Raw genomic sequence first — 144,179 nt, 5'->3', positions numbered from 1 at the left:
ATATAATGATAACAATGAATGAGGTAATGAACACACATCCAACAATCATGCTAACATCCTATTTAAGTTAGGTGTCCATCCAAATATCGTCTCAAAAAGCATAAAAGCATGGATCAAAAGGTCTTGCAAGGGTTATAACTTGGCCGGGCTACAAAAGAAATGTCATATGTGGGGCAATTGATCAGAAAGCCTATCAAAGAGGAACATTTTTTTGTATCACTACTTGAAATCCAAATACTTCCCTACCAAGAATTAAAACCTTTGGTGATTAACAATCAAACTTATAACCTTGACAACTTATTCTATTTTTGATTTTTCTCTATTTTTTTCTTTTCTTTTCTTTTCTTTTCAAATGTACAATTTTTTTCTTTGATTCAATGTTGTCAGGTTATTTTACAACTTCACCAGAACTTAACATATAATGCCTCCTTTTTCTCCCCAACTTGAATACAACAAAACTCTAATTGAATGTTCCCCTATCCTAAGGCAAGGGACAAAGTACAAAAAGGTTAAGGGTTCAACAAAGTAAAAATATCAAAGTCCTATAAGATTCAACCATGAACTGGATTTTTGAAAAATTTCAGGCAAATTCAACAAGCATTTTGCTTATGAATATTGACAGTTCATGTTTGAGGACTTGATTCATTAGGCTCAGATTGGGGTATCAGATACTCGCTCTTCTCACAGGTAGGCTTTATGTGGTCAAGTAGGTTACTCTCAATTCAAAAAGTGCCTTGATCCTTTCCATGCTTTCAAACAATTCAAAATAATTATCAGATTTAACATAACTAAAACAAGTTAGACGGTGATTATCGGTCTTCAGCATATATACAACAGATTGAAGCTACCTCACATTTATGTTAAGTACTAAGTGGTTCAAAAATATTTATGTTTATGAAAAGACTTACATGATATATATTTTGTGCAAAGTACAAGTTTCAAATTCTTATTAAAAACCTAGAATAAAAGAAAACCAATACCTTGGCCTTACGCTTTCTCACAAGTAATATCATTATCACTCACCTGCTTTTGCTCAAACATGGCTCCATGGAGCACTTTAAAATTTATTGTTCATGAGCAATTTTCTTTTGAGAGACACAAGCAAAATGTAAACAAAAATTTCATCCAAAGCATAAGTTATTAAACCAAAAAGCTAAGTTATTAAACCACAATAATATAAAGTACTAAAGTATCAGGTCGAGCACTAAAAACCACGGTGCTCGAAGAGTACAAAAACAACCAAATTAAATAAGTTTCAACAAAACAAAAATAATAAAATAAAAACAGAGTTCAAAAGTAGAAATGAAAAGACATCACTAAAAATCCACAAATCACTGATCATCCTCTCCATCATCATCCATATCCAGATCCACGTCCACATCTACATCATCATCTTCACCTCCAGCATCAGCATCTGGTGTAGCCTCATCATCCACATCTGCCACCCCCACGTAAGGATCAGGCCTGCCCTCAGGCCAGTGAACAAAACTCTGGTACTGATCAGGTGTCATGACCGGGTAATCAGCATTCCCCGGGTACATGTGAGCATTATACAAGTCCTGATGAATTCCCAAGTTGCTCCTATAGATTGCTTCATTCTGATTCATGATGAAGCTGTTCTGATCCCTCACGTATTGGTTGTGCATTTGTTGCTCCAGCATGAAGGTCTGCATACCTGAAAAATCAAAAGAACCAGCTCCCTCAGATGGGCCAGCCTCAACATTAGAAAAGTGAAACTGGTTTGCCCTATGCTCTCTCTTCTCCCAAGTAGCAATGGAAGTGTCATTAATGGTGCTCTCAATATCTTCATCAAAGGGCCCAGAAATGGTCACACCATTGGCCCTTAACAAACCCATAATAAACCCAGGATAGAATAAAGCAATCTTCTTGACACCTGTAGCACACTTTATAGCCACCTGCTTCAATTCATTGGCTATGATCCTAGCAATGTCTACCTGCATTCCTTTCAGGATACACCAAATAAGTGGGATAACAGCCTTTGGGGCATCAGAAGTGTGAGATCTAGGTAAGGCATTATGGACTAGAAATTGAAAAACTAAACATGCTTCTGCAGTCAACTCTTTGGTTAAGGCATGTCTGATTTCTCCATTGTTCTTCTTCACAAAGTATCTACCGTTGAGCATAATATCTTTTTCTATCTGCTCATACTTCCAGTTTCCTTGTGCATTTTTCTTAGCATAAGTACACAGGGCTGGTATGGTAGGATCAGGAGATGGTTCAAGGTCACAAGCATTGCCGAGGAAAGCATTAATCGAATCCCTATCAAAAGGGATTTGCTTCCCTCTCACATGAGAAGTCCAGGAAAAGGTTTCTTCAATGGTGGCTGGTGAGGCATCAGGGACAGCGTTACAGTAAAACTCTCTCACTAAATCAGTGTTAATTTTTGTTTCAGGATAGAGGAGCTTATCCCATTTGCGCTTGGTAAAGATGCGCAACAAATGATTGTTTGGGCCAAGAGGGTTGATATCAAAGGTTTTCTCATGATGAGTTTTCAATTGGGCCATCTTTTTGAACCTAGTACTGTGGGCTTGTGTTGGAAATCGGTTAGGAATAGCGGGTGCAGCAGAGGTGGAGGCACCTTTGCCTCTAGGACGCTTGGTCCCGGTGAGTTTTTCTTGGTTTTTTGGTGCCATCTGCAAAACAACCAGGAAATACCAACATTTTGAATAGAAAGAATTAGTAAACTATGTACTGGGTATTAAAACAATCAAAAATTTCGAAAATCTGGGTAAGTTTTGAAGACACACGCTATTAGCGTGACCTGCGCTAATAGCGTAAATTTCTGGGAAATTTCGCTATTGGCGTGGACTGCGCTATTAGCGTAGTTCTTCGTTTCAGAATTTTTCCAGATTTTCAAAATCTTTGTTCCTGCAATTTCACAGCAAAATCCAGCATTTTTCAACCCTAGTTTCAATCTATGTCTCAACAACACAAAAGAATCATGAAAAAGAACCAAAAACACAACTTTTGTTCATAATCATTCAAAAACCCTTATTTTTCAAACAATTTTCAAAATGGGTCAAAATCCAAAAGTGAATTGTTATGTCAAACAAGTTGTGATTGTAGTTGATTTTCATCATTATAATCCTATACAAATCAGTCTCTAACCACAAGCATTCATCTAATCCCTAACCTAGCCATTTCTAAAAAATGAATAAAAACATGATATTTATCAATTGAAGGACAAGAAATGGAAAGGAATCAAACCTGTTAAATCAGTGAGAATCAATGCAAATGCAAGATGAAAGATGCAAGATTGAATGCTTGATTTGAATTGAAGATTGGGTTTGATTGTTTTAGGGTTATGGAAAAAGATAGAAGTTTTGAGTGTGTGTATGTGAGAAAGAGAAGAAAAACGTAAAAGGGGAAAAAATGGGTAGTTTTGAGAAGTTATGGGGAGATAATCCCCTGGGCCCAAAAAAAAAAAAAATTTCATCTGCGCCAAACGTGCGCTATTAGCGTAGCTCTCTGGAGCTTTCACGCTAATAGCGCACAATACGCTAATGGCGTGAGGTTTCAGGATCAGTTTTTCAAAGTTTTTTATTTCTGCTTTTTATGCTTATGTACTACTACTATATGCAATAAACATAAAAATACTTACAAAACTGGGTGTACCTCCCAGAAAGAGCTTGTTTTACGTTATGAGCTCGACGCATTTTGAAGAAATCACGGTTCGCTTAGTGAAATCGTCGACATACACCGATCAATTTCACCCCCGAAATAGGGCTTAAGCCTTTGCCCATTCACCGTCCAGTCGGACTTTGTCATTGGAACTTCTACACTACCTGAAGATAATATCGTCTGGATTTTCCTTATCACGGATCAGCCATATATGTGCCACACGGACAATCAACTTCAAATCCTTTCCTTCCACCTACAAAATAACACCATTTGTGTCCTAGCTCAAAGTTTTGTTTCACAATCCGCTTGCCATAATAGCGCTCACCTTCTACTTGTACACTTTTAGAAGATTCAACGCTTGTTGCGCATTTCTCCGCATTCTTGTATTTGAACCTTCCTCTATTCGCCCACTTACTCTTGGTCAAAATTAAGAAATCAAAACGCTTTGTGCGCACAAAACGCTTCGTGCTCTAGTTCAACCGGCAAGTGGCACGACTTTCACATGCCTCATCAAGCTTTACTGACCAATCTATTCGTGATGCCAACACGACCTTCTTTTCTAAGATTCCTTTGAATACTTGATTGGACACATCGGCTTGACCAAGTGGTTAGTAACATAAAAGAAAGTATAGGTGTATATATGTACAACAAATTTACAAGAACCAGTTTGTGCAAAATTGCTTAACATGACAAAATTGTTTCGATACTTATGAAATTATCCGCTACTCCCCGGCAACGGCGCCATTTTGATGTAAGATTTTTCCTACACGTCATATAACTATGTACACGTGAGTATATATAGGATCGTTTCCACAGGGAGTTACGTTTAATCATAAGCATTTACACAATCGTTCACATTAAGGGTTTGGATATAATTTGTTTGTGTGTAACACTATATCCATGTTTGACACTAAAGTAAAAACGAGAGGGGATCGAACTATTTCGCTTGCGGTATAAGATAACGAGCAAGCATAACAGCAGCAATCTCTCGATCGATTAACAGACTCTAGCTTTATAACCAATATTATTACAATCATTTCTACAACATCCTTCGTGTCCAAAGCGACATCGTTATTTCCAAGTTATCGTTTAAACATTCGTGTCCAAATTCCTTAAACGATAACAAAGTCGATCGGATAACTTAATCGACCGTGTCCAGCCTGATTAAGTATCCGAAAGCATTAAAATCTTGATTAAAAGTAATTATCAAAGGTTTACAAACTTGTCAAGAGTGATATAACATAAGATAGATTGTTATTCTAGTTCTAGATTCAAGAGTTCGTGTCCAAATCATCTTGAATCTCTTTGAAAGCATTAAAAGAAAGAATAACAACAATATTGAATCATTAAGCTAGAACCTTATATATTAAAAGATCAAAAGATTACATAATAGCTTGATAGTTACCTCAATACTACAAAGAAGGTGATAGTTACATATAGACATGTAAACTAATGCAAGGAATGAAGGAAAGATGAAGATTCCATGCCAAGATCCTTGATGTCTCAATGAATCTAGGGTTGAATCTACTCCTTAATCACTTGCTTTGTGTTTCTCTCTATGAAATAGCTCTAACCTCTCTCTAGAAATGTGTAAAATGTTTTCAATGGAATAGTGAATACCTAAAAGAGAGGTAAAAATGCTATTTAAATGGCCTGTGTTTTTGCACCTGCGCTAATAGCGCAACTCACGCTAATAGCGTGGTAAGGCGGCCTATAATCTGGCCAATAGGAGACTGCCACGTTGGCCTTGCCCTGCTGCTACGCTCCAGCCACGCCATTAGCGTAGCTCTCTGGACTAATTACGCTAATAGCGTGTATTACGCCAATAGCGTAGTTCTTCATGAGTGCACCAGATCCACGCCCCAGGTGCGCTAATGGCGTATCCTTCTGGCCTTGGGCATTTCTTCATCACGCCAATAGCGTAGGACACGCTAATGGCGTAGATTCTTTGAACTTTGACATTTCTTGCTCCTTGCTTGTAATTTCCTGCACAAAAAGGGTAGACTAAGGCTCAAAAGCATAAATGACATATTAACACAATATTTGGAGTTTTCCATAGAGAATCTTGCAAAACAAGTCACTAAAATGCCTAAACTCCTATGCGAAATATACCACTTTTAAACACTTATCATCTATATGGATCCTCATGATCCATACCGGTAAACTGGTTATGAGTTATCAAGTTTATCAACCCAGACTTCAGTTCAATAGATTTGGCATTACGATTGCCCAGATTGGCTAGCCTCCTCGGACTAACCCACATAGGTAGAGCATTCTCATTTTCATTAGCCATTTCTACTTCTGGTTCACTCCTCGGAGATGAATGTGCAGAAGAATGTGAAGATAGTGATATAGTATGCACCGAACCTGACGGAGAAGGAATATAAAGTAAAGATTCCGGCTGAGCCAGCCTGGCTAATCTCCTAGCTTCCTTTGCTTGCTTTCTAAGTAACCTAGCAGTTTTCTCAATTTCAGGATCAAATTGTAGGTCTTCTTTATCAACGGTACCTCGCATAAACAAAGTTCACCAAGACTATACCAGGTGGTTAGCATAAAAAATAATGAATGATATATGTGTATAAGTATATGCATGAAAGAATTTTGTGCAAAATTGACTTAACATGACAAAATTGTTTCAATACTTATGATAAAAATTTCCGTTACTCCCCGGCAACGGCGCCATTTTGATGTAAGATTTTTTCCTACATGTCATATAACTATGTACACGTGAGTATATATAGGATCGTTTCCACAGGGAGTTACGTTAATCATAAGCATTTACACAATCGTTCATATTAAGGGTTTGGATATAATTTGTTTGTTTGTAACACTATATCCATAGATTACACTAAAGTAAAAACGAGAGGGGATCGAACTATTTCGCTTGCGGTATAAGATAACGAGCAAGCATAACAGCAGCAATCTCTCGATCGATTAACAGACTCTAGCTTTATAACCAATATTATTACAATCATTTCTACAATATCCTTCGTGTCCAAAGCGACATCGTTATTTCCAAGTTAACGTTTAAACATTCGTGTCCAAATTCCTTAAACGATAACAAAGTCGATCGGATAACTTAATCGACCGTGTCCAGCCTGATTAAGTATCCGAAAGCATTAAAATCTTGATTAAAAGTAATTATCAAAAGTTTACAAGCTTGTCAAGAGTGATATAACATAAGATAGATTGTTATTCTAGTTCTAGATTCAAGAGTTTGTGTCCAAATCATCTTGAATCTCTTTGAAAGCATTAAAAGCAAGAATAACAACAATATTGAATCATTAAGCTAGAACCTTATGTATTAAAAGATCAAAAGATTACATAATAGCTTGATAGTTACCTCAATACTACATAGAAGGTGATAGTTACATATAGACATGTAAACTAATGCAAGGAATGAAGGAAAGATGAAGATTCCATGCCAAGATCCTTGATGTCTCAATGAATCTAGGGTTGAATCTACTCCTTAATCTCTTGCTTTGTGTTTCTCTCTTTGAAATAGCTCTAACCTCTCTCTAGAAATGTGTAAAATGTTTTCAATGGAATAGTGAATAGAGCTAGAGAGAGGGAAAACTTGTATTTAAAGGGGCTGAAAACGTGTAATCTCGCTTAAGCGAGATACATCTCGCTCAAGCGAGAAGCCTAAATATCCAACAATGGCCAATGAAGTCTTGCCACGTAGCCCTGCTCCTTGATGAAGTTGCATCTCGCGTAAGCGAGTTATACCTCGCGTAAGCGAGGTTGCTTGAAACTTAAACCGCCTTAGAATCCTGCTTGAGCGACATGGAAGCGAGATGGAAAGCGAGATGCTCATCTGATCCCTGGAGAAATCTCGCGTAAGCGAGATGATCTCGCGTAAGCGAGATTCTAAAAGTGCACAAGCGACCTGGAAGCGAGTTGTAAGCGAATGTTGAGTTTCTCCCTGGAGGAATCACGCTTAAGCGAGATGACCTCGCGTAAGCGAGATTTGCTTGGTTCACACACTTGAGTTTTGGTCCTTGCTTGTCATTTCCTGCATAAATTGGGTAGAATTAGGCATATAAAGCATAAATGGTATAATTATAACAATTGATTGCTTTTCCGTAGATAACTTGCATAACAAGTCACTAAAAATGCCTCTTTTTCCACATGAAATATATTACTTTTGAGCACTTATCAATCACGTACTTATTTCAAAAATTAACACGTATCAAGGTTGATTCGATTTTGAATAGTAATTATGACGTAGTGTTAATGACAATTAAGAACGTGGTTAATGGCTTGAAAACGTCGTTAATGGCAATTAAAGACTTTTGATTAGTAATTATTGCCAATGTAAGACTATGATCATTCACATTTGAAACTAACGAAGAGAATTGCCAATTAACTATTTAAATACCAATTAGTTGTGCTAATACATCCATTCTCGACTTTAAGCAAATTTAAGCAAATATCACTCTTTCTTGCACTTGCTAATATGGCAAACATTTTCACCCCCATTGCAGCTGTGACAGGTGGAAGGAAGGATTTGAAGTTGATTGTCCGTGTGGCACATATATGGCTGATCCGTGATAAGGAAAATCCAGACGATATTATCTTCATGAACATGATATTGGTTGATGAGAAGGTATATTATATAAATCGATTGTGTAAATAAATGATCCTTTTTTTCAAGTTGCCACTATGATAACATATATTATTGTTTATATTTGATGACATGTTATTTTTTGTTTAGCGAGGACGAATCCATGCCACTGTTCTAAGTTCCTGGTGCCAACAATTCAAGGAATGGTTGAAGAAGGAGGAACATATAAGCTAGAGAATGTCATGGTAGGATTTAATGAGGGGAAATTATAAACTCTTGCCACACAAGCACAAACTTAATATGGAATTGGTGTAAGGCTTGGATCAAGTTTCAAAGGAGTCAATTTTTGTTTGTTTTATTTGTAATGACTATTAACAAGAGTTACTTTAAGAGATGGGTTGAATACGTAAAAAAAAGAAAGATGAGTTGATGATAACCAATGATGAATGTGAAAATACCAATGTCACTTCAAATGTCGTTTTTATAGTATTTCGTAATGTATGATAACAATGTAAAATGTACGGTTTTCAAACTATATTGATGTCAAGATGATATGATTAATGTAATACATTTTTATCATGTGAATATTTCATATTTTTTTTATTATTATGATATAACTTATTCGTACATATTTTAGTCGGTAGGACCCGTGCGGAGCACGGGTCGATGGTCTAGTGTTGGTAAATTTAGAGAGGCCATTTACTTTTATAACCCTGAAAGAATTGTATGAAAAGGTGGATTAACCAAAAACTCATGAAAAATAGAAATATATTAGACAAATTACTATATGCCTTGATAATTATAAAATACTATGACAAAATTGTCCCCGTAAGCTTAGTTAGTTGGTAGGGACAATGCATAATATATGCGAGGTCCAGAGTTCAAACCCCAGCCGCCAAAAAAAAAATACTATGACAAAACTTATAAACATTACAACCAGCAGAAAAATAGCATAATAGTTTAAGCTATGATCTCAACACTTCAAATTTCTCCTTTAAAGAACCTTCTATCATTATGTTTGTAATTTGACATTCTAAGTTGCAATGCTCCAAGCAAATTTTCCATTGGCATAATATAATTCACCTTGATGTATTTTGATTTTCTTAATTCATCAACGATGGACATAGTTTTTTGCTATAACAATAGCCAACTTTTTGCTCATACCCATAAACTCTAAGCCGTTAGACGAGTTCTCATTTTGGTGGACCAGAAATAGTAACTTTTCCAAGAGGAGATTCTTCTCACCCTTACTTTCTTACCAATCTTCACTCACTCATAAACTCTTTACGATCAATAGATCAGAGTTTTTGATAGTTGATACCATCCAACAACAAACTTTAAAGCAATTTGGGGAAGTTGGAGGTGAAGAAAATTGATTTTGGTTGAATTGATTTTACAGAATTAATTTTAATTAAAAGTGAGTTGAATGTAAAGTGATTTATGTTTGGATACCTTTACAATAGAAGTGATTTGTATGAAAAATCTTGTTTGGATATTTTGTGTTGAAATTGCTTTTGGATGTGTAAATGACCAAAATGGGTTTTCTTATGTGGATTTTAAACTAGAATTTATTTATTTTTTTGCTACAAATTTAATTCCCATTTTTAATCATTTCATTCTATGTTGCAATATTAAATTTAATACAATTGTATATGGATCATTAAAAAAAACATATTTTTTTACTAAATTAAAAAGAAACGATTGGTAACTAAAATTCATATTATCATTCCTTCAAAAAAAATTCATATTATTATTTTATAAAACATAAAAATTAATGGGCTCAGGCAGGGCCATGGTTAGTAAGAAAGGCTTTATGAGGGGCCTGTATAGAGAAAGTCAAGAAAAAAAAAACTTTCCCCAACAGCTTTCGTCTTCTTCAACCTTGGATTTCTGCAACATACAAAAAAAAAAATCACAGCAACAAAAAATATACAGGCTTCAATCAGCATAAACATAGAGTAACTAATTTCTCAGATTGGTGAAGGTATTTTTCAAATATAAAAATGTTTGTGAAAGGAAGGGATGGGATTCAAGGGCAAATGTGACAAATGGATGTTATGTATTTTCACGGTAGGAGAATTGATTTCAAAAAGCTAAGAAGAGCAGCTTCAGGAGGAATTGATTCTGGAGATGAAAAGCACGGCAGCGGTAGAGTTTGGGTGGAGAGCCAAACATGTCTAAATCACGTTTTATGATGTTGGAAGCGCGTTTGATGACTTTCACCGGGTAACCAAACAGACACTAAAGCAATTTGGGGAAGTTGGAGGTTATGAAAAGTGCTATGGGAAAAGTTTATAGTCACAGCTAGGTAGTAGATTCAAAGACGCACACCTAATTGGAAGTCAAACTCATTATTTAAGAAAAGTGGATGGGAAATAAAATACAATCCATTAGTTGTTAATTAGAAGTTAACTCAATGGTTGAATTTTTTTTTTAAATGGCAAATGAATAATACATTAATGTTAACGAAGTTAGGGTTTTCCAATCCATTACAAAATGAGAATGATACTTGCTAAATTTACATATTTTGTACTCCCTCCGTTTTTAAATATAAGCAAAATTGACTTTTTAGATTCATTCACTTAACGATGTATGTGGTACATATTATGAACCACATACATCATTAAATGAATAAACCTAGAAAGTCAATTTTGCTTATATTTAGAAACAGATGGATGGAGTGCTTTCTTAAGCACTTATCAACTTAAATGGATAGAAACCACTTGATTTTCCCCATTGTTGTATATATTTAGTAATTAGGTTTAAGATAGGAGAATGGTGACTTTTACGTTCTTGCTTTCTTAGGTAAATGAAAGATAAAATGTCAAGAAGAAAGCGACAAAGGTCAATCGAGCAAAGATCTAACCCGAGGAGCAGGAGATGAATTAGTTGAGTGAATATAACGACCACTAGGGAAATTAGAAACCAAGATTTTGGATGGAATAAACAAAGAACAAAACCAGTAGAAGTACACAACTAGCTAGCACTATCCTTGCATCTCGCTAGGCAAGCCAACAAGGCGGTAAGCGAAATAAGAAAAGAAAGATGGAAGGAAAAATAGGGAAAATTTGCTAAGCGAGCGTTAAATTCACTTAGGCTTTGTTTGGGAGTTTGGAGGGGAGGGGAGGGGAGGGTTTAGAAAAAAAGGAAGGATCAAGTGGAAGAAATAGAAGACATTGGGAGGAGAGAGCTTTGGAGGTTAATTTTTTACTCATAATAAAAAATCCCCCTCATTTGGGGGAACTCAAAAATTGTATCGGGGGAGGGTTTTGGGAGGTTATGGAGGGTTTATATGAATTTTTCAAATCCAATCTATGTTGTTATTATATTCTTAAAATTAAAAGTATATTAATCATAAGTATTAGTTTATCATTCTCTAAAAAACTGTTCTTTCAAAAAATGTGAATTTTTTGTCCATTTTTCTATATATTTCCAACCCCCCAAAGCCCTCCCCTCCCTTCCCCTCCAAACTCCCAAACAAAGCCTTAGTTTATTAAGGTGACATTGAAAGACAATCTTCTTTGCTGGAAAAGACTTAACCCTTACGAAAACACAATTTACTAAACAAGCATCAATTTTGCGTGGCAAATTTACACTTACCTAGCGTCTATAAATAGCAATGACAACTGCCATTTTGAGAATCATTCCAAAATTTTCAAGTCGCAACACTTTATTTTCGAGAATTTCAACTCTAGAGTATCTCATTTGACCTACCAATTCTTTTATTACGGTCTCAAAATCTTTTATTACGTCTTATGGGACTTACCTTGTCATATCCTTGAAACCCCTCCTCTAACCCCGCACATCTTTAGCACTTGTAACTACCATTATTCTTGGAAAGATATTGGTTGATATTGCTTGTTCCAAAAAGAATAATTCCTTTTAATCTTTTCGTTTATTTTCCTTCGACTCTTTTTCTTTAGCTGAATTAAGAGTTGAAGTCGTGTGAATATTAAATCCTTGTCTACAATGTCCCACAAATATTCTTGAGAGCAAATTAATGTCTTGGTTTAAAGCTCCAAAAATCATTGTTTTTAGCACTAAAAGTGGGGATAGTCATAGATGATGGTTGAGTAGTATTAGCCATGTACTAGAAAAAAAAAATGATGTAGGATATGGTGGAGAGTTTGGTTTGGAAATAGGTGGATTAATTTTATGTCTGATGCACGATCCTAGCTTCGATGCCATTGTTAGTAGAGTGATAGGATCTCTAAACTATCCTTAAGAAAAATATAGAAACTATGAGAATAATTTAGATAGTTGTAAGCATTTCATTGACTGCAGTTAATGAGAATAATTTAGATCCAAACACACACTTTAAAATCACTCGCATTAACAAGTTAGCATCCAAATTGACTGCAGTACAACTAATTGCATTACACCTGCATCTATTGTTAGTAGTTGAGTGATTGGATTCTTAAAGTGTAGAAATGGGTATAATATTTTAACAAAATGGTTCCTTAATGGGAAAATAGGTTAGTAGATCTGAAGGACGTGGTGGAGGATATTAAAGCGTTGTCGTGGCTCAATGTTCAACTTATTGAGCCATCCGATTAAATTTCTTAACGTCGCATGATAGAAACCGACTATCAACCCTAAAATTCTTTCTAAAAAATTGAAACATTTAAATTCATTTACATATGGTTGACTACTTTGGCTTCTTCAAGAAAACAAAAATTCAATTACAACATTTACGTTATTATGCTACAAGGGCATATATGAAAGCTGATAACAAAAAAAAGATATATGAAAGCTCACACAAAATTTCTTTTTTATTCAGCATAATAGATGTAGGTGTAATGCAATTAGTTGTACTGCATGTACATCTGCTTGATTTCATACAATTACAAACAGTGGCGGAACTGGGGGGGGGCAAGGGGTTGCCACCGCCACCCCATTGTTTCTATGAAATTACGATTTTACCCTTCAGTATAATTATTATTTTCCTGCACAATTTCACACTTAGGCATCAATTTCCTCTTTCATCAGAAGTGGAAAGAGAACGCGCTTTCTCTTCTCTCCCAACCAAGCTTACAAATCTGATCCACCACCACCAGGCAACCACCACAGCGTCCACACCAAATCTGTATGCTTTCTCTTCTCTTCTCTTTCATCTAGTATGTATGATTACAAATCTGTTGTGTTGTGTGTACTGTTCGGATTGTGTACTGAAATGGGTTTTATTGGGAAAATTATAATTGGTTATAATTGGTTCTTAATCTCATGATAAAATATGATAATTATAATTGCTTTATTGTTCTTAATCTTTATTGCTTTATTGGTTCACAATCACATCAATCTTTGTCTTCTAATCCCCACCTGTTTGTGTAATTGGTGTGTATTCTTCCTCCTTTTTCAATTCCCTGTATTGTATTTCTTTTGCTGAGTGTCTCAAATCTTAATTTGTCTCTAATTTTGAATTCATTTTTTTTCTTCTAGAAAAGGGTTTAATTTGTTCAAATTTGTGAAGAATTGTTAATTTTTTCCTTCCAGATTCTGTTAAAATAGATTTTGGAATTGTGGGTATGAATCTAAAACATGTTTAATTCCTTTTCTGGTTCAAATCTCATGGTCACATCATACTTGTTATTATTCATATATTTATTTGTATTTGGTGTTTTTTGGTTTAATAACTGGTTGTAAGTCATAACTTTACATATTTTTGGTTTAATAACTGGTTGACATTACAAATGAAAACCTCAACAAAATGCAGTATAAGTATAATGAGAAGATCATGTCCATAAGTAGGATGCTGGAGGAGAAAGGCAGGCTTTACAATGCTTTTGTTGAAGGTTTGTATAATGTCTGTTAGAATCTGATTTTGCCTTATTGTATGTAAAGGCTGTGTGCTTCATGTTTGGCCATGTATGTCCTTCTAATATAATTTACTATGACTTATGGTTTGATTCATACTATACTTATGGTTTGATTCATAAGTGATGCACCAATTTTCTTAACGTGAAATTCTAGCGCCACTCTTGGTTGATGTTCTCTAAAGAGTGTAGTTAATAATAGGTCATAGATTAGCCAAGATAAATTATTGTTGAAGTTGACCAACGATGTTCTGTTCCTATTTTGTTATAATTCAAGGAATGTTGATTGTAATCTTATTGTTGGTTTGATTCTTGCTGTTAACAGGTGGGCATGCTATTTGATTATTGATGATTTCATGTCACTCAGAAAGCGTAAAGGGCGTGAAAGCGTAAAGGGCGTCTTTAGGTATGTAGTTTAAATTTTGAATGATCGGTTTTTGGTTTATTTTGAATGATTTATATATTATATTTTAGTTTATTTTGATGGCCGGATGACGGCCACCCCAAACATTTTTGTCTGGCTCCGCCACTGATTACAAACAAAATAGTCACGAATATTTTTGATATAAAAGTAAAAAAATAAAACCATAAGATAAATCCATGAGAACATTAAAGCTTCTTCACATCCTCAGATGATGAGCTTTCATCGTTGCCCTTTTCTTTTTTAGTGTCCAAACCTTTAGCAGCTTTTGCAACTTTCCTTCTCTGTTTTAGGCCACATGCGTTGCACAACGACTGCACCAACATGTTTCATGTTAACTATATACATAACTAGATATTCAAATTATGTATCAATGTATAAGTATGAAATAACACTTGCATGAGTCTATAGTGTGATCTATTGAAGTATTAAACCAATTTAACCCTTAAGATAATATTAAAAGTAATAAATATTTATTGATCCAAAATATGGCTACCAACATATAGCTCGACAAGAGTGCAAATACAGAGGTAAAATAGAGGCAGAAAAAATATAATTGATTTGTAAGGTTTTGATGTTTCTAACATTCATGATGAATGTCATGTTATTTTATCACTTGTTCAACTTTTTACTATATCTTTTTTATAAACGAAATTTATTGAAGACAAGTGTGTGTTTGTGTGAGAATTTTTTATTTTCTTCGATAAAAAAATCTTATATATAAACCATAAATATTTAAAACTTTTTTATAATGCACGAATCGAAATGAAATTGTTGAATTTAAGTTGATCATGACATTAAAACCTAGATATATATTCAAATTATTTTCCTTCAAAAAAAAATATTCAAATTATTTATCAATACATAAGTTGAAATAACACTTGAAAGAATTGAAATGAAATTGTTGAATTTAAATTGATCATGACATTAAAACCTAAAGTGTACCATGAAAGTAAATGAAACAATAGTGAAATGAGAAACACTTGTGTGGACCAGGACCAAGAATTTTGGTTTTGGTCACACACACAAGTTTTTTCCTTCTCTCTCTCTTCTCTTCTCTCTTCTTCATTTTCTCTCTCTTCTCTCTTCTCTCTCTTCTCTTTTTTCTCTTTGTGTGATCAAAGACCACTTGTGTGGACCAGGACCACACAAGATTTTCTCATAAGTTGGGGAGTAGAGAGACTAACTAATTACCTTAGGACCCATAGGTCCATTCCTCCAAAGGGGAGTCTGGGTTGTTTGACAATCTGAACAAACTCTAGTAGTTGTAGCAGCTGGAATGGTGTTAAATGCTCTAGCCTTTGGATATGTGGTGGTAGCAGTTGTTTTCTTCATTCTCATCCTTGTATACCTAGCAAGCACTCTCACTTGATCTCACTTTTTTTTATCAACAATACCCTATCTCGTTTTTGAAAGGAAACAATAATACCCTATCTATTGTTTTTCAGTTCTCACGTTTATTTATATATAATATAATATACACTCACGCACATGAATCTTACAAAAAAAAAATAAAAAATCAACTGTTAGGGTTTCCTGCCTAAATTATTTTAATTATTATCATCATCAATCTAGATAATTATTTCACTAGACAATTACAGTATTAACATTTTTTAAAGAAAATATCTCCAAAAAGATATGGTCGGAATGCCATTATTCTTCTTCAAGATATTTTGCTGACAAAAAAAAGAGATTAATCAATCTATACCTTCCGCTTTTTTCTATTATTAAATACATACCTTAATTTGAAACCTCGTATTAAGAAACCAAAAAAAAAAAAAAAAAAAAAACCTCGCATTAAATATTTACTTGTTTTTGCAATTACAATTATTGACATTTTTCAAGAAAATATCTCCAAATGATTTGGTCGAAATGCCAATTTTTTTTTATTTCTTTTCATGATATTTTTCTGACATAAAAAGAGATTGATCAATATACCTTAAGTTATTTTTTTTAATAAATTCATACCTTAAGTTGAACAACCGTATTAAATGTTGGTTTTTTTTTTGCTTAATCTATTCTTTATTTTTTTTAAAAGAGAAATTTATATAGTTACTAGCGAAAAGACGGGCACGTGAGTGCCTGTCTTTCCGATCTTTTTATTGCACTAACGTTTTAAAATTATGAACGGAGTTTTTTTTTAAATAAAATTTTGATTTTGATTAAAAATAAAAATATAAATGTTTGTTGTTTTTTTAATGACACCATCAACAATCTTTATTATAGAAAAAGTAGTTTAAAGGTAAAACCGGGATAATGAAAAAGTAAGTATAAATATAGTCATCTAGTTTGTTATACTTTTTAAATGATAAAGGACAAAACGTAGACATATATATTCATATCGTATTTGTTACATTTTTTTAATATTTAAATTTAGGCTTAATAGCAGTTTTCGCTTCTTAACTTTCACGAAGTTGCGATTTTGGCCCCCCTAAGAAAAAAAAACTACAAAACCGTCCCCTAAGTTTTGCAATTGTAGCAGTTTTGGCCCCCAAGGTCAATTTTAAATAAAAAAATAACACGTGGCACCTCACTTAGGGTGCCACGTCAGCGTAGACCAAGTCAAAATTGGCCTTGGGGGCCAAAACTGCCACATGTGCAAAACTTAAGGGGCGGTTTTGTAGTTTTTTTTTCTTAGGGGCCAAAATCGCAACTTTGGAAAAGTTAGGGGGCTAAAACTGATATTAAGCCTTAAATTTATTCTTATCTGTTTGTTACATGTGCTATTTGAGTTGAAAATTGTGGGCATTTTTGGAAAGAGAAAAAGCCAACCCAAAAGAGATTTTTTTTTCTTTCCAAAAATATATTGGTTCTGGATTTGTTTCAAAAATATATTGAAGAAAGATTTGTTTTAAAAATAAATCGAATCTTGTTTCTTTGAAAATAAAACATATTTTACACTATATATAGAATAAAAGCCTCCATTAGGTTTGTTCCAGCGAGAAGGAGAAAATATTTGCAAAGTTAGTATCTACTATTTACTGTTCCTTATTATGATGAGAAGGGATGAAATATCTGCAAGAAAGAAGCCATCATCATCACTGCTTTTGTTTCAAAGGAATCCTGTTATGATGAAGAGAAAGGTTCAAACACCTTTGGTTGATCTTTGTTTTGAGAACGCTATTGATAATGTAAAATACCTTGGAGATGTTAGTCATGTTGATCATCATATGCTTGAGAGAATCTTGCCTCACTGCACACTTGACCAGTTGATGCATATTGAGAAGTCCACTCAAGGGATGGATTTGAGCCCTTTAACAGATAAATTGTGGAAAAAGTTCTTTGAAAAGCAGTTTGGTGAAAATTGCACTAATGAAGTAGTTATGAAGATGAAAGAAAAAAGAGTTTCATTCACTTGGTTGCAGCTTTATGAGGCTAAGGTAAAAAAAATGGCTAAGGCTGAGAATGAAGCAGTTGATCGACTCGCGCAACGCTACAAGGAAGAAGATGCAAGAAAACAAAGCAGGAAAACAAAAACATGCACCAAACTTCCACCGAGTAAAAGAAGATTTTGTGGAGATAATGGATCTGGATGCAACTTGTCAGTGAAGAGCAGCAACATAATGAAGTCAAAGAAAGATTTTCTTAATAGTTTTGAGGTCAAAAATATCACAGCAATGAAAAGGAGAGGAATTGGTTCAACTTCCAAATATCTCACTTTTTAAGAAGGAAATTTTAGGGTCAGGCAATGAAGATAACAATGCTATGTATCATTATTTGTTTTTAGATAACAATGTTATATTTTCGTTGTAACTCTTGTTTTTAGAATTTTGAATAATTGTGTTACGGTCTATATTATACGAGCACAATTTGTTTCTGATCACAGACATGTTAATTTCTCCAAGGACTATACTGATAAAATCATGAAACTGCTTTAAATTTAGTATAAATTGTTGGCATTCATGATAACATACAGTTATAAATTGAATCGGTATCAGCAACAGTATTGCCTAGCAACTTTAAGAAACCAAATATATTCCTGCATAGCTTTTAAGCTGATGGAGATCACCAATGGCTTTCTATGCGCGTTCCATAAGTCAATCTACTTTGTCATGCACATCACGTGCTAAGGTGCGTGCATGCATCGCGGAGTCCTATTCCAGATCATCATTAATCTCAAATGCGATAATACAATATCTCTAACACAATTAGGGAGGGTTGTAATCAAAGAAGAGGGCACCCAAGACATTGAGAGCTTAGCTATCTTGTTAAATTGTTGTGATACTAAGGAAATAAATTGTAGTAACATTTGTGTCTTTCTCTCATTGTAGGATAGTTTGGTTGGAAATAGGTGGATATATTTTCTACGTTCAATAATGTACGATCGAGTATAGCTATGATGTCACGGTTAGTCGTTGAAGTAGTAATTAATGTTAGTTTAGAATATAGTTGGATACTATAGAAGTTGATATAGTTTGTAGTAGAAAGTAGTGTGAGACTTTGGAACAAGGAGTAAATTGTATTTCTCTCAAATTGACCACTTACTAGGCACTTGTGCAAAGCCAAAAACCGAACAGCAAACACGAAAACATGAGATTTATTTTATTTTATCCTTGATAAATCAAACACGAGATTTAAGTAGGATATGTATATCATGTTTTGTCACCCTATCATTGTAATCAAACAGGCCCTCGATTCTTTTGTAAAAGAAAATGAAACCCTATTTTTTGACGGAATGAAACCTTAAACTCAGTTGCATCATTTAAATTATTACGCTACAATAATGGAATTTAATTTTGCTAAATGTTTACCGCTAGATTTCCTTTTATTCCCGAAGCGTAGAATATCACTAGTTTTCAATCAATAATTATATGAAAGAAAAGATATATGAAAGCTCGCAAAAAACTTTTATTTAATTCAGCATAATAGATGCAGGTGTAATGTTATTGGTTGTACTGCATGTACATCTGCTTGATTTCACAACTCACTAAAACAAACAAAATAGTCACAACTTATTTTTGATTTAAAAGTAAAAGCATAAAACAGAATGACAAAATGTATGAACCCCTCACTATAAAGAGAATCCATATTTCCCCACAAATTAAGAGCGAATAAAACCATAAGATAAATCTAGGAGACCATTAAAACTTCTTCACATCCTCAGATGATGAGCTTTCGCCATTTCCCTTTTCCTTTTGAGTATCAAGACCCTTATCGGCTTTTTCCTCTTCCCTTCTTCGTCGGAGTCCACATGCGTTACACAACCACTGCACCAACATATTTCTTGTTAACTATATATCTAATAACTAGATATTCAAATTATTAATAAATGACACATTTGCATGAACCAAAAGTTAAAGTTGATAGTAGATAAAGAGATGAACTAATTACCTTGGAACCCGTAGGATCACTCCTCCAAAGAGAAGTAGTATTTGTATCGCAATCGAAACAAACGGTAGTTGTTAACCAAATATTGCTTACTCTCATTCTTGGATATTTTGGTTTGAAACTTGGGTATTCGTATTCGGTAGTAGTTTTCATTTTCTTTTTGGCAGCACTAGCAGAAGTTTTCTTCTTCTTCTTCTTCTTTGTTTTGGCTGGAATTGGATCATTGTTACGTACTCTCTTTCTTGGTAATATATGTTTGTAAATTGAACTCACCATTTTTTCATCAACCAATACCCTATCTGTTGTTTTTCAGTCCTCACGTTCATTTATACATACACTCACTGACGTGAATATCATTTGAATTTTATCATCAATCCAAGCAACGTATGCGAAACGCCGTGAATTTATTTCACTAGACAATTATTAGCATTTTTTTTAATGAAATATCTCCAAAAAGATCTGGTCGGAATGACACCTTTTATTTTTTTTAAAAATATTTTGCTGACATAAAAAGAGATTAATCAATCCAAACCTTAAATGTTTTTTTTAATAAATTCATACCTTAAGTTGAATTATTTGCTCAACAAAAAAAATTAGATGCTAAATTAAATATTGGATTTTTTTTTTGCAATAACAATTAATAACATCTTTTAAGAAATTTTCTATAAAAGGATTTGGTAGGAATATCTTTGTTTCAAGATATTTTACGGACATAAAAAGGGATTAATCAACCCATACCATGAGCTCTTTTTTTTTTTTTTTTTTTTAAAATATTGGATTTTTTTTTCTTAATCTATTATTTATTCTCAACTTATATAGTGTACCATATTCTTTCAAAAAAAAATCTATACATAATACTCTATTTAGCTCAGTTGGTAGGGACATCCTTTATTATAAAAGCTAGAGTTGTTTGGCTACAATGTTTGCCCTAATTCACCCTATTTTGCCCTAATGCCTAGCATTTTCCCCTCCTAAACAAGTACTAATTGCTACTCTAATCTCACCCGTTCAAACTCTATTTTCACATTTGATCACACCCATTGATTCAAACTCTAAAAATGTTTCCTCATATAACTTCGTTAATCCAATTAAAGACGTATTAAATGCTAATCAATTCGTTCAACAATCCCCTACACTAATTGCTAATCAAAAAAATCATAAACATCCATTAAAACGAACTTATATCAATTGGTCACAAAAAATAAAAACGTATTAAATGCTAATCAATTCGTTCAACAATCCCCTACACTAATTGCTAATCAAAAAAAATCATAAACATCCATTAAAACGAACTTATATCAATTGGTTACGAAAAATAAAAGCTAGACTTGCTTGGCTACCATGTTTGCCCTAATTCAACCTATTTTGCCCTAATGCCTAGCATTTTTCCCTCCTAACCCTAATTCACCCTATTTTGCCCTAATGCCTAGCATTTTTCCCTCCTAAACAAGTACTAATTGCTACTCTAATCTCACCCGTTCAAACTCTATTTTCACACTTGATCACACCAGTTGATTCAAACTCTAAAAATGTTCCTTCATATAACTTCGTTAATGCAATTAAAGACATATTAAATGCTAATCAATCCGTTCAACAATCCCCTACACTAATTGCTAATCAAAAAATCATAAACATCCATTAAAACGAATTTATATCAATTGGTCACGAAAAATAAAAACGTATTAAATGCTAATCAATTCGTTCAACAATCCCCTACACTAATTGCTAATCAAAAAATCATAAACATCCATTAAAATGAACTTATATCAATTGGTCACGAAAAACTTGATACACGGAGAAGTTAATCGACTATCCTATATATTCTATATATCAAATATGCTCCAATAACAAAAAATAACCATATAAAATATATTAAACACATTTGTCACGCTAAATGGAAAAGCTGTGCAAAGTCATCGTTTTGCAAAGATATGACGTACTTATAAGATTTGCTTTTAATTGCTTTTATGCATTATGAGCTAATTCCTCTACCAATTACGCCCTATTAAAACCAATTATGACGTGGTTATCGCACAAATCAAATTACTGATTTTATGGCTGCAATATCTTTAATTTCCGAGAGACACCAGGCAAGAAATAACAAATGCCACAATCAATTCTTCAAATATATGGAATTATTGTGAAATTCTCACCCTTACAAAAAATATGAGACTGATAAGTGGAGCATCAGACGCTGATATTGAAGAAAGAAGATTGTTCTCTGATTGGGTTTTGGCAATTGGTGATGGGAGAGTTGGGCTCATAAATGACGTGGATATATCGCTTCAGATTCCTCCAGAATTACTTATACATAGTTCAGGCAATCATGTTCAATCCATTGTTGATAGCACTTATCCAAACCTGTTGGATGGTATGACTGATATATCATATTTTCAGATCAAAGCAATACTTGCTCCAACAAACGCAATAGTGGATCAGATCAACGATTACATGTTTGATTTGATTCCTGGTGAAGAGAAAACATATTTGAGCTATGATACTCCATTGACACAAAATGGAAATTGTGATGCTATTGATGAAGTCCACACTCCAGAGTTTCTCAACACAATAAATGCTTCAAGACTCCCACATCACAAGATAAGATTGAAGATTGGAGTTCCAATTATGCTTTTGAGAAATATTGATCTAAAGTTAGGATTCTGCAATGGAACAAGGTTAACCATAACCAGAATGGGAAAATTTGTACTTGAAGCAAAGGTTATATCTGGAAGTAACATCGGCGAAAAAGTTTTCATACCCAGGTTGTCTATTCAACCGTCTGATATTAAAATTCCATTCAAATTTAAGAGAAGACAATTTCCAATATCTGTTTCATTTGCCATGACAATCAACAAGAGTCAAGGGCAATCACTTAAAAACAATTTCCAATATCTATTTCATTTGCCATGACAATCAACAAGAGTCAAGGGCAATCAACAATTTCCAATATCTGTTTCATTTGCCGAGTCCTGTATTCTCGCATGGTCAGTTGTACGTTGCAATTTCCAGAGTCACTTCAAAACAAGGTTTGAAAATACTAATCGTTGATGGAAATGGAGAGAGCACAAATGCAACCTCAAATGTTGTTTATCACAAAGTCTTTCATAATGTATCTTGATGGCTAATGTTCAAACCTTTTTGTTATGTATGCTACCATTTCATTTTGTTATGTATGATATAAAACTTCTATCGAGAATGTATAGTTACATTATTTACATTGATTCGATTAACTTCTACGTGGTAGGACCCGTGCGGTAGCACGGGTCATTGGTCTAGTTACATAATATATGCAAAAGTTGGGGTTCAAACTCCAAACACCTCATTTATTAACCTTAAAAATGTGAATTTCTAGCCACTAGATTACTTGATAAAAAAAGATATATACAAAGTAAGGTATACCGTCTTTTTTCATGAGAGGTGTTTAAGTTACACTACCCTAATTAAAATATACACTCCTTTCAATTATGCAAAAAATAATTTTAAAAAAAAATTAAACTCACCTCCAGAAAAGCTTAAATTACATTTCTCTCACATCTTATGTTAAAAACTATATTTCCCTATACCTTAATAATTTTTTTATTTTCAATAATAGTCTCGCAACAAAAACCGTTTTCTTTTACAAAATTTGATTCATAATATAATTAACATGTAGTTTTAAACTTTATTATCATTACAAGAAATTCACTTATTTCCTACCAAATTTTCCTAGGAAATTCCAGTCCTTTCAAAATGCAATCTTTACGTAGGAAGACTCCCTCACAAATTAGGTGACAAGAGACAATTGGTAGAACAAGTTTTTCAATAATCTTTCCGAGGAAATTTTCCTCTCAAAATGACATCTCATAAATACAGTTGGTCAAACGCCTAGTTAACATTCGGAATCACTTCAAAAAAAAAGTAAGGTCGTTTCCTGCCCTCTAAATATACCACATTGCTTTATGCCATATCAAGAGCAGACCCTTGACTTTCTTGTGGTACCTATTGTTGAAACAACAAACTTCCAACAAAACAAAAATATTCCCTGGTGTAATCAAAGACAACCCTAGCCAATGAAAAACCTTAACCCAAATTTCGTTCACAGACACACAATTTGCAAAAAGGTGGTTTTCTGTTTCATTCTCACTCAGTCATAAACTGCACATCAGTTCATGTCATGCCTCAAACACCCCACACTTCATCAAATTTTCCTTAGTGGTAACCGATGTAATAGCATTTGCTAAGTAAAAATAATGACTTTTGATGCAGCTAGACTTTCCCAAACCTTTCCAAGAAGTTTAGTCCTTTCAACTCCCAAAGAAGAAAATATGAGAGAACATGTTGCTTAAGTAATGATACACATAGTTGACGGTAAACTTACCTCCATTGTTCACTTTACAACACCACACTAATCTTCATTATTGTTCAATGTATTCCTCCCATACAAAGAAAGGCCGGCTTACGCCACACAAACCTCAAACACCACACACTGTCCACCCATTCCACCATCTCTTAACACTTCTTAAGGGCTGAACCGAAACCTCATAAAGACAATTGAAATTGCATTTATGGTTTCACTTCAACGAAAAAATAAAGGCAAAATAGACATACACAAGACATTAGGAAAATCTTCCAGAATACAATGTAAATATCAAAGAAAAAAGTCACAAGGTTCATGTACAATAGGCTTTGCAGGCTGCAGCAGTATGGTCACATGAATTCATTTTATTTGCAGATTGAAAAGCAGCAAAGATGAATGAATGGAGAAACAATGCATGCCCCTTGTGAACTGTAACATATTGAGAAGCCTACAAATTATATATGGAGCAAAATCAAAACGAGGGAGTGTCATATATGAACGATTCTACATTATAAAAGAATTGTATAACAATGTGACTTCACCAAAAACTCATGAAAAATAGAAATATATTAGACAAATTACTATGCCTTGATAATTATAAAATACTATGACAAAACTTATAAACATTACAACCAGCTGAAAAATAGCATAATACTTTAAGCTTTGTTCTCAACACTTCAAATTTCTCCTTTAAAGAACCTTCTATCATTATGTTTCTAATTTGAGATTCTAAGTTGCAATGCTCCAAGCAAATTTTCTATTGGCATAATATAATCCACCTTGATGTATTTTGATTTTCTTAATTCATCAATGATGTATATAGTTTTTTGCTAAGCCAACTTTTTGCTCATCCATAAACTCTAAGCCGTTAGACGAGTTCTCATTTTGGTGGACCAGAAGTGGTAACTTTTCCCTTCAAAAATAGGAGATTCCTCTCACCCTTTTACTTTCTTACCAATCTTCACTCGTAAACTCTTTAAGATCAAATAGATCAGAGTTTTTGATAGTTGATATCATATAAGTATGTAACAACAAACTTTAAAGCAATATTTGGGGAAGTTGGAGGTTATGAAAAGTGTTATGGGAAAAGTTTATAGTCACAGCTAGCTAGTAGATTCAAAGATGCACACCTAATTGGAAGTCAAACTCATTATTTAAGAAAAGTGAATGGGAAATAAAATACAATCCATTAGGTGTTAGAAGTAAACTCAATGGTTGAATTATTTTTAATGGCAAATGAATACATTACTCCCTCCGTTTCAAAATACATGTCCAAGTCAACCACTTCACATATGCCAATGCACAATTTTGACCGTTAATATCTTTAATTATCTAAAGTAAAAAATTATAAAAATTTAATATTTTGAAAATATTTGTCGAGACAAATCAAACAACATCTTACATGCTAATATTTGTATTTATACATTAGTAAAAAAGTATGGTCAAAGTAAGTCAAATGAATAGTGCACATTGCAAAAATTGGACATGTATTTTGAAACGGAGGGAGTAATGTTAATGAACTTAGGGTTTACCAATCCATTACAAAATGATACTGATAATTGCTAAACTTACATATTTTGTACTTTCTCAAGCACTTATCAACTTAAATAGATAGAAACCGCTTGATTTTCCCCATTATTGTATATATTTAGTAATTAGGTTTAAGATAGGAGAATGGTGATTTTTATGTACGTCTTTTCTTGCTTTCTTAAGTAAATGAAAAATAAAACATCAAGAAGAAAACACAATTTACTAAACGAGCATCAATTTTGTGTAGCAAATTTACACTTACCTAGCGTCTATATATAGCAAAACAACAACTGCCATTGTGAGAATCATTCCAAAATTTTCAAGTCTCAACACTTTATTTTTACGAGAATTTCAACTTCATAGGATCTCATTTGACCTACCAATTCTTTTATGACGGTCTCAAAATCTTTCATTTTTATTAATTCAAACCCACGTCTTATGGGACTTACCTAGTCACATCCTTGAAACCCCTCCTCTAACCCCACACATCTTTAGCACTTGTAACTACCATTATTCTTGGAAAGATATTGGTTGACATTGCTTGTTGCAGAAAGAATAATTCCTTTTAATCTTTTCGTTTATTTTCCTTCGACTCTTTTTCTTTAGCTGCATTTAGAGTTGAAGTATCCGTGTGAATATTAAATCCTCGTTTACAATGTCCCACAATTATTCTTGAGAGCAAATTAATGTCTTGGTTTAAAGCTCCAAAAATCATTGTTTTTAGCACTAAAAGTAGGGATAGTCATGGATGATGGTTGAATAGTATTAGCCATGTACTAGAAAAATTTTAAAATGATGTAGGATATGGTGGAGAGTTTGGTTTGGAAAGGTTGGTTAATTTTATGTCTAATGCACGATCCTAGCTTCGATGCCATTGTTAGTATAGTTGAGTGATAGGATCTCTAAACTATCTTTAAGAAAACTATAGAAGCTATGAAAATAATTTAGATAGTTGTAAGCATCTAATTGACTGCAGTTAATGAGAATAATTTAGATCCAAACACACACTTTAAAATCACTTTCATTAACAAGTATAAGCATCCAAATTGACTGCAGTGCAACTAATTGCTTTACACCTGCATCTATTGTTAGTAGTTGAGTGATTGGATTCTTAAAGTGTAGAAATGGGTATAATATTTTAACAAACTGGTTCTTTAATGGGAAAATAGCCGGGCCGGACCTTGAGGTGTGCAAACCGCTCAATGGAACTGGGCCTCCACAAGGTACGGGCCACAAAAAAAAATTATAGCCCAATAGTACTACTAAGTGTTACGTGAGTGTTTTTTGGGGGAGGGTCGTTTGAGGTTCCTAGCGTATACGGTAGTAATTTTCACCTTTGGGTGTACCGCATATATACGGCACCTTGTATTTATCTTTTAAAAAATTTAAATAGAACATTGTTCTTTAAAAAAAATACATTTTTATTTTATTACGGACCTCTTTTCATTTACAGAACCGAGCCTCTAGATTCATAGGAACGACCTTGGAAAATAGGGTAGTAGATCTGAAGCAGGTGGTGGAGGATATAAAAGTGTTGTCGTGCCGTAATATTCAACTTATTGAGCCATCCGATTAAATTTCTTAATGTTGCATGATAGAAACCGATCAACCCTAAAATTCTTTCTAAAAAAATTTGAAACATCTAAATTCAGTTACATGGTGGACTACTTTGGCTTCTTCAAGAAAAAAAATTCAATTACATCATTTACGTTATTATGCTACAAGGGCATATATGAAAGCTGATAACAAAAAAAAATATACATATATAAGAGCTCACACAAAATTCTCTTTTATTCAGCATAATGGATGAAGGTGTAATGCAATTAATTGTACTGCATGTACATCTGCTTGATTTCGTACAATTACAAACAAAATAGTCACCAATATTTTTGATATAAAAGTAAAAAAAATAAAACCATAAGATAAATCCATGAGAACATTAAAGCTTCTTCACATCCTCAGATGATGAGCTTTCGCCATTGCCCTTTTCCTTGTGAGTATCCAAACTTTTAGCAGCTTTTGCCATTTTCCTTCTCCGTTTAAGGCCACATGCGTTGCACAAAGACTGCACCAACATGTTTCATGCATGTTAACTATATACATAACTAGATATTTAAAGTGTACCGTGATAGTAAATGAAACGGTAGCGAATAAGTTGGGAAGAAGAGAGACTAACTTATTACCTTAGGACCCATAGGTGCACTCAGGGCCGTCCCTAAGAATTCGGAGGCTCGGTTCTGGGAATGAAAAGAGGTCAGTGATAAAATCAAAACGTATTTTTTTTGAAAAGAGCAATGTTCTATTTATATTTTTTAAAAGATAAATATAAGGTGTTGTATATATGCGGAACACCCAAAGGTGAAAATGACTACCGTATACATGAGGAACTCCCACCTAACACCAAAAGCAAGAGGACCTAATTCTAATAGGCCTAAAAGGCTAAAACAAGGGGACAAAAAATGGCTAGGGGTATTAAAAAAATTGGAGGGCAGTAGTACTAGTGAATATTTTTTTTTTTAGGCCCATGGCTGAGGGAGGCCCAGCTCTGTTGAGCTGTTTGCACCCCCTCAAGGCCGGGCCTGGGTCCACTCCTCCAAAGGGGAGTCTTGGTTGTCTCACAATCTGAGCAAACTATAGTGGTTGTAGCAGATGGAATGGTGTTAAACACTCTAGCCTTTGGATATGAGGTGGTGGCAGTTGTGTTCTTCATTCTCATCCTTGGATACCTAGCACTGTCACTTGATCTCACCCTTTTTTTTTTGAAAGGAACAATAATACCCTATATCTTGTTTTTCAGTTCTCACGTTTATTTATATATACACTCACGCACATGAATCTTACAAAAAAAAAAAAAAAAAAATCAACTGTTAGGGTTTCCCGCCTAAATTATTTTAATTTTGATCATCATCAATCTAGACAATTATTTCACTATACAATTACAGAATTAACATTTTTTAAAGAAAATATCTCCAAAAAGATATGGTCGGAATGCCATTTTTTTACTTCAAGATATTTTGCTGACAAAAAAAGAGATTAATCAATCTATACCTTCATTTTTTTTAAATAAATCCATACCTTAATTTGAACACTCGTATTAAGAAACCAAAAACAAAAAAACCCTCGTATTAAATATTGACTTGTTTTTGCAATAACCATTATTGACATTTTTCAAGAAAATATCTCCTAATGATTTGGTCCAAATGTCATTTTTTTAATTTCTTTTCAAGATATTTTCTGACATAAAAAGAGATTGATCAATCCTTACCTTAATGTTTTTTTAATAAATTCTTACCTTAAGTTTTTTTTTACAAAAAAAAATCATACCTTAAGTTGAACCCTCGTATTAAATGTTGGATATTATTTTTTGCTTAATATATGCCTCCCTTCTCCTAAGATAAGCTTGAATTACACCCCTTCTTATATTATAATATACACTCTCCTCCCTTGAAAGTAAAAGGCTAAAATAAATTATACTCACTTCCCCTAAGAAATGCTTAGATTACAATTCCTTCCCCTAAGAATTATTTATGTACTACATTTTAATCCATTTTGATATAAATAAATATTTTCATAATATTTACAAATTTTGATCCACCATTCAAAAATATTTCATTTCTTTTTAACTTCAATGTCCATTAAAAAACAAATTGATTATTTTATTATTAATTTGACAATTTTGAATATAAAACAAGTTTTTTATTACCCATATTTCATTGGTTATACTAAATTTAAAAAATTAATTTGTTTTGAATTGTATCATATTTTATAATAATTTTTGAAACTATATGTAATGATATTGTATATTAAAAACAAAACAAAAGAAATGATTTGAATTTTGATTATAATAAAATGGAACCGCACCCTTTTTTACTTGCTTGTGTGCGTTATATTTTCGTTGCTATACTATTAAAAATAAAAATAAAAAATATTAAGGGAGGAAGTGTAGATTTTAATATTAGAGAGGAGGGAAATGTAATTAGAGGTTCTCTCAAAGGAGTGGAGTGTAATTTTTTTTAATATGTTTTGTTTAAGAGAGAAGGGGAGTGTATATTTTGATATAAGAGGGAGGGTAATGTAATTTAATCATCTCTCAAAAAAGTGGAGAGTAATTTACTCTAAACAATATGTGTGTATTTCAATATATAACAAATATTTTGCTGTTTCAGTGAGTTTAGCCATAACATATGTTTGAAATTAAGAATTTTCTAAAAAGTTATTTTGCCGGGAATATCATCTCCGTAGGATCTCATTTGACTTGTCAATTCTTTAATTTTGTATATTCCATCCTTGAAACTCCTCCTATATATTCCATGCATCTAGCTACCATTATTCTTTGAAAGATATTATTTGCTAATGTTTGTTACCGAATGTATAATACGTTTGAATCTTTCTATTTAGCTTCCTTCAACTCTTTTGTTTTTTGAGCTGTATATTGAGAGTTGAAGTGTCCATGAGAATAGTAAATCTTTCATCTACAGTGTTCCATAAATATTCTTGAGAGGAAATATATATCCTCCTTTTAAAGCTCCAAAAATCATAGTTTCCACCACTAAAAATAGGGATAGTCATATATGATGGTTGAATAGCATTAGCCATGTTTTAGAGATTTAGAAAATATATATATATATATATATATATATATATATATATATATATATATATATATATATATATATATATATATATATATAGGGCATATCACATGAGAATGATAGTTATAGGTGAGAATGATGAGAATAAATAGGAACCATTAGATTAAAAAAAATGGCTGAGATTAAATCACAAGTTAAGTGACTCATGTGCTAATCATGTGTCATTCTCATTCTTTTCACTCGCGCGTTCCAACTTCATTGTTAACCTTTCTTCTTCCTTCAAACACTACAACTGTTTCTTCTTCCCTTCACCTTCAACCATCTTTTCCGGCGATGCCAACCCTCCCGGCGTGAAACCCGCAGCCACCACCAGTTTGCGGCGCCCCCACCAATTCCGGTATAAGGAGAGCATCGTGTATATTACTGAAGTTTCAAGAATCGGACCCAAATGAGTTACAAATCATACCATATATGAATGATTTGAAGGGTGAATTGGTTAATTAGCAAAAAAAAAAAACGTGATATTTTATCTGTTGGGTATTTGTATTGGCTGCATTGTTGCTAAAACAAATATCTTTGTTCTGTAAGTTGGAACCAATGTTCCAGCATGTGGATAGGCAGCTCTGTAAGATGTTGGATACAATGTTTCAACATCCTGTCACGGTTTAGTGTGCCTGGGTTTCTGCCTTATCTGTACGCGCGTATTTTATTGTTTAAGGAAACCATATTTCCTTTACTTACTGACCAAGTAACGCGCATATCTTATAAGAATCAGCTGTGGAATATTACTAAAATAGATATTTTGTTTTAGGAAATATTTGTTACGATCTGGAATGTTTTTAAATAGGTTCCGACATATTAGGACTTTCCAGAATTGTTTCTGATTCTGTTTTGCAGGTTTGCTGAACCGATCTGCAAGTTTACTGAAGCCCAATGAATTATTTAGCCCAAGCTGCTTCAGTATAAAAGGAAGACTTCAAGACCTAATTGCTCATTCAAGCCGTCATACTAAAAAGTTTAGATCTTTAGGGTTTGAGTCTTCATGTATTCTGTTCTTGTGTCGTTTGTGATGCAAGTCTAGAATCTTTTGTGTGTTCTTTCTAGTGTCGTGTTAGATACTTGTTTAGGACTGGTTTTGTGAGTATTGATACTCTTGTGCATCAAACCGAAGTTGTGAAACAAGGTTTGGTTGTTTGTGTTGGAAGGTAACTTCTATCTTTTTGTGTTTGAGGTCTGATAGGTCACTGGGGCAGTGACTGGCCATTAGGATAGTGAGATGGGATCTCAGATCTAGGAGTTCCTAGGTTGAAGTCTAGACGGGTAGGTCCTAGGTCATATAGTGTAAACGAGGAGTTTGCTGAGAGCTATTGAATAAGGACTACACTAGTGGATTTCCTTCCTGGCTTGGTAGCCCCCAGATGTAAGCGTGTTGTGTTGAACTGGGTCAACAAACTCACTGTGTTCTTTATTTTCCTGTCCTTTATTTTTCTTGTTTTTATTTCTGTTTTATCGCTCGATGTTGAAACATTAACCGGAACATTGCAAACGTTAAAACATCTGACAGAACTTTTAAAACAAGTGCGCTAGAATTTCATTATCAATTAAAAAAATCTAACGTGATACCTATGGAAGATTCACTCATCGATTTCAAACCTGATTCAAGCAGTATGAATTCCAATTTTGTTGTGTTCTTGTTATGTTTATCTTTTATGTTAAGGTTGATCACAACAATTTTAGGTTTATTTTAACAATTTAATATTCATCTTATTTTTATTGTTGGAACCGGTTGTGAAGGGTGAGGGATAGAAAAAATTGAAGCAAGAAGAGCAAGTTTGGGTTTGAAAGCGTGAAGCAGAAGAAGAAAATGGGAAGCGTAAGGGATGAAGGAAGTGACAGAAAATAGCACATGATTGGCACATGGGTCACTTAACTTGTGATTTAATCTCAGCCATTCTTTTTAATCTAATGGTTCCTATTTATTCTCATCATTCTCACCTATAACTACCATTCTCATGTGATATGCCCCCTATATATATATATATATATATATATATATATATATATATATATATATATATATATATATATATATATATATATATATATATCCCTTCAAAAAAATGTCTTAGAATTTAGAAGTGATGTAGGATACAAGGATAGTTTGGTTGAAAATATGTGGATAAATTTTCTACGTTCAATAAATTATGATCGAGCATAGAAATAATGCCACGGTTAGTCGTTGAAGCAGTAATGTTAATTTAGAGTATAGTTGGATAGTATAGAAGTTGATAGTTTGTAGTCTAAAGTGGTGTGAGACTTTGGAACAAGGAGCAGGGCCGTTCCTAGGAAAATGGAGGCTCGGTTCTCATAAACAAGAGAGGCCCCTAATAAAAATATGTATTTTTTTAAAAGAGAAAAAAAATTATATTATTTGTTTTGTTTTATTTTTTGAGAGGATAATTATAATGTTTGCTGTTAAACTTTGCTATTTTATACGATAATTATGTGCCCAAAATTACAAGTGCTCTAAAATAATAAAAAAAATATTGTGTTTTTATTTGTAAAGATGCCTATTTTACATTCATGTTACAAATATAAAAAAAATATATATTGGGCCCCTAAATTTTGGAGGCCCGGTTCAGTAGTGCTGCTTGCACCCCCTAGGGTTCGGCCCTGACAAGGAGTAGATTGTATTGCTCTCAAATTGACCGCACTAGCCACTTGTGCAAAGCCAAAATCCAAACACGGGATTTATTTTATCTTATCCCTTGATACATCAAACACAAGATTTAAGCAGATATGATATATCATATTCTGTCTCCCTATCATTGTAATCAAACAGACCCTAGATTCTTTGTAAAAGAAAATGAACCCTTTTTTCTTTTCTTTTTTGGTCAAGTAGCCTAGTGGCTAGAATTCACCTTTTTCGATGTGAATAAGTGGGGTGTCAGGGTTCGAACCCCGGCCGCTGTATATAACAATGTATGTCTCTGTCAACTGAGCTATGCTCACGGGACGAAACCCTTTTTTTTTTGACAGAATGAAACCTTAAATTCAGTTACATCATTTAAATTATTGCGCTACAATGGAATTTAATTTTGCTAAAATTTTACTGTCAGATTCCCTTTTATTCCCGAAGCGTAGAATATCACTAGTTTTCAATCAATAATTATATGAAAAGATATAAGAAAGCTCGCACAAAACTTTTATTAAATTCACAATAATAGATGCAGATGTAATGCTATTGGTTGTACTGCATGTACATCTGCTTGATATAACAACTCACTATAAGAAACAAAATAGTCACCACTTATTTTTTATTTAAAAACACATAAAACAAAATGTCACAGCGTATGAACCACCCTTCACTGTAAAATCTCAATAGGAGAGAATCCATAAATTGTCCGTCTAATTAAGAGTGAATAAAACCATAAGATAAATTCAGATGAACATTAAAACATTAATCTTCACATCCTCAGATGATGAGCGTTCGCCATTGCCCTTTTCCTTATGAGTATCAAGACCCTTATCGGCTTTTGCCTCTTCCCTTCTTCGTCGGAGTCCACATGCATTGCACAACGACTGCACCAACATATTTCTTGTTAACTATATATATATATATATATATATATATATAACTAGATATTCAAATTATTAATCATTGTATAAGTATAGAATAACACTTTTGCATGAACCAAGAGTGAAAGCTGGGGAGAATAGAGATTAACTAATTACCTTGGAACCTGTAGGATCACTCCTCCAAAGAGGAGTAGTGTTTGTATTGCAATCGAAACAAACCCTAGTTGGATATAGTATTCGCCATTGCCCTTTTGGGTATTCGTATTCAGTACCAGTTTTTATTTTCTTTTTGGCAGCACTAGCAGCTGTTTTCTTCTTTTTTGTAGCCCTAGCAGCAGCTTTTTTCTTCTTTGTGGCTGGAACTGGATCATCGTTACTTACTCTCATTCTTGGATATATATATTTGGAACTTGAACTCACCATTTTTTTCATCAACCAATACCCTATCTGTTGTTTTTCAGTCCTCACGTTCATTTATATATACACCCACTGACATGAATATCACACATAATTTTTTATTTTTTTCTACTTTTAGGGTTTTGCCTAAATCATTTGAATTTTATCATCATTAATCCAAGCAACGTATGCGAAACGCCGTGAATTTATTTCACTAGACAATTATTAGCATTTTTTTTAATGAAATGTCTCCAAAAGGATTTGGTCGGCATGTGACCGTTTATTTTTTTCAAGATATTTTGCTGACATAAAAAGAGATTAATCAATCCATACCTTAAATTTTTTTTTTTTAATAAATCCATACCTTAAGTTGTATTATTGGATGTTGAATTAAATATTGGATTTTTTTTTCTGGCAATAAAAATTATCAACATTTAAGAAATTTTCTGTAAAATAACTTTTTTGCTAAACAAAAAAAGGATTTGGTAGGAATATCTTTTTTCTTTTTCAAGATATATTACTGACATAAAAAGAGATTGATCAACCCATACCTTGAGCTCTTTTTTTTTTAATAAACTTAGGTCCTCGTATTGTAAACAAAAAAAAAAGGTCCTCGTATTAAATATTGGAATTTTTTCTTAATCTATTATTTATTCTCAATTTATATAGTGTACCATATTCTCAATTATAAGATATATACATTTGCTCAAAAAAAAAAAAAAAAGATATATACATAGTATGCACAGATTGTGGTTCGAACTTGGAACACCCCACTTATTCACATTATAAAGGTGAATTTCAGTCAATAGGTTACTTGTTAAAAAAAAAATACATAGGAATGATGATACTTAGAGCATCACCAATGAAAAAAAAAACTATGTTTGTGTACTTAAACGAGTCTCACGTGTACACATCATTAATTTATAATTTTTTAATAGTAACACTTAACAAAAACAAAATTAAATGAGACTCACTAATTATCTGTCCTCGTGAGCTTAGCTTAGTTGGTATGGACAATGCATAATCATAATATATGCAAAGTTCGGGGTTCGAACCCCGGCCACCACCAAAAAAAGACTCCCTAAGTATCTATCAATAACTCTATCATTACATTTCAATATTTTAATCTTAAAAGAAGTGGGACCCAAAGAGAGATTGTACCTATTTTAGACCTCGTGCTCATTAGATGTCTAAAATCATTTTTCTCCAACATAGATACCTCATAGGTAGCGGGTCTTAAAAATGAGGGCTCATGCTGGGATGGTGTTAATACATGTGAATAAACAATATAGTGGTAAAGTAGAGCAATGAAAGCTTACTTCTTGATTGCTATAAAAAAAAATTAATGATAAATATTAGTAGTTAAATTAATTTTTTCTCTCCTTCATTTAGGTTTGGGAATGATAACGTACTCCTATTTGAAAGAATAAGTTAGCAAAAAAGATTATATTAGGTGAATAAATTAATGAGGTGTTCGGAGTTTTTTGAAGATCAACTCTTACATTTGGTTATATTGTCTCTACCAACTGAACTTGACCAAACTTTTCTAGTGTAAAATAGATACGAGTATCTATGAATTGTTTTTCATTCCCAGGTGATTTTCTAACGTGTAAGCTCAATAATCAAATGGAAATATTAATGATTCAAAGTCAAACAAAAATAGAAAAATTCTTCATAAAAAAAGTCAAACAAAAAAGCTAGCTGTAATCTTGAAATTGCTTCAACTTTTGCAGTTAGAAATTCAAAACTACAAGATGGCAGAAACTGTAGTATAGTTTGTCTTGAGACAAGTATACCAACTTCTAAAAGATGAAACAAGATTACTAAAACATGTACGTAGAAACTTTGAAGACATTAAGAATGAACTAGAGTTCATTCATGCCTTCTTAAAAGATGCTGATAAAAGAGCCACATCAGATGAAGTAAGTATTCAAATTTGGGTGAAACAGTTAAGAGAATTATCTTTTCACATAGAAGATATCATTGATGCATACACCATGAATGTGGCTCATCACCATCATCATGATCATCATGATGGATTCATAGGTAAACTTCAAAATGTTGTTGGATTGATGAAATGGAAAACCTTAAAACCTCGTCATCGAGTAGCGTGTGAGATTCAAGAGATCAAATCAAGAATTCATGGAATCAAAGAAAGAATGGAAGGTACAATTTTCAACACTCTAACAACGAGGATCATCGATTGTAGAAGATCGTGTTATGGTTAAGTGGCGTGATCCTGATCGACTGGCTTCACTTTTTGTTGAAGAAGGTGAAATTGTAGGGTTTGAGAAGCCTAGAGACGAAATTGTCGGTTGGTTGGTTGATGAAGAAGAAAGAACTCGGAGTGTGATTTCGGTGGTTGGAATGGGGGGACTTGGGAAAACAGCTCTTGCTAAAAATGCTTTTGATGATCAACAACTGAGAGGTTGCTTTGATTGTCGTGCATTTCTCGTGGTTTCTCAATCGTATAGTGTTGAAGCCTTGTTGAGAAGCATGATGATGCAGTTTTCTGAAGAAACTAAAGAGCCTCTTCCTCAAGGTATTGTTATAAATCTCTCATTATTTTAGGTATTTTTTGTTTGTGTTCACATTTATGTTTATTTTTGTCTTGACTCTTAGAACTAGGGTCTGCTTCACATGTTCATAGGCAGCTTTCTGCTTATTTTCATAAGTTATCCAAGATAGCTTATAAACATAGTTATAGCTTATACGAAAATAATTTAACTTTATTGTATCTTTTGTTGTAGAAATAGCGATACATAAACATGTATCATGATAAGCGCTTATGGTGTATGTTGTAAATTAAATTGTTTAGCCGAACAGGACCCTAATTTACCTAAATTAAATTATCCAGTGATCAAAGCTTAAGGCAGCAACTGTTATCGATATGCTTGTATAATAAGTAAAAACCTTGCCAATAAAATTAATTAGAAATTAAATTTAAGGTAAACGGAACTCAACATATGAACAAAAATATTATTGAAAAGAGAAGTTTATAACATTCCTTGGACATATTTGTAAATGGAGCATGATTCTTCGATATAGATAAGTTAATTAGTGATTCCATGTTATGCAGTCGTGAATTATATGTATGAAGTGGGAGTTTATAGAAAAACTGCCAAATAGAAAATTTGCTAGGAGCATTGCGACGCAGAATGTCAAATTACAAACATAATGGCATTGAATTAATTTCTCCAGTTCTTATTGTTGAAGATCAACTCTTTCCTTCCCTTCAATAAAATAAAAGATCACAATGACTTTCCTTTCTATTCTACTCTACGATATTGGCATTTCCCAATCAAACTTTTACTTTGATATTCGTGTCATCAATATCCTTGAAGACGCTATGATCTTTGTCCATGTGATTACTAGCTACCCCCATTATCCAAGTACCAGTTTCTACTCAATTCATCATTGAAATCTTAGATAGCATAGAAAAGATGTTGCAGCTCATAGTCATATATTTCTTATGCTCAGGCTCTTCAACGAAGTTTGCTTGAAGCTTATTTTTGTTGTAACAATTTTTCCGGTTGTGTCAAATTTCTTGTAGTTTCGACATTGTGGCTTTCTCTTATACCGACAATCTTTCTCGACATGATTTATCACTTTTCAAATGCTGCATGGAGCTCATCTTGATCATGTCTTGAGAATTTCCTTTGTTTCTAGAATTTACTCCACCAGTTTTATTTCCTTTGTTCATTTATGGTGAGATCGTAATTTGAGCTTCGATCTTTGCTCATAAATTGCAGGAGACTCAATTAGTTTTCACATAGACAAAGTAGATAGGTCTTTGGTTTGCTCAATTGTAGTGACGATTGCAAGATATTTATGAGGAATCGAAATTAGAATTTTCTCAAAAATTATTTTGTCGGAATATCATCTCCGTAGGATCTCATTTGACTTGCCAATTCTTTTATTTTGTATAGTAGTCTTTTAAGGTCTTAGAATCTTTCATTTTAAGTAATTCAATCTTACGTCTTAGAGTTTGAAGTTTAATAACAAGTACGTTCTCACATCCTTGAAACTCCTCCTCTATGTATTCCATGCATCTTTGACACTTGTAGCTCCCATTATTCTTTGAAAGATATTATTTGCTAATGTTTGTTACAGAAAGAATAATACCTTTGAATCTTTCTATTTAGTTTCCTTCAGTTCTTTTTTGTTTTTTGAGCTGCATATTGAGAGTTGAAGTGTGAGAATAGTAAATCCTTCATCTACAATGTCCCATAAATATTCTTGAGAGGAAATATATATCCTCCCTTTAAAGCTCCAAATATCATAGTTTCAACCACTAAAAATAGGGATAGCCATAGATGATGGTTGAATAGCATTAGCCATGTCTTAGATATTTAGAAGTGATGTGGGATACAAGGATAGTTTGGTTGGAAATAGGTAGGTAAATTTTCTACGTTCAATAATGTATGATCGGCATAGCTATGATGTCACGGTTAGTCGTTGAAGTAGTAATGTTAGTTTAGAGTATAGTTGGATAATATAGAAGTTGATAGTTTGTAGTAGAATGTGAAACTGTAACAATGAGTAGATTGTATTGCTCTCAAATTGACCGCTTACTAGGCACTTGTGCAAATTAAAGCCAAAAACCGAACAGCAAAGACAGAAACACGAGATTTATTTATCTTATTCCTTGATACATCGATACGAGATTTAAGCAGGATATGATATATCATATTATGTCTCCTATCATTGTAATCAAACAGACCCTAGATTCTTTGTTAAAGAAAATGAAACCCTTTTTTTGTATAGAATGAAACCTTAAACTCAGTTACATCATTTAAATTATTACGCTACAATGGAATTTAATTTTGCTAAATTTTTACCGCTAGATTCCCTTTTACTCCCGAAGCGTAATATCAATAGTTTTCAATCGACAATTATATGGAAGAAAAGATAAATGAAAGCTCACGCAAAACCTTTATTTAATTCACCATAATAGATGCATGTGTAATGCTATTGGTTGTACTGCATGTACATCTGCTTGATTTAACAACTCACTATAAGAAACAAAATAGTCACCACTTATTTTTTATTTAAAAACACATAAAACAAAATGTCACAGCGTATGAACCACCCTTCACTGTAAAATCTCAATAGGAGAGAATCCATAAATTGTCCGTCTAATTAAGAGTGAATAAAACCATAAGATAAATTCAGATGAACATTAAAACATTAATCTTCACATCCTCAGATGATGAGCGTTCGCCATTGCCCTTTTCCTTATGAGTATCAAGACCCTTATCGGCTTTTGCCTCTTCCCTTCTTCGTCGGAGTCCACATGCATTGCACAACGACTGCACCAACATATTTCTTGTTAACTATATATATATAACTAGATATTCAAATTATTAATCATTGTATAAGTATAGAATAACACTTTTGCATGAACCAAGAGTGAAAGCTGGGGAGAATAGAGATTAACTAATTACCTTGGAACCTGTAGGATCACTCCTCCAAAGAGGAGTAGTGTTTGTATTGCAATCGAAACAAACCCTAGTTGGATATAGTATTCGCCATTGCCCTTTTGGGTATTCGTATTCAGTACCAGTTTTTATTTTCTTTTTGGCAGCACTAGCAGCTGTTTTCTTCTTTTTTGTAGCCCTAGCAGCAGCTTTTTTCTTCTTTGTGGCTGGAACTGGATCATCGTTACTTACTCTCATTCTTGGATATATATATTTGCAACTTGAACTCACCATTTTTCTCATCAACCAATACCCTATCTGTTGTTTTTCAGTCCTCACGTTCATTTATATATACACCCACTGACATGAATATCACACATAATTTTTTATTTTTTTTTCTACTTTTAGGGTTTTGCCTAAATCATTTGAATTTTATCATCATTAATCCAAGCAACGTATGCGAAACGCCGTGAATTTATTTCACTAGACAATTATTAGCATTTTTTTAATGAAATGTCTCCAAAAGGATTTGGTCGGCATGTGACCGTTTATTTTTTTCAAGATATTTTGCTGACATAAAAAGAGATTAATCAATCCATACCTTAAATGTTTTTTTTTTAATAAATCCATACCTTAAATTGAATTATTTGCTCAACAAAAAAAGATTGGATGTTTTTTTTTTGGTAGTGGCCGAGGTTCGAACACCGGACCTTGCATATTTTATGCATTGTCCATAACAATTGATCTAAACATGTTGAATTAAATATTGGATTTTTAGTTTTTTTTGCAATAACAATTAATAGTAACATTTTTTTAGAAATTTTCACTAAAAGGATTCGGTAGGAGTATTTTTTTTTCAAAGATATTTTACTGAAATAAAAAGAGATTAATCAACCCATACCTTTGAGCTCTTTTTTTTAATAAATTCATACCTTAAGTTGAGTCCTCGTATTTTTTTTTTTTTGAGGAAAAGTTGAGTTCTCGTATTAAATATTGAATTTTTTTTTCTTAATCTATTATTTATTCTCAATTTATATAGTGTGCCATATTCTCAATTATAAGATATATACATAGTATCTTTCAATATATATATATATATATATGAGACAGGATCCGTTAACACCAGGTGTCAACGGATTCGTTGACACCAAATCTCATCCATTGATTTGATTTAATCCAAAGGCTAATTTAAAAGTGCACGGTGAAACTAATTTTTTTTTCCACCTTCGTACTTCTTTTTTCCCAAACCCAAACCCTCAATTGCCTATGCAGTCTGTTCATCGCTTCTCTCTCCCATTGCTGCCCCATGGATGGTTTTTGCTCTATCCAATTAATGTCGTAGCATAATTAAACCAATTGAGTGATTTATGATGGAGGATTGAAAGCAATTCAATTGGGCGTTTAGGGAAAAAACATTCAAATTCTCACAGAGGTACAATCCAAAATCTTCCATGAATCACTACTTTCTTCCAATGGAAAAAGTTTATTTGGAATAACTTGTCCCTGCAACAAGAGCGTGTGGCAGTGGAAGAAAACAAGGAGGAGTTTCATGATTTTTGTTTTTAATAATTGGAAAAAAATAATAGTATGTGATTGAGACAAAGTACACTCACCGAATAGAGACGTGAATTAAATATGAGCCTTTGGATTAAATCAAATCAATGGATGAGATTTGGTGTCAACGAATCCGTTGACACCTGGTGTCAACGGATCCTGTCTATATATATATATATGGGGGCTGTTAACTTGCACCCACCTAAAAACACTAAGGTGCAAGTTAACAAGCTGCACCTACTTGTACTTTACTAAAACACCCTTTTGTCTCTATTAAACTTTATTTTAATTAAAAGGACATTTTTGTAAATAGCATAAATAATATTTGTTTATAATAGAAAAACATGGGTGTTTTGGTAAATAACTAGTAGGTGCAGCTTGTTAACTTGCACCTTAGTGTTTTTAGGTGGGTGCAAGTTAACAGCCCCCTATATATTTATATATATATATATATATATATATATATACACACACACACACACACACCTGACTTATTCACCTTGGGTCCGTTTGGTTCGAGAGTTTTGGAGGGGAGGGGAGGGGAGGGGAGATTTTTAATTTGACGTGTTTGGTTCAATTTTTAGAAGGGGAGGGGAGATGAGCAAATTTTATTGCACTGTCAAAATTATCCTTATAATAATTGAAAATCTCAATATTATCCTTGTAACAACATTTATTATTATCATGTTATATTATCCTTGAAACAACTTTTACTATTATTAGGTTATAGGTTATATTATCTTGTAACAACTTTTATTTCATATTATTAACAATTTTTTCTTGTAACAACTTGCATTCTATATTATTAACAACTAGCAACAAACCCGTGCTAAGCACGGGCCCGTGCTCCGCACGGGCTAATTTGAAACGGGGGACTATGCATCAAATTGCATTGCAATGTTATATAAATTGAGAAAATAAGAAAAAAAACTAATGATAAAGTCGACGTTAATGATAAAAGACTAAGTTGCGCCCGTGATTAGTGATTTTTTTAGGATTGATTAGGGTCGACCCACTTGGTCTGATTTAGTATGTTGTATCCCCGTTTTAATTGTACTTGAGTTAGGTTTAATACCCATCTTTAGATATTTAGAAGTTGAAATATAGGAAAAAATGTTTTTAGTGGGATTAAGATTAAGCTTGTTCGCTCTTTAAAAAAAGATTAAGTTAGATTGTTTTAGTGAGTGAGTTTGTTTTAATTTATTTTTAAGAGAGAAAAATAAGGGGAGGTTGAAGCAAAAGACACAAAAGGATATAATTTTGATGACGTGTCAAAAAATTAAGAAGGGGTAAGATTTTATTTTTGGTAGACATTAAGTTTCATAATTAGCGAATAGATTTGCCCGTGGTAAAATCATTGAAATAGTTGTTATTAAATATTATGAAGTTGTAAACTAAAAATATGAGGAAAAAACTAAGTTGCGCCCGTGATTAGTGATTTTTTTAGGATTGATTAGGGTCGACCCACTTGGTCTGATTTATTATGTTGTTTCCCCGTTTTGGTTGTACCTGAGTTAGGTTTAATGTTTTTAGTGTCTTTAGATATTTAGAAGTTGAAATATAGGAAAATTTGTTTTTAGTGGGATTAAGATTAAGTTTGTTTGCTCTTTAAAAAAAGATTAAGTTAGTTCTTTTTAGTGAGTGAGTTTGTTTTAATTTATTTTTAATAGAGAAAAATAAGGGGAGGTTGAAGTAAAAGACACAAAAGGGTATAATTTTGATGATGTGTCAAAAAATTAAGAAGGGGTAAGATTGTATTTTTGGTAGACATTAAGTTTCATAATTAGAGAATAGATTTTTCCTTGTAACAACTTTCATTACTCCTTGTAACAACTCTATTACTAATCCATTATTCCATCGTTTACATCATGTTGTTATCGATTACATCGTTATTGTTTCGTTACTTTATTATTCTTATTTAATTAATTAAGTTTAAGGGTAAAACAGTAAAATAATTTTAAAATCCCTCCCCTCCCCTTGTGAACCAAACACACTTTTAATTAAAATATCTCCCCTCCCCTCCGTTAAAATTCCTTCCCTCCCCTCCCCTCCCCTCCCTCTCATGATCGTGCATATAGATTCTAGCTATTACTCGATATTACCACATATCCTCGACAACACCATTTATGTCTAAATAATGTTGTGAGCTCAATCGTATTGTTTAATCAACGATATCTCAGCCTATCAAACAATCTGATAGCATTAAGCTTTGATATATAATGTGATTATCAAAACCTAAAACCATTTCTACATTTAGGGTTTAATAGATAATGTTTTAACCTAGATTCAAAAAGTATTTTTCAATAACAATCTAAATCCATAAGATCAAAGCATAGAACACAAGAACAACATCAATATCAAATAAAACTAGAATCATATATTACTTGGATCAATAAGAATACGTATTGTGCTTGATCAGTTGCATCTAATCCCAACAAGATGAGATTTAGCTACTCATTGTCATGGTAGCCTTGCAAAAATGGAAGAAATGAGTGAAATGCATAACAAGATCTTTGATTTCCCAATGAATCTTGATGAATCCACTTCCTAACACTCTTGCTTTGTGTTTCTCTCTATAAATCACATTTGTCTCTCTCTAAAAGTACAAGAAGATGTTTGAAAAAAAAACTGAGAGAATGGCTTTTATATTATGTCTGAAAAGTGAAATCTCGCCGAGCGAAATCCTGCTCGCCATGGCAAGGAGACCTTTCTTCACTAGTGGGTTTCTGCCACGTCAGCAAGCTTCCTGAAACCGCCTTATCTCGCCATGGAGAATGCTAATATCGTTGTGGCAAAGCCTTGTTTCCGTGGATTCTGGACTTTCTGGAACTTGCTCGCTTCTTCCTCGCTCTTGGCTCACTATGGCGAACTGGCTTGCCATGGCCTCGTTGTGGCATGCAAGGGACTTGTAAAACTGATGGCTCTCTGACTTGCCTCGCCCTCTTCTCGCTTCTTGCTCGTTGTGGCAAGCTTTGTTGCCGAGACCTCGCCCTGATTCGCTGTGGTGAGCTATGAGAATCTTAGAAATGGTGCTCTCTGACTTGGCTCGCCTTCTGCTCGCTCCAAGCTCGCTGTGGCGAGCTAACCTTTGCATTTCTTTGTTGATTTCTTGCTTGCAACTGTCTTGGCATACTTTTTCCTACACAATGGGATAGAGTAAGATATACAAAGCATAATTGGGCATTTGTTCATTAATTCTTGGCTTTTTCTTGGATAACTTGTGAAACAAGTCAAAAAAGTGCCTAAAATACAACATGTAATCAACTACTTTCTGGCGCTTATCATCCTTGTTCTGAAGTCTCACAGTACTACTTTGCACTATAAACTATCAATTAAAGACTTCCATACTATCTAACTACATTCTAAACTCCTCCAAAAAAAAAAAAAAATTACATTCTAAACTAACATCGCTACCTCAACTACTAATAGTCACATGAGAGCTACGTTCGATCATACATTTCTAAATTTTCTAAGACATGGCTTGAAATTGATGGCTGCAACTTTAAAAAAAAAAAAAAAACTCTATCAATAACTAATATTTTAAACAGGATGCGCTAATTATCTTTCTTTTTTTGTGGTGGTTGGGGTTTAAAACCTGAACCTTGCATATATTATGCATTGTTCATACTAACTGAGTTAAACTCACGAGGACATCACACTAATTATCTATCAATAACTCTATATCATTACATTTTAATATTTTAATCTTAAAAAAGTAGGACCCAGAGAGAGTGTACCTATTTAAGACGTTGTGCTAATTAGGTATCCAAAATTATTTCACCCCATTGAGATGGTCTTAATCATGACATGTGAATAAACAATATAGTGGTAAATTAGAGCAATAAAAGCTTACTACTTAATTGTTTTTTTTTAATGATAAATATTAGTAGTTACTAGTTAGATTAATTTTTTTTCTCCTTCATTTAAGTTTAGGAACGATAACTTACTCCTATTTATACTAATCAAACTCTTATATATTAGAATACATTGTCTCTACCAACTGAACTATGTTCAGAGAACTTTTCTTGTGTAGAATAGATCCGAGTGTCTATAAATTATTTTTCATTCCCAAATTATTTTCTAACGTGTAAGCTCAATAATCAAATGGAAATATTAATGATTCAAAGTCAAACAAAAATAGAAAAAAATTTCATAAAAAAAGTCAAACGAAAAAACAATGCAAACTCTGAAGTCTGAACTCAAAACTTGCTAGCTATCTGTAATCGTCAACTTTGATATCTGCAACTTGAAATTGCTTCAACTTTTGTAGTTAGAAATTCAAAAATACAAGACGGCAGAAACTGCAGTATGGTTTGTCTTGAGACAAGTATACCAACTTCTAAAAGATGAAACAAGATTACTAAAACATGTACGTAGAGACTTTGAAGACATTAAGAATGAACTAGAACTAATTCATGCCTTCTTAAAAGATGCTGATAAAAGAGCCACTTTAGATGAAGTAAGTATTCAAATTTGGGTGAAACAGTTAAGAGAATTATCTTTTCACATAGAAGATATCATTGATGCATACATCATGAATGTGGCTCATCACCATCATCATTATCATCATGATGGATTCATAGGTAAACTTCAAAATGTTGTTGGATTGATGAAATGGAAAACCTTAAAACCTCGTCATCGAGTAGCATGTGAGATTCAAGAGATCAAATTAACAATTCATGGAATCAAAGAAAGAGGGTACAATTTTCAACACTCTGAACAACGAGGATCATCGATTGTAAAAGATCGTGTTATGGTTAAGTGGCAAGATCCTGATCGACTGGCTTCACTTTTTGTTGAAGAAGGTGAAATTGTAGGGTTTGAAAAGCCTAGAGACGACATTGTCGGTTGGTTGGTTGATGAAGAAGAAAGAACTCGGAGTGTGGTTTTCTTTGATATTTACAATGTAATCTGGGAGATTTTCTTTATGGCTTGTTCTATGCCAATTTTGTTTACGTTTTTGAAGAAAATTGAGTCTCGGTACCTCTTGTGTTTAATTCTGCTTAAATATTAATTTGACAATCTTCAATGGGCTACGCAAATCCCTCGAGATTACTCTCACTTGGTTATGAATAATAAAACAACATCACAGTGTGACTGAAAGAACATCTTAAATTTACAAGCGCATCAACACATTGATTTGCCTCTCACTATGAATGAATGACCTTCACTTCCCAATTTAAATCCATTAATCGATGGGTCTTCTTAACCAAAGAGTGCCCCATGCAGCTCCCTGTCCACCCTTACCTACTGTTTGAGAAGTTTATTACTTATGAGAGTGTTCAGGGTAATTTATAAGATTATGTTGGAAGATTAGTTGGATATAAAATGCATTGAATGTTATTTTGATTTTCATCTACTAAAGATGACTTGTTATTTCTTGTGCCCGCAGACAAAACAATGACACATCCACCCAAGGAGGTTCTAATTTTTTTCAATTCCATATAGTGAAGCAGATTCGATGGCCCTTCTATCGAGTTCCTTTGGCTCAATAACATTTAGGAATAACGAAAGTTTAGAAGAACTAGAAAATGCTTTATTAGAGAATGATAAACCACAAGACGGTAAAGATTTTCCAGAACCTAGAACACGTTCATAACAGATGAATCAAGGAGTCGCGCAAGTCTGATGACAGATAAATAATATGATTCTTCAAATCCGAATAAAATTTATTAGATACAAGGTCGAAATTTGTTCCAGCTCTACAAAATCAATTCTGGTTAAAGCCTGTCGTACAATACAATGTAATAACAAAACTTGAAGAACAAGATACTCAATAAAAGTGTAATAAAAGTTTTTGTTTTCAGCAACAATCCGGATTCATAAGATTTTCCAAAGCTTTTCCATAGGCGTCATCCAAAATGTCTTCTAATTCATCAAGCTAAAATTGAGAGTTTTGATCATGTTTAGATAATTCAAGGTTACTTTGTAATGGCAGACAGTGAATTTTTTATAGTTAATGTTTATGCACCTTGTGATCTGAATGGTAGATAAAATTTGTGGTTAAGGTTGGGAGTGTGGTTAATAATTTCAAGGAGAAAAATTGGTGTGTAAGTGGTGGTTTTAATGTTATTTGTTATGTTGATTAGCGTAGGAGCAGGGTAAGTGGCCTCAGTAATGAGGATTTTTCTCAGTTTAATAAGTTCATTGATAATAATGTTTTATTTGATCTTCCTCTCCATGGGAGGCGTTTCACCTGGGTTCGAGGGGATGGTAAGTTTATGAGTCGGTTGGATAGATTTTTATTACCGAAGATTGATGTGCTCATTGGTCTAATTGCATCCAGAGGGCTTTGGTTCGGGGCTTGTCTAGTTATGCTCACGATAGATGAGAAAATTGGGGTCCCCGTCATCAGCGCATGTTAAAATATTGGGTGGACCTTCCTATTTATAAGCAGTTTATTTGTGATCAGTGGAATTCATTTTTGATATATAGTTGTGGAAGTTATGTGTTGAAAGAACAATTTAAATTGATCAAATAAAGCTTGAAAATACGACATCAAAATCATACTCAAAATTTAGGTGGTAGAAAATAAGGTAAAATATTGTATTTTTTCCCTTTATGTCAAAGGGGGAGTAGTGCGCGTTAAAAGTAGAGGAGGTTGATGCCGGCTAACGTATTTTCTTTGTCTAAAATCAACATTAGTATGCAATGGAAAAAATCTGGATTGAATTTACTTAAAGAGGGTAATGCTAACTCAAAAAATTTCAATGGTTTAATGTCTTCTAGGAGGCGGTCTAATGTTGTTATATCTATAAGTGTAAATTGCATGCACATGGAAGGTGTGGAGGGTACAGAGGTGGTGTTTATAACCACTTTGCAAATCACTCTAAGGCATTTAACTGTGATCGACCTGAGGTGGTATTTCATTTTGACTTCTTAAAAAAAGGCTATTTATACACATTAAACATACACATAATTAAAAAAAAAACTAAATATATATAATATAATTATTTTAAAAATATATTTGTTTAATTCTTTACTCTTTCTACATTTTTTTAATATGTGTTGGTGTGGGCAAGCCTAAGTATCATAATACTTGTAACCACATAAGAAATTCCTCAAATTAAAGATTAGTAATTATTTTTCACTCTCAATTATACCTTAAACAAATTTGACTATAAAAATGTTATTTTATTCTTGTTATTCAAAAAGATACGAATTTATATTATGTTTGTTATATTGTTGGTATCATTGGAAAAAATAAGTAAAGTTTATTACAATATGAAAGTGTTAAAATATTTATCACATATTACCTATAATTTTAATAAAACTAAAATAATTTTAATCAAAATTTTATTATGTTCGTGCCCGTATTTTAATCAAAACCAACAAAATTTTATAAAAATTAATGTCCGTGCCCGTCTAAACATTGATAAATCGTTATAAATGTATGTCCTGGTGAGTTTAGCTCAGTTGATACGGATAAAACATAATATATACAAGGTTCGGGATTCAAACTCCGGCCACAAAAAAAAATCATTATAAATTTATGCCTTTTGAGACGCTTGTGAAGTCACGATCATTTTGGTTGCTAAGCTCCTTGATATCTCTACGCTTAACAAAGCGTTAACTGCTTTTCAAAGTATGGAAGCACTTCTATTAAAAAACTTGGTTGCACGTAGAGTTTTGAATTTCATTTTATACAATAAATCAAATAAGTATTTAGTATTTCAATAGGAAGTATGTTTAACTTGATATAAATGTAAACTATTTTTTTAGAATTTGAACTTCAGATTCTTCCCTTCTTTATAATTAAGTGTGTGAATCTAAAAAGTAGATTACTTAAAAGGAAATCATTTTTGCCCTAAAGCAACCTCTTATATTTTTAATAAGTGGACCAATGTAAATCATTTTTGTATTAGAGAAACCATGGGAGTAGAAAGAGGATACCCACTGAAATCAACTAATCAAAAAGCTCAGTTCACAAATTTCATTTTGATATTTAGGCATCCATGTTGAGTTGGTACGATGGCAAATACTATACATACCTAACCCCTTAATTCAATTAAATTAACAAACATACCAACCCTTTATTTGTTAATTAAGCATAATGATTTGCATAATTTGCACTGGTGATTAACTCTTTACCCTCACCTACCTCCCTGGGCCAAATGCGATTATTTTTATCTCTATGCATCCGAGATTCTTCTCTAAGCTGTGTCAGTCAAAATAAAATAAAAAGTTTTCCTTTTACCATAGGAAAATAATTAATAAAAAGTTTTCCTCTTTCTTTTTTTCCTTTTATTATTTGGTGTCTGCGTGAACCACTTTAAACTTTTTCATCGAATTGGATAACCAATGCGTGGTTGCTTTGAATTTGTGAAAGATATGTTGTGAATGAATGCATGTCTGAAAGTATATACAATTGTAACAAGGTTATGCTAACTGGCACTAGTTAAATATGCCAAAAAGAAATTGTTACTATAAAAGGAAATATTTTTTATTTTTTATGAATTAATTACACAATTTTCAATGCAATAACTATTGTATAATTTCTCTTTTTAATATCCTTAAACAATGTCATAGAGTCACCGGTTAGCATTTCCCTCGTAACAATTAATAAAGTGTAAGACATAGTATCGATCTTACCATGATTGATGTTGATTTTGATTGTATGTAGATATTATTTATCAACAAATCAATAATTTTGATTGGTGTCAACTCGGGTGAGTAACCTCTCCACACTTTTTGTTGATGGTTAATAAGAATTTGTTATGCCTTATGACTATTAAGGGTGGAAATTAACAACTCAGTGTGTGTTTGGTTCTGCTTTGGATATAATTGATTATGATAGAATTGATTCTGATATAATTGATTTTGAGAGAATTGATTTATGTTTGAATAAAATAATACAGAATTGATTAAATAGATTGAATGTTGTTTGGATAGTTTTGATCAAAATTTATTTTGAATGTATAATTACTAAAATGGACATAGCTAAAATTTCTTTAGATCAATAATAAATGTAGATATATTGTTTAATTTAGATAAATAAATTTTCTATGTATTATTTAAAAAATAATAAATTCGATCATTAAACTAAATTTTTGTGGACAAAATATTTTTTCATATATTTTATATTTTTTGATAAAATATATTTAAGTTAAATAATACGAAGGCTGGGCAAGAGACTAGGCTAACTTACTGCCATGGTTTAGAGCCAATAATGAAGGAAAATATAAAATTTAATGGAGAATTGATTCTAGTTAACTCAAAAGTTAGGAATTTAGGAATTGTAGTTTCAACCAAAATTACTTTTGCAGATGATAATTGAGATGAGAATTGATTTTGAGAACGGCCAAAATTTGTAGTTTCAACCAAAATTACTTTTGCAGATGAGAATTGAGATGAGAATTGATTTTGAGAAACTAAACCAAACCAAACATTGTAGTTTCAACCAAAATTACTTTTGCAGATGAGAATTGATTTTGAGAAACTAAACCATTGAGATGAGAATTGATTTTGAGAAACTAAACCAAACCAAACATGTTTGAATTGTTAGTTTTCACTTTTTTTTGTGGTGGCCGGGGTTTGAACCCCGAACCTTACTTATTTTTAAGCATTGTCCATACCAACTGAACTAAGCTCACGAAGACGCTAGTTTTCACTTTTAAAACTACCAGAAGTGTTTTTAAGTTGAACAAAGAGATGATAAAGAAAATATCATCAACAATAATAATGAGAATATCAGTGAGTTCAATATTGACCAAGAATCAACATTTGGATATGTGTTGCTGATGCACATATCCAAAAATTGCTAGAATTACTCTCATATAATTGAGAAGAGAAATGAGAATATCATGCTTAGAATTAAAGGAAGAATCTCTATACCTAAATCAAAACATCACATACTCGATATCTTTAAGTTTTGTGTTAATATGTCATTCAACTCAATTGCGTGATCTTTCAAAATTCAATGTGATGATCCATTAATCGATTTCCTCTCATAAGTCATGACCCAACACAATAATTATAACATAAAAAAAAAGTTTATAATTTTTTACACCCAAAATTTTATGTTTTTGTCAAAAAAAAAAATCTAGAGAAGATACATTTTTTGTTACAAAGCAACGTTGTTACTCAAGAATCCACATTGCATATGTGTTTGCCACAATTAATTCATCAAATTGAGAATATTCTCTACCCAGAATTAAAGGAAGTGACTAACTGAATCAAAAACCTCACATTCTGATTGTGATACTTACCCTATTCATTAATATACCGTGTCCTTCCACACTCCATTCACTTTCCATGAAATCCATTAAATTTACCACAAAAATCCCACCCCTCACAAATCATCCCCTTTTGTTTTTTTCCTCATCTTAGTGAGACACAAAGATAAGCCTATTGTGAAACAGAATCTGCCACCAAAACAACACCTCATCAACAGAATCCTTCAATTTTCATACTTTTCACACCCAAAAAAAATAATAAAATTAACAACACTCTTTTAATGCCTTCCACTGAATCTCAATCCTCAAATCTTTAATACCTTCCATTCATTCATTCATATCTTCCACTTCCATACTTGTGGTGTTTTTTTTCCTATGATAACATTCAATCTGTCGTTTTCTTTCATAGGTGTGTGGCATATTCACCAACCACCTACCCTTTTCCACCACTAGATCTAAAAAATAAATCTTTAATCTCACCCCACAACAATACTTTACTCATTCATTTCTAAAAAACCAAAACTTTTAATTTCATATTATATCATCATTAGTAGTTCTTTTTCTTTATAATTCAATATCGGATTTATTGATCGACTAATACCAATCTTACCATCTATTAACAAAGTCAATTAAAATCAGAACAAAACTTTATATAATCTCGCCTAACATGAAAATTGTTAACACGCAAGGTAATTAAATCTCGGACCGAGCACACTTCCTAGGCACAAACTTTTAGGTGTAGTTTACAACCCATTTGGGTCCCACAAAACTTGAGGATTAGTTTCTGCAATTAGATGCGAAGAATACCTACTTTACACAAAAAATTACATCATCAATCACCAATCCGCAGTTGCGCGCAGATGATACCCGATCTAAAAAAAATTGCATCATCAATCACCATTAATAGTTTTAGTACTACAATAAATATAAAATAAATAATAATAAATTCATGTTTTTTTGACCAAAATTAATAAACTCATATTTAAATTTTTATATATATACATTCATAGCCAATAAATTAGACTACATTATCATCATTCACTACCCTTCACTCATACACACACTTCAATGGAATCATAAAAACAAAATCTTCAATTTCCTTAAACAAATCAAAACCAAAAAAACACCATTTTTCCTCGGTTCTGTTCTGTTTTTCCTCTGTAACAGCATTCAATGGAACGTGCAAGAAGACTCGCAAACCGTGCAACTCTGAAACGTCTTCTTTCAGAGGCAAAGCAGAATTGTAAGAACGAATCAACAACAACAACAGCACCTCTTCCATTTTCATCTTCATCAAGATATGTTTCCTCTGTTTCAAACTCTGTTTTCAGAAACAGAGGATCCAACGTTTTTGGAAGAAACAGCAATGTTTCACGTGGTGTTGGTGGATTTCACGGTTCTGGGTCTTCAACACAATCTCGATCCATCACTGTTGAAGCTTTGAAACCAAGTGATACATTCGCAAGACGCCATAACTCAGCTACACCAGAAGAACAAACAAAAATGGCTGAATCATGTGGTTTTGATCATCTTGATTCACTTGTTGATGCAACAGTTCCGAAATCAATCCGTTTGAAGGAAATGAAGTTTAACAAGTTTGATGAAGGGTTAACAGAAGGTCAAATGATTGAACACATGAAGGATTTAGCTTCAAAGAATAAGGTTTTCAAATCTTTCATTGGTATGGGATACTATAACACACATGTTCCACCAGTGATCTTGAGGAATATTTTGGAGAATCCAGCTTGGTATACTCAGTATACACCTTATCAAGCTGAGATTTCGCAAGGTCGTCTTGAATCGTTGTTGAATTTTCAAACCTTGATTACTGATCTCACTGGTTTGCCTATGTCAAATGCTTCATTGCTTGATGAAGGTACTGCTGCAGCTGAAGCAATGTCTATGTGTAATAATATTCAAAAGGGTAAGAAGAAGACTTTTATTATTGCTAGTAATTGTCATCCACAGACTATTGATATATGTAAGACGAGAGCTGATGGATTTGAGCTTAAGGTTGTGGTGAAAGATCTTAAGGATATTGATTACAAATCTGGTGATGTTTGTGGTGTTCTTGTTCAGTATCCTGGTACTGAAGGTGAGGTTTTGGATTATGGTGAGTTTATTAAGAAGGCTCATGCTAATGAGGTTAAGGTGGTTATGGCAAGTGATCTGTTGGCATTGACTGTGTTGAAGCCTCCTGGTGAGTTTGGAGCTGATATTGTTGTTGGTTCGGCTCAGAGATTTGGTGTTCCAATGGGTTATGGTGGTCCTCATGCTGCTTTCTTGGCTACTTCACAAGAGTATAAGAGGATGATGCCTGGAAGAATCATTGGTGTTAGTGTTGATTCTTCTGGAAAGCCAGCTTTGAGGATGGCTATGCAAACTAGGGAGCAGCATATCCGTAGGGATAAGGCTACTAGCAACATTTGCACTGCTCAGGTAACTTAGCTTATTTGGTTCAATCAATTTTTAGTTATATATGTGTGTGGATTGTGCGTGCATGTGTGTGCATGTGTGTGTGTGTGTGTGTGTGTGTGTGTGTGTGTGTGTGTGTGAGAGAGAGAGAGAGATAGGCTTTAAATCACTTATATGGCCGCGTCACAAAATTTTAAACAATAAAGAATTGCATTTTTGTTGCGATCGTTTGATGGTGCGACCCAGATTGTAGTCACAGACCTTTTGAAACCCCTTTTGTGTAGAAATACACCTTGTGTGTCCAATCGGATCTTCGACTGAGATTAGTCGATACTAAACAGCAATGGATACTTTGTACTTGTAACATGGTTATAAAAAAAATGATACTTTGATTATCTTGTTCAGGATGTATTCACCTTTGAATTGTAGAAGCACTGTTTGATATTTGCATGAGTGAATTAGTTGAGGATTTTATTTCATTCTGGTTGGTTTTGTTTAGGCACTGCTTGCAAACATGGCTGCCATGTATGCTGTATATCATGGACCTGAAGGCCTTAAAGCTATTGCACAAAGGGTTCATGGTCTTGCTGGTGTATTTGCTTTGGGACTAAAGAAACTTGGAACAGTGGAAGTTCAGGATCTTGGCTTCTTTGATACTGTGAAGGTTAAGACTTCAAATGCCAAAGCAATTGCAGATGCTGCTGTCAAAAGTGAAATCAATTTGAGAGTTGTAGATGGAAACACTGTAAGTGGTTTTTTTTCTTCTCTTTTTTTCTTTTTTGTTGTACCAAATCAGTTTGAGTGGTTTTACATGTCTTCGGATTATGATGGAGCTTGTTTTCATTTCAGATCACTGTTGCTTTTGATGAAACAACTACATTAGAGGATGTTGATAAGCTTTTCAAAGTTTTTGCTGGTGGCAAACCTGTAAGTTTTGATCCTAAATTGGCTCCGTTTGGTAAAAATTAAAGGATGATGGATAAACTAATTGATATTGGATGGCTGGCCCATGTGTAAGGCAACTAAAGCCATCACTTTGAGCCTACCAACAAAATATTATTTTCAATAGATTTTCCAAGTAAAAATGTCTCATCTACTGAGAAAAAGGGCCACGTATATTAAGACTGCTTTAGGCCTCACTTTTGAAGATTATTGGGCCGGCCCTCAGCTGATAGAGGATGGACTAACATATTGAGTTTGAAGTATATTTTATAAAATTAGCAGTTGAATTGACTGATAGATTTAAATAACAATTTTTTTTGCAAGTTTATACGCTATAAGCTAGCTGTTTGACCTCGCCAAACATAGCCATCGTATATCCTTTTTCACAATTATCAATTGTATCATCACTCCATCTAAACTTCTATTTTTACACAGGTCTCATTCACAGCTGCATCTCTTGCACCAGAATTTCAGAATGCAATTCCTTCTGGATTAGTTAGGGAGACTCCTTATTTGACACACCCTATCTTTAACACGTATGTATTCCTTTTCACAAAATTTCAATTCATGTGGTTGAATTTTGGAAGAAGATTACAATTTAATTTTATCTTATTTTATTTAATCATTATAGGTACCAAACTGAGCACGAGTTGTTGAGATACATTCATAGGCTACAATCAAAAGATCTCTCACTTTGCCACAGTATGATCCCACTTGGATCCTGTACAATGAAGCTGAATGCAACAACTGAAATGATGCCTGTGACATGGCCTAGCTTTACTGATATTCACCCTTTTGCACCAACTGAACAGGCTCAAGGTTACCAGGTACTCCCTCCGTCTCATATTAACTGTCTTTTAAGGTAATTCATGCATCTTAAGAAAAAGTTTACCTATACCAACTAATTTGTGAAGCAAAGTAATGTGTTATGACTATAATATTCTTGTACTCATTTATGATCAGGCATTCTATATTTGCAACTATTTTGATAAATAAGAGTAATATTGGACAAAAGTAATAATTCTAAACTGACAAATAATGTGAGACAATCAATATTCCAAATTTGACACTTTGATATGCGATGGAGGAAGTAGTATGATGGTTAAATAATCTTACAAAAATAATGATAGAAATATGTTCTTATATATGTTGCGGTACCTTAAAATATGCGATAGAACTGTGTTTTCTGTGTCTTAACAAGCAAATTTGGTTCCAGGAAATGTTCGACAATTTGGGTGACCTGTTGTGTACCATCACTGGATTTGATTCCTTCTCTTTGCAACCAAATGCTGGTGCTGCTGGAGAATATGCTGGACTCATGGTTATTCGTGCATATCATATGGTATGGTACTAACTTGGATAGTTATGAATAAATTTGTAGATAGTGTTGATAGTGCATATCACATGTATGATTGATTGTGATATGTTGATAGTGTAAAACAATTTACATTGATAATGTATCAAAAATAAACTCCTGATTTGCAGGCTATTACATATTTTCAGTTATTTTGTGTAAATTTAACATTATATTTTCATTTCGTATAATAATTGGTAGCCTCAAATGTGTTGTTTTCTCTTGCTACATATCTGAAGAGATGCAATGATTTCCCTACATTATTGTCTTGAATTAATTTTTATAAATGCCTGTGATGCTTCTTACTTCTTTTGGCTATGTGAAACTGTAGTCAAGAGGTGACCACCACCGCAATGTCTGCATTATACCAGTCTCAGCACATGGTACCAATCCTGCTAGTGCCGCTATGTGTGGAATGAAAATTGTCACCATAGGAACTGATGCCAAGGGAAACATTAACATTGAAGAGTTGAAGAAGGCTGCTGAAACACACAAGGACAACTTATCTGCATTTATGGTACAATTGGCTTCTTCTAGACTCTTATACTATTGTTTGTATATCAGCGAATTAAAAGTGTTGTGAAACTTGGGAGTTTGTTTATATTTATTTGGTTTTGATTTAAATTGTAGGTTACATATCCTTCAACTCACGGTGTTTATGAAGAAGGTATTGATGATATTTGCAAGATCATCCATGATAATGGAGGCCAAGTATACATGGATGGTGCCAACATGAATGCACAGGTTTGTTTTTCTATTCACACCTTTATGTTAATACTTTGTGTTAGGCCAAGAGTCTGGAAAGGATAGTTCTTAGGGTAGACTAGTTCAGGATGATATTATGAAAGAAATATAGCTCAAGAAACAAATCTCTCTTTCATTTTGGTTTAAGTCCTCCGGTTCTTAGAGGAAAGAGATTGACACTTGGTTGATGTTTACAGGTGGGACTTACAAGCCCAGGTTGGATTGGAGCAGATGTTTGTCATCTCAATCTCCACAAGACATTTTGCATTCCTCATGGAGGAGGTGGCCCTGGCATGGGTCCTATTGGTGTAAAGAAACACTTGGCACCATTTTTACCCTCACACCCTGTGGTAAGTAGTAAAAGCAGTTCTGAATTACAATATGTATGTAATAGTGCGTTGACCCGTGCGAGGCACGGGTGAGATTTGCGAGTTGTTAAGCCACGCTCAACGCACAAAACAGCCAAAGAAATCCTTCCAAAAGATATTGAAGAAAGAACATGGATTAATTTTTCTTATATTTATATTATCTGTTGCTATAATGAAGGTGCCAACTGGTGGAATTCCTGCCCCTGAAAATGCTCAACCACTTGGTAGTATCTCAGCTGCACCTTGGGGATCAGCGCTCATATTGCCTATCTCTTACACATACATAGCCATGATGGGTTCCAAAGGACTCACTGACGCGTCAAAGATAGCCATTTTGAATGCAAACTACATGGCGAAACGATTGGAGGTTTGAGCTTTGACATAAATTACGTTTATTTTCTTTTCTTGTTAGTGTCATATATGATGAACCTTGGTTTTTACTCGTATACTTTGACTTCTGTAGAGTTATTACCCGGTTCTTTTCCGTGGAGTCAACGGAACATGTGCTCATGAGTTCATTATTGACTTAAGAGGCTTTAAGGTTAGACTATTTGATCATTGAAGTTGTTTTTTGTCTATCAATTATATAATTATTCAAACTATGATTAATTGTAAGATATTTCCATTGTAGAATACTGCTGGGATAGAGCCTGAAGATGTTGCGAAGCGTCTCATGGACTATGGATTTCATGGACCAACAATGTCATGGCCTGTGCCTGGTACACTCATGATTGAGCCTACTGAAAGTGAAAGCAAGGTATTTATATATGGACCTTCCTAGGAAGAAAAAATATTATCCTTCTTTGCGTCTCTTTTGCTTTGCAATTTCTCTTGTGTGATTTCTTCTCTGATTCAACTAAACATCGTTGCAGGCTGAGTTGGATAGGTTTTGTGATGCTCTCATTTCCATTAGAAAAGAAATTGCTGAGATTGAGAAAGGAAATGCTGATGTTCACAACAATGTTCTTAAGGTAAAAAAAATTAAGTAACTTAAATAACTGTTCTTCACTTCTATGATATTAATAAGAAGAAAACAACTTGTTTTAGGGCTTGTTTGGATTTACTTATTTGAGCTTATCTTCTAGCATAAGCATTTCTTAGACTATTTGGAAGAGCATATGACATTTCATAAATTGTTTTTAGCTTATTTTCTAAAGTTCATCATGATAGCTTATGAGAACAGTTTATAGCTTATGTGAAAACAATATGACTTTATATTATCTTTTGTTATAGAAATAGTTTATACTTAAAACATCTATATGATAAGTGATTATGCTATAAGTGCATAATTAAGCTATTGATCCAATCAAGGCCTTAATAGTGTACTAAATGTTGCGCAGGGAGCTCCTCATCCACCATCACTGCTCATGGCTGATGCATGGACAAAGCCATATTCCAGGGAATATGCAGCCTTCCCTGCTCCATGGCTCCGTGTTGCAAAGTTTTGGCCTACCAATGGTAAGCATGTTGTTTATATAATTTATAATTATATGTTTCCCTTGACATTGTTCTCATAGCTAACCTACCTATCATCCCTTGGTGGATGTGTGTTTGAGTAAAATAGCTTGATTAAGGGCTTACTCAATAAGCTATTCTAGGGAAGGGAGTTTAATTAAACGTGTATTCATAAACTGATATTGATGTTTATACAATAAGTCGAAAAAACACTTCATGGACTTGTAGTAAGTTATTCTTAAAAAATTAGAAGTGTATCCAAACACTAATATTAGCATGTATGTCGTGACATAAATCCAAATAATCATTCCAAACGCCCTCATAGCCTCATTCACTATATGTAAGCTATGATATGTAGTTCATAAAACAATGTGTGGATAAAAAAAACTGTCAGAATAGCAATGTTCTAAAGTAAGAAGACGAACACGCAAGAATGCAATGATTGGTTAGTGGACAGTGTTCGGACAATTGTGCCCGTGTCTCTGACAGCAGAGTGACCACAGACCTGCTGTACTATTCTGTTATGCAATGAATTAGGGTCACAGGGTACAAAGTTTTGTTTAAATACTATGGTCTCTTAAGCATGTCTACTTATCGGCAAATATGAACCATATTCAATAAAAACCTGTATATTTCAAAGATTTTCTGCTGTTTTTATTCATGCACCCCACCTCCATTTTGGCCCTTATCAAACACAATTAATCCTTTTTTGTTTTCCATAGCACAACTGAATAATACCAATAGGGGCATATCATCATAGTAATATATAGATATTTCAAGTATGTAGGCCATAGGGGATTATTATTATAGTAATAATATATAATTATAGCTTTTGTTTGACTGCCTGTAATGGTTATGCACTACTTTTTGGCCTGCATAATTTTGTTTGACTAATGCATAGACTAATAAGTTATGTGTTTTCTTTATATCAGGACGTGTTGATAATGTGTATGGTGACCGCAACCTGATCTGCACCCTTCTCCCAGCATCACAGGCTGTTGAAGAACAAGCTGCTGCCACAGCATAATAGTGTTATTCCATTGTTCTATTTTAATTTCCAGTTGTACATAAAATCTTCCTATTCATCATACAGTCCCTGCAGCTATTAACTTTTGCTTCCTCCTATGATAATGATGATAATCCACTGCTCTTCTTAAGTTTCATGTCATGAAACTGTTTCATCCTACCACAACTCATATCCATCTCACCCATTATACAAAAAAAAAAAGCAAAAAAAGTATAATTGCTGCTGCTGCTGCTGCTATTTGAATTTTAGGAATGTATTTTACGCCTATATATCATAAAAATGTCAAAAATGAATTTCATTTCTTGTAAATTAAGTAGCATCTAAAACAGTAAAAATCTCAGCAATAGTTGCTTTTAAGAAAGAATGCACATGCCAATTAAATTTGTATTAGTAGTCCTTCCTCCGTCTAAGTGTACCCTCGTGGAGGTTCTGGTTCTGTTTCTGTTTCGGTGGACATTACTGCCTCTTGGTTGGATGGTTGAGTTGGGTGTGGTGGTCTTCTTCCTAATGCAAAAGGGCAGTGGGTTTGTGGTTTTGCGAAGCCACTTGCTATACCAACACATATATTGCATAATTATGGAGAGCCGTGGTAGCATTGTTGCTTGCAAAAACTAGAGAATTTTTGAAGGTTGAGCTTCACTTGGACTCGCTTTTTGTGATTTGGGGATTGCAAGGTGGAAAATGCGTGGAGTGGAGTGTCCGGGAGTGGTGGAGTTTGTTAAGAATGCTCAAGCTTGACGAATTCGCTTTAGTCATGTGTATCGAAAAGCTAATAAGGTTACTGGTGGTTTAACAATGTTGGGGTGTTTCTTAGTTGATTATATGGCTATGGAGTAGCCCTATTCTCCAGTTAGGAAGATGCTATGTTGATGTTTTAGGAGTCTATATTCTTCTTGTTATTTCTGTTTAATTTAGTTTCTTGAACTTCAACTGCTACCTTCATAAAAAAATAAATAAATGATGATTCAGACATCTGAAATCTTTTGATTCTCACATAAGAATCTAATTTATAATAGTATTAAACTTACTGAAGAACCATTCCCCACCATGGTTATCATACCAAACACCTCCAATGTTTGCATAAACTAGAGCCATATGGGGTCAAGAAATCATCAACCCGTGATTCTTTATTTATGTTTTCCTTTTCATAATCAATCGTACAAGTAAGGTTAGTTCTTTGACAATTTAGACATTTGTCAACTAATGAAAGTGCTTGCTATTTTAAAAGTTGCTATTAGTAGCAATGTTTCCTAAATTGTTTTTTAATTATTTTTCATTTTAAAAAAAATTAATTGTATTTTCAAATATTGCTGTGATACTTATTGAACAAATTGCAATAGCTATTTTCAATGCACCGTGCTTTAAATCTTAGACCTAGGAAATGGGACTACATTAATCGCTATTATCTTTCTAAGTCTAAGGCACCCGTAACTGTTGGTTTCCACTCACTCCGTCTAGGCATGGCAGCAAAACCCATACCCGTGGTTACCCACCCGAACCAAACCCAATTTGACGGGTTTTCCCCGTTTTGACTAGGTTTGGGTATGGGTTTGGGTTTTCTCTGATTTCAAAACACGGGTATGGGACGGGTAACGGGTATATAGATACCCACCCCGAACCCATACTCAAACATGTCCCGAATGAAGAAAACTACTTAGTGTTGATATGTCATGTTATTTTGTTTGATAATTGTCGTGTTATAAAAACTACCATTGATATTTAAAGGAGCAACTAAATCAATCGGTCTAACAAATGTTAAAGTGGACGCATTAATTGTTGGATAATGCATTACAATATTTCTCTAGGGGTTGCAAAAAAACTTCTATTTTTTATTAAAAAAAATTATTCAATGCGGGGACGGGGATGGGGCGGGGATACCCGAACCCGTCGGGGACGGGGATGGGGTTCAATTTCTCATCCCCGTTGGGTACGGGTAAAGTAACGGGTAAGTATATGAGAATCGGGTATGGGGATGGGGAATGTAAAACCCATCCCCACCCTGCCCCATTGCCATGCCTAACTCCGTCCCTTTTTAGAGGAGTATTTTACAAAAATGGTTTGTCCCTAAATACTCCCTCCGGTCCTATTTACAAGAGAAAGTTGACTTCTTAGATACATTGAATAATATATGTATCTAGTCAAGAACCTAAACCAAATACATAAATTATTTAATGTATCTAAAAAGTAAATTGTTTCTTGTAAATAAGACCGGAGGGAGTATAAGATTATTTACAAATTCTTAAATGCATTAATTACTCTTTTTTCGAATACACCCCTTATTAATACTCCAATTTGTCTTGGTAGGAGTATATGAAAATTTTAACATTAAATATATATTTAATAAATGGTAATCTAGTAATAGTAACACAAATTTGAGAAAATTTTATTACTAAAACAATTTTTCTTAATACTCGTAATTTTGTAAACTACTTCTATAAAAAAAATGGACGGAGGGAGTATAGTTTTTCCAAGTAAACTACCTTGCATTCTCCAATACACTACTAACAACACCGCAAATCACTTCTAAAAACGAAGAAACGAACGAACACACAAAATACACATTCATCCTTGAAGTCATGAAAGTATCTGGATTTGTCCTTTGATTTCACAAACAGGTTCTTAGTTTTTTGTTTTGTTTCAGATCTGCTATGGTTGAGGTGCAGAATGATGTGTTGGAAATTTAGGTCTATATAAATACATACACCCTATGGTCACTATTATAAGTAAAACTTTGCATTTTAGATTCATTCATTAAATGATGTATGTAGTCTATAATAAAGATCATATATATCATTAATTGAATGAATCTAAAATGCAAAGTTTTGCTTGTAATAGTGACCGGAGGGTGTATTTCATAAAACATGTTCGATAATTATGAATTAACAGCGGAAGCAAACAAAATTGTTATGATCGGATCTACGACATATTTGATTTACCAAGAATATTAATGATTATGTATTAACAATACTTGATGAAACTTTGATGGCAGCCCTCTCAACAACAACGACATTATTATGAAACACAACAAAGATTAGCAGCGGCTAGTTTGATTCTTCCTCAACCGGTACATTTATGCCTCAAGTTCTCTTCAGATGAGAGAAGGGAGAGTTGTCGTGTACGGTGTATTAGGGGTCGTAGTCTCTTTTATATTGGATGGTCATTAGGTTTCCCATTATGTCGTTAATATGTCATCCAAACATCCACTCATATTGAGTCCATATCAACTAATTAAATATTTAATTAATTATTCAATTAGAGATCTAATGACCTTATTACTTATTTTGATCACTAATCAATTAAGGCTCACAGTTGATAAATAGTTAATATAATTATTACTACGATATTTGTCCACATAACGATACTTGAATGAGTTTAAACTCACACAACATTAGTAGGCATGTCAAAAAACTAATTATAAGACATGCAAAATTTATCTTTACTTGTAAATTAAAAGACAAAATTAATATACCAAGCACACCATTTTTTTTGAAGAACCCAAATTAGCCCACCCAAATTAGCACCGAAGATAATCGAACCTGAGACCTTGAGGAGGAGCGCGCTTTCAGGTTACAAGTCAATTCCACTAGACTAATGATGTGCCATCAAAAGTAAGTATTTTTGTGTATCGTCTCCATAGGGACTGGTGCGATATTCAATTTTTGTGTATCGTCTCCATAGGGACTGGTGCGATATTCAAGCCGTTCAACAATTGATATCGTTCTAAACTTATGGTTCAAATGATTGATTGATTGATTAAAAACTAATCTAAATTGGAATATAGCAATAAAATTGAGACAAGGTCGGGAAATTCACGCCTGGGCTAGAGTCGTTGACCAAGCATTAAATAATGAACTCTTATGATTACTTAAACGGATTCTAGCTTTACTCGATATTATCACAATCACTCAACAACATCATTCGTGTCCAAATGATTTCGTAATTTCTAATGGATTATTTAAATGTCGATTTCCCAAACTATTTAAACAATCACAAAGTCGATTGGATCGTTTAATCGACGATTTCCCAACCTATTAAACGATCCAAAAGCATTAAGTTCTTGATTACAAAGTGATTATCAAAGATTAAACTCCATGTGTAGAATAAAAACTTTGATAGATTATTATTCTAATCCTAGATTCAAAAGTATTTGTCAATAACATTTCAAATTTCAATAAAACATTAAGCACAAGAATAAAATCAACATCAAGTAAAATAATGCTAGAATCATATATTTAAATATCAAAAAGAGTACATATTAACTTGATCAAGTACCTCTAACCCCAAAGGATAGATTTAGCTACTTACTTTCATAGTAGCCTTGCAAAAATGGAAGAAAAGATGAAGATTCATGACAAGATTCATGATGTCTCAACAAATCTTGGAAAGAATCCACTTCTAACACTCTTGCTTCATGATTCTCTCTCTAGAAATGCCCTCTCTCTCTAAAAATCTGAAAAATAGCAAAAAGAATGAAGAGGATTTCTGAAAAATGAGAGAAAAGCCATTTATTTTGCTGAATCTGTCAATCTCGCTTAAGCGAGATTGAATCTGTCCCACGTTGGCCACTGGATGACTGCCACGTAGCACCTTATCCTGAATTTGCTGAATCTCGCTTAAGCGAGCTGGAAGCGAGATTGGCAATTGCTCTCGGCAGTTTTCTCGCTTAAGCGAGATTTTCTTGCAACTTTGGTTGATTTCTTGGTCCTTGCTTGCATTTTCCTGCACAAAAAGGGTAGAGTAAGGCTCATAAAGCATAAATGACATATTTGCATAATATTAGAGCTTTTCCGTAGATAATCTTGCAAAACAAGTCACTTAAATGCCTAAACTAACACATGAAATATATCACTTTTGAGCACTTATCAACTAACCCAAGTGGGTTACCAAGCGCACATTAATCCACAATCTTTTAATTATTAAGAATTAATTGCAAGTGTTACTCTCGATGCAATGATCAAACATTAGTAATAAGTCTTGTCAGATAATATGTGTCTTTTGACATCCTCGTTATCCACATGAAGAACAAAAAAATTAAGAATTACCACATATTTATCATCACATGTTGTAAACTATATGACCAAAACAAGATACTAAGCGCACCATTAATCCACAATCTTTTGATTTCTAAGAATTAACGGCAAACGGTAATCTCAATGCAATGATCATATAATAAGTCTTGTCAGACAATGAGTACCTTTTGACATCTTCATTGTCCACATGGATAAAACTTAAGAAGTCCTATAAGATAATAGGTGTCTTTTGACATCCTCAATATCTAGATGGAAAACTTAATAATTACCACATATTTACCATTGCATGTATGTAATTATCCAGCCAAATTATGCCTTCCTTTTGGCTGACTAAAACAGCTTGCATGAGCAATTGCATACTACATCTTTTGTAATTCCAGCTGAATCAAATCTACACAAGTTACTTTTGTAGCTTGTTGTTTCAACCAACTCAACCAAAATTACTAGACAATTTAAAAAATAAATTGAAATGAGAATGGTCTTAAATTTAAAAGGCAAATAGAAAATGTCTGAAATTTACAAGGCACAACCATAAATGTAGGCCTATTAGTTTATTATGTCGCTAAGTAATCATAAGGTCACTCGGCAACCCTTAAGTGTGAAGACAAACTCACAAGAATTTAAAAGAAGATGCAAGTCAAAAATTCAACACTAATGTGTATACGAAATGCATTTACAGATATCAATCAGCCACATAAAATCTCCGTGAGCTTAACTCAGTAGGTAGGGATATTGCATATTATATGCAGAGGTCGGAGTTCGAACCTCGGACACCCAATTCTCCATATTTAAATGTGTGAGCTCTGGCCACTAGGGTACATGAGAAAGAAAAAAAAATAACCACATAAATAGCATGAAATATGTCTAAAATACATTATTGGAGGAAAAGAAAATTAATGTTATTGTTGACACTTAATAACAATAAACTCTTCCTTCAAAAAAAACAATAAACTCAAACATCACATTCATGCTATAGATTAGACTAAATGTTCAATTTCAAATCAGAAGAAAATTGAATCTTATATACCAAAATTATTCACGCTACAATTGATTCACATATGTACTAAATGATTCTTTTAAATTAAATAAAAACATGATTCTAGATGAAATATTTTCCTTGATTCTTTTAAATTAAATAAAACATGATTCTAGATGAAATATTTTCCTAAATAAAGGAAACAAACTATATATGTTTATAAATAAACAAACAAAACTAGAATTATTATTTCCCAAACTTTAAAGAATCGAATTCTTACTTTATGGACTCAAAATTTGTTCGTAATGTTTTGAGATTCATTATTAAAAGGCAACATATATATCACAAATATATTTTAACTTTTTACTTGCCTACTTGTCAAAATAAACTTTATGTACAAAATCTTATGAATCAAAACTAATTTCAAATAAATATTAAACTACGAAATATGATAGTGATATTTAAAAATCATATCAAATCAATTTTTTAAAATCATATCAAATCATATCATTCTTATGTGCGGGAATTGGCTAATTTGAACTGTTGTTGTTCGCATTACTCTTGTATTTTTCAACTTTCTTCTATGGTACACCTTGTGCCAGGAAGATGATTGTGTGGTTATAATATCATTTTGATTTCTTCAAAAACAAATTTTTAAAACAAATCACATCCAAATACTTATTTATTAACAATATAATTGTACTCGATATATCAAAGACCGAATAGATATAACAATACAGTAAACTTTATAAATAAGTCACACAATAGTATTTGATAGAATCATTCTAATTTCTAAAACAAATAAACCAAAATTTAAATTGGACCCACCCTTTATCATAATCAACAAAATATGTATAACCAAAATTATTGCTTTTGAAACAATAAGCTAATTTTGACTCAAAAAATTGGAAAACAAGACTTGCATTGCGAGGTATGTTTCCATCAATATGTTTTGCCACAATATCCATAATATATGCAATGTAATTCCCTTTGAAAATGGATTATAAAATAATGATTCATGTATTAAACCCCAATAAAATTGAATGAAGCAGAAAATTAGGAAGTGATATACAATGAAATGGATCAATCCCAATCCAATAGAGATTTGTTTCAAAGTCAAGCCAAAAGACAAAATAGGGACAAATCAAGGTACAACTTTTAAACGGAATCCTAAATAAAGGGTGATGTACAATTTGTGAAAAGAAAAAAATTTCTTAGACACCAAACCAAAATCAAAAAGAAACGGTGCAATTTATTTCACATGTTTGGTATTTTGATTCTCAAACTTAAGCCACAAAAATATAGTAATTGAACAAGCAGAATGATATTACATATAAATAAATAGTATCAATGAATTAATGAAACAAACTAAAGTCATCATCAATATGAAAAAACATATTATAATATATATATATATATATATATATATATATATATATATATCAAGCATCGATGATCAAATAAACAAAAAAACAATCATCAGAATCACATATATGTTAGCGAAAGAAAAAATAAACTAAACCTAAAACATTATCAATTGAATATAATTGAAAAATACCAGTAGATCAAACATAAGACCGCTCTGATACCACTTGTTAGAAATTTAGGTCTATATAAAAAGAGATTTCATAAAACATGTCCAATAATTATGAATTAACAGCGGAAGCAAACAAAATGTTGAACATGGTTATGATCGGATATACGACATGTTTGATTTATCAAGAATATTAATAATTAGGTATTAGCAATACCAGATGAAGCTTTGATGGCAATCCTCTCAACAACAACAACACTCTTCTTTAACAAATAGATACTAATATACTTACAAGTTTAATTTCTTTGATAATTCTGAATGAAACTTAGTACATAAATTTTTAACACTCACATACTCTACAAAATTCAAAATTGACTTATATATGACAAATTTCTTTGATAATTCTGAATGAAACTTAGTACATAAATTTTTAACACTCACATACTCTACAAAATTCAAAAATGATTTATATATGACAATACATTATTTCCATAAAACATAATGTGTTTTACATATAAATCAATTTTAGAAATAACATTATGTTAAATTTGAATTCAAATTTTAAAGAAATAGTATTTCTTTTATACTTGTATTTCAGTTTTATTTAAATGTTTTTTTTCTTCTAAACATATCAGATTTGAGTTTTACAGAATAAAATGTTACATGTTTGAAACTCGATGTTTAGTTTTAATTATGTTTGCCAATTCTAATCCGTCATTTTAACAAATAGATACTAATATCAGTTTAATTTCTTTGATAATTTTGAATCATACATAATACATAAAAAATTTAACACTCACGTACTCTACAAAATTCAAAATTGACTTATATATGAAAAAAGTTACTCCATAAAACATGTTGTGTTTTACATATAAATCAATATTATAAACAATATTATGTTAAATTTGAATTCAAATTGTATAGAAGTAGTGTTTCTTTCAGACTTGGATTTCAGTTTTATATAAATGTTTTTTTCTTCTTCTAAAAATATCATATTTAGTTTTACAAAATAAAAAATTACTTCCTTAAAATAAATTGGGTTTTTTAGAATCAATTTTTTTTAAATAGCATTTTATAAAATTGAACATCAACTTTACGGAAGTAATTAATCACGTAAGAATTATTTTCATCCAAAGAATTCAACTCGGTGTGTTTTCCCGAACGTTTCATTCTTTGGTGAAATTCATTAACCACTTGAGCTCAATCGTTTTGTTAATTCAAAATCAATTGTACGACAGCAATAAAATTCAGAATTCAATTATTGCTTGCATCTGCAGTTTTGAATTAATTTTTTATAAAATACTCCTTCCGTTCCACATTATATATCATTCTAGCAACAAAAAATGTTTCTCTCTAAAAAAAAGCAACAAAAAATGTTCCAAATTATATGTCACTTTACAATATCAATGAATAATTAATGCTTATTTTTCCATTATAACCTTTACTATTTATTATTTTATCTCTTTCCAATTCTATTAATTTATGTTTTCCATACCATTAATGAATGATGTTTTTGTAAAATAACTCATAATTACTCTTCTATACAAAATTAATTAGATTTCTTAACATATGTGAAATTTCTAGAATGACATATAATTTGGAACGGAATGAGTAAGTTTTTGACATTTTTTTAACAATTTGTTTAATTGATTAAAATTAATATAGATCTTACCAAATCATGTGGGTCTTATATAAACTTAGTGGAACATATGTTCATCTCAAATTAGGCTATGTTCATCTCAAATTAGGACCTATACAAATTTTAATAAATAAAAGAGTATTGGAGTTTGAAACCCTGGTAGCACCTCTCCACCGCACAACATAAAGACCAAATCCATAATGATGCTCATCATTCTCCGTCGTTGACGAACCCCCATTTGCCAATTAACTTACCAATTTAACCCAACTCATTTTCTCCTCCGAAATCATCATTTTCCAACTCACCGGATACTGACTGAATAATTGCTTTTTCGTTACCAATTTTATAAAATCATTGGAAATTTATTGGAAAAGCAAATCGATTGAACTGTGGTGTCAAATGTGAAAATTCTTGATAATTTTGATTTTGATATTGATGATGATCTCAATCAAAGAAGGCCTGTATTGAAAAGGGGTTTCGAGAAAGAAATTGTTATGGTTAAAGTTTTTAACTTAGTACATATTGCATCCTCGTATGACGTCGACCAGTTCGTACCAGAGATGAAAGATGAATATGGGAAAATCTTATTGTTTGATAAACATATAGATGGATACATGATAGAGCTCCTTATAAGAAACACCAGAGTAAACAATGTTTGCTTAGAATTTGGTATGATAGTGCACTGAATTGATATTGTTATTAATACCTTGTCCGTAAAAAAATCAAAGGCCATGAGATGCAACCCCTACCCAACAAACCTGAATTTATTCACTTCAATACACAAATTTGCACCTGAATTTTGTCAATTACTTAGAGATGCGAGGACTAGACTTCAAAAGTATAAGATTTTTTTTATACAATATATGTTTTGTAAAGGCGCCAAGCAAAATTTGATTCAATTGAAGAATTGTAAGAGTTTCTTTAAAGGTTGATTTTTTGGGATAATTGATTATGATTCCAAGAATATGGAGAATTGTTCTTTGCTATAAATCTCTCAAAAAGCTGTATGGTGTTCCTATTTGGATGTTGATGCCCTGATCAACATCCAGGTAGGAACACCTTAGAGTTTCTCGAGAGATTTATAGCCAAGAACAATTCTCTCCATGGAAGCATGAATCTCATTGAGATGAAACTGTACAAACAGAAGAGATCAGAAATAAAAAAGAAGCAAAACCTAGAAGAAATCTCAATCTCAGAAAAGTTAAGAACACAAAACCTAAACGTAAAGGATGAATTCTCAAACTCTGAAATGTTAAATATGTTAAGTACAGAAATCATAAACCTAAAAGATGAATTGTATGAACAATGCAAACCTGATTAACGGCGTTGTTTGCCATCATCTCTGAAGAGAAGCGACTGCAATTTCTTTTAAGGTTGATTTTTTGGGATAATTAATTATGATTCCAAGAATATAGTGAATTGTAAATTTATTGTATATGTTTGCTTAAATAATTCTGATTAAACTCTCAAACTAACTGTAAAGTTTTTTATATAAAAAGTAAATACATAATAAATTTATAATAGTCACACGTACATAACATACATATTCAATAATTAGGAAGTTTGTACAATCGAGTTAAATATTGTTCATATAAATGAAAAGGTACAACACAACAAATTATTTGTTAATTTTCAACACAATACCTACCAAATACTATCTATTTATGGAGGAAACGTTAGACAAGAAAAAGACGGTTGAGACTTATGTTTATGACATTATAGGTAAAGAATTACATGCGACATACAACATTATAATACTTTATAAATACTTTATAACATTGTTATTATGCTCATGAACACAATAAATATCAGAATATAAAAACTTCCCATGAATGTTATGGTTGTCAGCATATTTATTTCAATACATTGCATATTAACGAGTGACTAAAAATATACATTTGTTTTGTCTTGTAAAATATATTATTTAGAAAAGGTGATTTTATTTTTGTGTACATCCAATAGGTAATTTTCTTTTATAATTTGATTACAATCTAAACGGTAATTAAATTTTGTATCAACATGATCAATAACAAATTATATATTTCGTGATCTGATCCTTATGTGACTTAAACATAAGTGTCAATTAAAAAATTTGTTAAAAAAATGTCTAAAACTTATTTCATAAAAAATTAATTCAAAACTGCACATGGGTTAACACATAATGAATCGTTCGAAAAAACACCGAGTTCGATTTTTGGATGGAACAATTCTTAGTCAAGCTCCCTTCCAATAGGAAGCATGGGTTAACACAAAAAACAAAATCGAGTTTGAATCTTACGTGATAAATCACTTCCGTAAAAATTGATGTTCAATTTTATAAAATACTATTTATACCATTGTAAGAAACACAGAGCAAACAATGTTTGTTTAGAATTTGGTGTGACAATATACTGGAATGATATCGTTATTAATACCTTTGTTGTAAAGAGTATCAAAGGGAAAAAGATACAACATTTACTTAACATACCTGAATTTATTCACTTCAATATAGATTTGCGCTTGAATTTTGTCAAATACCTAGAGATGCAAGAACTTCAAAACTAGAAGTTTTTTTTTATGCAATATATGTTTTGTAGAGGTGCCAAGCAAAATTTGATTCAATAGAAAGATTATGATGGGTTGTAAATTTATTATATGTGTTTGCTTAAATGATTCTGATTAAACTCTCAAACTAATTGTAAAGTTATTTATATAAAAAGTAAACACAAATATGCATATAATTGTGGGTGCAAAACATGCATGTATATGTGTGTGTGTGTGTGTGTGTTACCACATATACATGTAAACACACACATGAAATATAAAGTGCTTAATCACGTAAGGATCATATCACAGAAGATATAATTTGTTATCGATCATGTTGATACAAAATTTAATTATTGCATGGAATGTAATCAAATTACCTATTTGGTGTATATAAAATAAATAATTATTTCACACTTAAATTTCAACATGATACACATTTGACATAAAAATTACCTATGTTATGAATAATGTAACACCCCGTTTTCCCCAACATAAAAATTTCATTTAAAATCAGAGTATTTTGATCACAACGGAATGTCACATACTTCATTTAAATCATAAAACGGATAATAATAATTATCCTTCAAATTCAACATCATGAAAATCTTAAAATTGTTGCAGCGGAAAATAGTTCAACATCTAAAAGTCTTGGCACGCAGGCCTTATTGGAAAATCTCATAAATTAGTTCATAAAAGAGACACGTAAGGAATAGAAGTAAAAGCAAGCCCCCATCCCGTTACGTATCAGAGCACCTAGACACCAACAAAGAGTCCACTCACGAACGCCTCTAATCTTTATTACCTGCACATTACCCACGGTCGAGGCAACATATACGCAGAAGGGGTGAGATTTCATAATCAATACATTAAGCATATAATCCAATAAAATGCATTTAACAACTTAAACATTAATAACATATCAACAATTAACAATTAGTACATTTTTCATTACATAACAAATACAATCATCAAATACCATTACTAATTTTCATCACAAATCATCCTTGACCATGCAACTCTATCAACTCAACAACAACTTAACAACACGACTCATCTTTGACCATGCAACTCTATCAACTCGACAACAACCTGACAACTTAAACATCATGAACTTCTTGATATGCAAATGCATGTGGTACCAATCAGCAACAAAATGAGCATAATAGGCTCTTCAACGTGTGAGCACAAAGGCTGCCGGGCCTAAAGCCCCCAACTTTAATGAGCACAAAGGCCGCCGGGCCTAAAGCCCCCAACTTTAATGAGTATGCAATGAACTCGACTTCCAACAACTTAGACAACGACGTGTACAGCTCATACGACTCATAATCATGGACGACTTCTTAAATTCCAACAACATAGACCGACTCATGCAACCTCAAGACACTAACAGTCGACAACAGAAAACAGCAGCAACGTACAACAATTAACAACGCTTGAATGTGTTAACGTTCACATAAAGAGTTAATTACATCAATATAAATATCACAAAACATCATTATAGCATTCATGCAGCAACACTTCTAGTTTCAGTCACCATAACAGACTTTTGGAGCTTATGAAAGCATCCTAAACAGCTCTCTAACTTACTTCTAAGGTCATCTCAAGACTACACGTGCGAAAGGATCGCATCGGGACAATTTTGGGCAACTAACAGCCTAACTCGCAGTGGCGAGTAACTTCACTCGCAATGGCGAGCAAAGTGTGCATTCTGGGTGCCTACGTATTTACTCGCAGTGGCGAGTTATTCTGCTCGCAGTTGCGAGCTCACAGGTCACTCGCAGTTGCGAGTTGTGTTGCTCGCAGTTGCGAGTTCTGGGTTCTAGCTCGCAGATGCGAGTGTTCTTGCTCGCAGGTGCGAGCGATGAATGTCAGTACGGCCAGAAACCTAAAAATTCCAACTTTTCACTTAATCTCCTAATTCTCACCTCAATTTAACATCTAATTATCATCTTATGGTATAACTAAGTTCTGTACACTAATTTAGCATCAACCTAACATCTTTTCATGATTCAATCATCAAATTCGGTCTTAAACCTAATTCCCAATTCTCACCAAAACTTAACCTAATCATGCTAAATTCATCCTATAGGATCATACCCTTAATAGTAATGAAAATTAGTCTCACCCTTACCTTGTAATTGCAGAATCGATAGCCTCTCCCTCTGGTTCTCCTCTTCTGACTTTTCTCCCTTTTCTCCAAAAGCGTTTCACGTAAAAACGTTTCCCACTTATGTCTGTATTATTTATTTACTCTTATTACTCATCTCACCTATAAACTTACTCTTTCCACCTCACAGCCCAACTTCTAATATTTTTATTTTATTTCTAATATCTTATTTTATTTAATAATAAAATAAGTCACACCAACATAACAACTTCACAACATCATATACTCCACATAATTTCTTCATAAATCGTATAACTTACTCAAATTATAAATCATATAAGCATATATTTATAAATATATTCTAAACTTCATTGAATTAATTAAATAGTTAAGACGGGCGTTACAACTCTCCCCAACTTATAGAATTTTCGTCCTCGAAAATTTACCTCAAGAAAACAACTCTGGATAAGACTCCATCATCTTACTCTCTAGCTCCCATGTCAGGCTTTCACCAGTCGTTCCACTCCAAACATCTCTCACTAGAGGAATCTCCTTGCCTCTCAACGTCTTCATCTTGCGATCATCAATCCTCAAGGGTAAGGTCTCTACCGTAAGGTTGTCTCTAACTTGCACATCATCACTCTGAATCACATGGGACGGGTCTGGAACATACTTCCTCAATTGCGACACATGGAATACATCATGCAAATTTGATAAATGCGGTGGTAAGCCAACTCTGTAAGCCACCGTGCCAATTCTCTCTGATATCTGATAAGGACCAATAAACTTTGGAGTCAACTTCTTTGACTTCAATGCACGGCCAACCCCGGTCGTTGGAGTAACCCTCAAGAACACATGGTCTCCCTCTTGAAACTCAAGGTCTTTCTTACGCTTATCATGGTAACTCTTCTGTCGACTCTGCGACGCTTTCATCTTCTCTTGAATCATTTTCACCTTCTCGGTAGTCTGTTGAACAATTTCTGGTCCTAGAACCACACTTTCACCTGTCTCAAACCAACACAACGGAGTCCTACACCTCCGACCATACAAAGCCTCGAAAGGTGCCATCCCAATACTGGAATGATAACTATTGTTATAAGTGAACTCTATCAACGGAAGATGACTATCCCAAGTTCCACCTTGCTCAAGCACACATACTCTCAACAAATCCTCAAGTGACTGAATCGTTCTTTCCGACTGACCATCTGTCTGAGGATGATAAGCCGAACTCAATCTCAACTTAGAACCTAAAGCCTCTTGCAAACTCTTCCAAAATCTAGAAGTAAATCGTGGATCTCTATCTGACACGATGCTTGAAGGAACACCATGCAATTTCACTATGTCTCGAATATAAATCTCTGCCAACTGAGCCACAGGAAAACTAATATTAATCGGAAGGAAATGTGCCGACTTCGTCAATCTGTCAACAATCACCCAAATAGCGTCATTTCCCTTAGGAGTATTCGGCAAACTTGTCACAAAATCCATGGATATACTATCCCATTTCCATTCTGGTACATCTAACGGTGTCATCAACCCAGCAGGTTTCTGATGCTCTACCTTCGACTTCTGACAAATCAAACAAGAGTACACAAATTGTGCCACATCACGTTTCAATCCTGACCACCAAAACAGCTTCTTTAAATCATGATACATCTTTGTAGCTCCCGGATGAATGCTCAAGCTACTCCTATGACTCTCTTCCAGAATCATCCTTTTTATCTCATCATTGTCTGGAATACAAATCCTACCTCGGAACCTCAACACACCTTGATCATCGACTTTAAAGTCACCATCTTTAGTTTGATTACTAGCAACCAACAAGTCCACAAACTTAACATCAACCTTCTGTGCATCTCTAATACTTTTTAAGAAATCGTTATCAATTTTCAGCATTCCTAACTTAACGCTCCGAGACGACATTTCACAAACTAAGCTCATATCTCTAAATTGTTCAAGTAATTCAAATTCCTTCACCATCATAGCAGACATATGTAAACTCTTCCTACTTAAGGCATCCGCAACAACGTTAGCTTTACCCGGATGGTAATTCAAGCTAAAGTCATAATCCTTCAACAATTCGAGCCACCGCCGCTGTCGCATATTCAGTTCTTTCTGATCAAACAAATACTTCAAGCTCTTGTGATCACTAAACACCTCAAATCTCGAACCATACAAGTAATGTCTCCAGATCTTAAGGACAAATACGACTGCAGCTAATTCAAGGTCATGAGTAGGATAGTTTCGTTCATGAGTTCTCAATTGTCTTGATGCATAAGCAACAACTTTACCATCTTGCATAAGTACACCGCCTAAGCCCAATTTGGACGCATCACAATACACTGCAAAAGGTTCATCAGGTTTTGGCAAAATCAAAACTGGAGCCGTCGTCAAACGCTTCTTCAATTCATTAAAACTGTTCTCACAATGAACATCCCACACAAAGGCTTTACCTTTACACGTCAACTGTGTTAACGGAAGTGCCAACTTAGAAAATCCTTCTATAAATCTCCGATAGTATCCTGCCAAACCCAAAAAGCTTCTAATCTCTGTAACCGACCTAGGAGTCTCCCATTGTGATACTGCTTCAACTTTAGATGGATCAACCGCAATACCACTACTAGAAATAACATGGCCCAGAAAACTTACCTCGTTCAACCAGAATTCACACTTAGACAATTTAGCATACAACTTCTTCTCCTTCAGCACTTGCAAAACGATTTTCAAATGTTCTGCATGTTCTTCTTCTGTCTTAGAGTAAATCAAAATATCATCGATGAACACAACCACAAAGCGATCCAAAAATGCATGGAAAATGCGATTCATATACTCCATAAACACGCCAGGCGCATTACTCACACCAAAAGGCATCACCTTATATTCATAATGACCATATCGCGTCCTAAAGGCCGTCTTCTGCATATCTTCATCTTTTACTTTAATCTGATGATAACCCGACCTTAAATCAATCTTGCTGAACACACGTGCACCCACCAGCTGGTCCATCAAATCATCAATTCTAGGAAGTGGATATCTATTCTTTATAGTTACTTTATTCAGTTGTCGATAATCAATGCACAACCTCATACTTCCATCTTTCTTCTTAACCAACAATACCGGCGCTCCCCAAGGTGAAACACTCGGTCTAATGAACTTCTTATCTAGCAAATCCTCCAACTGTTTCTTCAACTCAGCCAACTCAGAAGCTGACATACGGTAAGGTGTCATAGACACAGGCTTCGTTCCCGGAACAAGGTCAATAGAAAATTCAACTTCTCTTTCCGGTGGTACATCAGGGATTTCATCAGGGAAAACTTCAGGAAAATCACACACCACCTGCAACTTATCAATCACTGCTTGATTCTCCAAAGATAAGGATGCCATTAAGGAAAACATCAAGATCCCATCGCGTTCTAATTGCTTCAGCTGCTTAGTAGACAGAAATTCTGCTCCACTTTCCTCTTCAGCAGAAGAGAAACGCACCGTCTTACTAAAACAGTTAATGAGAACATGGTTGTACTCTAACCAGTTCATACCAAGAATTACATCCATTCCACTCAGAGGCAGACAAACTAAATCAATCTTAAAATCACGATCAAACATAGACAAAGGACATCGTAAACAAACAAGAGAAGTAGTCACCGAACCCTTAGCTGGAGTTTCGACGACCATTTCTCCACTCATATCAGACACAGCAAGACCCAACTTAGAAGCACAATCAAAAGCAACAAAACAATGTGTAGCACCAGTATCAATAATAGCAACTAAAGGAGTATTGTTAATATAACAACAAGTACCTCTGATCAAACGATCCTCATTTTCAGTCTGAGTACCAGTCAAAGCAAACACTTTCCCTCTAGTCTGAGTCTTCTTCGGATTCGTACACTGAGACCCAATATGACCCTCTTCTTTGCAGTTAAAACACACAATGTCCGCATGCTTACACTCTGCAAGTGTATGTCCTTTACTGCCACAACGAAAGCACCGTTTAATATCCTTAGTACAAGCAGTACTCTTATGGCCTTTCTCGCCACAAGTGTAACAAACAACCTCAGCACCAGCATCCTTCTTATTAGACCTCCTCTCATCATTAGCTCTTCCTTTTCCTTTGTCAGCAGGAGCACTGTAAGGCTTTGGGCGACTTTGTTGGCCCTTACCCCTCTTCTCACTCATAATCTTATAATGAGCCTTGCTGTCATCTTCATAGATTCTGCATCTGCTCACCAAAGCAGAAAAGTCACGGATCTGTTGGTAACCAATGGCTCGCTTAATATCAGCACGCAAACCATTCTCAAACTTGATACACTTGGAGAACTCAGCATTGTCCCCCGTGTAGTGTGGATAGAACTGAGCCAGCTCCACAAACTTTGCTGCATACTCCGTCACCGACATGTTTCCTTGCTTTAGCTCAAGGAACTCGATCTCTTTTCTCCCGCGAACATCCTCAGGAAAATATCTGTTTAGGAATTCTCTCTTGAACACAACCCAAGTAATAACTGCATCATCCTGCTCTAGGGTAGGTTGGAGGCTCACCCACCAGTCATCAGCTTCCTCAGCCAGCATATGCGTTCCAAAACGCACCTTCTGATCATCAGTACATTGCATAACTCTGAAAATTCTCTCAACCTCCTTGAGCCACGTCTGTGCTCCATCAGGGTCGTACCTTCCTTTGAAGGTAGGAGGATGATTTCTCAAAAAGGTCTCCAACATTCTCACATCAGCATTCGCACCAGCACCAGCATTTGGATGTTGTCCCACAGCTTGGGCTACAGCTTCCAAAGCAGCAGCAATCGCAACATCATTTCTTCCAGCCATTCTAGTCCTCTTATAGCAAATAAGATTCGCAGCCTCCAGGTCTCTTCTCTGCACAACACACAACGTTTAGAATATCATAATAGTGGTATTCCAACTGCTAAGGACACAACTCGACTCACTACTTGGCCGGACGGACCGACCTGCTCTGATACCAATTGTAACACCCCGTTTTCCCCAACATAAAAATTTCATTTAAAATCAGAGTATTTTGATCACAACGGAATGTCACATACTTCATTTAAATCATAAAACGGATAATAATAATTATCCTTCAAATTCAACATCATGAAAATCTTAAAATTGTTGCAGCGGAAAATAGTTCAACATCTAAAAGTCTTGGCACGCAGGCCTTATTGGAAAATCTCATAAATTAGTTCATAAAAGAGACACGTAAGGAATAGAAGTAAAAGCAAGCCCCCATCCCGTTACGTATCAGAGCACCTAGACACCAACAAAGAGTCCACTCACGAACGCCTCTAATCTTTATTACCTGCACATTACCCACGGTCGAGGCAACATATACGCAGAAGGGGTGAGATTTCATAATCAATACATTAAGCATATAATCCAATAAAATGCATTTAACAACTTAAACATTAATAACATATCAACAATTAACAATTAGTACATTTTTCATTACATAACAAATACAATCATCAAATACCATTACTAATTTTCATCACAAATCATCCTTGACCATGCAACTCTATCAACTCAACAACAACTTAACAACACGACTCATCTTTGACCATGCAACTCTATCAACTCGACAACAACCTGACAACTTAAACATCATGAATTTCTTGATATGCAAATGCATGTGGTACCAATCAGCAACAAAATGAGCATAATAGGCTCTTCAACGTGTGAGCACAAAGGCTGCCGGGCCTAAAGCCCCCAACTTTAATGAGCACAAAGGCTGCCGGGCCTAAAGCCCCCAACTTTAATGAGTATGCAATGAACTCGACTTCCAACAACTTAGACAACGACGTATACAGCTCATACGACTCATAATCATGGACGACTTCTTAAATTCCAACAACATAGACCGACTCATGCAACCTCAAGACACTAACAGTCGACAACAGAAAACAGCAGCAACGTACAACAATTAACAACGCTTGAATGTGTTAACGTTCACATAAAGAGTTAATTACATCAATATAAATATCACAAAACATCATTATAGCATTCATGCAGCAACACTTCTAGTTTCAGTCACCATAACAGACTTCTGGAGCTTATGAAAGCATCCTAAACAGCTCTCTAACTTACTTCTAAGGTCATCTCAAGACTACACGTGCGAAAGGATCGCATCGGGACAATTTTGGGCAACTAACAGCCTAACTCGCAGTGGCGAGTAACTTCACTCGCAATGGCGAGCAAAGTGTGCATTCTGGGTGCCTACGTATTTACTCGCAGTGGCGAGTTATTCTGCTCGCAGTTGCGAGCTCACAGGTCACTCGCAGTTGCGAGTTGTGTTGCTCGCAGTTGCGAGTTCTGGGTTCTAGCTCGCAGATGCGAGTGTTCTTGCTCGCAGGTGCGAGCGATGAATGTCAGTACGGCCAGAAACCTAAAAATTCCAACTTTTCACTTAATCTCCTAATTCTCACCTCAATTTAACATCTAATTATCATCTTATGGTATAACTAAGTTCTGTACACTAATTTAGCATCAACCTAACATCTTTTCATGATTCAATCATCAAATTCGGTCTTAAACCTAATTCCCAATTCTCACCAAAACTTAACCTAATCATGCTAAATTCATCCTATAGGATCATACCCTTAATAGTAATGAAAATTAGTCTCACCCTTACCTTGTAATTGCAGAATCGATAGCCTCTCCCTCTGGTTCTCCTCTTCTGACTTTTCTCCCTTTTCTCCAAAAGCGTTTCACGTAAAAACGTTTCCCACTTATGTCTGTATTATTTATTTACTCTTATTACTCATCTCACCTATAAACTTACTCTTTCCACCTCACAGCCCAACTTCTAATATTTTTATTTTATTTCTAATATCTTATTTTATTTAATAATAAAATAAGTCACACCAACATAACAACTTCACAACATCATATACTCCACATAATTTCTTCATAAATCGTATAACTTACTCAAATTATAAATCATATAAGCATATATTTATAAATATATTCTAAACTTCATTGAATTAATTAAATAGTTAAGACGGGCGTTACAAATAATATATTTAACATCACCGTGGTGTAGTTGTTGCCAACTTAGAGTTTACATACAATGGTTCTATTATAGATTCCACAAAGACTTTTGTCATGGATTACACAAGGACTGACATGTGTGGGAACTTTGTCCCGATCCTCGTTGATAAGGTTAAAAAATGAAGAGTGATGCACTTTTTATTTTATTGGTTGAAAGCAATTACATCCTATCAAGCCTTCATTCAACCAAATTTGAGGAGCAGATCATAGTTAGTGGATCAGAGGTTCCTGATATGTGCACTCGAAATGTGTTAAGAAAAATGAGTTCAGAATTAAATTTACCGGTGCTTGCTCTTACCGACGGAGATGCACATGGGTTTCAAATACTATGCGCGTACAAATATGGGTCAACAAATATAGCATACGATGGTAAGAATTTAACAACTCCCAGCATTTATTGGTTTGGAGTCAGGCCAAGTGATGCTACAGCTTACAAGATCCCCAAAGAATGTATAAAACCATTGAGTGTAATGGAATTGGAACTTGTGAGCCGGTTGAAGGACAATCCTTTTCTAAAGAAACATTTTAATTGGATAACAAGGTTAGAGCTGATGTTGGAAACCAAACAAAAGATTGACACAAGGGATGCAAATCAAACTGACGTGATGTGGCTTGCAGAAACATATTTACCTTTAAAGCTGAAATCGTTGAAATCACAGGATTGAAAAGATGAATGAAGTGGCTTGTAGAAGAAAGTTATTTTTCTCTCAATTGTTATTTTACATTTTTTTAGATTTTCATTTTTTTTTGTTTTTCTTCCATGATTTGCATCAATTCATATTTTGTTGTGTTGAAATTATTTTGTTTTGATAAATTGCACTTCAATTTTTATTTTCTCCAATCATTTTTGCGTTTACGGTTTAGTTTTTTTTCTTGAACATGCCAAAACCTAGGATGAGATAAGAGAGGTGGTTGTCGAACCTGTTAAACCGAAGCAAACCAACAACCATTATCTAGAACGGAGGCGGCATCAGTGATAAATGGGTTACAATGGAGCCAACGACCTCCAACCCCAACTAGGTTTGCTATTGGGTGGTGCTTCCATGGGGACATCAATCAGGTCTACATAAAAGTATTCCGTCATTTATCACAACTAATGTTGTCTATACTATTTTCTAAAAATACGAATGTTATTTCGATATGATTTATGTGGATCTGTTTTTACTGTATGACTTATTTAAGAACAACCTTTTTATTACGATATAAATTATGTTTGTTTTAATCATTAGTAATCTTTTTTTTTGGTAGTGGCCGAGGTTTGAACCCCGGACCTTGCATATTTTATGCATTGTCACAACCATCTGAGCTAAGCTCACGAGGACAATCTAGTAGTGTTGTCTATACTGTTAGTGTTTTTATTATCAATGATATAGTCTAGTAGTAATAATTAGAGTTTTGCTAACGAGTGTCCTGAATACACTCTTTAATGATTCCTAATTAAGAAAATGTTTATTGAAAAGGACAAATAGTTAAATTTTCAATGCATTAAATGCATCAATTTCTATAAAATTTATTATTTAAGGTTGTTAAAAAGTGCTATTAGGATACTCGTTAGCATTTCCCTAATAATTAGATAGTTGCTTTAAATGTGCGAACTCCCTCTTTGCTGTACCAACAAAAAAAGAAGATAAATGTGCAATTTTTATTTTATTTTTGTCAATAATAAATGTGCAATTATGAAGAAGGTAATTCCAATTATACAAAACTAGCATTTAGATGGGTATTTCGTGTCCGTTATTCCATCATTTTTATTGCGCTAATGCGTATAAATTACGAACATAGTTTTTTGAAATTTTTATTAAGATTAATTTGATTTTGATAAAATTATAGGTATAAGTAATATATATATTTTTCACTTTCATACTATAATAAACTATACTTGTCTTTTTTTAATGATATCAACGATATACTAAATATAATATCTTTAAAAAAATATAACATAAATTCTTATATTTTTAAATGACACAAACAAAATAACATTCTTATAGTTAAATTTATTTAAGGGTATAATTAGAAGGAGAAAAAGGTAGTTCAAAACAGTCTATTTTTTTACATATAATATAGATAATTATCTCATTTTAAAGTTTTTCAATTTGAAATGATGCACAACAAATTGAAATATAAATTAAATATAAGAAAATTAAAGTATTGTAGTATAATGGACATTAAGTGAACTTTTATGTTTGGAATTTAGAGTATATTATTATTTTTTCAATCTAAAAAATACATATTATGTCCATCCGTCCACTTGATTCGACAATTTTTTTTATTACAGGTAAAAAAGACAAAAAAGAAACACATTTTCGACAAAAAATCAAAACCCTCGTTTGCATCAGAAACCAGCTGCAGTCGCACTGAGCTCAATTGGCCGGAAAACGCCGCCGGACTTGGTAGTTACAGGGAGCAATTCCACCGCCAGAACCGCCGGCAAACTCTTCCAGGTTTTCCTTTTTCTCCTTTTCTCATTTCCTATATCCATATAATCGCGTTTCAGAAAAAGCTCTTATTGAATTAATTTTTAACTGCTTTTGACTCTAGCTATATATGTATGTGTGAAGGTGAAACCGTGAAAGCAGAAGAAAAAATGAAAACGATTACGGGACATTGTGAATCATCTAAAGAGATATCACTTTCAAAAGCTTCAAAAATTCTCTCCAAATTTGTCTCTGCTGACAACGGTGCTTCACATGTCATCAACGCTTATCTGCTCCGTGCATCCACGGCTTTCAATGAGCTTAATCAACTTCATAAGGAGCTTAAACCGGCGCAGTCTCATAGGAAGAATCGTCGAAGCCATGCAACAGATGATAGTGGTAGATTGGTCGAAAGTACTGTTCGGAGTGATGTTAAACCTGGTCGTGAAGTTGTTGGTTCTGTCGTGGGTGGAAGTGAGAAGCGTGATAAGAAAGATGGAAAGAAGAAACTAGAATTTGGAGAGAGTGTAAAGAAGAATGGAAGTGAGTTAGGTCAGGACGATGAAGGAAGAACGGAGGGAAAAAAGCAAAAGAGCGAGAAGAAGAACAAGAAGAAGGAGAAGAGTGTAGAAGGGGAGAATGTGAAGGTTGAAAGTAAAGGGATAGTTCCTCCTCAGGAGTTAGAAATTAGGTCGAAAAAGAGAAATGAAGTGGGGAGTGAAAAGGAGAAGAATTTAGAGGTTGGAAATGTGAAGGGACGAGAACAACAGAAAGAGGTGGAGAAAAAACTAAGCAATGGTGTGAAGAGTGAAAGTGGAGGGCTAGTTGATTCTCGGGATGTAGAAATTAGGTCGAAAAAGAAGCATGAAACTGGGAGTGAGAGTAAATTACATGCTGAAGAGGGAAAGACGGAGCAAAGGAAGAAGAGGAAGAATGAAGACACGGAAGAGAGATCTGGGGAGAAGTCTAAGAAGAAAATGAAAAGGAAACACGAGGGTTAAGCTTAAATTTAGGTCTTTATTAAATTTGCTTGATAGCCAACTCCACTTAGTGGGATAAGGCTTCGTTGTTGTTGTTGTAGTTGTTAAATCTTTTTCAATTTTGATCAGGAATTTTCACTTGCAAGGTTGCTTACATTGTGGCATCACTTTTTGTATTATCATAGAACATATGAGGAATTCGCTTATTGGTTCCTCTATTACATTATTTTTGTCATACTAGGGTTATGCTTAAATTTATGTGTTTAACTAGATTCACTTGATAGCTGTTAAATCGTTTTGGAAATTGATGACAGATTTTCACTTGTAAGGTTGCTTGCAATGTGGCATCACTTTATGTAGTGGCATATAACATCAGAGGAATTGACTTTTTGATTTCTTTCCTATATTTTGTTTTTGTGAATGCTTCTTTTTAGTCTTACAATTGTTACTGCAATGAGATGCAGTGTTAAGTTACGGATTTAGCCGAGGAGGAAGTCATAAATAACATTCATTTCTTTACCAATTTTTTTCCGTGTTCCCAGTGTCATATATGATGAACCTTGGTTTTCACTCATACTTTAAATTCTAGAGTTATTAGTTATTCCCCAATTCTTTTCCGTGGAGTCAATTAAACAGTTGCTCATGAATTCATTGTTGACTTAAGAGGCTTTAAGGTTAGTCCATTTGATGATTGAAGTTGTTTTTCTTTCAATTAATCATATAATTATTCAAGATGTGAATTGTGATTAATTGTAATCAATTTCCAATGTAGAATACTGCTGGGATAGAGCCTGAAGATGTTGTGAAATGTCTTATGGATAATGGATTTCACTGACCAATGGCATAGCTTGTGCATGGTACACTCATGATTGAGCCCACTGAAAGTGAAAGCAAGGTATGCATATATGGACCTGCCTAGAAAGAAGAAAATAAGTTATCCTTGTTTGTGTTTCTTTTACTCTGCAATTTCTCGTGTAACTTTTCAGATTCAACTAAACATTGCCTGCCTAACTTCAATGTATGCTCATTGACTAACTCATCTGAGGTTTTGACTTAGGCTTTGATCTTTGTTTGTGCATTATGTCCAAAGGCAAATGTACTATTATATTTACCTTATTTTGATAGTTTGTTAATTTTTAGCTTTATCTTCTCTTATAATATATTTTAATGCATTCATGTTTTGTCTCAACAATGAATTTCTTTATAAATAATGGTTCTGTTTCCATCGAGATCTTGAACGGGTGAAACTATAAAAAGTGGATGTAAGATTTGGAGTTTTCCCTAGAAATTGCTGGTTTAGATATAGGATTGCGTGAGGATAAGCATATGATTCATTCTGAGAGCACGCCTGAACAGAAAGAACATTTGGCTGAGTGGGAGAGGGTATACTTGTAATGCTTCATTTGGATCTGTTTGGATAAATAATTTAATTATTAATGTCAGCCCTCTCCCACTCAGCCAAATGTTCTTTTCTGTTCAGGCGTGCTCAACGAATTAACAACATACTTATCCTCACGCAATCCTATATCTAAGTCAACAATTCCTAGAAAAAACTCTAAATCTTATTTTGACTTTTTAAAGTTTGACCCGCTCAAGATCTAGATGAAAACAGAACAATTATTTATGAAGAAATTTAGTATTGAGACGAAACTTGAATGCATTACAATTAATTATAAGACAAGATATATCTCAAAATAAACAAGCTATCAGAACAAGGCCGGGATAATAGTACATATACATTCACCTTCAGGCAAAATGCACAAACCAAGGTCAAAATCTCATGAGTTAATCAATGAACATACATTGAACATGGGAAATCGTCACCTTTAGGCAGGCAAATTTCTCAGTTTAATACAATATCCATATACTGTTTTTAGCTTATTTACATAAGCTCTCCAGGATAAGCCTATTGCTTATGTGAATGATAGGTAAAACCTTGCTCGTATCAGTGAACTTATGTGAAAACAGTTCGTCTTTGTTCTACCTTTTGTTATTGAAATAACTTATACACAAGTACTTATATGATAAGCACAAAGTTAAGCTATTTATTCAAACATACCTTTAGTAGACAGTATAGAGTAAACAACTTGCTGCTTTTTTGTTAACAAATCAACTTATTTCTTGCACTTATGAGTGATTATCTAAAATGGTGAGCAGGGAGCCCCTCATCCGCCACCACTGCTCATGGGCTCATGGCTGATGCATGGACAAAACCATACTCCAGGGAGTATGCAGCCTTCCCTGCTTTATGGCCCGTGTTGCAAAGTTTTGGCCTACCACAGGTAATGGTTATATAATTATATGTTTCATTTGACATTCATCTCGTAGTGAACCTACCCGTCATCCCTTGATGGATGTGTGTTTGATTAAGTGCGTACTCAATAATTCTAGGAAGTTTAACTGGATGCATATTCATAAGTTGTTCTTTGGAGTTTATTGAAATATGCTGAAAAACTGTATATAGATTTGTTCTAAGTTATTCTTAGAAAGTGAATTGTATCCAAACACTAATATAAGTGTGTATGTCATGACATCGTAAGTCCAAATAATAATCTATTCCAAACTCCCTTGCAGTATCATTCTCGATATGTAAGCTATCAGTTCATAAACAATGGGTTATATAGGGTTCATTTACTTCTGGTGTTTCCTGTTTCCGTTTCTACTGATAAAATAAACCTTAGAGAAGGCATTATGAAAGTTGTTGAAAATGCATTTTTGAAGATTCAGTTTATAATGTTTCCAAAAATGTATTCTCTTCAGTTAACTTTCATCTTCTCTGTCACAATTAAAAAAAAACCTTCATAACAAAGGTCATTCCAGCCACACAGCATACAAGTAAAAATTGAATATGTTGTTGTAAAGTAAACTGATCCTATATATTTCAAAGATATTCAGCAGTTTTTACTGATGTATCCCACCTCCATTTTGGCCCGTCAAACACAATAATTTTTTCTTTGCCATAGCACAACCGAACAATATAGCAATATATAGATATAGCTCGTGGTTGACTACATGTAATGCTTGTGCACTAATTTTTTGCGCATAATTTTATTTGAATAATGCATAGACTAATTCCCATAATGGAAGCTTGGTTTTGTCTATCAGGACGATGACTGCAACCTGGTTTGCACCATTCTCCCAGCATCAAGGGCTGTTGAAGAACAAGCTGCTGCCACAGCAATGTTATTCCATCATCACCTATTTTCATTTCAAGTTGTACATAAACTCTATTAACTTTTGATTCCTCCTACGAACATGATGATAATCCACCGCTCTTATGTATCATTCATCCCTCTTCTCCACCTAATAAAAGTCTGAAGGCAAGAATGAAAGATGGGGGGGATAAGAGCCTAATCTATTCTTGAGATACTTAAATGCGTGCGACAATTCACACACAATGACTAAAAGAACTTGTTTATATCAAAGAGTCATTGTTTGGAGTCCCACATTAAGGGTTAAAGTACTCAATATGGTATTTAACCAATAAGCCTCTCCTTAAGTCCTAACAATTGGTGTTTTAGTGGAGAACATGTTTATATCAACGAGCCATTGTTTGTAGTCTCACATTCGGTAGGTAAAAGTGTTCAATCTGGTGCTTAACCAATAACTAATGAACTAGTCTTTTGAGTTGATTAAGTCCTAATTGGTGTTTTAGTAGAGAGTATGACCACATAAAGAGCTACCTATAGTTTGAACTTTGGATTAAGGTACTCCACTAAATATCGATAGATGAGCGAAGCCGCCAAAGAGAAAATGGCTACTATCGGATCATTGCCTTTAGAGTGAGCATCAACTTGTAAGGGTGTGATAAAGTTACAAGTCTCACGTTGAGTAGATAAAAGTGGCCAATGTAGTATTTAAGCAATGAAGTTCTTCTATTTAATAGACTAGTCTTTTGTGTTGGGACCTCCTCGTGGACTTAATTCGTAACTACTATTATCCACCATGGTTGGCATGCCAAACTCCTCCAATGTTGAAAATTTTAAGATTTGTTCATGTGCCTATTTTTTTAAGAAGCCACCCAAATTGACAGTGAGAAGAATCAAACATAAGACCTTGAGAAGAGCACAATTTCACATCTCAAGACAATACCACCAAGTCAGTCCAAGTGATTTTTTGTTCATGTGCAATTAAAATATAAAAAACAAACTATTAGAGATGACGAGATCTTTTTAAACAATTTTATTTATTTTTCAATCTTTTTATTTTAAAGGGTTCACTATAAAATAATATCATCTTTTCTTGTGTGACTTGAATATTCTCTACCCGTAATTGCAAAGGCTAATCCCTTGAGACAAATAGAACTACAATAGTAACAAAGCTCTCCATTGAAAGAATACTATCTAAACAATTGAACGTTTGAAGAAAAATGCTACTATCTGTGATTTTTTTTTTAAGAAAAAAGTCATTTATAATATGTAAAAATATAAGTGAATAAATAATTTATATAGAAAAAAGAGTAAAATGTAACTAAAATGAGTAAAATAATTCAAAGACTAATATGAACCCGTGTATAACCCAATATCGAGTCATAAAATGTAACTATAATTTATCTTCATTTTGTTGTGGGACAAGTCAAACTCATACGTAAATAAGTTGAGGTTAGTTAGGTCACTAGGATGCACCTTATCATCATATTTAGATGGATATACATCGTCATTGTAAAATAATTTTACATTGACATTTAATATAATATTACGATTTTTTTCATGTCACATTATCATTATGAAAATATAGATTCGAACTAGATAGATAGTTTGACTCTGTGGAAGATGGTCGAGCAACACTTGCTATGAGTTTATGAATGGTCGATGTTAACAATGATAAAATCTTCTTGACTTTCACCCTTGTCACATCTATGCTCTAAAAATTATCTCCACTAGATGTTCTTGACTTATTCAAGAAGTTTTGATCTTTCTTTGACTGTTGACTGATTTGAGTTTTTTTAATAGATTGAATTCTGGTCAATTCTTTAAAAATACCATTACCAAAATTGAAAAAATGTGGTAAAAAATATTCAATCTTTTGACTAAAAACCAAATTTGGGGAAATGTGGAAAAAATATTTTTCAATCTTTTGACTAAAAGAAATGTTTTTCTATTGAATGTTAATGTAAATTATTTTGCAACTCATTACTCCCTTCGGTTTTAAGCAAATTGAAAATATATATTAGCATTTTGATTTTTGCTTATACTCTTTAAAAACTGGAATAGTATTTAAATAATATTACCATTTTTTATTTTTTCATTTGAGTTAGTAAAAAAAAAACTTTTTCATTTGATTTTTGCTTATACTCTTTAAAAACTGGAATAATATTTAAATAATATTACCATTTTTTATTTTTTCATTTGAGTTAGTAAAAAAAAACTTTTTCATTTAATAGAAAGGTCAACTTTTATTGCACGAACATTACATGACAAAGTGGGCCCCACAGAATACAGAAAACAGACCGTTGCATTTCCATATTCCTAGATTTTATACCTCGAATTCCTCAAACATTTCAATGTTGTCTCTCTCACCTTTCTCTCCTCTTTCCAACATTTCAAATTTCAAACTTTCAAAATCCCACACAGAAAAAACCTCTTACATCATCATCATCAATAACAAAACCCCCAAATCCAACATTGTTGTTCTGTTCTAACAACACAACAACATAAACCTTAAACTTCTCAAAAACACTGTTCCACAAGTGTTTCAGTATGAAGGAAGAAGTTCATAACAACCCATCAGAAAATAAGACCAAAGTTTCAAAATTTTCTGATCAAAATCAACCACCAAAGCTTCAAACAACAAAAACAACAAATCCCAACAACAATAATCATTCAAAACCAAGGTTATGGGGTGCACACATTGTAAAAGGTTTTTCAGCTGACAAAAAAACCAAACTTCCGACAAAAAAACAACAAAATACAACAACAATAACAACCTCGGATGTTGTTACTAACCAGAAAAACGTTAACCCTTTTGTTCCACCTCATTCAAGAGTGAAAAGATCGTTGATGGGTGATTTGTCATGTTCTCAGGTTCATCCACATGCTTTTCCAACTCATAGGAGACAATCTTCAACTGATTTGTTCACGGAGTTGGATCATATGAGAAGCTTGTTACAAGAGTCTAAGGAGAGAGAGGCTAAGTTGAATGCTGAGTTGGTTGAGTGTAGGAAGAATCAGAGTGAGGTTGATGAGCTTGTGAAGAAAGTTGCTTTGTTAGAAGAAGAGAAAAATGGCTTATCCGAGCAATTGGTTGCATTGAGTAGGAGCTGTGGATTGGAAAGACAAGAGGAAGATAAGGATGGTTCGACGCAGAATCTTGAGCTTGAAGTTGTTGAGCTGAGAAGGTTGAATAAGGAGTTGCATATGCAGAAAAGGAACCTTACTTGTAGGCTTTCTTCTATGGAGTCGCAATTGTCTTGTTCTGAAAACTCTTCTGAGGTAATTTTTGCAATTTGGTTGATTCAATTTTTGTATGGGACACAATTTTTTTTTCTCATGGGTTGTTGGATTGGAATAGAAGATATGAATAGGGCTTTGTTTGGATAAACAACTTGGGGCCTGTTTGGATAAACAGCTTATTTAGCAAAGCATAACATAAAGTTAAATTATTTTTGTATATGGTATAAGTTGTTTTTATAAGCTATAAGCTATATCAGGGAACTTATGAAAATAAGCTTAAAAAGGCTTTTGAAAATTGTCATTAAGCCGTTTTCATAAGCTCTCTAACAGTCTCAAAAGACTTATGTCCGTAGATAAGCTCAAATAAGCCAATCCAATTCCAAACATGCCCTTGATCAAGTGCACGCTTATAAATGATTATGTATATGCTATTTCTATTACAAAAAATAAAATAAGTCAAATTATTTGCATATAAGCTATAAGCTTTTTTCAAAAGTTGTCTATAGAGCTTATAAAAATAAGCTGAAAAGAGTCCATGTACATTTTATAAGCCTTTTCCATAAGCTCTCCGAAACTAATAATCTCACAGGTACTTATGCCAATAGGTAAATTTAAATAAGATAATCCAAACAATTCCGAGGTGTAGCCGACCCCACTCAGTGGGATAAAGCTTGGTTGTTGTTGTTGCAAACAATTTCCAGGTGTATATGCAAATTAGAATAGAGGAGGAAAATACACTTGTAATACTTGATTTGGGTTAATTAAGTGAATTGAAGTTACTGAATCAGTGCTTCATTATTGATGCAGCTAGACTAGATACATTACTAAATACACTTCTAAATTTCTTTTTCTAATTGATCTGTTTTAGATTGCATGTTTTTTCGCTTTGTAGAATTAAAATTTGAGCATATCTTAAGCCCAGTTTTGATCAACTTCTAGCTCGTGAAGGCTTCTCAATCACATTTAATTAATGATTCTACCTTAAAAAAAAATACTCCTACAAGCTTACAGTTATTCATGGAGAAGTTAAAAAAAAAATATGAAAAAAGGGAAGTGCAGAAACAAACTTATTTCAACTTACTGTTTGGCATAGTTATTGTTTAGATTCTTTTAGTATGTTTTTTAGAAGTGATTATTGAGAACTTAATCCACACTGCCATTTAACTTAGGTTAGTGTATGTTTTGTTAGTTACTTTTATTTTTTCTTATGTATTTTAAGCTTCTGTCACACTTTTGTTTTTCTGAATGCTGATTCTCTTTTTTTCCTTCATATTGTGCTTTTATGATATTATCAGAGTGACATTGTTGCCAAATTTAAAGCCGAGGCATCACTGCTCAGGCTTACAAACGAAGACCTGAGCAAACAAGTAGAAGGTTTACAAACGAGCAGATTAAATGAGGTGGAGGAGCTAGCCTATTTGAGATGGGTGAATTCGTGTTTAAGAACCGAGTTAAAGAATACATGCTCAACATTGGATTCTGATAAGCTGTCTAGCCCTCAATCTGTTGTGAGTAGCAGTGGAGATTCTATTAGTTCTTTCTCTGATCAATGTGGTAGTGCAAATAGCTTCAATTTGGTTAAGAAGCCGAAAAAGTGGCCAATAACTAGTAGTGATCATTTGTCACAAGTAGAGTGCACAAATAATAGTATCATTGACAAAAATTGGATTGAATCGATTTCGGAGGGAAGCAACAGAAGAAGACATTCAATTAGTGGTTCTAATAGCTCAGAGGAAGAGGTTTCTGTATTGAGTAAAAGAAGACAATCTAATTGTTTTGATTCTTTTGAATGTTTAAAAGAAATCGAAAAGGAATCGGTGCCAATGCCGTTATTTGTTCAACAATGTGCTTTGGAGAAGAGGGCGTTAAGGATTCCTAATCCACCTCCAAGACCTACATGTTCTATTTCTAGCAAAACAAAACAAGAAAGTTCAGCTCAAGTTCAAGTTCAACCTCCTCCACCTCCACCTCCGCCACCACCTCCTATGAGTTTTGCATCTAGAGGTAACACGGCGATGGTAAAACGAGCACCACAAGTGGTGGAACTGTACCATTCACTCATGAAGAGAGATTCTAGAAGGGATTCTTCAAGTGGAGGACTCTCTGATGCTCCAGATGTTGCAGATGTTCGTAGCAGCATGATTGGAGAAATCGAGAACCGTTCGTCACATTTACTTGCTGTGAGTAGTTTTACACCTTATGTATCCAACTTATTAAATGCCATATTTTTTCATGTCGAATTTTGTTTACAAAAAAACCAAAATATTGCATTCACATGGCAAAAGTTTGAAGACATTATATTTATATTGGTGAATGATCTCCATGATATCTTGAATACTAATACCTATTTCATGAACATCCTGAATATCAATATCTATTTCTTAACATACAGATAAAGGCAGATATTGAAACACAAGGAGAATTTGTAAATTCATTGATTAGAGAGGTGAACGATGCGGTTTATGAGAACATAGATGATGTAGTGGCATTTGTGAAGTGGCTCGATGATGAACTTGGCTTCCTTGTAAGTATCTTTGTGCATAACATGTTTAGCATGAAATTGTGCCATGTAAAGACTTACTGTATCATTGTTGCTTCCTTATCCATCACAGAATTATAATATGTGACTATTATTGTACATGAGATCAAGAAGATTCATTTCTGTTAATGCTAATAAAATTTATTATTGTTGTGTATATATTATTTCTTAGGTGGATGAAAGGGCTGTCCTTAAGCATTTTGATTGGCCAGAGAAGAAAGCTGACACATTAAGAGAAGCAGCATTTGGATATCAAGATTTGAAAAAATTGGAATCAGAAGTTTCCTCCTACAAGGATGATCCCAGGCTACCTTGTGATATTGCTCTAAAGAAAATGGTTGCATTGTCAGAAAAGTAAGCTACTCAAATATTTCTGAGAATGCTTTGTTTCTATAGTTTCATGTTTCAAGACACTTATGTTTGTGTTTCCCTGTAGAATGGAACGTACGGTTTATACGCTTCTCCGCACGAGGGATTCACTGATGAGAAATTGCAAGGAGTTTCAAATTCCTGTAGAATGGATGCTTGATAATGGAATTATTGGCAAGGTATACTATAATGGCATTGATGAATATGTGAAGGAAGCTATATTTATAATAATGTTGTTGCATTACTATGAGAGCAGGAACACATGTGTCGATACTTGTTTGACCAATTGTTTTTTCATCCAATAACAAAAATATGTTTCTTTTGGATTGTGCTAATTGTTTCCTAAAGAGTTGATAAGAAAAACAAACATGTTATTTATTGATCTATTAAGGATTATGCTGGCTTTGTAGTATCCTATGACCGTCTTCTAGGAACTTCAAAAAGCATAATGTTCTATCTGATATTGCTTCTTTATAGGATTTATACAACTTGTTTTAACATTGGATTCAACAATTTTTTGTAGATAAAACTAGGATCAGTTAAATTGGCTAAAAAGTATATGAAAAGGGTAGCCATTGAAGTTCAAACAAAGTCAGCATTTGACAAAGATCCTGCAATGGATTATATGGTTCTCCAAGGAGTGAGATTTGCTTTCAGAATCCATCAGGTATTTCCCACATAATATACTTCAGTATCTTTGTCCATGCTTTTAAGTTGGTGCCTCCATTGTTAATCGATGTTTCTTCTCTCTTAAGATAAATGCAAATTTTCTTAGTTAGCTGTCTCTAGTATTCACAAATCACAACCGTGTCATGCTACCGGACCTTTTCTAGAATCACCGAACAGCCTAAGAAATAAACATGTCCTATTGAGTATTGACCAAGGGCAGATCTACATTATTATAGGATTTTGCCTCACCTACGATTGTTCATGAATCGGTTCAAATCCAAATTATTATACAAGGGTTTTGCCTCGCCTAGGATTGTTCATGGTTCAGTTAAAGTAGGAGACTGAACTGTACTGAATTGAGTTGATTCTTTATTTCTTTTCTAACCAAAACTAAAACTGAACCTAATTGTGAATATTATGACCATTTAAAAAAAAATTGTTAAACCAAATTGCATCAAGAAGAATCAAACTGTGAATGAGTTCACAAATTGAACTGTCAGTCGCAGTTTAGTTTTTTTTGGTGCGGTTGGTTTAACGGTTCAAATCGATTTTTTATTTTTTTGACAGTCCTAGCCACAACATAAAATTCCTGAATCTGTCTTTGTTACTAACTACTAAATATGCAGTAAGATGTAATTTTTATTTGTTAATGCAGTTTGCAGGAGGGTTTGATGCAGAAACAATGCATGCATTTGAGGAACTTCGCAATCTTGCTTCTCTACTTAACAAGACATAAAAAGAAAGATGAGTTCCAGCTTACCATCTCAGTAAGCCATAGACTATGATTGCATTACATTTTTCATAGGTGCAATCTGGATTGGATTAGTTTTGTATTTGGTCTATGATTGCACTACATTTTGGTCGCAAGAGATTGGCAAGATTTTGTTGTATATTAGATATAACTGGGGGGGCATTTTGGGAGAGAACAAATGTAATATCATTCAAATAGCAAGAACAACTTCAAAATCAAATTATGCTGTATAACTTAATAAAACCATGAAGAAAAATATATTATGTGGTACAAAGTGATTCCCTACCATTTTGATTAACAATTTGGCTGAAATGTAATGTGATTATCATACCATTTTATGGGATGGAATAATAATTTACTGAGATTAGTTAATGTAATTTTGTGACATCATGCAATGATGTAATGATCAATATGAAGCATGCAGAAATATTATAAAGCAAGCAAACTAAAAATTTGCTTTGTGCATTGTATTGACTTGACTTTGGACATGAAAAAGGTATACGCAAAATGATTCAATTTCAGGCTGTATATGAAACTTTTGTGAGGATAAAGAAAACTCCTTAATTCAATTTCAAGGAAATGGTGACGGCGCGAAAAATAGTCAAAAGCTATAAATTCCACACATGAATTATGCTATAGATAGATACATCATACATGCTACTTTTGCCATGATAAACGGGTTTCATGTATATTGTCTTCCAATTTATTTAGAACGTCTCGGACGAGGGTGTCATAAAAGTTTCATACTTTGATGAACATGTATCTTAAATTTTCAGTTCATTGGAGGAACCATGATCGGGCAAAATGGATAGCATAGAAATTGTTGAAGTATCTTAAATAAGATATGATATCATAGAATAACATTGATTTAAAGTATAAAATAAAAATGTGGATTATTAAGAGTTATATAATTTTTTTTACTATTTGAGCAAAATGGATATAAGTTTTATAAGTATGACGTGACATTGAGGGACCATGTTTTAGTTGTGTATGAAACCCAAAGTAGGTTCCATAGAAATCCTGGGTTGAAAAACACGAAAATCATCGTAAACAAGGGCTTCAATATTGAGTTTCAAACACTATGAAACCGATTTATAACATTTTGTTTTTCATTGTAGCATATTTACGTGACAATCTAAGTTCCATTCAAATTTGCATAATACCTTATTTAAGTTATCGTTCATATGAATATGATTTACCAACAAAATCAGTTGAAATTAGAAAACTCATCTTGTATGTCTCACAGATTCTCTGACAAAGATTAATCATTGTTAAATAGTCGTGGAAACTTCATAAGATAACATGATAACTCCAATGATATAGTTGAAATTAAGAAAATAAATACAACTATAACGACTTTAGTTAGGTTTAGTCTCAAGCATAAAAAAATTAAACCAAGCTTCTAGGTTGATGTGATTTTATACGCTATTAAACGAATATTCTAGGAGCACTTTTTAACATTTCTCTAGAAAAATGGTAGACCCACGCTACTACAATTTGTGCATGAAAGACATGGGATGATAGAAATATTGGTCAATGAATCCAATGGTCAATATTAAAAGCAGCCCACTAAAAGGCAACAACGCGTATCCAAATTTCATAACAATCCCCTCAACTCAAAATGGGACCAATGAGGAATTGTTGGAGATTTCATGTTGCTAAATTTAACCTTTAATGCAGTGTTTGATAAGAGGAGACCAGAGATATTTCTCATGTAGGACAAGTAAGGTCCCGTTAGTGGAGAAAATAAATGAGTACTCCCTCCGTCTCACAATTATTGTCTCTTTAGCATTTTTTCTTTTTCTCAAAATAATTGTCACTTTATAATACCAATGCAGTATTTATTACTTTTTTCCACTATTATACCCTTATTTATTGAATTTCATCCAACTTAACTACTCCACTAACTACAATTAATAAGGGTGTTTTAGTAAATGTTACTAATTTTGCCATTGAAATCAACACAATTAATCATTTTCTTAATAACCGTGCACAAACCTTAAACGACTAATATTGTGAGACGGAGGGAGTAAATAAGATTAAATATTCTAGTTGATTGACATGATAAAAGAGGAAGTTGAGGAGGAAACCATTGTAGTACCAACCAAAAGAGACGAATGCTAAAGAGAAAACAACACTACTTTTATTTTATTTCTTACAGAGAAAGAAACTGATTTTAAAGTTAATTATTTTAATATATAAACTAGAAATTCACTTATGAAAAAAAGGAAAAACAGAAAAAAAATTGGGGAACATGCACCTAACTAGAAGAAGAAACAAGACAACTTTCTCTCAATAACAATAGACGAAGAAAGAGACCGATTTTAATCTTACTTATTTAGAATATTCTTTTTTTTAATTTTTTTTAAGATTATTTAGAATATTCTTATAACTTTAAAATTATACTTTATATTTGCGTCAACATATTTAAGTTATTTTATCAAAGAAGTTAAAATAAAACGGAATATAAGGTAAGATCTCAACAACATAATAAATCAGATTCACATATTTGTTCAAAGTAGCAATCACAATTAGTATTTGATATTGTCTTAAAGAGGTGTCTTCTCTACAACATACAAATAAAAATAAAATATTTTGCTATATTTTTACTTTCGAATGTTTAAATATCATATCAAAATAAAATTAAGTAAGAGAAATATTTTATAGAGAAAAAATATACAAATTTTATCCTTTATAAAATATTCAATTTAAAGTTGGAGTTGGATTCGAACAGAGAACCTGTAGTTAAGAACATTATTGAAGTATTTATTTTTATATTATCAATAATTCTAATGAACATTATTGAAGTATTTATTGAAAAACATTCATTGTATTACATTTTAAAAATATTCAGTATTATTATTTTGAAAGAAAATATTTTTAATAATAATATTTTACAGGAAATATTAATATCCTATCATATCTTAGCTTTTCTAGCAATCTTTTTAATAATTAATAATATTTATTGGCCGTATTAATTGCATAAGTTACTTTTAGGGAAACTTACCAACTAAGTTAAATTCTAATATAAATATTACTAGACGTCAATTTCTCAAAAAATTATGATATAAAATTAAGAATAGAGAGAACAAAAAAAAAAAAAAGAAGCGGAAATTGCAACGCGTGAATTAATTAATTAATTTAATTGAATAAAACAATTAATAATAATTCCGAAAAGAGAAGAAGAAGTAGAACAAGTAGTAGAACGAGAAAAGGGAAGAAAAAGCATAGAGAAAAAAGTTCGTAGGTAGAAGATTGGAGGGAATGAAATCACGAAACAAATTAAGCGGTTAAATTAAGCGATAAATAATCTCAGAATCGCGTTTTAATCGAGATTCCACGTTCGGTAGAAGAAGTTGAAGTTGATGATCCTATTCCAATTCCAATAACCGTCACCATGCCTAAAATGAAGCAACTCCTTCGAAAGCTTCACATCGGTGGTGGCACTGCTGCTTCTCCAATCAACAATCACAATCCAATCGCAAACGCAAACGTAGCATTGCCACTTTCTCACTCCGATTCTCTCACTACAACTCCTTCTCCTTCGCCGTCTCCTTCTCCGTCTCCGACGGTGGTTCAGAATCCCCGAAACGACGGCGCTGGTGTCAACGACTTTAATCTGTTACAGGAAGAAGAGTTTCAGGTTCAATTAGCGCTTGCGATTAGTGCTTCTGATTCCGATCCGAAGGATGTTGATGAATCTGCTCAGATCGATGCTGCTAAACAGATCAGCCTTGGCTATTCTGCCTCGCTTACGGATACTCCTGCACTTGTTCAGTTTCAATCGCTTCGTTATTGGGTAATATTATTGTTGTTGTTAATTTGAAGTGTAATTGGAGTTAGGGGTAGTGAAATTATGTTTTATGTTGATTGTTTCTTGTTTTGGGAAATGTTTCTGAATTAGGTATTTTAGCTTTTTATGCTTAGTGCTTAGTTAGTTCCATTAATGGCGAAATTATTACTTTGTTTTGGAATTTTCTCTTATTGAATTTGGATATTCTGAATTATGGAATTACTTTAAGTAAATATATGCTTAGTGTAGAATTAACTTTAGACAACTGGTGGAGGTGCTCATATTTAGTGTGTGACACACCTTGAATAGGATTCTATCCAGTAGAGCGTATATATATTTTTAGGCTCTGAAGAAGGACAACTCTAGCAGCATTAGACATGTCGCGGTGTCCGACATTTGTATGACAAGTGTCGAAAATCTCAAACAGATGTCCTAAAATAATTAATTTATTTGTTTTTTGTTCAGACACTCCTTGAATCAGTGTCAGACACCTGTATGACACTCACACGACACATGTCGGACAACCTAAGCCAAGTGTCCCAAAAAAACATTACTTTTAGGTGGATATCCAAGAATATTTCTCACTTTCTTGCCAAGTCATAATGTTTCTTTTTTTTAAAACCTGATTGTGGCTGTCTGTAAGGCCTAGATCAGCTGGCAAATGTCGATATTGTTAGACTGTACACCTTCACCCTGGTACGAACTTGTGACCTTGTTGTTGTGTGTGTTTTAAGTGTTGATTGACACTTAAACGCCGATATTGTTATGTTGTACACCTTCACCTGGGTTCGTACTTGGGACCTCACAGTTGTGTGTGTGAGTTTTAGGTGGTGATTGTCACTTTGTCTACAGATTAAAAAAACTGACTGTGGCAAGATGGTGAAACGTAGTTAAACGGACATATACAACTTCTTGCATTGTTAGTGTATAGTTATTAAACTCGTGAACGATATACTATGAAGGTTACATTTCATACTGTGTTTGCCGTATCAATATATTTCTTGTTGAAACTTGACTACATCAAGATGAAAAATGTAATTAGATGTCACCATAAAATTTTGCTGCGTTCTTGGGGTATAGTTGTTAAAGTCATAAATGATATACAATACAATGAAGAATGTAGTTGAAAAAATGGAGTTTGTTTATATCTGTTTTGGATGTGCAATTAAGTCTGACTTCTTGCTGTTTATGGACATTTGAACTTGATATATGATGTTGATGATGATGTGTTTTCTTATTTGGCAAAATTGAAAAACTGGAAGTTATATATTGAGGATGTCTTTTTTGAAGCAGACTGTGTTTTTATCTCTGGCAGAATTATAATGTAATTGCTTATGATGAGAAAGTGATGGATGGGTTTTATGACGTCTATGGGATCGACGCAAGTTTAATTGAACGTGGAAAGATGCCATTGTTGGTGGATCTGAAAACTGTGCCCACCTCACGAAATGTTGATTATGAAGTAATCTCGGTGAACCGTGTTGTTGATGTCGAGCTAAGTCAGCTTGAGGAAAAAGCCCGTGCCTTGTTTGAAGAGTGTTCTGTTACCGAACTAGGACTGTTTTTGAGTGGCTTAATCCAGAAACTTGCTGATGTTGTTGTTAATAGAATGGGTGGGCCAGTTGGTAGTGCTGATAATATCATGACAAAGTGGGCTATGAGGAGCCATGAATTGCGAGATTCTTTAAGAACTGTCGTCCTTCCTCTTGGCTGTCTAGATGTTGGACTTTCACGTCACCGAGCCCTACTTTTTAAGGTAAGATTTTCTCAATTTATTACAGATAATTTGCATATACAATTCGGACACTTGAGAGTTGAGACAATCATCCTGTTGTATTTGTATGTGGAATACATTTTATTAATTTTTATGACTCGTTTGATTTTTTTTCTATTCAATTGTGGAGTGTGCATATGGTTATCTATCTTTGTAGTTAGTAATGCCTATCATTTGTCCAACAGCAGAATTCACATTATATTAAAAGGCAATATATGCAACTAAAGTAAAGATCCTTTATTTCTCTCTAGCAGAGAACATTTACTTATAGCTTACCTTGAATTTCGATTTCATACTTGGTCATTCTCAACCAATTTATTTGATTTCAACTGAAGCTAGTTTCATTCTTCTGATGCTTAGGTACTTGCTGATAGGGTTAATATTCCCTGCATGCTTGTAAAAGGGAGCTATTACACAGGAACTGATGATGGGGCTGTGAATTTGATTAAAGCTGACGATGGAAGGTATTTATCTTTTGGTAGAATGTTGATTCCCTTTTTAAATATTGCTTTGAAGGGAGTTTAATTCAATGAACATTTTTAATTAGCCTCTTGCATAGTTGATGAATGATGGCAATTGGCATGTATTCCCTTGAGTCGGAAACTCTTTAGTATTCTTCTTCGTAACGATAGTCTGGACTCCTGAGGCAGAGATTCCAAAAGCAGTTTTATTTCGCAATTCTATTTTGTATTTCTAATCCTTTCAAAACTCTTCCTGTCATTTGAGATGGAGAATTGGCCCACGTTTATAAAGTTAATGAGTATATAAAGTTGTTAACTTAAATTAAGTATAGGATTTTGAGGTAAATATGATTTAGGATGTACGAGAACAATCATTTAATTTATAGATTGTTGTAGTTCATTAATTGCAATTTTTACTTTGATCCTCTTATGACTTTTGGTTGATTAATTTGAACGATCTTTTTTCAGAGAAATTGGACCACCTGCAGTTTATCTTATATCTTTTAGCATTATGCTCCTGTCATATTTGGCAAACGACCCTCTAATTAAACTAACTGTGCCAATCTTGTGTTAATGTTAGAACATTTTTAAGTTCTGTTATTAAATTGTATGCAGTGAATACATTATTGATATGATGGGTGCTCCTGGTACTCTTATTCCTGCTGAGGTGCCCAGCAGTCAGATCCAAAACTATGGTTTTGCTGGTAGGGATTTTGCAGAGATTGCAGGACAACATAACAACTTATATCCAATGCTTGGTGATGAAACTGATGTGCTGGGGGTATTGTCTGATTGTACCGTAGGGAGGGTCCAGACAAAAGAGTTAATAAAAATTGGAAGTCAAACAAAACCAGATGAAATAAATCATGCTAAGGTAAATGAAGAAGGGAGATTTAAGCATACAGATGCGTATGGATCCTCATCACATCCAGAGTCATCACATGCAGAAAACATGCATGTAAAAAATGTGTCACAGTATGTTCTCAGTGCCGCAAAGAACCCAGAGTTTGCCTCAAAACTGCACACTATTCTTTTAGAAAGTGGTGCATCACCTCCTTCTGATCTTTTTTCAGATATGAATTCCCGACATAGGGGTTTAGATACTGTTCAAGCTGACCAAAATAGGCTGTTATTAAGTTATGACAAGTCTCTCATACTCCCTCAAGGAGTGGGCTCTGCTGGTAATACTAGGTTATGTCAAGCGGCGGACCAGTTAACCGAACAGCAAAAAGAATTACACACTGATGCCATTGAATTTTATGATTCTTCGCGAAGTAGTTGTACAAGGAATGCTTTTGCAGCTGTTTCCGGTAAAGATAGCGATATTGAGCAGTCTAATCCATTAATTGTTGACTGCGCTTGTCTTAATACACACAAGACATGTAAAGAAGAGTGTCCCGAGTCTTCCTTGCCCAAGACAGTCCTTTCTTGCAAAAGGCATAATGGTGTTGAATGTTTTTGTGATGATGATGAAAGTGGTCCTAGAAATGAGGCTGGAGCTTCTTCGAATAACATTGAACTTGGGAATGATTCAGTCATTCAAATAAACGAGACGGTCATTGGAGATTGTGTCCTATATGATGACGATAAAACCAAGAAAGTTCACCCAATACTTGGTGAAGACACACAATGGGAAATTCAATGGGAGGATCTTGTCGTTGGCGAGCGTATTGGTATTGGTAAGTATATTCCCATATGCTTTAAATATGATTTTTTTGGATTTAAAACTATATAAAATCTTAGGGTCTTGAATAAGTATCTTTCAAGAAGATAATTGGAACTTATTAATTTCGCATAGCTCATTGTTTTTTTTTTTTTAAACTCGGTATCCAGCCCAAGGTCGTATTTCTCATTGTCACTTCACGCAATTTGGACTTTTTTCGATGTTGCTATTTGATATAGTGGATTGCATTGCATTAAGAGAGATTAAGTAAAAGGTGGTTGAAAATGAGCTAATATGTCTCTGTTTATGATGTAATCCTGCAAATCTAACTTCACAGAACTGTCCTTGTAGGTTCTTACGGTGAAGTTTACCGTGCTGATTGTAATGGCACTGTAAGTCTGCTCATTCTTTGTTACGTTGTCTTAACTCGTCTTGAGCACTTCAACAGTTTCCTGCCGTTGTGTCATTTTCTTACTATTTAAAAAGTTAGAATTGCATAATCTGAAAAATTCTAGGTAACTGCTAGACGACTTCATTGTTCTGCTTTATGCAAGGATTTTATAGAGATTAACATTAATATTTGTTGTTAATTTTTCCCCAATAATTGTTGTTAATTTTTCCCCAATTTGTCACGTTCTGTTTCATATTATAGTAGGGTCATAGTCACATATCTACGAACAGGTTTTTTCAGTTTCTACTCATAATTGAGTCTGTTCTGTTCCATGAGTAATTTCATGAAGAAAGAATCCAGATTGTCGATGAAATGTATTCTTTTGCTGAAATTTGTAATGCTATGCTTTTGAAGTGACAACACAAATTATGCTATATTAGGCCTGACCTAGTCTCATGATATAAGCGATTAAAACGTTTAAAAATACAAGTGTAAATTGCTTGTTTCATTAGCCGGTAAATACTCCTTTTCTGATAGCCATTGCTGAAATCAAGATTTATCAAAATTCTGACTTTTGTGTGGAGGAGGGTGTAGAGAGTGTCTACCTCATTCATCTGATTTGAGATAACTTGGCCAAGGCTTAGTGAAGGTCTCTATGTATTTGTGCCTTCATTCTGTTACGCTATCTTCAGATATTTTATAAATGCCTTTTATTGATGAATATACACATTTTTTCCCTTCTACAATTGGACTCATGTAGGCTAAAGCCATTTTATCTCTTCTGTGCTATGTATTCATTTTAATTTGGTGTTGGAACTTTTATTGCTTGTCGCCATGGGATGGTCTCATTGTATAAGACTTGCTTCATTTGTGAAAGTACTTAATAGTATTTTTGTTTGTATGGTTGGATTGGCAATGGCATTACAGGAAGTTGCTGTAAAGAAGTTTTTAGACCAAGACGTCTCTGGCGATGCACTAGATCAGTTCAAATCGGAAGTGAGCAACTATTGCTATATAAATATGTTTAATGCATTCATAGGCACATATAAGATTCATGCCCTTATATTGCCTTGTACAGATTGAGATTATGCTAAGGCTGCGGCATCCTAATGTTGTGCTCTTCATGGGAGCAATTACTCGTCCTCCTCATTTCTCTATCTTGACAGAGTTTCTTCCTAGGTTAGTTTAACTATTTTTTGATGCAATGAGTTACATACAGACTATCCCTTTTTGCAGTTTTCTTGAATAAACGTATTGTTTATGCTGACGTAAAGTTTTTATTTTTTATTTTTTGTATATTGATTCTGGACCATATATCATGTTTTGTTGATGTTGTTTACGAGTTCACCAACATTTTCTCAACATGAAACTTTGGTCTTAACCAAATCATATGATTAATTAATTCCTCTATATTATTGTTTTGCTCATTAAAATATATTGGTTGCTTTGATACAGAGGCAGTTTATATAGGATATTGCATCGTCCCAATCTTGTACTTGATGAGAAGAGGCGGTTGCGTATGGCTCTTGATGTGGTATGAATTGGAAATACTTGTCTTCCTTTCATTTGGTGGTATAAAAAGAACTTTTTAGAAAGGCGGGGAAAAATTGTAAATAGGCTGGGGGTAAGGTATCCTCCAGAACAGAAAAATCTACATGCGACAAGTAAATATATGTTGAGTCAAGAAAGTATTAAGGCTGTTAGTTGCTTCTCAATGTGAGCATCCCCCTTGATATGGCCATAAGATGAATACCAAATAGAGGCCCTAAATTTAATTATATCTTAAAGTAAGTTTTGGAATTAAGAAGACTTCCTAAAAAATGTGAGCATTTCTCCCCAACCAAATTACTGTATGAGCAACATATTGTCACAAAATCATAGCCTCCTTATTCATGTCAAAGTCTAATGTTGGGGGTCGCTCTTTCCTCACCAAGAACTCCAAAAACTGTCATTTTAATTTTAGATATTATTTCCCACTTTCCTTTATTTGATGTAAATTTACTTCCCTCTTGTCAGGCTAAGGGAATGAATTACTTGCACACCAGCCATCCTCCCGTTGTCCATCGAGATTTAAAGACTCCAAACCTTCTTGTTGACAGAAATTGGGTTGTAAAGGTAATAATCATACTTAATTTCTCTGTCTTCGGAATTTACCTCACAAGAGCTGAATATAAAAGTAATATCAAATCAATTGAGTGTTAGAAGAGAGTAATACATTAAAAGTGTGAAAATCTGCATTTGTTTTTGCTTCGAAGGAGTTGAATGAAAGAAAAAAAAAAGTGTAGTGGATATGTTTTCTCTCCGCTGTTCACAAACTTTCTTCTGCTGCTGACAAATACAAAAATTGAAGAAACATAAATTATTTATAGATCCAATAAACCAGTGATGGAATATTACCGATGATCTCGTTGTGTTATTTGAATTTTTTATTGGAAAATGTTTTAAAAACTTTTTCTTAGAAGTTGTGGGAACAGATGATTGACGAAGTGTATGTAAGTGGGGTATGTAGATACTTACAAAACAAATTTTACACGAAACCCATGCATTGTTATGCATTCTCTATTTTAATATTCACCTTGTTAAGAATTTCTTGATATCTAATAAAATTATTCTTATTTATTTTTACTTGTACACATAATGTATATATACATGAGCACAGGGTTGCACACACAACCAACTTATGAAAAGTATTTTGCTCTATAACAGTAACAACTATAGTAATTAAATGTTAAACGATTTCATCGCATGTATATGAATAATTTATAGCAACGAACGTCGAGTTAGTCATGTGAAATTCTCTAATTTATGCTCGCATACCAAGATGTATATTTTGTTAACTTGTAACTAACTAATCTTTTTGCATTTTGAGTTGAGTTTTCTCTAACTATGAATAAGACGGTTGTCTTAGCCATGTTCACTTGTTAAAATGTTTTCAATTAGTGTGGAATATGGATTATGGCATTACATTGGTGTACAAAACTAGAGACTATTATATTAATACTGACAACTAAAATGTGTTTTACATGGCCTGTGTGTTACTATGTTTGTTAATTATGCCTTTACATTGCAACATAATTACTCTCTTAAGCTGTTGGTTTGCAAAAATAATAATAACTGTCGGCTTACCAAAACCTTAAAGAATTGTCAGTGAATAGTTTATTTCCACTTTTAACTCCTGCAAGTGATATATATAACTTCTTTACATTGATCACCTTTACCTTATTCCAAATTAAAAATTGATGAGAAATAATGTTTTTCTCATCTATTGCATTGTTATAATGCCTTCACAGTTTTTTGACATTTATAAAACCCTTTTCTTATCTTTCGTATTCTATTATAAAGTAGATAAATATTTATTATTATTGTTATTATTATTACTACTATGATTATTGTTATTATTATCTCGTGTTTATTTTATAACAGGTCTGTGATTTTGGTCTGTCACGCATGAAGCACCATACATATTTGTCATCGAAGTCATGTGCTGGAACGGTAATTCGTCATTCCATAAAAGATTTTTGAAAATTCTGTGATGACCTGTTAATTCATTTATCATCGATATAAATTACAGTTATACCTGGTGTCTTTCGAAGGTATATTTTAATGAACACAACCTAAACATATATTTTTTTCCAGCCTGAGTGGATGGCGCCAGAAGTTTTACGCAACGAGCCTGCCAATGAGAAGTAAGTTAATTCTGCATGTGTATGCTTCATTGTAAGGTAGATATAAGAGTCTAGGATGTAATATCTAGAGTTTTCATGATGCAGGTGTGATGTATATAGTTTTGGTGTGATCTTGTGGGAGTTAACTACCACGAAAATCCCATGGCATGGCATGAACCCAATGCAGGTTGTTGGAGCTGTTGGATTTCAAAATAAACGTCTTGAGATTCCAGAAGAAATGGATCCAGGAGTAGCTCAAATAATACGTGATTGCTGGCAAACGTAAGTATTAATTCACCATTTACGTTGTCTGATTGTTACTTTAGCATCTAAAACTATGAACGACGTAAGAAATTCTAAAATATGTGTAGCGCAGTAACCATGTTCGTCATCCTTTCATTACATTAGAATGTGAGCCAAGAGATTGACAGTTCTTGAATAACTGGTACTTTAATGAAGCCATATTCTAGACACTCATTTGATGTTGAAAAAATTGAAGGCAGATTTCCACTAGTTCATTTATCAGTTTTGCCATGTTACTGTTATTTGATAGTGGTTTTTATAATAATTTAGTTTAATGATATGCTAAATACGTGAGTTGTAATTATGTGTGATAAATAAAGGTTTGGTCTTTGTAGACTTCGGTTCATATTTCCCTTTCGGATATTGGTCATATAGGGAACAAAACCTGAATAAGTTGAAATCGTAGGGACTATTTCTTCATGTAAACTGGGATCAATAACTTAACTATTAGAAACCATAAGAACTAAAACCCATATGAGTGCAAAATTGTCAATGACAGAATGGAATGAAATCTATATGTGAAAATATTTCGACAAATAAAAGGCTATGAGGATAAGAATACAAATTTGTGGAAACTTCCTGATTTTTCTTTTATTAGATTGTGCTATTAGATTGATTTTAATTCTGTTCATTTTGATGCAGGGAGCCACACTTGCGGCCATCCTTCTCACAGCTGATGTCTCGTCTTTACCGTCTTCGCCAATTGGTTGCCCGTAAAACGGGCTCTACACATTAAATATTGTCCATAACATATCTCTATTGTAATAATACCAGAAGTTGTTCCTTGGTTCAAAGAACCAGAGCAGCTGAAGGTATGTTTTATATCACGTCATATTGAAGTGTCGGTTCATTCATGTTGGGACTGGACCCAACCGGTTCATAAATGAACATGGTCCCTCCCCAATATCTGCATAAGTGCAGCAGAGGTTTATTTAGAGTAGGAAAAAAAGAGAAGAAAAGAAACAAAAAAAAAAGGTACAAAATTATTCTTTGCCTGCAGAGGTCATATTTGGAATTGTAAACATGCCATCTCTGATGTTATCTGGTTAAGTGTAAAAAGAAAAGGAACAGAAACAGAAATGAGAAAAGAAAAAAAAAAGTATCAACATTTGTGTCCCCCGTTACTGAAGTTGAGTTTTCTTTATCATGGATACTTGTCAATTATTATGATCATTCTCTCTTGAAAGCTAATTTGACTGTTGGTACCGGAAGGCAATACCAAATCTGCAAAATATTCCACGATAAACTAAAATAGCAGTGTTGTTTAAATTATAACATTTATCTTTCAAAATAGTCGTTGTTACTACTTATCATGTTGAAGGCAGATTTTGCAGAAATTTTTTGCATGTTTGGTCCTAATTTTTTTTTTTTAAGAAGCAATGACGTGGATATTACTATTTAGTGGAAATTATGTATGATGTGTATTATGCTATGTCAGCATTGACTAAGTCCTTCAAAAAAAAAAAAACATTGACTAATGATCATTTAATGGAAGGATTTAATAGAAAAAAAACATAATAGTTTAGGGTTTTTATTACAACTTTTTAATTTAGTGACCTATTTCCCAAATAGTTTTTTTTTTTTTGTTACCTATTTCCCAAACTGACAGTTCAGAGACTTGCAGATTAACTGAACTTTCTTTTAATTATGTCATTTTTGTGAAGTATCTACCTGTATATACCATTATATAAAGGACTCTATTAACTAACTACTTGCTGGTCGAACTTTTTTTATTATAATATTATCCCTTTCAACTCAATTTCTTTAAATTTAAACAGAAAATTTAACTACGGCAAATTTGTAGAAAATTAAAATACTACCAATTATCTCTTACTTGAACATCTATTTTTGCAGTAAATTTGCCTTAGAGATTTATTTATTTTTTTGAATTTTAAATTTAGAAACACGAAAATATAATTAAACAAAATACAATTAAAAAAACGGGATAGACAACCGGCCAGTATAAATAAACAGATGAAACAGATTTGTTTCATCATTTATCCAAAGACTCGCAAATAACTCAATAATCATTTTACAGCTTTTTGTCAAAAAATCATTTTATAGCTTAAAAAAATCACGAGGACAAGAACAGGACCAACTAGAGAATGAAACAGAGTAAGTAGGTAGAACTTTTTATTTTTATTTTTAAGGATAAGTAGGTAGAACTTGAATCCCAACTATACAATGACCACGAAACCCTTACGCATGTCGCCATCCACCCCAAAACCATTCCCTTCATAAACTAAATTCAAGAAAACGGAACAAAGTGTCCTGTTCCGCAAGAACAGCAACCCATAAACGAGTACCGGTCTTTGTCAACTTGGTTACCGTTTTGATGGGCTGCTGGTGATGTTGTATACGGCATTCGCCTTTGTTATAAGCTAAGTAACTATTTAGGAGAACTACACAAGAAGATACGAATAAGGATAAGCAACATCACAGTTGATAAGAATGTTTATTTAAACACCTTTGGAATTGTTCATTACATAAGAGTTAGCTTTGTTAATTGTCACAATCAATTAACCAATTTCAGAAATTTAAATAATGCAGTGAAGAGAGCATGAAACGGAAAACTGAAAATCCATGGAAAAAATTCCTTAGTTGTTTCATTTTTTTTGCTGCAACTTAGCATTGACTCCTCAACTGTGTCTGTGTGTTGACATTCTGCTTTACCTCTTTTGGCTGTCAAACATGAACAAGTAAACAGAAAGTTCAATGGGATAAAGTTGATAATGGCAAGTTAATAATCGTCATCAATTATCCCTCCCAACATCATAAAAAGGGTCTTCCCAGATAACTTCAGCTTTTCCGGACGCTCTTTGGAACCGAATTAGTGCTATCATCAACTCCGGTATAACTTTTTCACAAGGCTTCACAACCATCTTTTCCAGCAGAGGAGAATATAAGAGTAGAAATCTGATAAAATTTAATTCTGACTTGGTACCAGATATGCCATTGCCATCTATCAACACATGTCGCACTGGGAATGACATGACCGGCCCCGAAAAGATATCTTCCCAATTATAGGTGTCAGGTGTCAAATGGTCAGTATGCGTATCAGTCCGCCGTGCCTACATGCAATTGTTACGAATCCATGGATCAAAGGGGGAAAGATAGTATGCTTAAGAGAGATATAAAGCATATTCAAACTCTGAATGTAACACTGTATTGAGTCATAAAAGATGGAAAATGAGGTAGAATAGCCTCTTATTTTATAGGAATCTACTGTACTGACAATGCAACTAACTCTGTCTAATTTGCTACTGATTCATAACTTATGTAGCAATATCACAACTCACATCTACAAGTCTTAGAAACTTACTTCCAAAGCTAAGCTTAAAGCAAAAAAGGTTTGAAAATTGCAGAGCTTAATAACTACATAAAAACAAAAACATGATGAGCAGGTACAACCACAAATCAGGAAGCAAAGCTAAACTCAATGAGTACTCACATATATTTCTAATTTCAGAAGATTAGGTGAGCTTCGGAGCAAACAAAGAGCAGTCGAAATTTCCGCCATGTTATCTAAGTTCACGCTTAAAGAAAGAAAACTTAGATCAATACAAGGTGTAGGAAGCTTTACTGGCAAAGCACCTGCAGCCAAATACTGAAGCGGAAAAAAAAAGGATTTAAATTAGAATATAATGTTTTTAATACATAGAGATCAGGAGTTGCATATACATGATAGTGGTTCATAGTAAACAATATTTGATGTGTCTTTCTCGAAGTCAAATTCAAAATCCAGATGCTCGAGCATTATACCTTTAAAAAATAACCACAAATCGCTAGGTTCTGTATGTGAGGATGATGATCGAAAAAGTTGAGTAAATTGCTAGAGCATCCAGGCAATCTACTTTGATTGCTTTCAGATGTCAAATCCAACCACGAATTAACTATTATCGTAGTTAATTGGAAAGTGTTGTCAAAGCTAATACCCTTAAATTCACCATAGATTTCAAAAAACTTTAGATTTGGTGCATAAATATTAATTTCGGTTAAAGTATTAACATATCTCACTTTCAACTTTTCAAGCAAGGGACAGCCACATATCAACTTTTCTAAAGCATCTTGAGCCACTTCAACAAGATGTAGATCAAGACTTTTCAAGTTTCTGAAGCCTTCAAACATTGTTGGAAGTTTAAGACAACACCCAATTAATTTTAAACGATGTAAACTTTGACATGAGAATAAACACCGAGGTATCTTGTAGCGTTCTTTGTCTATCCAAACTTCCAGCACAAGCTCTTTAATGGACCTTCCAATTAGATAAAGAATCCACCGATCAACGTCACTCACAAGACTCCCCTCACCAGGGAGATCATAGTTACAGAACTTGAACATGTTGATTGGCCCAGAATGAAGTAAAAGTACATGATCAACAATTTTTGAAAACTTGCGCTCAATAACTAAAGGGTCTTGGGAAGCTTCAGCAGACACACATTGTCTATCAAACACAAGATTTGGAAGTGTATACCATTTTTTCCTCCATTTGATGGATAAAACACTTGTTCTCACTGCATCCCTAATCGGCAAGTAAGACAGAATCTGATCTGTTACATGACCTGGTAACCAACTAATTCTATCCGGTTCCGCATCAAGAGTAGACTTTGTTCGTTTCCTTTCCTTTAGATAGATACATTCAAATTCAAACCAAACTAAATCAAATCAAGAAAACAAAGTAGGTTAGTGTCTATATGTATCCAAGTATGCATACTAGAATTATAGCTAGGTCCACATAGAGAACCTTGAAATCAAATTATAAAGTGGCGTGATTACTATACAAGTATGGTTTAAAGTGTAAATTGATGGAATGGAATGTGTATTAATATTACAGTTACAGAGAAGAAAGAAGGGTTTCAGAAATTACCATGTGAGTAGTTCCAACAAATAAATAAGCGGAAGATGATCGCACAGAGAGAGAAGGATTAGTTCCAATTTGAGATGAAAAGGGGGTTTAGGGTTTACACGCCGTCACTGTACAGTCTACGCAGGTGACATCGTGTAACGGTATCAATTTGTTAATGTTATAGATAGGGTAATGATATTACTATTAGTACAACACGACGAATATCATTTCTTTTAGTTTAACTACTACTATCATTTACACAATTATTTTACACAATTATTAGTTGCCATATTCATTATTTAATGTGACAACATATTATTGAATGAATGTAAAAATAACAGACAAAATATGTTAATTAAATATATTTCAGAATATTCTTGAAATCGTAAAGGTATCTCAGTTCTAGGTCCTTGGTTGTTCTAGATTGTTAAGCTTCAATTTGCATATGTTAGCGAGATGGGTTAGTCATGTGTGGGTGCGGGAGATCAATCAGAGGCGTAGGTTGTTATAGGAGCAGTCTTTAGTGGTGGAGTTGTTGGTGGTGTTAGATGTATACCTAATTGGAAGGCTTCCCTTGATGTTGTGTTTTAGGTTCGTTCTTCGTATGATCTTCTTTCGAAGGAGACCATCTGATGGCTAGTAGAGTGTCAAAGCCAGCTCTGATTCTTCATTGGGTTTAGAAAAGTTGTGCCTCGTCCAAGGTCCATGTGTTTTCCTGGCAACTCCTTTTGGATTGAATCCCGACTAGAGTAAACCAACTCAAGTGTGGGGTTATCAGTGTTCAAGATAGTTATCTTTGTCTGTTTTGTGGGGTGTGTACTAATACGGTAAATCATATGTTTGTTACTTGTACGATGATCTCTAAGGTTTGATATTGGATTGTGAATTGGTTAGGTTGGTATTGGGCGCCTTTGAATGGGGCTTTCAGGTTCCACTTTCCAGTCTCTTGTCTCATGTGGTGTAGGCTTGGTTGGTTCATCATCACGAGGTTATAGGTGTTTGTTTTGGTTTCAGGGGCTAATTCAACATCTCCTCCTCCTCATCCTCCTTCTTTTTCCCGTTTTAGTATCTTTTTCATTATATATATAATATATATTGCTATTAAAAAAAAATTAGAAAGAGTGACATACTTAATTAAAAGATGAGAGATTTATTTTTTCCCTCAAAATTTTCTTGCACGCCAATTGGTATATCCATCAGTAAAATCGAGGGATTAATTTGATATTATATTTTTTGTCAAGAACCGAATTGGTCCACGAGAAAATTGTAAGGACCAAGTTGATACAACCTTGCAATGTTAAGGACCATCTTAGATATTTACTCATTTATTTATCCTATTTATTATCATTTTTGCAATGTTAAGGACCATCTTAGATATTTACTCATTTATTTATCGAGTATTCACAGATATTTCTACTTTTCGAAGATTAGGTGAGCTTTTGAGCAAACAAAGAGCAGCTGAAATTTCCTTCATTACCAAAGTTAATGATTACGGAAAGATAACTTAGAGAAATACAAGGTGTAGGAAGCTTTACTTGCAAAACACCTGCAGCCAAATACTGAAGCAGAACAGAAAAAATGACTCTGAATTAGAATATGATGTTTTTAATACGTACAGATCAGGAGTTGCATATACATGATTGTGGTTCATGTTAATAAATATTTGGCGTGTCGGTATTGAAGTCAAATTCAAAATTAAGATTCTCGAGCAATGTACCTTTAAAAAATAATGACGAATCACTAGGTTCTGTATGTGAGGATGATGATCGAAAAATTTGAGTAAATTGCTAAAGCATCCAGGCAATCTACTTTGATTGCTTTCAGATGTCAAATCCAACCACGAATTAACTATTATCGTAGTTAATTGGAATGTGTTGTCAAAGCTAATACCCTTAAATTCACCATAGATTTCAAAAACTTTGAGGTTTGGTGCATGAATATTAATTTGGTTTAAACTATAAATTTCTATCATTCTCAACTTTTCAAGTAAGGGACATCCTGATATCAGGTTTTCTAAAACATCGTCATCCACTATAACCAGATATAGAACAAGACTTTTCAAGTTTCTGAAACCTTCAAACATCGTTGGAGGTTTAAGACAACACCCATTTAATTTTAAACGATGTAAACTTTGATATGAGAATAAACACCAAGGTATCTTGTAGGGGTCATCCTTTATCCAAACTTCCAACACAAGCTCTTTAATAGACCTTCCAATTAGATGAAGAATCACCGATCAATGTCAGTCGCAAGACTATCCTCGCCCATGTGATCAGAGTTAGAGAACTTGAACATGTTGATTAGCCCAGAATGAATTAAGAGCACATGATCAACAATTTTCAAAAACTTGTTGTCAATAATAGCTAAAAGGTTTCTGGATGTTGCAGCAGGGACAAGGACAAGTTTTGTATCAAATACAAGATTTGGAATTGTGTAGCATTTTTTCCTCCAATTGGTTGGATAAAACACTTGTTCTCACTGCTTCCCTAATCGGCAAGTAAGACAGAATCTGATCTGTTACATGACCTGGTAACCAACTAATTCTATCCGGTTCCGCATCAAGAGTAAACTTTGTTGGTTTCCTTTCCTTTAGATAGATACATTCATATTCAAACAAAAGGACATGAATCAGAAAACAAAGTAGGTTAGTGCATATATTTATCAAAGTATACAAACAAGAATCTTGAAATTCCAACTAATGTAACTTCATTAACTTAAAAATAGTTACTCATGTGATTATTTGTTCTTCAGAATTCAAGTTATAAAATGGTACAAATATAATGTTAGAGATATTGAAATTCAAGGAATGGAATGCAAATTATTATATTACACAAAAGAAGGATTTCAGAAATTACCATTCATGGGGAATTATTATATTATACCGTTCATTTATTTGGGCTTGCCGGTAGGAGCAAATCCTAGTAGATTGACTACTTGGGAGCCTCTTTTGGAGAGTTTGAAGAACAAGTTAAATTCATGGGGAAACAAATATGTTAGCCTTGGGGGTAGGGTGGTCCTCTTAAATGCGGTATTGAATGCTATTCCTATTTTTTATCTTTCTTTTTTCAAGTTACCGGTGAAGGTGTGGAAAAGAGTGGTGAAAATCCAAAGAGAATTTCTTTGGGGTGGAGTGATGGGGGGAAAGAAGGTGTGTTGGGTAAAGTGGTCGACGGTTTGCCAACCTCGTGCCAAAGGAGGGTTGGGAGTTAGAGATATGAGGGTAGTGAATTTGAGTCTTTTGGCAAAGTGGAGGTGGAGGTTGTTACAAAAGGATCAAGCTTTGTGGAAGGAAGTTCTTGAGAGCAAATATGGGAATCGTATTAATTTTGTTTTGTCTCCGACGGACAATCTTTGGCCCGTGAGTACATCTAGATGGTGGTTGGATGTGGTATCCTTGGAAGAGGTGGTGGGATCAAATTGGTTCAATTCCGAGGTAAAGAGGAAGGTGGGTAGTGGAGAGAACACAAGGTTTTGGCGAGACCATTGGGTAGGTGAGGCGCCTCTTTGCTTAACTTACCCTAGACTCTTTTCTATTTCTAGTCAAAAAGAAGGTATGGTGGGGGATGTTTGGGTGGAGTATGAAGAAGGAGGTGTGTGGGAGTTCTCTTGGAGGAGAAACCTGTTTGTGTGGGAAGTAGGGTTATTAGAGAGCTTGTTTCGTCACTTAGAGGGGTGGGTGAGATCGGAAAGGGAGGATGTGTGGTGGTGGAAGTTGGAGGAGGAGGGTGTTTTCACGGTGAGATCCACTTATGATTTGCTTGCGGGGTTGTTGTCCCCACCGGAAGTTTTGACTAACACAAAACTGATGGTGTTTGGATCGTTGTGGAAAAGCTCGGCTCCGTCTAAGGTGGTGGCCTTTTCTTGGCAATTACTACTTGATCGGATCCCAACAAAGGTTAATCTTGCTAGGAGGAGAATTTTACCGGATGAAGCCTCCGATAGGTGTGTTTTTTGTGATCAAGCAGGAGAGACTTCCTCTCATCTTTTTCTTCACTGTGTGATCAAGCGGATGGCTGGAGATCAATTTCATCACACCTCAAACCTTGTTTCAACATTTTGAATGTTGGAATGGGGCGATTGGGAAGAAAAGACTTCGCAAAGGTTTTTGGTTGGTGTGGCATGCCTCCCTCTGGGTGATTTGGAAAGCGCGGAATGATAGGATTTTCAATAATCTTATTAAAGAACCGGGTGAAATTGTGGAGGAGATTAAGGTCCTCTCTTGGCGATGGGTGTCATCTAGATTTAAGAGTCCTCCTTGCCTCTTTTACGAGTGGTGTTGGAACCCCAAAGATTGTTTGCTGAGAAAATTAGGGTAGTTTTAGAGGTTCTAGGGACTTTTTGTGTCTGGTATAGGGCGGCACAGCAGCAGCCTGGATTCTGATCTGTTATGTGTTTTCTGGTTTTTAGTTTCTGCTGTGTCTGTTTTTTCGGTGCTGTTATGTGGGTAACCGATTTATGGGCCCTTTGTATCTATTTTTACTGTTCCCAGGTTTGTACATCTTGTATAAACTCTGTTGGTTGAATAAATATATGCTGATTCAAAAAAAAAAAAGAAATTACCATATCGATTGAGTAGTTACAGGAAAATAAGAGTGGGTGGGGATGAAGGGTTTGTTCCAATTTGAGATTTCAATTTCAAAAGGGGTTTAGGGTTTACAAGTCGTAACTGTACAGTCAACGAGTCGCGAGTCTAAGGACAGTGACAACATCTTATTATTTATCTATGATCAATTCATAAATTTTTTTTCGAGTGAATCATCAACTTCGTCCCAGAATTTTCACGGGTCGGTCAAATTCATCCCTCAATTATGCGAAATATCAATTTAATCCCTGAATTTGTTAAATGTCAATCAAGTTAGTCATTCTGTTCAAACGGAGCGCTAACGGGCTGTTAACCTCTCACATGTCAGACGCCACGTAGGCAGGGACTAATTTGACCGATAATAACAAACATTTCAAAGGACTAAATTGATTGATTTGCAGAAAATGTTTTGGCTTTCTTCCCAAACAGCTTTTTTCTTCCCCAACAACTCTTTCTTCCCTAATTGTATAAAATTAGAACCCCAATTACACAATCTGCAATCTACACTCCAAAATCACCAAAATTTCTTCCAGTAATAAGTGGTTCAGTTTTTCCCCAATTCAAAAAACTTCAAACCCTAACTTTTTCGCATTGAATCTGAAAGTCAAAATCCTCAAAATTTCTTGAAGCAAAACTATTGAAATTGAATCTGAAATGATGTGGGTGAGAATATGGGAAAAACAGTTATGAAAGTCGAGTTTCATCTTCAAGCTTCAAGTTTAATGGTGATGTGAGAGTGCTTGGACGTTGGTGTCATAGAATTTGTGTTGTTAGAAAATCCAATACTGTAAAAAGTTATAACACGGTATTGTATTGTTCTAGGCGTGTGTAAAGTTCTAATGAAAAGAGGTTGAAGATGATTGAGGAATGTAACCTTTCTGTAATAATATTTTCATCAAATTAGTCCCTGAATTATTTCTCTATCTATCAAATAGATCCCTACGTTATATTAAAAACCATCAAATAAGTCCCTGAATTGTTTAATCAGATATCAAATTGATCATTGAAGCATATGTGTACAAAACAACTATCTCAAAAACGCAACAAACACAAACAAAGAACAAAGCAAGCATCATCAATCACATAAACAAAATTATAAAAACTTAAAACAAAAAAACAAAAAACGGACAAAAAAAGGGGTGAATACGAACACAGAAACTTGATATACTAGAGGAAAGGTGTTACCTTTAACCATAGACGAACACAGAAACTTTAAAAACGTGAGAATCGCCGGAGATGATGATGATTTTGCAGAGGTGAGAATGGAGAAAGTTTTAGCGGGAAGGAGAAAGGTCAATGACGTTTTTGATGTTTCTGAGTGAAATATGAGGAAGGAGGCATGGGTAATACAGGGGCAAAATTGGACTAACATTAAAAAATAAAACTGAAAAGTAAAACTAGAATTTTTCCACTTCCATCAAATTAGTCCTTGAACATGTGGCTTCTTTTTTGCCAAGTGTACAAGACAACACAGCATGCAGGGTGACAGATTAGCATGGCTAACGGAGCACTTGGACGGAGGGACCTTTTTGATGGACGTCTGACAAATTCAGGGACTAAGTTGATATTTCGCATAATTGAGGCACGAATTTGGTTGAGCCGTGAAAATTCAAGGATGAATTTGATGTTTCACTCATTTTTTTCCCTTTATTTTCTTACAAAATCAAATATTCATTAATCTTTTTTTTCCCTTTTTTTTCCCTATATTTAAATAAACAAGTGGTGTTTAAAACCAAATCAATCTAATAAAAAAACATAAATTAAATTCAAACCAAAATTACAAAAAATCGCATTTGGTTCGAATGGATTTGAGTCATTTTTTACTCAATCGTATAGTTTGGTTAGATTTACGGTTTGTATTTTACGATATGAATCAAATCAAACCACAACATAAAAAAGTTGGGGTGTCCGATGTTCAAACTCCGACCCTGCATATAAGAGTGCATTTTCCATGCCAATTAAGTTATGCTCGAGGGGACAATTACAATGTATTTAATTTTTATTTTACGAATTGAATCAAATCAAACCGCAACATAAAAAAATTGGGGTGTCCGAGGTTCGAACTCTGACCCCTGCATATAAAAATGCATTGTCTATGCCAACTAAGTTATGCTCGAGGGACAATTACAATGTATTTAACTAAATTTCTTTACATGTTATTTGTAGATATTTTTTTTTGAATAAAATTAAGGGAAAATGAAATTATTTTCAATTAAACTAATGTTAATGATTTACAACTTAAAAAAAAATAATATTTTACAGCCTTATGATGTCATTTTAAATTCAAATTGGACTCTTACCATTAATTTCACATCTTATTAGATGAACTCAATGTATATGTATGTCCCACCACTTTGTAAGGGTATAATCAAGAGAGTGGATATTAGAGAGAGTGCTCAAAGGAGAGTATTGCTAGCATTACTCTAATTATATTATGAACTAAAATAAGTAGTATAATAGTGAAGTCTGATTGAATATATTAATTAATATCGACAATGATTATCAATTAAATTCTTAAAAAACTAATATTCTTTTAATTATGTCATTTATGTGAAGTTAAAAAAGAGAGTGTTGCTAACACTACTCTAAGTATTAACCGTGTTTTTTTCTTCATCTATAAGGTTCGAACTTGAGACCTAACTAAGATACATGTGTTTAATTTCACTAGAACTAATGTAATGTTGCTAAGATCAAAAATTTTAAATTAAATAAAAATTTAAATATTTGAAAAAAAACATTAAATGTACTTCGTTTATTAGTTAATTAATTTTGAAAGTATGTTAATTTGTAATAAAGTTAAAAAAAAATTACTAGTAATTAGTAATAATGTTATACATTCTTATTAGAATAATGTGATGTCATAAAAAAAAAAGGAGAGGTTTTGTTCTATCATATAAAGGACTCAAATTAACTATTTAGGAGAACTACACAGCAAGTAACGAATAAAGCTAAGCAACATCACAGTTGTTAAGGATGTTTATTTAAACACCATTGGAATTGTTCATTACATTGGAGTTAGCTTGTTACACAGTCAATTAACCAATTTCAGAAATTTAAATAATGCAGTGAAGAGAGCATGAAACTGAAAACCGAAAATCCATAGAAATTTTATGTAGTTGTTTAATTTTTTTGCTGCAACATAGCATTGACTCCTCAATGTCTGTGTGTGGATGTTCTGTTTTACCTCTTTTGGCTGTCAAACATGACAAAGTAGATAGAAAGATAAAGTTGATAACTGGAAGTCAATGATTGTCATCAAATTATCCCCCCAACATTAAGAGTCTTCCACTTTCCAAATAACTTCAGCTTTTCCCGACGCTCTTTGGAACCGAATTAGTGCTACCATTAACTCCGGTATAACGTTTGCAACAGGCTTCAAAATCATCGTTTCTAGCATAGGAGAATATAAAAGTAGAAATCTGATCAAATTTAATACAGACTGGGTACCAGAGATATCATCCATCGTCACATGTCGAACCAGCAGTGGCATGACCGGCTTTGAAAGGATATCTTCCCAACAATAGGTGGCAGATGTCAAAGGGACAGTATACACATCAGTCCGCCGTGCCTACATGCAATGTTACGAATCCATGGATCAAAGGGGGAAATATAGTATGCATAAGAGAGATATAGAGCATATTCAAACTCTGAAGGTAACATTGTATTGAGTCATGGAAAATGAATGAAGTACAATAGTCTTTTATTTTATAGGAATCTACTGCACTGATAATGTAACTAACTCTATCTAAATTTCTACTAATTCATAACTTCTATTAGCAAAATTGCAACTCACATCTACAAGTCTTAGAAACTACTTTCAAAGCTAAACACACTAGATAGATACTTGAAGCAAAAAAGTTTTTCAAATTTCAGAGTTTAATAACTACATAAAATTAATAGCATGATGTGCAAGTGCAACCACAAATCTGGAAGCAAAGCAAAGCTAAAATAAAAGAGTACTCACACGTATTTTTAATATTTGAAGATTAGGTGAGCTTTTGAGCAAACAAAGAGCAGCCGAAATTTCCTCCATGCTATGAAAGTTTATGGTTAAGGAAAGAATACTTAGATCAATACAAGGTGTAGGAAGCTGTTCTGGCAAAACACCTGCAGCCAAATACTAAAAGAGAACAAACAAAAAAAGGGATTTAAATTAGAATATAATGTTTTTATTACATACAGCTCAGGAGTTGCATACACATGATTGTGGTTCATATGAAAGAATAGCAGGTGAGTCGCTCCGTAACTCAAGTTCAAAATTCAGATGCTCAGGCAATATACCTTTTAAAAAGTAACCACGAATCACTAGCTTTTGTATGTGAGGTCGATGATCGAAAAATTTGAGAAAATTGCTAGAGCATCCAGGCAAATCTACTTTGATTGATTTCAGAGATCAAATCCAACCAAGAATCAACTACTATCGTAGTTAGCTGGAATGTGTTGTCAAAGCTAATACCCTTAAATTCACCGTAGATTTCAAAAAACTTGAGGTTTGGTGCATGAATATTAATTTGGTTTAAATTAAACTATAAATTTCTTGCAATCCCAACTTTTCAAGCAAGGGACATCCTGATATCAGGTTTTCTAAAACATCATCGTCCACTGTAACCACATATAGAACAAGACTTTTCAAGTTTCTGAAACCTTCAAACATCGTTGGAGGTTTAAGACAACACCCACTTAGTTTTAAACAATGTAAACTTTGATATGAGAATAAACACCAAGGTATCTTGTAGGGTTCGTCCTCTATCCAAACTTTCAGCACAAGCTTTTTAATAGACCTTCCAACTAGATAAAGAATCCACCGATCAAAGTCAGTGACAAGACTCCCCTCACCAGGTAGATCAAGGTTAGAGAACTTGAACATGTTGATTGGCCCAGAATGAAGTAAAAGTACATGATCAACAATTTTTGAAAACTTGCGCTCAATACCTAAAGGGTCTTGGGAAGCTTCAGCAGACACACATTGGCTATCAAATACAAGATTTGGAATTGTATAACATTTTTTCCTCCAATTGCTGGATAAAACACTTGTTCTCACTGCATCCCTAATCGGCAAATAAGACAGAATCTGATCTGTTACATGACCCGGTAACCAACTAATTCTATCCGGTTCTGCATCAATCACTTTGCCGGGTGTAGACTTTGTTCGTTTCCTTCCCTTTAGATCATCGATAGATTCAAATTCAAACCAAAACAAGGTACATACATGAATCAAAAAACAAAGTAGGTTAGTGTATATATAATAAATGTATCTATGCATACGTGCAAGAATCATAGCTAGGTTCACAAAAAGAATCTTGAAATTCAAATTATAAAGTTGTTATTATTATACAAAGATGGTTTACTATAGTAACATAAATTCACATGAGCACAGATAAAATTCTTGAAATTGATGGATGGAATGGAATGGAATGAATATTATTATATTACAGAGAAGAAGGATTTCAGAAATTACCATGTCAAGCTGCTACCGATTGTTTGAGTAGTTCCAGGAAAATTCTCCTTACCAAAAAAAAGTGGATGGTGATCGTCAAGAGAGATAAGGGTTTCTTCCAACATGAGATGAATGAAAACGGGTTTAGGGTTTAAACGTGTGCTTTGTTATTTTTCCTTATTTAAACTAGACGTCTACCCGTGCTGCCGCACGGGTCAGATAAAGTTAAAAATGTATCTTGAATCAATGTAAAATTGGCAATGTGGTGATTGTTTGATTCTGCCAACATATTGTTGAATTAGCGTGGTTAATTCGATGATTAAATGTTAGCACAAACGGGTAATATTTGGTTGACTACGCCACGGTATTTATAACGTAACTTACTGTCGAAGAACCGTAAATAAATATAATATCCTCGATAACCTCCAACGGCAATTAATAATCGTAACCATGTGCATGTGACAATAAAGCATAAGAACTCAGAAGCACAATTTAATTCCATATAGTTGCAATACCATTATAAATCGGTTTGGAAGAAATAGAATTGATATGAAAGCAAGGTGAATTAGCATTCAAGATAATTGACATCAGTTCAATCTGCAATTTTGTACTCACGAAATTACAAAGGCTGAATCATCAAAATAATGCCGCAATAGTGCTTTCCATATAAAATTGCAACACCTAGTAAGTTCATCAATATAGATAAAAGCAACTTAAAGCTTGCCACCAAAAAGACAAAATCCTGGACAATTGTGAAGACGCAACGGCTGACGACATACGTAAAAAACTTGTGCTATTCCTAATTTTGTTCATCAAATACGTAAAAAACTTGTGCTATTCCTAATTTTGTTCATCACATTTTGTTCATCTAAAAAGTCTTCACAATTGTTGAAGTTCATCAATAAAAACTGTAAACTTGGTAATCAAGATTTGTGAAACGCCTAATTAGTATAGGTTTTGTTGGTTTATTCCTTTTTTTACGATCCAATTTGTTTTTTTTTAGGGGAATCCAATTCATTGTATATTAATTGTAAGATTAATTTACGCCTAATTAGTATAAATTTGGTTGGTTTATTCCTTTTTTTACGATCCAATTCGTTTTTTTAGGGGAATCCAATTCATTGTATATTAATTGTAAGATTAATTTTAGATATTGACATGCATCAGAATTTGGCAAAAAAAAAAAATCTTACATAAAACATGGTCATCAGTTCATTCCCCACGCCAATTTATTTTGAAGAATAATATCAGATTTTGCTTCCTATTTATTTGGCCTACCAAAACTGATTTACCACAGCAAGCATATCAATTGATCTCATTTCCTATTTTTTTGCAAGGGTTGACTCAAGAAATTTTTGGGAGTTTATCAATCACTCAACAGATCTACAACAGAAATACAAACTACACACTAACCATGTATACTTTGACGGTTTTTCAGCCACTTGTCTCTAATTACCATTGAAAATTTTGATTAAATACAAACTACACTAACCATGTATCTTTTTTGAATTATAAAGGATTATTTGCTAGGATCACTGAGAGCTGGGATTCCATGTATAACATCATTCCAAATTTTAGAGCACACACAAACCACATTTTTTTTTTGAGAAGTAGTGAATTTTGGAAGCAAGGCATACATAACAGTATATCGACGACATGGTTTGATTTAAGTACCTAAACATATAAGTTGTGTGTCATTTGCATCACTCATTAAAAACCAAAGTGCTGAAAAATTTCCTTAAGACAGAAACAGAAGCTAAATGAAAATAACAATGCAACAGATATAATTTAAACCAAATACTTTAATAGATCCATGACAAACCAAATTTAACAAACAGAAAGATAAAAGGCCATATATGGCAGCAGTACTTGAAACACTCGAAGATAATGAGTCTGGCATTCAGGGAAATGAGCATAAAAAAACTAAATAAACTAAATTGATCCAGAATTAAGACAAAATTTGGATTCAATTAAACAGAACTTAATCAGTTAAACTCCCATGGTCCTCATCAAGCCGTTTTCTCAATCTTAACACTTTTGAGCCTATGTGGTTTGTTGATTGACGTTTCTCCAAGACCATCAATTCCCAACTCTGCAGATACATCTGCATCAGCAGATCTTTTTTCTCCAGACTTGCTACATGGGGTTTTCTCACTTTCTTTCTGGTCCAGCACAGTATTGCTTGAGTCACCTCCTTCAATCATCTTAACCTGTTTATTCAAAACATTAAGTGTTTCAATAATAAGCTAATCGGTACTGTCTAGTAATGAATGACCAGCATAGACGACACAACATGGGTTAAGAGTGTATACATTTTCGGACACAACAGCAGCCTGGGTTAATGCAACATCATCACCGCAATCTTCATCCTCATCAAAGGTTATCTGCACTTCAACAATATAATGAGAAATACAGATTTACTAATAAATCAATTAACAGGGATATGTCCTTTTAATCTAAAGAAAGAATACCTTCAAATTATGACGCTTTACAAACGGGCTTATTAAATCAGAATCATCTGATGTCCTCTTCACACCATAATTACGCCAGCTGTGATGCAAATTTCCTTCTGTGACTTCCACCTTGAACAACATTTTTTTCCCAACCAAGACTTCAAGATCTGACGGGTATCCTTTATCATTGTTGCCCTTAAACATGAAAAACACAAATATCTTCAATAACATGAAAAACATATATGAACCCAAAAAAGATGCGAATCAGTCATTAAAATTGATTCTATTACCTGTCCTTGTGCATCAATCAAATCCTGCACACTTTTCCCAACATAGTTTGACACATTCCGATCAAAAAGAATGAAACTTGTAGAACCGGTATTGTCCATAACTTGCACATGCAATTTGAACCTTAGAAATGTTTGAAAAAAATTCACTCAATATCCTAAAGGGATGTCAAACAAAAACAACCATAAACAAACATGGGTTTCTAATCCTAAAATGCATATAAGAGACATCAATAACACACTTGAAACTTCACAAAACTTTTAAAACTATTATTTTGTTTGGCGACCTTAACCCAAAGCGCAAATACTTACCTCGGAACAGCATTCCTGCTCTGCTTACACCTTGAGCAAAACATTTTTCCAGCAATTATTTTGATCCTACCAGCACATTTAGTACATGCGTCATAATACCAGCTATATTCTGCTTCAATACCAATTATTGAGGCAAGTACAATTACCACACATTGCTGTCCACAAACAATAAAACATGAAATGAATTATACATATCAAATAAACATGTTAACAATTTATACATGGTGGAGTACAACAAAATAAATTAGAAGATTGAGCATTATACGTCAGACGATTCAATTAAGTCCTCGATAGTCATCATTCTTGACTGAAGCATATCTTCAGCTAATGGAACGATCACTGTTCCGGTAACTTGGCTTACCCCCTGTGTAACCTCAACATCAGCACCATCAATCCTGATCATTCACAAACAAAGTATAAATGTAGAAACAACTTGCAGCGATGATTAATTGCCATCCATATTTTATATGAACAATATTAGATCCTTACTTGGAAAGATATTCCTTAACAACTGGACAATCATCATCCAAAATTAGTTTCGTTCCATAAAAACATTTGAAATACCCATTGTGCCATAGTATTTTTTAAGCTTGCATAAATGGATCACAACAACGACAGGAGAATTCGGATCATGGACGGTGAGATAGGCATCCATCCTAACAGCGTAGGTATCCCACAAAGAACAATGGATCCTATTTCCCCTGAATGGTCGACATATACATTTATTTATATATTAGGACCGCATTTATGCTACGAAACAAAGTTGAAGCTGGAAAATAAATATGAGAAATGTATATAGATGTATACACTTACTCAGGATCTTCTAAAGTTATGTCAATTAGCTTGGATTTTTTTTCCATTAGCTTCCTTATCCTTTAAGACATCTCTCTCCACAACACGTCCTATTACATCTAATCATAAGCATTACAACGTTAGATAAACAGTAGAAAGTAAAAGTGACAATTTTTTTTTTTTACATGTTTAGCGAAGCCAGATATTCCCTACCAACATGTCTGTCTTCCTTGGTTGATTCAAGTATCTCCTTGAATGGCACAAATTCATAATGGTACGCAGGTATTGTGTTGTTATCAATCTTTGTGAATCTTGTTCTATCTATTAGGTTCAATTTCCACCTGTGCTCAATGCATCGATACCTTCCTTCATTCTTCGCAACCAACACATTCTCAATCTCATATGCTGCTCCATCTTGAACCAAGGATCGTATCTTAGGAATGAGGGCTTTCTTCCCGGTTGCTTGAATCTTTCCAAGCTACATGTGCTACATGTTTCAACAAACAATAAGCTACACGCAAATGAGATGATCCACTTGTACTACTTGCTATAGCAACAGTGAAACACAATAATGAATATGCAGCCACGTGTATAATTTCGCTCATAGAATTCATCTGCATCATGAAAAGTCACATTTTATAGCCTCTGTTGTTTTCCTGCTTCAATAATTGAGCACCCCCAGTTTGTCTAGCAAGAATGTCCTTGATAATGCTTTGTGGTGCACTATTTGATGAATCACTCAAGCTTGGATGTATTTAATTTAAAGTCTTCCAAAAATGAAAATACTACTTTGGAAAGCTCGTTATTTGAACTAATATGACTCTTCATTTTCTGCTGGAACAAAATCTGATTGGAGAGAAAAGGAAGCAGTAGTAAGATAACACTTACAAATGAACTAAAATTATGCAAACACCAGTATGTTAGCTAATTGCTGCTTCAGAGTGCCATTTCCCTTTTAAATGCAAAACTACATGAGTTAATTGATAATTATCTAGCAAATTCAATTAGTGAAATTCTTATTGTGCATAGGAGCAAACATGATATTTTGGAATCAAACAGAGATTAGAACAAAAACCAAAACAACCACCATAAGTAAGGAAAAAAAAGTGAAATACAAAGTTAAACATCATGAACAAATAGACACAAAAAATACATATCATCTCATGTCATAGACTATATAAAGTTAGGTTGAGTTTAAGACAGAACAGTAAGATTTCTCAGTCAGCCATTCCACCTAGTTGTTTTTCTTCTACTTATGCCTGCACTTAGACAGTAATTTTATGTTAACGATTTTCCAAAAACTTACAATTATAATTAGATACTAAAAGATATATTGACCAATTTAACTTCTTTTGAACAATCTATAAGAAATATATAAATTCATGTCAAAAGTTCAAGAGATATGTAAATTTAAGAGATGTATAAAGAAAAAAAAAATAAGAATGGGACTTGCCATCAACAAAGCCCAATATAAGTTCTAGTGATACTTTTATCAAACACTTATAGTGCAAAGTAGCTTTCATCATACCATGGAATCTCTATGTCACACTCACTTTCCCTGCAGTTAAATAACACCATATAGCAATCAAATTTGATATCAAATAATTTCACAATGTCAAAATGAAAGAAAAATAAATTATTTAGTTGCTCTCAAATCCACAGAGAATGATATGATAAGCACATCTAAGAATTACCTCAATTGTACTGAATCATCACCGAAATGCTTCCCTAGAAAGATCCAGAGGCTCTACAATCACCTCATTCATTGGAGAAGAATAACCCGATGTATAGGTTGTCTCGCGGTGACCGTTGCGAGTCGGAACCGTGGATCGACCGCCGAGTTCAACACCAATGGAGTTGAAAAAGTGAGTAGCATAAGAAGAGTAGGAACATGGAACTAACTTTCTGGCGGTGAGCGGCAAATCGAAAGAGTAAGGTGTGGCAGTTTTGCAATGAGGAGGCGTAGAAATGAGTAGATGATAAGGGGGAAGTGAATCCAATAAATGGGGGATGATGAAGGAAGAAGATAGAATTACCAGTATGTGAAAGTTAGGTTGAAGTAGGAACATGGAAAATACTCAAGCATTACAAAAGATGAATTGCAAAAGAGGAGGTCGGAGACAAACGAAAGACGTGAAAAAATGAGTGAGAAGGCAAAGTTAATAATTTACTTGGAAAATGATTAAAAATTAATTGTGTGGCAGACAAACAGATAATTGAGCCATGCGCCTTCCTTTAGTGGGAAACTAAAATCTCACATTTTCAATGTCTGTATGTGGTTTAATTTTATTATTATAGGTAGGTGTGCTGGTTAGAATTATAGGTGTTTTTTTTTTTTTTAAGGAAGAATTATTTTAGTAACCGTGTTCAGATCAATTTGAATTGAAATCAATGGTTGAAATTCATTCCCGCCCAATTTAAGTAGGTTTAGGGTTTGCAATTAGGGTAAGCATGTTTGCAAACATTAGATATAAAGGATGTTGCGGAGCTCATGGTTTTATTTATTTTATTTTATTTTATTTTATTTACAAAACAAATGTTGTTTTTGACAGAAAAAGAAATAATAATGTTGTTATACTATGTTTTTTTCTGTTATAGTTAGAGATTATTATTTATTTTAATAAAAAAATCACCTATATTGTAATATACTAGTAAAGAGAAATAGAAAAGAGTAGAAAAGATACCGCATAAATCATAGCTCAACGGGCAAAAATGCCGAAATTGTTAGGTTGGACGTCATGATCGGAGTTCAAACCTTGGTACCTCCACTTTGTGTGTGTGTGAGTTATATGGCTTTGCCATCTCGTCTATCTACCCAAAAATAAAGATACATTATGTGGAAGGACATCCCCACAGAGCTGATCTAAGAGCCCAGAAGACGGAGAAGACCATGTAGTGACACCCATGACAGAAGAAATTTTATATTTTGTCAACCAATCAGCACTGAGATTAGCTTCTCAAAATATATGATGTAAAATCAAATATAGGGCATGATCGATCAAACTAGTAATCCTTAGCAGCAACGACTTGTATTCATGAAACTCTAACTTATTTCTTCGAGTCAACAACTGAATAGCCTCAAGGCTATTTGATTAATTGATTGCTCTTGTTTGCCCATGTTGACGCAGAAGAGTGATACCATGATAAGTTGCAAAAAGCTCATCAAATAACACATAACCTTGACGATCATTGGAGGAGAACCCAGCAAGCCAATTACCTTTATCATCCTGAATAAGACCACCAACACCAATCCCTCCACGAGAGTTGCCACTTCCATCAACATTAAACTCAATCCATACTTTTTTTTGGTAGTGTTACAATGTAACGAGGCAAAAAGAAAAGGAAAAAAAAAGAGAAAAAGAGACGAAATTAAGTTCCAAGCTTATCTCTCAGAATGTGAGATTCCATGCCAGGCGGAGGGCAGTTCCAGTGAGCAAGGCACCTTCCATGTGATCCTTCCTTAGCCATAAAATCTGCACACATATTTTGTTCCCTAAGAACATGCACCAATGTTGTATTTCCATTTTCATGTAAAACATCTCTAATATGAAGGATGTCGGTAGCATAAGTGTGTAAGGTATGATCATGACCATCAATAATCAGGTCAACTGCTTCCAAACAACCACTCTCGCAAATAATGTTGACATAACCTTTTTTACTACAAAAATCAAGACCTATCTGGATAGCACGTAACTCAGCTAATAACGCATCGCCTCCAACTTCATAGCGGGAAAACCCAGTTATCCAATCTCCATCGTGGTTGCGAACAACACCACCAGCACCTAAACAACCAAAATCTTCTAGGAAGTTGCCATCAATATTGAGTTTGAGTGTACCTTCTGGAGGAGGGATCCAATGAGCTAAGAGACGCGATGAGTGTGGGTCCAAACTAGGATTGGGATAATAAGAAATGCATTCATCATGTAACAAAAAAATCTTTCGCACCACATCTTGAATACGCCAATGTTGATCCTCAAAAATAGCATTGTTTCTCCAACACCCAAGCATACCATACTCCTGTGACAAACAAAATAGAGGAAGTACCCTTTGTCATCTCATGAAGCCAAACCTTGATATCAAATTCAGAGAAAAATCCATACTTTTACCACAAGATAAAAATGTGGGAATTAAAATTAAGATTTTTCTAATACTATTAGTAAATTTTTTGATAAATATTTATTTATTACTGATTAGGTTGGTGGTAAGGATATTGCATAATATATATAAACTTGAGAGTTCAAATTTCGAACACTCTACTTATTCATTTGAAGAGATGAATTTCTAGTCATTAACATATTTGACAGGAAAAAAATAATAATATTCAAGACGTTTTACTAATCATATTCAAGACGTTTTTTAAGATAGCTTTTTTTTTTTTGGTGGTGACCGGGGTTTGAACCCCGACCTTGCATATATTATGCATTGTCCATACCAACCGAGCTAAGCTCACGATGACGTTTTTTAAGATATCTAAATTCAATTTCACCGATCCAACATAATGTTGGTAAGATCAAGCATTTTAAAAAAAAAAAATATTTGATTAAAGAAAATTAAATATTACTTGGTTTATCGTTTTAAAAAATATGTGGCCAACAACAAAACCAACGGCAAAGTGAAACAGAGCAGTAGGTAGAACAAGTAACCCAGCAAGAATGGCAACAATATCCATACGCATGTCCCCAAAACTATTCCCTCCATCAACAAAAACCCTTTTTCCCATTCACACCAACAAATCAATCACCATTACCAACAACAGCAACAGAACAAAGCTATCGTTGCTCTGTTTAAGTTCAAGAAACGGAACAGAGTGTCCTGTTCCGTTAGAACAGCAGCCCATAAACGAGTACCAGTCGTTATCGACATCGTTCCCGTTTTCATGGGCTGCTGGTGATGTTGTTGAATACGGTTCCCGGCTTTTCGTTGTGGGCTTTTCTTTTGCCTTGCTTGTGGGGTTACCTGTGGCTTGGTTTGGAACTGTTGGGGCACAATATGAGCCTGCTAAGAGAATTGTTTGTGCTGCTTCTAGTGGTGTTTTGGCGGTTACTTTTGCGGTTGTTAGGATGTATCTTGGTTGGGCTTATGTTGGGAATCGTTTGCTCAGTGCCACTGTTGAATGTAATGTATCTTCTCTCTCTACTTTTCTTTCTTTATCTATTACTTCCATGTATGGAGAAAGAGCACAATTAATCACTTATAGCATAGATGCTCTTATAAGTTATTTTCATGTTAGTAATAAGCTATTTTGATAAACTATCATGGAGAGCTTATTGAAATAAGTCAGTGTATTTCGCAAATGTTTGTGTTAGTTGATAAACTCATATAATTCACTCCAAACGTGCCCCTTAAGTGAGATGTAAATACAAAGAATCTAAAAAGAAAAATTTCTTATGATTAATTTTTTAACTTTTATGAATTGATATTAAAATAATGATGCACTCCAAAATCGAAGATCTTATTTGGGCTTATCTATTGCCAACATTGACTCTTATTTTGGAGAACTTATAAACACGTCTTTAAGCTGTTGTTGATTTATTTTAATAAGTTCTTTTGATTATAGAAATTAGTTTATAGTTTAAACATAAGTGCTAGTGTTACCAATGGTGGATGATGGACTCTGGAGGCTAGCCAAAAATCTTCCATATAAACAAGGCGCCGTGGGCCTATGGCAAAAACATGACAGATACAGTCATTGTTGCAGTCTATAGCGGCTAGCATACAGTCTGCCATGTCATGACGCCATGATGGAAATTTGTCGACACTAAGAAGCAATTTTATATGATAATCTTTGATTAAATTGTTTATTCAGTGATTGCATCAATGTGAGAATGGTGCAATAATTTTATAGTTAAACGGTCTAGTATCATATACGATTAATGTTAGGACATATTGAAGTTGTGTACTCTATTTTTATCCATGATACGTTAATGATATGAAAAATATTGTTAGTGTTATTCAATGGTGTTAAGAAATCTGTGGAAGGATTGCATAATCAGTGATCACTGCTCTCTTTATATTGCAGATGAGGAGACAGGGTGGTATGATGGCCAGGTAATTGTTTTCTCTTTATATTACATATAAAATCTTGGTTCATCTTTGTATGCTATTGGTTCTGGATTACTTGTTTACTTGGAGGTTCTAATTTCTCAAAGTCCCGGTTAAGAAGTTTCAACACAACATATATATTACTCTCTTGTCTCCCAATGAATTTATGCAAATGAAACTAACGGTGCAGTCCGCCACAAGTGTGTGGAAAATAAAGTGAAATATCTTAGCAAAATGTTGTATAGTGTATACCAGATATTACCCTTGTCCTGTCATTTGATTTAGGTGCAATTGCCTCTGCATGAGCTCTCTTCATTTTGTTTTGGATGGTGTAAACAAATAATTTAAGTCATATACACTGTTTGTGTAATTTTTTACAATGTTAAACCATCCATAATCGACACATTATTAAAAACATTTGATTTCAATCATTAACTAGTTCTAAAGTCACATATATGATTGGTTGTGATTTGTTGATACTGGAAATTTTTTGACTTTGATTGTGCATCAAAATTAAACTTGTTTGTGTTTTACTAATGGCATATTTAAGTCAGAGACAACAAAGTCTAAACTAAGTTTATTTTTGCAATTAAACCTAAATATTTCTCTACAGATATGGGTGAAGACTGCTGAGGTTTTGGCACGTGATAGACTCTTGGGATCATTTTCTGTAAGCATTCTATTTGACTACTGCTGTAGTTTAAAAAATTTAACTTCATTGTTGCTAGAGACTTTTGTTATCCAAGAGCTATAGCATTTACTGTTTATTTATTCTTTCTTTTGAGCATCAAATAGTTTTTTTAAGACTATGTAAGTAGTAGGGCAAAAATCACTATTTTGACTGAAACAGCCATGCCTTGTAGTAATTTCCATACCAAAAGATTCAGGAATTATTTAACTAAAATTACATAAGACCATGTTTTGATGATGACCCGTGCTGTCAAATAGCGGCACTATAGCGTATCAGAACTTGAACAGATTACTATTGTTCCACGATGAGCTATTTAGTACAAATGTTGTACAAAATAGAGGCAATATGACACCTTAGCATAGCGGAATTTGAACAAACCACTATATTTTGTGATATGTCATTGACAACACTGATGAACACTAGAGCCTAATATTAAGTCTTTAAGATCTTCATATGTTTCACAGCTGACTATTATTTTCATAAAATTGAAACACTCACTTGTAGTAAAACATTAGGTTAGTGCTGAGTGCTGACAGAACTATTCAGTCTACCATCTTGATATGTTTATGCACTCACATTCTCACTTGTGTATTTTTATTTTTTTCCTTTGTTAAATTTAACCTTATGGAAATTTATATTTTTGTGAATCATGTGATGAAAATTATCTTGTAGACAATGTCAAGTTGATATTGTCAACCACAATTTGAAACTTGCAGTGTTGTTTTTTTGTTCTACACTTTTACTTGTGTCTGTGAGGAATTGCGGTAAAGTAACACATCCTATCCTATTTGACAAAATCGTCGTTTCAATTCATCTATTAATTGAGGAGTGTATAGTTTAATAACTGTACAACGACACTAAACAAATATTCCTTTTAAAATCTGTTGATATTCTTTCAAAATAGTGAAATTTGATTCGACGTAATCATAAAATTTGCTTAGAGTCTCATTAAACTCTTTTGTAATGTTCAAGGTTAAGCCTGTACTCGGTAGATTGAAAATCACTCTAGTCGGTCTGGCAGCATGCTTGGTGACATGTGCACTTATCTTCATTAACATTGATGAAAGTTATTTAACATCGAGAGAAACCGGAGTTCGAGCAATACCTGGAGCTTACAATGATGAATCTGCAAGATCATTTGAACCAGATGCATTTTGTGGTGAGCCTGATCTTGAAGAATAGTACATGACTTATACCTAAGAAGTATCCCATCCTAGATCCTCCATGCATGGTATTAATGTGGAGGGAAAGGGGTGCTCTATTAAAATCTATACTTTCTGTACATATTTTATATTGCCTTTTCTTACCATACATGTAGTAGCATTTCACAGTAATGTAAAGTTGCAAAATAAAATGAGTAAATTTATAATTTTTGAGTAATATGCTATTTCTTTTGTTTTGGTCGTCAATGAGACTGGCTAGTGGCTACTTCATACAGAAGATTCGTACCATATTTTGAGGTGTTCATGATGGAATCCGGAAACCATTTCGCCACATGATAGGAGCATTATACTGATAGGGCAAAACCGCAAGTGCACGGCCTATCGAAGTAATAGTAGTAAGTAAGAGTATCGTTCCGCTAGGGAGTTGTTCAACTTAATTAACTTTTTAAAGAATGATTAGAGGAGAGAAAGTTTAGTAGAAAGGAGTTTGATTGCTGAAGGTAAATAACAATATTAATAAAGAGCCTTAGGATTATTGGTTTGTCATAATAACAAACCCTTCACTAGACAAGACTTAAACATCTAATTTCATGGTTTACACACTAATTTCTAAAGACTGGTTTCCCTTAGCCCCTCACCTTTCCGATGAAAGTCCGGTGAGAGTTTACTTCTAGTAACCAAGCCTATTTCGCTGACTTGATTACTAGAAGATGCATAGATGATTGAAACTACTCTTTGTCTCAATAATTGCAAAGACTATTTCACTGTTTTGCAATTATTGACTAGATTCACTTGTTCCAACATCAAGACTCCGCTCTCGCTTTATGAATTGATGTTTGGGATGATGGATTAACGATTATCAAACCCTCCGCTTTCGCTTCCACAGTTTGATAATTATTAATCCACGTTAAGACGGTGAATCTAGATTAGAAATTAGGGTTACATAGAAATTAGGGTTTAAGCTTGGTTTGTTTAGGATTATGTCATTAGACTCCCCAACAATCCTAAGACGAAGAAGTCTACTCACTCATGTTCATCGTAGACATGGGGGAAGAAGAGAAAATAACGGTAAAGTAAAATTGCAAAGAAAGAAAGTAAGAAATAAAGACTTTTATTGAAAATAGAAATATTCTAAGCAAAGTAAAAGGTGAATGTTTATGGTGGAGAGCTACTCTATTTATAGCTTTACAATCGACTTTAGAAACTAAGCAACTAAAAGGATAAAACGGTAAAGCTGCAACAGGGTAACTTGGGCTTGAAGAAAAGCAGCAAAAGTGGACTCTGGGGACGGGCACGGTCGTGCCACATGTTGGCACGGGCCGTGCCAAGCTTCTGACTATGTGGGAACATATTTTTGTCCCGTATCTTCGTACTCTTGCACTGTATTTGCTCCAGTCCTCTTTCTTTTGCTCCAAGACACCTTCCACCATATATTCGTTCCTAAAATATAATAAAAAGCAATTTAAAGTAAAATATTCTAAAAGGAAATAAAATGCAATAAAATAAAACTAAATCTTTAATAAAACTAAATTAAATAAAGCATTAAATTAGACTAATCTATGACTCATCAAACTCCCCCACACTTGAATCTTTGCTTGTCCTCAAGCAAAAGGCAATAGACATAGCAGCAACAAAAGATTTATTCATGGCAATATTAAGAACACATGTCTCAAAAGAAAGGCTTTGCTTCAAGTACACTAATTACAATTTCAAACATTCCTCATGAACCTATTCTACCTAACATCAAGTCTCAAGTGAGTGTGTGTGTGTGCAGTCCAACCCTTTTCTTGCTTCTGTATAAGACATATATTATGAGGAATAGGTTCTATCCTTAGTGTCAAAGTAACCGAGAAAAGTCCTTTCTTCATTTCATATAAGAGTGTGAGAATTTAAGTTAAAATTAAATTAGATAAACAATTAAGCACAAAGGGGCTGCAGATGCTTAGGGGCTATCTATCCTCGTAGGAAGTCTTCTCGGATGTAATTGTCCTTTCCCCCTAGATTCAAAATCACCCTAAGCAGCGCTGCAAAATTATTATTTGTTTCATCTCCGCATAGGAAGTCTTTTTGGATGTAATTGTCCTTTCCCCCTAGCATTGATGAATTTGTTTCACTTTAAGTTCAAATTAGGGAGTCACCACCACAATTAGGAAGTTAGGGATTGTCCTTTCCCCCATATGTTGGTGCCATTCTCCCGCCCCATTTTACTTTAACAATTTAAGAATATAACAATTAAGAACATTTGATTAATTTCCCACACAAACTTATATTACTTTTACTCTTAAGACTTTAAAGGGTCTAAGTTAACACTAAAGATAGAACGTGTTCCTTAAAATACCTATTCATACATTTGCTCAAGGATTGCAACCGGGTGCTTTTCTCATTGGAGAATTTTCACAATAAAACAAGACATGGGTATAGCAAGAACATAAGAAACACAAGAAACTACTTTCATGTACAAGAAGCTGTTGAGGCAAAATCCCTAAATAATTTTAAAGATAATAAACCAATATGATTAAAGAATTAATGGACTTTGATTATTTCCTTGGTATTTAACTTGTGCTCTTGAGTGTTTTACTAAGACAGGAACAAGGCTTAAATCATACCAAGAATCAAGAAATCAAAGGACATTTGAATTCAAGATCTAACACTGAGATCAGAAAGTTAGATCAGAATGTTGCTCAGAGATCAGAATGTTCGCACAAGAGATCAGAAGGTTGCTTCTACACAAGCCCAGAATCTCAAGAACATGGATCAAGGTCATGCAAGACACATGTGACATAAATAAATGTCAAGAGAAGTACTTTTGCATGGATCAATCAAGCAATAAAGGCATATACAAGGATTATGTCAAAAAGGATACTTTATGTTCATTTAAGACTATGAACATTAAAGTCCTAGGAATATTCCACAAGGGAATATCATCCTAGATGTTATATTTACTGCTCTTCATTGTGTTTCACTATTAGGATTTGATTACATCAAATGGTAGTCTTACAAATCATCCTAAGTGAAACAAATGGAACATTCTGATGATCAGAATGTTCAGCTCAGCACAGGCCTACTTTATGAACAGTACAGTAGGTGAAAAGCAAAAGCAAAAGCAAAGCAAATCTATCTTGCTCAATCAGAGATAGACACGTATGAGAGTTGGTACAGAACAAGGACCACACAATCTCTCAAAGCCTGTGTATGAAGATGCAGAATCCCACTATATCCTCCTGCACCAAGTTCCAAGGCAGATCTGGCAACTGAACTTTCTGAAGTATGAAGCAAAGTCCATACTTTGGTTATTGCCCAGAAATTCATATGAAAAGCATATGACATGCCCAGAACTTCATATGTTCATTCATATATGATGAACCCAGATGAAGAACATGATGAACCCAGATGAAGATCATCATGAACGCAACAACATTCTGAAGTTCATCAGAGATCAGAATGTTTGCCCAGAATTTCAAGTAAAAGCTTGTGGGACCCAGGACACATGGCATAACACCATTGGACACCCCACAACGGCTATTTGAGCCCAAGGACTCTATAAATACAGTTCAAAGGCTCAGCATTACTTGCACCATTGCAAAGCATACAAGAAAACAACTTTGATTTTGTTTGAAGCTCTTGCAAACTGAAATTGATCAATCTCTAAGGCTTTCATTACTTAGTGCAAATCAATACTCTTTGTTATCTCTAAGATAACTCCTCTCTCTTCTTCCTCCTCTGTTTGATTCACAAACATTCAACTTCCATACAAATTGTAACTAAGTCTCATCTAGCTTTAGGGGTACTAAAGTGTTAGTTTGAGCAAAGGTTGTAAAAGTCTAAGTGGGTAACTTAGCAAGAAGGTGCAAGCCTGCTGAGGCTTAGAGAATACAGGATTGTAATTGTTCAGGTGAACAAAGATTGTAAGGTGCAGGACTTGAGAGGTTATCTCAAGCATCATAGTGGAAACTCTCACAAGATTGTGAGGAGAGGACTAGCCCACATTGGGTGAACCTCTATAAATCTCTGTGTGTTCTTTCTTTCTTCCTTATACTCTTTAATTTCAGTATACACAACACACACCAACACATTTACTTTATTAATCAGTTTCTGTGTATGAACTTCAGAACGTTCTGAGTTCAGAAAGTTAACTTAACCATTCCAAGTAAACTACTTGAGAATAACCTTTAAGTTTCAGGATAATTTTTAAAGGGTCACAATTCAAACCCCCCCTTTCTTGTGACTATTTTATCTACTTCAGAAGCGACCTTTAAAGAAGAGACAAAACAAAAATTTTCATGCCATTTTTTGCATTAAAAACAAGCTACTAGTCATGCCTTTCACTATAAAAACAAAACAAAAGAATAAAGTTCAAGGGAATTTGGGAACACTACGACTCTAGACACTTTATTAGGCCCCCCCACACTTAGGGGAAGCATAGTCCTCAATGATTCAAAAAGAAAAGAAATTAAAAAGAAGAAGAAGAAGAAGAAGAAGAAGAAGAAGAAGAAGAAGAAGAAGAAGAAGAAGAAGAAGAAAGAAGGAGTAGAAGAAGAGTAGTAGAGAGAGAAGGGAAGAGAGGAAGAGGAAAGCTCACAATTTATTGAGGTCCATAAGGAGGACATTGAAGTTGGAGGTGTTGCATCATCCGACGGAGCATCTCATTATTTTCATCATTGACACGGTTGCCCCTTTGAACTTCATTGCGAAGGCCGGAGATTTCAACACCTTGCCTTTGTTGCTCGGTGCTCATCCTCTCGATTTCATTGTGAATCCATGTCCATCTTTGATCCTCATTAAGCACACCGGCATCATGGCCATGGTATTCTTCCTCATGGTGCAAGTTAGCACCTTCTCCCACATGTTGGTCCAAGTTAGCACCTTCTCCTTCATCTTCATGTTGCTCACCAAGAACCTGCACATCATCAACATACAACCAATTTTCTTCCACCTCGGTGGTAGTCCGAGATGGGTTAGGAAGTAAAAACAAGATAGGCACATTTAGCTTGAGTTGGTAATGGAGGGGTGGACGTTGTTTAATGAAGTTCATAGCAATAAGGGTATCTATGTTGAGTCTATTGTTTCCCTTAATTGGTTTGATCCCCTCATCTTCACTTACTCCAAAACACCTAGCTATGTACGTAATGATGTCCCACCACTATGTCTCCCCTACCGGGTGGTTTATTACCTAAGAAGTCTAGGTAATCAATCAAATAGAAACAAGTGTTGACGGGGTGGTTGTGGAGCATTGCCCATAACATGAACAATTCATCGGTTCTAGTATTTCCTAGCTCGGTTCTACCCCAAATAGTGCAAGCCATTACCCTTTGGAGGTACCTAAGTACGGGGTTGTGAATGTTGCTAGCTTTGTTCGCTCTAGGAACATAGTTGGAAACGCCGGTGATGCGTGTCCAAAAGGCAGTTGGGTCATAGTTATCCGGTTTTAGGCTAGGGTCCCAATGATCATGAATATACCCCTCATTGATAAAACCTAAGGCTTCACAAAAGTGCTGAAGAGACATATTATAGTCAATATTCATCAACCGGAAAACAACTCTATGGTTAGGGTTATCAAAATTCAACTTATCTTTGGTAAAAACTATTGAGCTCAAGAATTCATAAGTGAAATTTTCATAACCCCGCATAGGTTTCAGCAAATCAGTCCAACCTAACTTTCCTATCAGCCTAGAAACATCATCAAAAAGCTCTAACACATCCAAAGTATTGGGATCAGGATAACGAGAAGGATGCAAGTGTTTAGAGATTAGATTTTTATACCTGTCCCTTTGCTTGCTGTCTTTGAACTGGATTCCATGATTCTTCACTTGTGCTTGCTTCTTTGGGGGAGGTCCTCCTTGAGATCTTGCTGGTTCCTTACCACTTCTTCTTGAAGCCATTGACCCTTGTTGGAATTGGTTTTAAGGTTTAGGGTTTTGGAAGATTTTTTTGTGGAAAGGATTGGGTTAGGTTTGGGGTTGATGTTTAAGTAAGGTTTGTGGGTTTAGATGTGAAGATTGGTTAAGGTTTTGTGGTGTTTGGGTTAGGTTTTGGAAAGATTAGGGTTTTGGTGAATTATACGTTTGGATGGATGAAAGTTGTTTTTGATTGGTGGTTTGTGTTTAGGAAGAAGTTTGTGATTGATTGGCGAAAGAATTGAGTTATTTGGTTATGATTTGAGGGAGATATGAGGGTTTGAAGGTTTGGAGGTTATGGAGGTTTAGAGAGAAGTTTGAAGGTAGAGAGAGGTTTGTGGTTTGAGAATGAGGAAGAAGAAAGAAAAAATTGGAGGTTATAAGGTGTAGAAATCGGGCACGGCCGTGCCACCTATTGGCACGGGCCGTGCCATCTTCCTGACTTCATGCCCATTTGTTTCTTTAAAAACTTGGCACTGCCGTGCCATACCTAGCACGGGTCGTGCCACCTCTCTGGTCCTGGGGGCTTCAGAATTCTTCAATTTCTTGATTTTTTTGGAACTACAGTTGGACAATTACCTACAAAACAACTGAAAACAAAGAAAAACAAAACAAAAGCAATTAAATGCGTGGGTTGCCTCCCACGAAGCGCTCTTTTTATGTCATTAGCTTGACGGTTAGAAAGAGTCCTTAGAATGGATCAAAGATGTCATATTGTGTAGATGACGCTATAAAACGTTCTTTCACAACATGATCGTTAAGCATACAACAAGAGTAAAGAGCGGGACCCTTCATAACATTTTCCAACTCAAATCCTACCATCTTATCACTCACTTGAAAAACTATCCTACCGTTCTTGACATCTATAAGAGCTCCCGCAGTGGCGAGGAAAGGTCTACCTAGGATTATAGGGACATCTTCGTCCTCCGCAATGTCAACGACTACAAAATCAGTTGGGATATATATCCCTTCTATCTTAACGGGTATGTCCTCGACAAATCCTACAAGTTTCATGGTAGAACGATCAGCTAGCTTTAACTCTATTTCGGTAGGTTTCAATTCTCCTATCCCTATCCTTTTGAGAAGAGACAAAGGCATCAAACTAACACTAGCTCCTAAGTCACATAAGGCTTTGTTTATGGTTTCATTCCCAATTTCACATGGTATGTCAAAGCTACCTGGATCTCTAAGCTTAGGGGGTGCTTCTTGAATGATTGCACAAGTGTCTTTAGCCAAAGCTATTGTCTCACTATGCTCTATAGGCCTTTTCTTTGAAAAAATTTCCTTTAAAAACTTGGCATATAGAGGCATCCTAGATAAAGCTTCAGCAAAGGGGAGTTTAATGCAAATCTTCCTAAGTATGTTGACAAATTTTTCAAACTTACCCTCTAGTTTAAGCTTATCAAGATTTAAGGGGGATGGAGTTTTGTTTTCTTCAAGCGGTTTTGCTTCTTCTATCACAATTTTATCACCTAAAGGCTTGACATTTTCTTTCCCAATGTTTTTAACCTTAGCAAAAGTTTCGCCTAACTTACTACCCCCAAAAGATATGACATTAACTTGGGCTTTGGGATTGGCTTCGGTTTGACCAGGAAAGACTCCCGGTGTTTGGGAAGAGGTAGCCACTTGTTGGGCTATTTGAGCGATTTAAGTTTCAAGCATTTTAGAGTGAGTAGCAATAGAATCAACCTTGTTATTGAGCTTGGAAAGAGAATCATTCAGAAATCCCGTTTGGTTTTTAAGTTCTTGAAGTTGTTTGGTTTGGTTGGCAATAGAATTTTCCAACAAAATTTCCAAATTGGATTTCTGAGTGAGTCTTTGGTTGTTTGCATAACCGGGTGGTGCTACTTGTCCATAGGGATTTTGGTTTTTATAAAAATTTTGATTTTGTCTCATCCCTTGGTTGTATTGAGCATAATTCATTTGCTCAACACCGTTAATAGCACTACCTAGTTGGCAATCAACACCAGCATGACCAGTTATACCACAAATTTCACAAGAAGGAGTAGAAGCAGAATTGATAGCACTAACATTGAGTTTTTCAAGTGTTTCAGTTAGTGTATCAATTTTAGAAGCAAGGTGGTCATAGTTAGAGACTTCGTACATACCTGCCTCCTTTTTGGAGGATGAAGAACTAGTGATGGCTCTCTCGTCGGTCCATTTGTAATGATTTTGAGCCATGTCTTCAATCAGGGCACACGCCTCCGTGTAGTTCTTGTTCATAGGTGCTCCACCTGCAGCTGCATCAACAGACATCTTAGTGGTATAAGACAAGCCATTATAAAAAGTGTGGACTATAAGCCACTTCTCTAGGCCATGGTGGGGACAAAGTCTTAGCATTTCTTTGAAACGCTCCCACGCATCGTAGAGAGATTCCCCATCTTTTTGGTTGAACCGCGTGATTTGGTCTCTAAGTTTAGCGGTTTTAGATGGTGGAAAGAATCGGGCAAGGAATGCTTGCCTCATCTGATCCCATGAAGTAATGGAACCGACTTCGAGGGAATGGAACCAAGCGCTAGCTCTATCCCTTAAGGAAAAGGGAAAGAGATGAAGTCTTACGGCCTCTTGGTTCTCCTTCATAGTTCCACTAATTCGTAGGAAAATAGAGATGTGGAGATTGGGATCCTCAGTGGGGGATCCCGAGAATTGGTTTTGCTGCACCAAGTTAAGTAGGGCAGGCTTAATTTCGAAGTTGTCATCCTCAACCGTTGGGTACACAATAACAGCTTGTGGCTCAGCCGTAGACGGCGTTGCATACTCTTTGAGAGTGCGATTGGCCATGGCGGTGTTATTTCGTGCGCCTCTCTTTCTTTTATGCAAATACCTTTCGATCTCGTTGATTATTACAACTCGATTTCTGGTTTTTCACATAAAAAATTGAGAACCCAAGAAGTTAACAATAACAGAAAAATAAAAAGTTAAAAATAAAAACGAAAAAGAAAAGAGAAAGAAGAGAGAATTCTAATCACTAAAAAAAAAGTTAATCAAATTAGTTAACTCCCCGGCGACGGCGCCAAAAACTTGATAGGGTCAAACTGCAAGTGCACGGCCTATCGAAGTAATAGTAGTAAGTAAGAGTATCGTTCCGCTAGGGAGTTGTTCAACTTAATTAACTTTTTAAAGAATGATTAGAGGAGAGAAAGTTTAGTAGAAAGGAGTTTGATTGCTGAAGGTAAATAACAATATTAATAAAGAGCCTTAGGATTATTGGTTTGTCATAATAACAAACCCTTCACTAGACAAGACTTAAACATCTAATTTCATGGTTTACACACTAATTTCTAAAGACCGGTTTCCCTTAGCCCCTCACCTTTCCGATGAAAGTCCGGTGAGAGTTTACTTCTAGTAACCAAGCCTATTTCGCTGACTTGATTACTAGAAGATGCATAGAGGATTGAAACTACTCTTTGTCTCAATAATTGCAAAGACTATTTCACTGTTTTGCAATTATTGTCTAGATTCACTTGTTCCAACATCAAGACTCCGCTCTCGCTTTATGAATTGATGTTTGGGATGATGGATTAACGATTATCAAACCCTCCGCTTTCGCTTCCACAGTTTGATAATTATTAATCCATGTTAAGACGGTGAATCTAGATTAGAAATTAGGGTTACATAGAAATTAGGGTTTAAGCTTGGTTTGTTTAGGATTATGTCATTAGACTCCCCAACAATCCTAAGACGAAGAAGTCTACTCACTCATGTTCATCGTAGACATGGGGGAAGAAGAGAAAATAACGGTAAAGTAAAATTGCAAAGAAAGAAATTAAGAAATAAAGACTTTTATTGAAAATAGAAATATTCTAAGCAAAGTAAAAGGTGAATGTTTATTGTGGAGAGCTACTCTGTTTATAGCTTTACAATCGACTTTAGAAACTAAGCAACTAAAAGGATAAAACGGTAAAGCTGCAACAGGGTAACTTGGGCTTGAAGAAAAGCAGCAAAAGTGGACTCTGGGGACGGGCACGGCCGTGCCACATGTTGGCATGGGCCGTGCCAAGCTTCTGACTATATGGGAACATATTTTTGTCCCGTATCTTCGTATTCTTGCACTGTATTTGCTCTAGTCCTCTTTCTTTTGCTCCAAGACACCTTCCACCATATATTCGTTCCTAAAATATAATAAAAAGCAATTTAAAGTAAAATATTCTAAAAGGAAATAAAATGCAATAAAATAAAACTAAATCTTTAATAAAACTAAATTAAATAAAGCATTAAATTGGACTAATCTATGACTCATCATATACACAATGTGAAACTAGCAACTTAGATTGAAGGCGTATTTAGTGTCTGATACGTTGCTAGTGTTTGATACCACAGAACATGACACCAATACATATAACCTTCAATTATATTGAAAATTATCCAAGGGCTTAGAGAACTCTCCCTTAAAAAGTTAGCAAATCTCTATTATATTAAATTATTACCGATGTTAACGTGTGTCAGGGCCTATATATCCGTGTATGTGTCACTCTTTCATATTACATGCTTTGCCAAATGACTTTTTATGATGAGAAAGAGCAAGTTTATTCCACTTCGAGGATTTTTAATATGGTCATAAGATCAAATAAATAGTGTTTGGTTATACACAAGAAATATTTTTTTAATAATAAAGATGAAATTAATAAAAAGGTAATTGAATATTTTAAGGATAATCTTTTAATGTATATATCCAAACACTATTGATTTGATTTTATGACAATAAAAGAATATGAGCAATGATATTCTAACAACCAAAAATCAACAACTTTTGTGACAACCACCAATTTTCAAAGGAAAAGTAGATAGCGACACGGAATCCAAATCAATAGAGTGAGAAAGTAAAAAGATAATGTGAGTATGAGAGATAAAGTTGTCACATAGGTTGTCACAAAATGGTTGTTAGAATATCATTTCTCAAAGAATATTTCTACCACTTCTCTTATTCCACTGACTCCTGAGGTGTTTCGGAAAGTTAGAACAAGAACAAATGACATTGTACAACTGGTCCATA

The 144,179-nt window shown here is 33.9% G+C and overlaps 11 protein-coding genes, 1 long non-coding RNA gene, 1 other non-coding gene and 2 pseudogenes across 15 annotated transcripts; 11 read left to right on the top strand and 4 right to left on the bottom strand.

Annotated features, from left to right (window-relative positions):
- Positions 1-13,173: 13,173 nt before the first annotated feature.
- Positions 13,174-14,500, top strand: LOC146952247 (uncharacterized). The gene is made up of 3 exons (XR_015005546.1): positions 13,174-13,295; positions 13,923-14,001; positions 14,348-14,500. It is a non-coding gene; the product is annotated as an uncharacterized LOC146952247 (long non-coding RNA).
- A 2,843-nt stretch (positions 14,501-17,343) lies between these two features.
- LOC146952246 (uncharacterized) lies at positions 17,344-18,266 on the top strand. Its single transcript, XM_085700341.1, has one exon. It carries the CDS (start codon positions 17,437-17,439, stop codon positions 18,106-18,108), a length of 672 nt encoding a protein of 223 aa, XP_085556467.1. The 5' UTR covers positions 17,344-17,436; the 3' UTR covers positions 18,109-18,266.
- A 3,671-nt stretch (positions 18,267-21,937) lies between these two features.
- Positions 21,938-22,681, top strand: LOC146952245 (uncharacterized). Its single transcript, XM_085720940.1, has one exon. It carries the CDS (start codon positions 21,938-21,940, stop codon positions 22,679-22,681), a length of 744 nt encoding a protein of 247 aa, XP_085577066.1.
- A 13,520-nt stretch (positions 22,682-36,201) lies between these two features.
- LOC146952244 (disease resistance protein RPM1-like) lies at positions 36,202-36,775 on the top strand. Its single transcript, XM_085720170.1, has 2 exons — positions 36,202-36,370; positions 36,414-36,775. The coding sequence occupies exons 1-2, from the start codon at positions 36,202-36,204 to the stop codon at positions 36,773-36,775; spliced, it is 531 nt and encodes a 176-aa protein (XP_085576296.1).
- A 15,603-nt stretch (positions 36,776-52,378) lies between these two features.
- On the top strand, positions 52,379-59,788 carry LOC146952243 (glycine dehydrogenase (decarboxylating), mitochondrial). The gene is made up of 15 exons (XM_085700330.1): positions 52,379-53,792; positions 54,268-54,513; positions 54,618-54,695; positions 55,146-55,246; positions 55,342-55,537; positions 55,927-56,052; positions 56,396-56,581; positions 56,695-56,808; positions 57,006-57,158; positions 57,355-57,543; positions 57,640-57,717; positions 57,808-57,933; positions 58,049-58,147; positions 58,517-58,634; positions 59,564-59,788. Exons 1-15 carry the CDS (start codon positions 52,527-52,529, stop codon positions 59,656-59,658), a joined length of 3,171 nt encoding a protein of 1,056 aa, XP_085556456.1. The 5' UTR covers positions 52,379-52,526; the 3' UTR covers positions 59,659-59,788.
- Positions 59,789-80,642: 20,854 nt separating this feature from the next.
- On the top strand, positions 80,643-81,188 carry LOC146952242 (DNA topoisomerase 6 subunit A-like). The gene has a single exon (XM_085718386.1). It carries the CDS (start codon positions 80,643-80,645, stop codon positions 81,186-81,188), a length of 546 nt encoding a protein of 181 aa, XP_085574512.1.
- A 1,597-nt stretch (positions 81,189-82,785) lies between these two features.
- LOC146952241 (uncharacterized) lies at positions 82,786-84,321 on the top strand. Its single transcript, XM_085700320.1, has 2 exons — positions 82,786-82,964; positions 83,082-84,321. The coding sequence occupies exon 2, from the start codon at positions 83,108-83,110 to the stop codon at positions 83,936-83,938; it is 831 nt and encodes a 276-aa protein (XP_085556446.1). The 5' UTR covers positions 82,786-82,964; positions 83,082-83,107; the 3' UTR covers positions 83,939-84,321.
- A 5,089-nt stretch (positions 84,322-89,410) lies between these two features.
- LOC146952240 (protein CHUP1, chloroplastic-like) lies at positions 89,411-95,047 on the top strand. Its single transcript, XM_085700311.1, has 7 exons — positions 89,411-90,348; positions 91,605-92,489; positions 92,702-92,833; positions 93,021-93,202; positions 93,285-93,396; positions 93,741-93,884; positions 94,542-95,047. The coding sequence occupies exons 1-7, from the start codon at positions 89,617-89,619 to the stop codon at positions 94,620-94,622; spliced, it is 2,268 nt and encodes a 755-aa protein (XP_085556437.1). The 5' UTR covers positions 89,411-89,616; the 3' UTR covers positions 94,623-95,047.
- Positions 95,048-97,827: 2,780 nt separating this feature from the next.
- LOC146952239 (Protein kinase superfamily protein) lies at positions 97,828-107,834 on the top strand. Its single transcript, XM_085700298.1, has 13 exons — positions 97,828-98,436; positions 99,746-100,186; positions 100,565-100,668; positions 101,281-102,344; positions 102,680-102,720; positions 103,647-103,715; positions 103,798-103,898; positions 104,175-104,253; positions 104,736-104,834; positions 106,143-106,211; positions 106,356-106,405; positions 106,490-106,666; positions 107,330-107,834. The coding sequence occupies exons 1-13, from the start codon at positions 98,035-98,037 to the stop codon at positions 107,421-107,423; spliced, it is 2,790 nt and encodes a 929-aa protein (XP_085556424.1). The 5' UTR covers positions 97,828-98,034; the 3' UTR covers positions 107,424-107,834.
- Positions 107,835-109,110: 1,276 nt separating this feature from the next.
- Positions 109,111-116,194, bottom strand: LOC146952237 (F-box/FBD/LRR-repeat protein At1g13570-like). Of its 2 annotated transcripts, none has more exons than XM_085700235.1 (4): positions 116,094-116,194; positions 110,450-111,310; positions 110,139-110,294; positions 109,111-109,758 (listed from the first exon to the last, which is right to left on the bottom strand). In XM_085700235.1, exons 1-4 carry the CDS (start codon positions 116,094-116,096, stop codon positions 109,441-109,443), a joined length of 1,338 nt encoding a protein of 445 aa, XP_085556361.1. In that variant the 5' UTR covers positions 116,097-116,194; the 3' UTR covers positions 109,111-109,440. The 2 variants fall into 2 exon arrangements, with proteins under 2 accessions (XP_085556361.1, XP_085556370.1); XM_085700244.1 differs by having other exon boundaries at positions 110,705-111,310.
- LOC146952238 (F-box/FBD/LRR-repeat protein At1g13570-like) lies at positions 112,961-114,395 on the bottom strand (annotated as a pseudogene).
- Positions 116,195-119,053: 2,859 nt separating the features above from the next.
- On the bottom strand, positions 119,054-121,517 carry LOC146952236 (F-box/FBD/LRR-repeat protein At1g13570-like; annotated as a pseudogene). The gene is made up of 3 exons (XR_015017871.1): positions 120,400-121,517; positions 120,080-120,237; positions 119,054-119,683 (listed from the first exon to the last, which is right to left on the bottom strand). The product of XR_015017871.1 is annotated as an F-box/FBD/LRR-repeat protein At1g13570-like (transcript).
- A 1,825-nt stretch (positions 121,518-123,342) lies between these two features.
- Positions 123,343-124,999, bottom strand: LOC146952235 (uncharacterized). Its single transcript, XM_085722856.1, has 6 exons — positions 124,870-124,999; positions 124,605-124,759; positions 124,296-124,416; positions 124,024-124,200; positions 123,865-123,936; positions 123,343-123,762 (listed from the first exon to the last, which is right to left on the bottom strand). Exons 1-6 carry the CDS (start codon positions 124,918-124,920, stop codon positions 123,562-123,564), a joined length of 777 nt encoding a protein of 258 aa, XP_085578982.1. The 5' UTR covers positions 124,921-124,999; the 3' UTR covers positions 123,343-123,561.
- A 5,024-nt stretch (positions 125,000-130,023) lies between these two features.
- Positions 130,024-133,509, top strand: LOC146952234 (YCF36, putative (DUF1230)). Its single transcript, XM_085700291.1, has 4 exons — positions 130,024-130,511; positions 131,416-131,444; positions 132,052-132,108; positions 133,102-133,509. Exons 1-4 carry the CDS (start codon positions 130,049-130,051, stop codon positions 133,309-133,311), a joined length of 759 nt encoding a protein of 252 aa, XP_085556417.1. The 5' UTR covers positions 130,024-130,048; the 3' UTR covers positions 133,312-133,509.
- A 7,988-nt stretch (positions 133,510-141,497) lies between these two features.
- LOC146952233 (small nucleolar RNA R71) lies at positions 141,498-141,604 on the top strand. Its single transcript, XR_015025150.1, has one exon. It is a non-coding gene; the product is annotated as a small nucleolar RNA R71 (small nucleolar RNA).
- Positions 141,605-144,179: the final 2,575 nt, after the last annotated feature.

This window comes from Medicago sativa, chromosome 1 (assembly GCF_051527215.1).
Source record: "Medicago sativa cultivar Bolivia chromosome 1, Bolivia_mono, whole genome shotgun sequence".
Taxonomy (NCBI): domain Eukaryota; kingdom Viridiplantae; phylum Streptophyta; class Magnoliopsida; order Fabales; family Fabaceae; genus Medicago; species Medicago sativa.
Note: the sequence above shows the minus strand (reverse complement) of the source record. Positions and strands in the feature narration are given on the sequence as shown.

Coding starts and splice junctions, on each gene's coding strand:
- LOC146952235 (XM_085722856.1), bottom strand. CDS start 124,920: ATGCTTCAGTCAAGAATGATGACTATCGAGGACTTAATTGAATCGTCT. Junction 124,760..124,869: donor ACTTAATTGAATCGTCTGAC/GTATAATGCTCA, acceptor GTTTGTGGACAG/CAATGTGTGGTAATTGTACT. Junction 124,417..124,604: donor AGCAGGAATGCTGTTCCGAG/GTAAGTATTTGC, acceptor AACATTTCTAAG/GTTCAAATTGCATGTGCAAG.
- LOC146952242 (XM_085718386.1), top strand. CDS start 80,643: ATGAAGAGTGATGCACTTTTTATTTTATTGGTTGAAAGCAATTACATC.
- LOC146952246 (XM_085700341.1), top strand. CDS start 17,437: ATGATGAGAAGGGATGAAATATCTGCAAGAAAGAAGCCATCATCATCA.
- LOC146952237 (XM_085700235.1), bottom strand. Junction 110,295..110,449: donor TTTGTGGTTATTTTTTAAAG/GTATAATGCTCG, acceptor TTTCCGCTTCAG/TATTTGGCTGCAGGTGCTTT. Junction 109,759..110,138: donor TTCTGAAATTAGAAATATAT/GTGAGTACTCAT, acceptor AATTGCATGTAG/GCACGGCGGACTGATACGCA.
- LOC146952244 (XM_085720170.1), top strand. CDS start 36,202: ATGAATGTGGCTCATCACCATCATCATGATCATCATGATGGATTCATA. Junction 36,371..36,413: donor AATCAAAGAAAGAATGGAAG/GTACAATTTTCA, acceptor CATCGATTGTAG/AAGATCGTGTTATGGTTAAG.
- LOC146952243 (XM_085700330.1), top strand. CDS start 52,527: ATGGAACGTGCAAGAAGACTCGCAAACCGTGCAACTCTGAAACGTCTT. Junction 57,934..58,048: donor CTACTGAAAGTGAAAGCAAG/GTATTTATATAT, acceptor ACATCGTTGCAG/GCTGAGTTGGATAGGTTTTG. Junction 58,635..59,563: donor AAAGTTTTGGCCTACCAATG/GTAAGCATGTTG, acceptor TCTTTATATCAG/GACGTGTTGATAATGTGTAT.
- LOC146952240 (XM_085700311.1), top strand. CDS start 89,617: ATGAAGGAAGAAGTTCATAACAACCCATCAGAAAATAAGACCAAAGTT. Junction 92,834..93,020: donor ATGATGAACTTGGCTTCCTT/GTAAGTATCTTT, acceptor ATTATTTCTTAG/GTGGATGAAAGGGCTGTCCT. Junction 93,885..94,541: donor TTGCTTTCAGAATCCATCAG/GTATTTCCCACA, acceptor TTGTTAATGCAG/TTTGCAGGAGGGTTTGATGC.
- LOC146952241 (XM_085700320.1), top strand. CDS start 83,108: ATGAAAACGATTACGGGACATTGTGAATCATCTAAAGAGATATCACTT.
- LOC146952245 (XM_085720940.1), top strand. CDS start 21,938: ATGAGACTGATAAGTGGAGCATCAGACGCTGATATTGAAGAAAGAAGA.
- LOC146952239 (XM_085700298.1), top strand. CDS start 98,035: ATGCCTAAAATGAAGCAACTCCTTCGAAAGCTTCACATCGGTGGTGGC. Junction 102,345..102,679: donor TGGCGAGCGTATTGGTATTG/GTAAGTATATTC, acceptor CTGTCCTTGTAG/GTTCTTACGGTGAAGTTTAC. Junction 106,212..106,355: donor CGAAGTCATGTGCTGGAACG/GTAATTCGTCAT, acceptor ATTTTTTTCCAG/CCTGAGTGGATGGCGCCAGA.
- LOC146952234 (XM_085700291.1), top strand. CDS start 130,049: ATGGCAACAATATCCATACGCATGTCCCCAAAACTATTCCCTCCATCA. Junction 131,445..132,051: donor CAGGGTGGTATGATGGCCAG/GTAATTGTTTTC, acceptor ATTTCTCTACAG/ATATGGGTGAAGACTGCTGA. Junction 132,109..133,101: donor GACTCTTGGGATCATTTTCT/GTAAGCATTCTA, acceptor GTAATGTTCAAG/GTTAAGCCTGTACTCGGTAG.